Genomic DNA, 104,998 nt, shown 5'->3' on the forward strand with positions numbered 1-104,998 from the left:
CAAACTTCTATTGTAGGATTCTCTGATATACTTGATTTCATGGTGTGATTTTTATTGAAATCTCTTAATCTTTTAGTGGTGTTTCCTACCTTTTTCAAAACTTGAACAAATATTCTCAGGCTCATAACTTTTGATGGGCAACATTAAACTTTATTAATTTTATATATTTTGAATAAATATCAAAATTCGATTCTTTTGATGCATCTATTATTATCAAGATTCTGTTTCTTGCAGTTTTGGTTACTATTGAGCCGCATCGCTCCTTACTTGCAGTTTGTTACCACGAACTGTTTCATTAGAAACAAGCAGCAATGAAATAAAAGAGAAGTTTTTAAAAGTACAGACGATTGTCATTAAAGTTTGAAAAGAACTCAACAGAATTGAAAAAATTATATCTCTCGGACTAGTTTTCTGGTTCCTCTCTTTCTTGTCCCTCTATGCAGGTATATTCGTACTTCATTAATGTGGTAGTATTTTCTACCGGCTTTAGACCAACAAATTGTGTCACTGTTTAACAACTATTTTCAGCGCTTCTCGCAACGACTTTTTAGTTTTGAACGTTCTACTCAACGTAACAGAAGTTTCAAAACTGAATTGGGAAACATCTTCTGAGATGTACTTTATATCTAGACCCAGAAAATCCACATAGACAAAGAACACGACCCTTCCAGAAAAGAATATCTTTTAGATGACATAGTTAGGGGATTGATTATACGATCTTTTGAGCAGGCTTGCAGAACCCTTTCAACCAATAAGGCGACAATGTTTCTTTTAAAACTGGCAGATGTGGAGGGTCGTTTGACAACCGAAGTTAAAAATTCCTTCGACTTATCCCTTATCCAACTTATCGGCTTAACACTAACTTCCTTAGATGTATTCAGAAAAAGGGTAATAACAAGTACTTATCAGTCAGCTTTTTAACTAAAATATTATGGGTAACTAGACTAAAAAAAATATTAATCACGTGTAATCTACTGAAAGCATGGATTATTTATATATTCCTTTATATGTGACAAGTTTCACAATTACTGTCCCTTTTAGCTCTCTGCATGTAATATCATACTTTTTTGGCTTTTGAAAAAATCCAATTTTATTTACATATTGACAAATTTATTGGCGTCATTTATCCTCACTTATCCGGCGGTTAACAGGCGCAACTTATCTGAAAACAAATTTAGTTTTTATAAAATTTATAGCTAAATTATTGGAAATAAACCATTGACTAACTGAAATATTTTAAAGCACTCAACAGCAATTTTACTAGAATTTATAGAAATCAATTTATTTCACTCAGCTCATTGTGAAGACAAGGAACTTTGCGGCATGGATCTCGACTGATAGTGGCGAGTCAACCCTTTAATAAATCAGATTATTCATCCCAAGCAATTGACTTATTTTTACCTATGTTTATTCCATATTTGCTCTAATTTACTTATATTGCAGAGGGATGCGGTAAAACATGGCGACTTGAATGTTGTCAGGTCCAGTGTTGTTTGAAACAGAAAATTTAAGAATTTCAACTTAGAATATTTGAACATTTAATTCGTTGTTAAATGTCTCAAGGAAAGACCCCAAACATATATCTAGGTAAAGTTATGTTTTTTTCAGAAACTATGTTCTAAAATAATATTCTAAAGCCCTAAAGGTACTTTTTGTAAAATCGTTTATTATTTCACTTTTGGGAATACTTTATCCAGCTTTAACTGGGTGGTTCACTGTCTCAGGTCTTCCACAAATTATCAAAAATAAAATTCACTATTTTTCTTCTAAAATAAACAATTCTTAAATACCAGTGTAACAATAGAGAGACATGGTGAAAGCTTACGAAACCCGACAAAAACTTAAAGAAGCTTATGAAGCGCTTTGAATAGCTTCCAAAATGAATGCTGTCACCTTTACCAAAGGTTATGAAGGGGTTGAAGGCTATAAACTTGGCAAAATGTTTTAAACATCTTGCTTATTCTGGAGATCTTTAATTAAGAAGAAACGACAAATAATGAAATAAATATGTAGAAAAATCGATGCAGAATAGTATGTGTAATAAATACGGAGAAATATATAGAAAATTTTTAGGAGAGACAGAAGTGTATTAAAGTTCGTGCCAAAGGTATTTGTCTATTCGTAATGACAACACCCCAGAACACATTACCTTATCAGTGTTCTACTAACAGACCTCTTAAAATTCAGGTACTGTTTGTCTTCTATCTTTATTTGCCAGGACTAGAGACCCATCAGACTTATTCTTTTTATCAATTCATGAGAAGTAAACAGAAATCTAAAAGAAATTCTTTTTTATTTATTTGGGCTGTACAAAAAGCTTTGGGGTACGCGTTGGTTGATATCAACGTTAAAGAGTTCCAGAGCCACTTCAAATAATAGGATGAAATACTGGAGAAGTCGATAAACTTTATTTTGAAGTAGTCACGGAACGTCCTACAAACAGTCCATTTACCAATTTGATTGCACAACCCAAAAAAAATTAATTTCAATGAAGAAAACTGAGCCCTTGACCCCTGTTGCCCCTAGAAACGGAAGATTATAGTTTCAGGGATGATAAGATGATCTTTTCTTCATAGGCTCAGGATTTGATGCATAAATCAAACCAAAACCTGCACATATTTTCTTTATTTTTTTTTACAAAATCCATATGAGGAACTCTTATGAGAGTTGTGAATGAGGGGGATGGTGTGCCCCTTTTCTCCCATATGCAGGCACATTACACACATATTATAAAAAGGACTCTAACCTCTTGAATTTTATCAGTAAACTCCCTCCCAGTAAGGTCTAGAGTTAAAAGAACAGTATTCATTCCTGTTAAACTTGCGTTTACTTCATCGCGGATTTGCAACACAGGAGCAATTTTTTCTTGACACTTAAATCGAGCCAATCAGACGGTAGGTCAGCTATCAAGGATTTCTGAAAATCATGGAGACCTAAAATGAATTACTACACAAAATTAAATTGCAATTACTGGGGGAGGGTTTGACAATGAAAAGAGTAACTATATTTGTCTACACCAAAACTTAAATAAAAATGAATAGTATTACAGTAATTCAGTAGTAAAGAGAGAGGCTAGTGTGATGTTCTAACTTGAAATTTTTCATTTACGTGACCTTAGTTTCGGTAATTATTAAATATACACTGGCTGATATTATGACCAGATTACTATATAATTTTTAGGGTCTTATTAAAGATAGAAGTGACCATAACATATCATTTCGCGGTGTGGCCAACTTAAAAAAGCGAAGAAGTAGGGTAAAGATTCAAATCAAACTATACTTTTGTTTTCAAGCCCCCTTACCTACTAAAAAATACATATAAAAAACAGAAAAAAATGCTTACATGGGTAATGAGAAAGAAAGAAAAGACAAGTCAAAGAAAGAAAAGACAAGTCCTTTTAATGAAAAAGGAAGCAGAAATCGAACAAATGATTAGCGTGGTAAGGTATAGATATGGCTTTTTTCTTCTCTGTGCCAAAATCAGCTGAACCATTTATTCAAATGAGTTTTCCTTATTAAGGGGAAGTGATAACTACAAATAATTTTGTGAGCCTCAATGTCGGCTGATCGTTTCAAAGACAAGGATTCATGAACGAATTTTTTTTAAGGGGACTAGCTATCACGGAAAGCCGTCCAAAATTTGTGATTTGACAATGAGGTTTCACAGAAAAGACGGTTAAATTTTGCTTTCCTTTTTTCTGTCACTATGTTAGTCAAAGCAGATGACACCACACAGAACTCCCAAATCAATTAGATCATATAATAATTCCTTTTAATTGATTTTTAGTGTTTTTCCAGCAGGTATGCTAGAATATCCTAAGGGACCACCCTTTCCTGGACTTAAAAAAAAAGAAAATTATGCTCCATTTAATGGAAAGAAACAACAAAATTCACACTTTCTAATGATGTAAGTTTCACTAAAACCTAATATTTCCGACAAAAAACGGGACAAGTTAAATTGTTTTTCAAAAAATTGCAGGAATGTAGGTGACAGATTTCAGAATTGTGTCGTTAAGATGTATCTTCTATCCAAGCTCTACAAGTTATGTTAAGACTGTTCTATCAAGTCTAAATAGTTTCACCACAAAAACTAAAAATGTTTATATTGGACTACATAAGGTGATTCTTTAAGATATTACATCACCTTAACAAGAAATTTAACAGCGAATTCGTTCTATGAATAATTCAGTTCAAATAAAATTTTATTTAATTTCTACACGACGACACTTACCACCAGACTGCGCGGCGATTCGCCGATTGTTATTGCCCAAAGAGTTACTCAAACTATCTAAAATAAGCAACATAAGCTTACAACTACTACAATGGTCCAAAGACGTCCCCTAGAACTCATTTCGCAGCACAATTAATAGCAATGACTTCAACTAATCTTTAATGAAAAAAAAAAAAAAAAATAAGGAGCTGTCGTATCCTCTTCAACAGGGTCAAAATCTTAGATATAGTATTTTTGAAAGTTCTAGACACATTTGTTTCAAGATAAAGGATCGTTCAGTTTCTCTTTTACTTTCTAGAAAAGAACAGAGAGAATAAATAATTGACTTCTAATAAAAAAATCAAAGAAAAAAAAATCAAAATATTATCATGGATAGACATTTTTGGTATTGTTACGTAGCACTGGCTAGATCAGATGTTTGGTGCTATCTCTAAAATTATTGTTGTTCACAAACATCACAAAAAATTTTGTTGAATCTCGAACTTGTTTTTTTACAGTTTAGGACGAGTTTGTAGCAGTGGTATCATATGCATTTTCATCTTCATTCTTTATACAGTGCTTGTCCAAGTGATAATTGAACCCATTTTTGGGAGTTGAAGAAAAATTCCAAGATAAAATGAAGGTGGATAAGGAATTTTAACTGAAAATAGGATATATTCTCTGATCGTGTGATATAAGTCGTCTGTTGAATAAATACACGAAGAATGGGAAGCCAAATGAACCGAAAAAATATTGGAACGGAGTTATTAAATGAAAAACAATAATTGAGTCTTCAATTTTAAATGTTCTTATCACTTCTAATTGTAATTTCTTTTGAAAAACACCATAGACACCGTAAAGACACCAAGCAATCAGCGGCAATGCCAACCGAAAGCGTTGGAAAACAGGAAGATCAGGCTCATGTGCTCTGTAACTTCTTTGTTCAATTGCAACTAAATAACAGCTTATGACTACAAAGACAAAAGACAATAGAAAGAGAAGGAAGAATAGTTTCTGATATTCTGACTGCTCACAACTTTGGATACGTTTGGAACACATACAATACACAGGATTTGTTTTTATCCTACTTATATATAGTTTAAACGGGATAGCACAAGTAATTGAGCAGCACAGAAATATAAAAACGCAAATTTTCCATTTAATTTCTTTGGAATGATACGCAGAAACTAAAAGAACAATAATGCATGTGCTATACGTAATTGCAATTATTGCACTCACAAACTGTCCATAAACTGCTAATGTCAAACAATCATGTCCAAAAATACCAACATAATAATAAATCAAATAAGCTATAGATAAAGGTAAAGAGCATGATAATGAAATTTTCATGTGGACTCGAAGTCTGTTATTGTCAAGTCCAAATTTTATTAGATACAAATCCTTAATCAAGCAAAAACAGCCTATTAATGTCAATGAAATTGAGCAAATTATGTCATATACAAACAAAACTACATCAATGCTGCTCATTGTATCAATATGCATGTATACTGGTTCAAGCTTAGAGTTCCTGATATGTTTAAGAGTACTGTATTATTCCAAGCGCATTCCTTTTCAATATATGTATTGACCAGAGTAAAATTTATTTCAAAAAAGCGGTATGTGTGACTAAGTTCGATCTGTATGCCCTTGAACAATACGTGATTTAAAGTTTATTGCTAATACGCTTTCTATTTTCAAATATGAGAAGTTCCTTTACCAAAAATGACATCCCAGATCAAAGGTGATGACACAGTAGCCGGTGGTCTTTTTCTTTTCTTTTTTATCAAGATAGGCGATATGTTTGTGGCACTTTCAAAGCAAATGTGTCGTATATATAGCGTGCATTTCCATGTCCATTTAACGGACTCAGATTTAGTTTTAACTGTGCTTATCTAATAGATATTTTGTTGATGCATCTACGATTAAATCGTTTCTTGAATACATTTTCTCAGTATCATTTGCAAGTTCGATAGAGGCCATAACTCATGCTTGATATTTTCACATTGTTCAAAGCAGACTATTGAATGTATGTGGTCCTAGGATCCAATTACTGCTTTGTTAACATTGCTTTAGAATTTATTAGCATTTCTTAACAAATTGCGTTAAGAAAGGAAAACCGATCATTAGGGATTGAGGCAGATAAAAAACAGAATCTATTTCAGTAATAAGCAATCGCTAAGGCGTTTCCAATACAAAGACTATCATACATTCTGTATATTATTTCAACACTCTATAATAAATAATCAGAGGAGAAAAATACCCAAAATCCCCCCTCCTTGAAAATGTCGGTATACACCCTATTAACGGACACTATACGTAAACAGTGGGGGCAAATTTTATAATTTAGGGACCTATCCCCAGGGGCTGTGGGGGTCATATTACCTCCAAAGGCTTAGTTTCGGACCTTTCAACTATCCTGAACAAAATGGCTATCTCAAAATTTTATTTAAGTGATTTTGGGGGAAAAGGGACGTGGGAGGGGGGCTAGCTGCCATTTGATCTTTTTGGTCATTTAAAAAGAACTCTAGAACTTTTAATTTCCGTTCAAATGAGTCCTCTCCTGATATTCTAGTTCACTCCTGGGGAAAAGAAAAACAAACAAAAAACAAATAAATCCGTATCCGTGGTCTTGATTCTGGCTTAAAATTCAAAATTCCACATTTTTCCAGATAAGAGGTTGAAACTTCTACAGTAGGGTTCAACCTCTACAGTTTCTGATACGCTGAATCTGAGGGTGTGATTTTCATGAAAATGTTTGACTTTCGGGGCTATTTTTCCCCTTTTATGAAAATCAGGAAAATTTTATCAGGCTCGAAGTTTTTTATAGGTTAACGAAGCGTACAAGATTCAATACTGTTGAATCTTATACACCAAGCTTAATGAATCTTATATATTCCGAATCAGCATATTAAGACGATTCTTTTGATATATCTACTGATATCAAAATTCCGATTTTAGAGCTTCGGTTACTATTGAGACGTGTCGCTCCTTACTTACAGTTCGTTACCATGAACTGTTTGACTGAAGAATTTGAGGGATCTTTTTTTTGGGGACTGGGGTAAAAAAGTAGAGGATGGTTAAAATATCAAGGAAGAATTGTAAACAAGAAATCAAACACTTCGTGGTAAGGAACTGTGAGTAAGGAACAACTCGGCTCAATAGTAACCGAAACTCTAAAAAACAGAATTTCTCTTTAGTTTGTTTTGGTATCTAATATCAGTAGATGCATCAAAAGAATCACCTTAATATACTAATTCCAAATATATAAGGTTCATCAAGTTTAGTATTACCCATCGAAAGTTAAGAGCCTGAGAAAATTTTCTTGTTTTCGATAAGGAGGGAAGAGACCCTAAGACTCAAGGAATATGAATAAGAACCATCACAACATCACATTCAAAGGACCAAAGGGCCCTACTGCAGAAATTTCATGCTCCTATATAGAAAAATTAGGAATTTTGCATTTTTTTTTGCCAGAAAAAAGATGCATTTTTTCCGCATGGGTTTTCGTACCGAAATAGTGGTCCTAGAAGATCGGGAGAGGATGTATTAAAACGGAAATCAAAAATTCTAAGGCCCTTTTTGAGTGACCAAAAATATTGGTGGACAATTAATCACTCTCATACACCCCTTTTCCCCAAAGTTGTCCGATAGAGATTTTAAGATAGTAATTTTTTCAGCATAGTTTAAAAAATCCAATTAACTATGTCCTTAGGGGTAACATAACCCCCAACAGCTCCTAGAGAGAGACCTGTAAGTTTTATAATTTGTCCATTGTTAACAGACAATATTTGTTATTGGGAAAACACACCGATCTTTTCTACGGGGGGGGGAGGGATTTGTGCTTTGTATGGGTTTTTATAGGGAGAATTTTCCGTAGGGAGGGAGAATGGCTAAGTCAATTTTTCATGTGGAGATGTTCTGGAGGAATTATCCGGAGATTTTTTTTCAGTTGTTTTGGATTTCCGGGAACATTTCCATGAAAGTAGGATTTCCAGAATGATCAGGAAAACGATTAGAAATTAAAGTCTTTTTCAAATGAAAGTATGCTAAGGAGAATTCTTCAGGCTAAATCGTTTAAAATAAATTTTATGTCGGGGGAGGGGGATATTTTCAGCGAGAATGGAGTTATCCGCAGGGATTTTGATTGGGGAGGGGGGTGTCTTTTAAATATGAGAAAATTTCTGCGGAGGAGTTTTCTGTAAAGGGAGGGAAATTTTAATGAAGGGTGAACCAGATTTACTGGCATTATTTTAAAAACGATCAGAAATTAAATAAAAAAAAATTCAACATAAATTAAGGAGCAATATTAAAACCCAAAAACGAACAGAAATTATTCCGTATATGAGGGAGGTTATGAGGGAGGTTAGGCTCTGTATGCTAAAGTTATACTTTTTGTCCCAATTCCTTAAGAACGGCTCCTGAAATACCAGGGCCGTTTAATTAGAATAACAAGCTTTTTTAAAAGTTCCAAAGACAATTTTATCAGAAAGAGCGAGGAAGTCTTTCCTTTTTTTTCTGGTTTTTTAACTAATGCCAAGAAGTCCAGCTTTTTCTCCATGGAAAAATCCCTTCCACAAAAACTCCTCCATGGAAAGATCCTCCCACGTTATTACCACGCCAGAAATCACCGCCCATTTTTTTTTATATTTCCCAATAGCTAATACTATGTATAAGCAAAGGGCAAAGGTCATTACTTGCAACCCTTTTCCGGGGGGCTATGGTGGGTCAAGTCATCCTCAAAGATATAGTTGTTAGATTTTTAGACCATGCTGAAGAAAATGGCTGTCTCAAAATTTTGATTGGACAATTTTGGGTAAAAAAGGTGGAAGGAGGGATAGTTGCCCTCCAATATTTTTGGTCACGTAACAAGGCACTGAAACTTTTGATTTCCGATCAAATGAGCTTTCTCCTGATCTTACGATCAACCCTGGGGAAAAAAATAAACAAACATTTATCCGTGATCTTGCTTCTGGAAAAAAATTCGAAATTCCACATTTTCTATATAGGAGCTTGAAACTTCTACAGTAGGGTTCTCTGATATGCTTGATTTCATGGTGTGTGTTTTTTTCTAGATCACCTGATTTTTTAGGGGTGTTTCCCCCCTTTTTCAAAACTTAGGTAAATATTCTCAGGCTCGTAAGTTTTGATCGGTAACATTAAACTTTATGAATTTTATATATTTTGAATTAGCATCAAAATTCGATTCTTTTGATGCATCTATTATTATCAAGATTCTGTTTTTTACAGTTTTGGTTGCTATTGAGTCGCATCGCTCCTTACTTACAGTTCGTTACCACAAACTGTTTGATTAGAAATAATCAGAAATGAAATAAAAGAGAAGTTTTTTAAAAGTTTGGACGGTTGTCATTAGAGCTTGGAAAGAACTCAACAGAATTGAAAAAAGCATATCTCTCGGACTAGTTTTCTGGTTCTGCGCTTTTCTTGTCCCTGTATGCAGGTATAGTCGTACTTGATTAATATGGTACTATTTTTCACCAGCTTTAGATCAACAAATTGTGTCCCGTGTTAACAACTATTTTAAGCGCTTCTCGCAGCGACTTTTTAGTTTTGAACGTTATACTCAACGTCACAGAAGTTTTAAAACTGAGTTGGGAAACATCGTCTGAGATGTACCTTGTATCCAGGAAATCCACGTAGACAAAGAACACGACCCTTCCAGAAAAGAACATCTTTTGAATGAAATAGTTAGGGGATTATACGATCTTTTGAGCATGCTCGTAGAACCCTTTCAACCAATAAGGCGACAATGTTTCTTTTAAAACTGGCAGATGTGGAGGATCGTTTGACAACCGAAGTTAAAAAATCTTTCGACTTATCCCTTATCCGACTTATCGGCTTAACACTAACTTCCTTGGATATATTCAGAAAAAGGTAATAGCAAGTACTTATCCGTCAGCTTTTTAACTAAAATGCTATAGGTAATTAGACTAAAAAAATATTAATCACGTGTAATCTACTGTAAACATAGCTTATTTATAAATTCCTTTATATGTGACAAGTTTCACAATTACTGTCTCTTCTAGCTCTCTGCATGTAATTTCATACTTTTTTTTGGTTTTTGAAAAAATCCAATTTTATTTACATATTGACAAATTTATTGGCGTCATTTATCCTCACTTATCCGGCGGTTAACAGGCGCAACTAATCCGAAAACTAATCTAGATCGCTTCAAGTCGCAACCCTCCTTACCTCTGATGTCACTTAAGCCTCGTGAAATGCTATAATCGGGCTTGCAAAGTAAGTAATCTCGGTACACTTGACGCACTGTAGGTTGTGTGGCCCTGAAATCAATTTGCTTCTTTCAAAATAAAATCATATGCTCATAAGCATATACTTTTTTCCTGAATAGATCTAAGCTCGTAAAGAAAAGACATTGCAATACCGAGCAACCACGCCATTTATCAAGAATACTGGTAATCAATGGTACTAAAAGTGGAAGATCCAAATGACCAGTTTTGCCTGCTTCAAACGCCTTATAAGACTTGTAGGTGGTATGTAGGAAACGGTGTAAGGAGCAAATAAGGACATGCTATCAAAAAACTAGGAAAACAGCACGTCAGACGAAAGGTAATAAAAATAAAAATTAATATCGTATACTCTTTTTCATGGACCAAGAAAAAATGTTTAATTTTCTCAAACAACAAAATTTTGATTTTCTCATCCCCATTTCCCTCTCGAAACAAAATTACAGAAAGCTTCAACTCGAACTCTCAGCTTTGAGACAAAACATGGTGCACTTTTTCTATGATTACTGGAAACCAAATGGTTATAATTGAAAAGTACTCTAGAGAAATACTGGCTTCAACTACCTGTTGGATAATTTCCAGTGATTATCAAGGTATTGCTGACGCTTACTAATGATATAAAATAAGGTACTTGTATAATCATGCGTCATCTTTATCCTCTTAATTTTTAGTAGGCTATGCTGACTGAAGATTACAAACAAAATTCAAATCTTTGATTTACAGCATATTTAAAGCTGCCAAATAAAATAGATTCTAGATTCATTTATCAAAAACAAATATTATATTTACAGCTAATACCGCAATTAATTTACGCTATCTATTACAAAATAGTCAATGCTAAATACGACTTATCGCACTAGTAAAAAAAGCAACAAATGAATTCCTCAAACAATTTTTCCTGCAACGCACTGGCTTAAGTTTGTTAAGCGCGTTGTAGAGCGCCACATGTTGTCTCCCCTAACACAAAACCAAGATTTCCAGTAAAAAGGCCATATACTCCCTGATATTGTTGTCTCAGGAGGTCCATTATCAATATTAGAAAGAGCTTAGTAGCCGTCATCTGTTTCAGACTCTGACTCTATGAGGTTATGATTTGACGGATTAGATTGAACGCATTCCGATAATTGGCCTAAAACAGAAAAACAATGTTACTCCTTTTTGTTGAGTCATTCTGTACTTTGGTGTTAAAACAAGATAAGTAGTAAGTCGCAGTGCTACATTTAAAGTACCCGTGCCCGCAAGGGTTGACACAAGGGTCAAAAACGACTCACGGTATAAAAAAGGCTCGGTCACTTTGTCTAGATGAGGTGTCATTAATATTGAAAGGAGCTCATCACAGGATTTGGGGTATTGAACCTTAGAAATAACGTGTACATAAGCTTTATTTCAGGCTCGTACAGTATTTTGGTCCCTGAAGCACTTGTTGATAATAGGAGCTACAGGCTTAACTAGAAATATGAGGATCCAAAGAGTAGTTTGACGGGCAACACACCTTGATAAAAAGTACAGTTCCTTCTCATCGTCTGAAGCTGTTTGCAAATCATGTATTCGGGTATTTCTACAATTTATTTGTTGAAAAAGACAGACAAGATTTTCGATATCTTCTTCAGTAAATGATGGTTAAGCAGAAAATATTGCTGGTAAAAACAAATTTATTTCAGAAGACGACTCTAAAGACTCATCATCTTTCTGTAAATTCGCTATGAATAACAGATTCAATTTCAATTCAATTCAATCATATATATTAAAACAAAAACAAATAATTACATGTACATAATCAGCCAGGAAAGCACAAAAGTGCTTGACTAGGGCAGAAACTTAACTAAAGAATAATTAAACAATCAACTAACAGAAACAACGAATCAATTGGATTTATCAAAAAAAAAAGAGAAAAAAGGGGGGTGACGAAGAGAAAGAAAAGAAAAAAAAATAAAAAGAAAAGAAAAGAAAAAGACCGAAAAGAGGAGGACCGCACGATATTCAAATCTAAACAGTATTTCTGAAACGACTATTCACTGCTCGCTTGAAGGTAATAAGGTTATTTGAGTTCCGGATTTCCAAGGGGATTGAATTCCAGATAGCTGGTGCAAAAAATCTAATTAAAAAAGAAGACGGTGTCTTGTGGACAATGTCACATGAATTTCGCGTTTCATAAGTATGCAAACCTTGATTTAAAGTGAATAAATTTTCAAATGACGATGGAAGGAGGTTGTTAAAATATTTAAAACAAAAAGGTGCGATCTGAAAATCCTTAGTCTTTGACACATCAAATATTTTAGTAAGTTTGAAATGGAGGTTAATGTTATCTGAATGCTGAAGAGGTGATATAATTTCAATGGCCTTAATTTGGATGATTTGGATTATTTTATAACATGAGAAGAAGTTACTTACCCATATAGAGCATCCATGAGACTAATGGGGATGAAAAATAGAATGATAAATCATTTTCAGGATTGTTTTAGGGAAACGGAATTTAAGACGGCGGATAACTCCAAGGGACCTTGAAAGTTTGTCACCAATCAATTTAGCATGTTCATTCCACGAAATATTCTCATCAATAATAAATCTAAGATATATACAGGTTTTTACTCTATTTATAATATTATTTTTTACAATTAAATTGAGGTCTGTTTGGACTGATCCGATTCTAGAAAATAAAATATAATTTGTTTTACCATAATTTAGTGTCAAATACTGTGAATCAGCCCATGATATAAATTTAGTCAGAGGAATTTCCATTTTTTTTAAATAAAGAAGGTAGATTTTCACATGCAACAAAAAGAAGTGTGTCATCTGCAAATATTATGATATTAGCTTGTATAAATTAAATAAATTATTAAATTAAATAAATTAAGAAATATTATGATATTAGAATGCTACTTACGGGGGTTACTATTGGCCTGTGGGGTTTCTTTAACCCGGACATGCAATCCCTGAGTGGCTTTTCTTACTTTCCACAAAGTGACAGCGCAAATTTTTGCGGACGTATGTTCACAATCCAAGTAGAGTTGGCGTCGGATCATGTTTAGCACTTTGATTTCTTGGTTTGTCGCTCATTAGATTGGGTTTGGTCGGTCCATGTGTGTAACATTTCAATGGAAGAACAGTGTTCGGAACCTCAACTTTGAGATCAATTTATGGTATTGAAGAGATAATCGAAATCGAAGGTTCCAATCCAGCATCTAAAGGAATATATACTTTTGCTAGTCAAAGGTTGGGTCGTTACTTTAGTTTTCTTCGTTTTAGGGGACGGTTGAAAAGCTCCGTAAGAATTAGGTCGAGTATGATCGAGCCTTGGTGGTTCAGAATTGCCGCTATGTTGTCAGGTAAAGCTTATTCGCCGTCCGCTGTTGATTTAGTTGATTACAATCTCTGATAATAATAAACTTTATTTGATTGACTAAAATCTCGCGCATGCTTGACAGCATGAACAGCTGTTAACAGATTCTGTCTATATATGTTTGTGGATATTAAATCATTTCCTTTCTTTGCATTCCTGGGATTATACACCACCAGTAAAATAAGGAAGGAGACCTTTTTGACAAGTAGTTTTTGGTTTGCCTTCGGCCCAAATCCCTTCCTGACAGGAGTCAGTGGGCTCACCTAATAGCTTGCATAGAATGTTTTTGGAGGTACAAACCGATCGCTTTCCCACGGCAATCTAGGGAACGATCTCAGCTTTTGTTGAGAAGTTTGTAAAGCCTTTAATACAACAAAATTCTTCTATTATGTTTCAACATTCAGTCACTTATACATGAGTCAGCAAATTAGATTATTAGACTTATTTTATTTATGATGGAAAAACTATTGCGCCAAAATACTGTCTTTAATGTTAACCTGTAGATTAAGATGAGACAAACAGGAAAAAGCGATAGTAAAATGTTAATTTGTAAAATAAAATCACCATTTTCTTCAGAATGAAATTAATTTGCCCTATTTAAATTCTATTTTTAGCACCACTTATGTAACAAAACACCTCTACTATTTTTCGGTAAAAAAGGTAGCCTTACGAAATTACTTGTTTTTAAAGGTTATAAAACTACACCAGCATTGTATATGAGTATGATCGAATTATAATTCCACTAATTGAAAAAGGATAAATCTATTCTCCTGAACTTGCACCAGACACTGCTTTTCATATAAACGCTTAAGAAAATTCAACAAAGGCTTCTCTTTTAAATACTGAAAAGCAGAGAATCCTGCAATGTACCAGAATAAACCGTTCCAATTTTTTGAACGGGGGAGGGGGGTCATGCAATCTGAAAGAAAATGGGACTGTCAAGGAAAGGCCCTTAAAATTAAGACTGTAACAGATTTTTTGGGGTGTTTATTTGGTGTATTTATTAGTCTCTTCTCTCCAGTTGACTGTCCTCAAATAATTTCCCAACACTTCCAGGGTAATAGCACCAGAATAAGAGACATGGATTCAAATAATAAGGCAATAATGCTTGAGAAAGGGATACTTTAAGACAAGACAAAACTGACAGTTGAGTTACCTCGGACATGTAGAGTATATAAGTGAATTCACAACCCCAACTCAAAATGCTTTGGTAACTCGTAGGCACTTGCCAGAGAGGAAGACGAAAAAAAAATTTGCAGCGTACGTGCAATAGCGACGTATGACACTTTCATGCCACTTTTTAACTGGACCAGGAAGGAATCGTCGCATCTAAGAGCTTCAGACGGCTGGAGACTAATCATGAACGGTTCCTGTGTCTCTAAACACAGAGGAGGAGGATCAAATGTGGTGCACATATGTAAATTCACGACCCCAAACTCAACATTCCTTTGGTAGTCCGTAGACACCCACCAAAGAGGAAGACGCAAAAAAAGTGCACCGTACGTGCAACAGCAACATACGATACTTTCATTCCACTTTTTTACCGGATCGGGAAGACATCGTCACAGCTAACAAGCTTCAGACGACTGGAGACTATTTATGGACGATTTCTATGCCTCTAAAGGAACAGGAAGATTGAAGGTCTAAGTTTATTGGCATAAATATGAACATTTTCAGCATATAATTCGTTAGCCATACTGCCTAAAACCCTTGAATTGCTTACATAAGCTCCTACAGAATAAATTATAAAATAAAGGTTTATTTTACTGCTTTGACCGATTTTACTGTAGTTGTAATAGAGGTACCTGCATATCATTAATAACTTTCCACTCACATAACTGGGTGAACAAAATGTTAATTTATTTATTTAAGTCTTTGATTACATTACTACATCTCGAGCATAGGGAATTTGATGACAAGGAAACGTATAGCCGACAGCGGGGGCATCTGGAATTAGCAGACTTGGCAGCAGTGACTGATACTTCGTTTTGTTCCAAATTAAGATCTTTGTTGAAGACAGGGTCAGTTCTGGAATTTTCAAAAGTGACTTCAGAAACTTTGAATAGTTCTGCAAGCTGGTCTTCCCCGGAACGAGCATCATGATAGAAATCCTGGAAAAAATCGACCATAAAGTTCAATGATATACAGGTTATTTCTTCTGGACGGATTTCTCTTTTATAGTACACTTGGAGGTAAATAGTTTTATTTAATTTCCAAACATTTTCATTTTACTCTTTTTCCTCTTTGGTATTTATTAAAATAATTTTTCACCCTTCGAGTTTCATACTAGTAATTCTTCTTTGTGAAAGTTCATGCCAAAACAGTACATATCACCCATTCAAAAAACCAATCGGCAACCACTCTATTTCAACTATTTATTTAAATCAACTGAAGCTAAAAAAAACTTAACTTCAGCTGAGATGGTTGGGATGAATTAATTAAAATTGTATCTTTCAACTTGATATAACTTTGCCTATAACTAAAGGTATTTGGTATCTAATTGGAAATCAAGACCTTTAAGAACTAATAAAAGGAATTCGATACGCTCTAGAATGCCAGAGAGCCGAACGAGGATGAAATATCAACTTAGATTTTTCATAAAATAATTACTAGGATTCTGTATTTTAAAATGCCATATCGTTCTTATTAACTCTTCTAATATGTTTTAGATCTAGAAACTTGATTTTCAAGAAAAATAATGTTTCTGTTTCTGATGCGTTTTCAGGTTTCGATAGTTATTGTGAAACATTTCCGAGCATCCTCGCTGCTTAATTCTGAATACATGTATCGGTTTATATGCATCCAAAAGTATTAAAATAAAAAATTGCTCAAACATTAAAAGTAAAAGCCAAATGGTAACTTATTTTTAAAATTGAAAATGAAAAGTCATTTTTCAAAAGATACATAGATCTGAAATTTTGAGAAAGTTTTACCCTTAAATGATCAGTGTGATCTTGAAATGATAAAAGCGGATTAAGAAAAACGAGACAATTGGACTCAACGCACTTTATGCTCAACAACTTCAAGTTCCTGACCTGTAACGTACGCAGGGGGGCCTTCGGGCCCGGCCCCCCCCGAAATTTTGTGAAATGTTTAATTTTCCCATGGTTTCTTGGGATTTCTGGCAAAAGTAGGACATTTATTAAGAATCTAGATACAGGTGTGAAGCCCTGTTCTTGGATTTTACAGCATGCAATTATCCGGTCAAGTTATTGCCCAATTATTAACTCATTTTCTGTCTAACTTTTTACCCTCTTTGAAGTAATTAGCGATTGTACTGTTATTTTTTTCGTAAAGAGAGTTTGCTTTCCACAGAAAAATAGAATTATCCTTGATATTAGGGGTTTTACCCCCCCCTTTCAGGATAAAGTACAGCTTTCAATGGATCAATTTTGGAAACTATCATTTTTCATTAAAATCGACGTTTTCGCAATAGAAGAACTACCCCCCACAGCATCCATATTGCACTGTTGACTCTAAAATTTCCATTTCAGTGGGATATAATAGATTAATCACTGGTTCTGAATCGCTATGAACATAACCTGAGCCCAAAACGTACTTTTGAGGCTTCAGTCTTTCCCCCCCCCCCCATCCGCTACAATACTACAGATTAAAGTTAATCTGTATTTTCTGATGTACGTGCTTTTTGCATTTATTTAGCTACTAAATAAAAAAAGCGCTTCTTTATATCTGCTGTTTCGAAGGTTTCGCCCCCCCCCCCGAAAAAAATCCTGCGTACGTGCCTGTTCCTGACAAAAAAATTTTGAGCAGCACGTTTTGAGCAACCGAAAACCATAAATTTAGTTTTCGTAAAATTTATAGCTAAATGATTGGAAATAAACCACTGATTAACTGGAATATTTTAAATCACTCAACAGCAATTTTACTAGAATTTATAGAAATCAATTTATTTCACTCAGTTCATTGTGAAGACAAGGAACTTTGCGGCATGGATCCTGACTCATAGTGGTGAGTCAACCCATTAATAAATCAGATTATTCATCCCAATCGATATACTTATTTTTACCTGCGTTTATTCCATCTGCTGTATAGTATGTATACATACGTACATTTGCTCTAATTTACTTATATTGCAGAGGGATGCGATAAAACATGGCGACTTGCATGTTGTCAGGTCCAAGGTTGTTTGAAACAGAAAATTTAAGAATTTCAACTTAGAAGATTAACATTTAATTCGTTGTTAAATGTCTCAAGGGAAGACCCCAAACATATATCTAGGTAAAATTATATTTTTTTTCAAAAACTACATTCTAAAATGATATTCTAAAGCCCTAAAGGTACTTTTTGTAAAATTGTTTATTATTTCACTTTTGGGGATACTTTATCCAGCTTTAACTGGGTGTTTCACTGTCCCAGGTCTTCCACAAGTTATCAAAAATAAAAATCACTATTTTTCTTCTAAAATAAACAATTCTTAAATACCAGTGTAACAATGGAGAGACATGATGAAAGCTTACGAAACCCGACAAAAACTTAAAGAAGCTTACGAAGCGCTTTCACAAGCTTCCAAAATGAATGCTATCACCTTTACAAAAGGTTATGAAGGGATTGGAGGCTATAAACTTGGTAAAATGTTTTAAGCGTCTTGCTCATTCTGAAGATCCATCATTAAGAAGTGACAAAAAATGAAATAAATATGTAGAAAAATCGATGTAAAATAATATGTGTAATACATACGTAGAAATATATGGACAAATTTTAGGAGAGACAGAAGTGTATTATAGTTCGTGCCAAAGGTATTTGTCTATTCATAATGACAACACCCCAGAACACATTACCTTATTTGTGTACTAGTAATAGCCTCTTAAGATTCAACTACTGTTTATCTACTATCTGGGAATAGAGCCATCTGACTTTTCTTTTTATCAACTCATGAGAATAAAATAAAATCTAAAAGAAACTCTTTTTTGTTTTTTGTGAGCTGTACAGTTCCAGAGCCACTTAAAACAAATAATAGGATAGAACACTGGATGAGTCGATAACTCTTGTTGAAGTAGACAAGAAACGTTCCACAAACAGTCCATTTATCAATTTGACTCCACTACACAAAAAAAATTAATTTCAATTGAAAAACCTTGCAAGCCACAGGTAAAACGACCCATAACCATAAAATCCCTGATGCCCCTAGAAACAGAAAAAAAAAATGATCTTTTCAGGATAGGCTCAGGATATGATGCATAAATTAAACCAAAATTTCCCACGTATTTTGTTTTGCTTTTTGAAAATTCAGACGAGGAACTCTTGTGAGAGTTGTGAAGGAGGGAAGAGGTGTCTCCTTTCTCTCCCATATGCAGGTACATTATACACATATTATGAAAAGAACTCTAACCTCTTGAATTTTATCAGTAAACTCCCTTCCAGTAAGATCTAGGGCTAATTGAACAGTATTCATTCCTGTTAAACTTGCGTTTACTTCATCACGGATTTGCAACACAGGAGCAACTTTTGCCTTGACACTTAAATCGAGCCAATCAGACGGTAGGTCAGCTATCAAGGATTTCTGAAAATCATTTACACCTAAAATAAATTACAACACAAAATAAAATCAAATCAGAATTAGTAGAAGGGGGGGGGGGTTGACAGTGAAAAAAGTAACTATATTTGTCCACACCGAAATTTAAATAAAAATCAAGTGTTATAGTAAGTCAGTAGTAAAGAGAGAAGCTAGTGTGATATTCTAACTTGCACTTTTCATTCACGTGACCATAGTTTCGGTAATTATTAAATATACAATGGTTAAAATTAAGACCAGATTATTATATAAGTTTAGGGTCTTATTAAAAGATAAAAGTCACCATAACATATGACTTCAGGGTGTGGCTAATTGACAAACCGAAAGAAGCATGGCAAAGATCCAAAATAAACTCAGCTCTTGTTTTCAAGCCCCCTAACCTAATAATAAAAAAAAAAAATAAAAAAAAAAAAAAACAGGGCGACTTCTTGCTTACATGGGTAACGAGATGAAAGAAAGAATCTATTGGATAATCTTAAGACCTTCAAGGAAGAGGAAGATTAATTTTAAACAGATATCCATAATTAGCTAAACACTTTGACCCACCACCGAAAGTTGGCTTATTTTCTCAATATACCTATTTCATAAAAGAGATTAACGTTGGCCTGAAGTTATTGGCCAACTGAATTCAAATATCTAGCTCGTGAACGTGAGCAATCAACAGCATGATTGAGAAAGTAGATGATAAGAAATGGAATCTCAAATCTAGTCCAATCACAAGCAATTACGTTTGCAAGAACACACGCAGAAACCCGGGTGGAATTTAGAGCTCTGTTCCTAACATGGTTCAAGCTGTTTCCATACTGGCCTTGGTACGCACACAACTATGAAGTTTACTTCAACCACGAAAATATAGGACAATGAAAAAAAAAATGAGAGATTGATTGAAAGACATTGATTGTATTGTCAAGATTAGCCTGTGTGTTCTCGAAACTTGATGTTAAAAATATACAAAATAGCAAAGAAAGTTTCATATATGCATTTATTTTGTTTTATTCATTTGTAACAAGCATATTGAAAATTTAGAAAAGAAAGAAAGAAAAAATAAATCAATGTTCGTTTTAATGAAAAGGGAAGTGACATCAAAATCGAACAAATGATTAGTGGTAAGGTATGTGTAATATTATGCATGTTAAATAATGATATGCCTGCTTGCTTTGCTTTGCTTACTTGATATTAATTGCTTGCTGTTGCTATATAATGACTTTTGTTCTAGATGCCTGGGTTTAAATAAATCATATAATTGGTAAAACGCTACATGGTGTCAGAAGATGGAAGCAAAGCCACCAAGTATTGATTGGGATTCAGCTTCCCTCGGCGATGAATGGAAACGCTTTGAAGAGCATGCCAAACTGATGTTTCTGGGACCCCTGTCTGGAAAGACGGCAGAAAGCAAATGTGCTTACCTTCTCATCTGGGCAGGAGAAAAAGGGCGCCAGATATTCAACACCTTCCCACTCACTGCTGCAGAAACAAACAATGTAGAAACTTACCTACAGAAATTCCGTGAATATGCTGCACCAGTCACCAACAGTGTATTTGCTCGATATATATTCCAGAAATGTGACCAGTGTGAAGGAGAAAGTGTAGAGAAATACATCACAGAACTGAAAATCCTGGTGAAGGCTTGCAACTATGATAGCGCTGATGAAATGGTTCGGGACAAAATAGTTAGTGGCATCAGAGACCCTAAAATTAGAGAAAGACTTCTTCTGGAAGGTGATACCCTAACTTTGGCTCTAGCTGTTGACAAATGCCGGTCTTACCAAACAACCCAGGCACAGCTAAGAACATTTGAAGTACAAGAACCACAACAAATCAAGAAAGAAATTGATGCTGTCCAGAAGTACAAATATCCAGTCAGAAAATACGAAGATGCATCTGTGTCATCTAGAAAAACAAAGGAATGCTATTTCTGTGGAGGAGTATACTCACCTAGCCACACTTGTCCTGCAAAGGGAAAAATCTGTGCAAAGTGCAAAAAGCCAAATCATTTTGCACGTGTGTGCAAAAGCAACAAATCAGTGAATGCAGTGATAGAATACAAGGAGAGCCCAGCCAACAATAGTGACGAAGATGAGGATGTCTTCTTATATGCCATAGAGAACAACACCAATAAGAGCAGAGATGAAGCCCTTATTACACTGGAGGTGAACCACTCCTTACCTGTCAAATTCAAGGTCGATACAGGGGCACAAGCTAACATTCTACCTGCCAAGTATTTTGACGCCTTACCACATCCGCCATCACTGGAAAAAAGTTCTCAGAAACTCACAAGCTACTGTGGATCCAAAATTCCTGTGAGAGGTGTATGCAAGCTGAGCTGCAAGCACAAATCAAGCAAGGCTGAAACCCTACCATTCTTTATTGTTGAAACGGATTCAGTGCCAATTCTCGGATTCCGGTCAAGCATTGACCTGAATATTGTCAAACTTGTACTGAATGTCAGTAAAGTTGAGAAAAGCACATGCAAGGACATGCATGCAATCGACAAGACAAAAACGGATGACATAATCAGTAGCTACAATGATGTCTTCCAAGGAATAGGAAAATTGGATGGAGGGTGCCATCTGTATCTGAAGGACGATGCAGTCCCTACAGCATACCCAGCAAGAAGAATTCCCTCATCACTTCGAGGAAAGTTAGAAGCAGAACTTAAACGGATGGAAGAACAAGGAATAATTGAAAAAGTCTCTAAACCAACTGACTGGGTGAATTCAATGGTCATCGTAGAAAAAAAGGATGGCAGTTTAAGAATTTGCATTGACCCTGTAGATTTGAACAAGTCAATCAGAAGACCATTCTACCCTATTCCCTCCCTGGAAGACGTAACATCCAGACTCCATGGGGTAAAATACTTGAGCAAACTGGATGCAAGGTCGGGGTATTGGTCGCTAGTCTTGGATGATGAATCTGCAGACTTAACAACATTCAACACCATCTTTGGCAGATACCGTTTTAAACAGATGCCGTTTGGCATCATCTCTGCCCAGGATGAATTCCAAAGAAGAATGGAAGAGGCTCTCGAGGGATTAGACGGGTTTGCTGTCATCATTGATGATCTTCTGGTTTTTGGTTCAACCCTTGAGGAACACAATTAGCGATTAGTAGCTGTACTTGAGAGAGCCAGAGCAAAAGGTATCAAGTTCAACAAAGCGAAATGCAGCTTTTGTGTGACAAGTGTGACATATTTTGGACATATGATTAGTGAACAAGGAATGCAGCCAGATCCTGACAAACTCGAAGCTATCAACAACATGCCTACACCATCAAACTCAGAAGAACTTGCAACTCTGTTGGGTATGTTAAACTATCTTGCAAAATATATCCCAAACTTATCAACACAGAATAAAACCCTGCGTGACCTCAGTAAAGCCACCGAGTTCAAGTGGGCCAAAGAGCATGACGAAGCCCTCCAAAACATCAAACACTCAACAGTCTCAAACTTAGCATACTTTGACCATTCATGCAAGTCCATCGACCTTACTGTGGACGCATCGTCACACGGTCTAGGAGCATACATCTCGTCAAACGGCAACGTTGTCGCATATGCATCACGCTCCCTTAGCAAAGCTGAACAGAAATACTCACAGCTTGAAAAGGAATTATACGCAATAGTCTTCGGTTGCAAGTACTTCCATCATTTCATATATGGCAGGCATGTAAAAGTAACCACAGACCACCGCCCACTTGAAACCATCCTACGAAATCCACTTCAAAAAGCACCTGCCAGAGCTCAACGAATGATGCTTCAGATTCAACCCTATGACCTAGAGTTCAGTTACAGACCAGGGACAGAAATCGCAGTCGCAGACACTTTATCAAGGCTGCACCTACCTGACATTGACGAGAAGCTCCATAGAGAAATCGAGGTGTATGTCCACCAGATTGCACGCGTACTTCCTGTTAGCGATGCAAGGCTCGAGGAAATACGACTTCATACCAAGGAAGATGAGCACCTGATTCATCTCAGAGAAGCCATACAAGGTGGTTGGCCCAACACCAGAAAGCAATGTGCCACGGATCTCCTTGCATACTGGAACCTTCAACACGAGCTGTCATACATGAATGGCATCATATTTAAAGGCGAAAGGATCGTTATCCCAAGGAAGATGCGACCCCAAATCCTCAAGCAACTTCACGTCTCCCACCTTGGTATGGAAAAGACAAAGCAACGCGCCAGGATGCTCGTCTACTGGCCAAAGATGAATGGTGATATCGAAACGCTAATCATAAACTGTCCCACTTGCCAGAAACATAGCCGTAACAACCAGAAAGAGCCTCTCATGAACTCCCAGATCCCATTAGTACCATGGCAGCAGGTAGCCTCAGACATATTTGATTGGAATGAAGCAAAATATCTTATAACAGTCGATTACCACAGCCGCTTCTTTGAAGTCGACCTGTTGAAAAACGTGACATCCAAAGAAGTCATTAGTAAACTAAAAGCACATTTTGCTCGACATGGGATCCCCCACACCATCATCTCAGACAACGGAACACAATACTCATCTGCAGAGTTTGAACAGTTCATCAAAGAATGGGGCATAAGGCACAAGACCTCCAGCCCTATCTACCCGCAGTCCAATGGACTGGTAGAAAAGGCTGTCCACACTTGCAAGGACATCTTCACCAAGGCAAGTGAAGGCGGAGATGACCCGTATCTTGGTCTACTGGAATACAGAAATACACCCGTAGACAACTACGCCGCCCCTGCACAACTGCTAATGAGCCGCCAATTACGCTCCACCTTACCTTGCACAGAAAAGCACCTGCGGAAGCAGGTGGTTCCAACTAAAAAGTACCTGCTGAAGCGGGAAGAGGCCCAGTCAAGACAGAAACGATACTTCGACAAACAAGCCAAGTTTAGGCCTACACTCCACTCGGGGGACACAGTGACCTTCCAGAAACAAACTGATGGCCAGTGGAGCACCGCCAGCATCATAGCACCAGCAGCACGCCCTAGATCGTACCATATCGAAACTGAAGCTGGAACAATTCTACAGAGGAATCGGAAACACATATCAAATGCACAGCCATCAACACCAGTACAGAACAGACGTAGTCCAGTAGAATGCACTGGAAGCGATGCAGTTACTCCTACTGCGATCCCCCCAGCGTCGAACCTAACTCGTGCAGACGAAACACCGTTTACCGCATCATCAGACATTCCCTCACTTGACAGAACAGCCCTGCTCCATACTACCAGTAGCCCAAGCCCACCCAAGGAGGGAGTACCAGTGGTTATACCAGTAACTAAATCAAGGTACGGGAGGCAGAGTAAGCCACCAATCAAACTGAACTTGTGAACTTACCAACAAAAATCTCAAAAGAAGAGAAGTTGAAGTCTGTACATAGTGTATATAATACCTGGTGAGAAGTGAGCCAAGCGCCTTCTCTCGAGTGTGTGTTAAGTCAGTGCTATATGAGGAGTTCTCTAGTTTGTTTTGTGTCCGTACAAAGTGAAGAGAAGCGAGCCTAGCGCCTTCTCTTGGAGACGTTAGTAATAGTACTAACAGTTGGGTCTCCACTGCCAGTAAGTGATTAGAATCTTCTTCTAGGGAAGAAGGAGGATGTAATATTATGCATGTTAAATAATGATATGCCTGCTTGCTTTGCTTTGCTTACTTGATATTAATTGCTTGCTGTTGCTATATAATGACTTTTGTTCTAGATGCCTGGGTTTAAATAAATCATATAATTGGTAAAACGCTACAGTATGTATATGCCTCTTTTTCTCTCTCCCTGTGCCAAAATCAACTGAACCATTTATTCAGATATGTTTCTGTTATTAAGAGGTGATACTTCACAAATAACTTCAGGAGCCTCAATGTTGGCTGATAGTCTCAAAAACAAAGGATTCATTAAAGAATTCTTCAAGGGGACTAGCTATCACTAAAAGCTGTCAAAACTTTGTGATTTGACTGTGAAATTTGACTGAAAAGACGGTCAGATTCTGCTTCCCTTTTGTCTCTCATTATGTCAGTCAAAGCGGGTGGCACCACACAACTCTTTTCGGAGTGGCAAATCCCAAATAGATTAGATTCTTCATATAATAATTTCCTTTAACCGATTTTTAGCGTTTTTCGAGCAGGTATGTTCGAAAAACAGACTTTAAAAAAGAAAATTTTGGTCCATTTTATATAAAGCAACAACAAAATTCACACTTTGTTATGATGTAAGTTTCACTAAAACTTCACATTTCCGGCAAAAAACTGGGGCAAGTTAAATTGTTTTTCTAAGATTTATGGGAATATAGGTGACGGATTTCAGTTTTCTGTCTTTAATTCGGATCTCCTGTCCAAGCTCTACAAGTTATGGCAAGACTGTCCTATCAACTCTAAATAGTTTCACCACAAAAACTAAAAACGTTTATAATAGACTAAAAAGGGTTATTTTTTAAGATATAGCATCCACCTTGATAAAAAATTTAGCAGCGGAGTCGTTCTATTCAAGTCAAATCTTATTTATTCCCTACACGACAACCCTTACCGCCAGACTGCGCGGCGGTTTGCCGATTGCTCTTGACCAGAGTTACTCGAATTATCTGAAACAAGTAATATAAGCTTATAACTACTACAATGGATCAAAGACGTCCCCTGGAACTCATTTCGCAGTGGAATTGATACCAATTATTTCATTTAATCTTTCATGAAAAAAAAAGAAAGAAAATGACAAAGGAGCTGTCGTATCTTCTTCAACACTGTCAAAATCCTAGACATAGTATTTTGAAAGTTCTAGACGCATTTGTTGCAAGATAAAGGATCATTCAGTTTCTCTTTTACTTTCCAGGAAAGAATAGAGAAAACAAACAACTGACTTCTAATAAAAAAAGGAAAAAAATCAAAATATTATTTTGATTTTTGATTTTATTTTGATTTATATTTCGCAGCACTGGCTAGACCAGATGTTTGGTGCTATCCCTGAAACGCCTATTTAGAGTAAAAACAGGCCTATTTAAATGTAACAGAAGACAATTTAACTATGATCTAAACACTAAAACATGGAGAGTAAATTTACACACATCTAAACAGCTAGTAGCAGTAATAGTTCTACTCTATAGTAGGTAACAAAGCCAGAGTAAAAATACAGCAGGAGCTGTTGTATCTTCCCCACAACTTTCAAAGGGTGCAATATTACAAACGACCTTTTGAATTAACATTATAACGACGCACGGTATCCTTACGATTTGAGCTAACCTATGAGCCACCATCTTTGTAATGTGGAAAATTTACTTCAAAAATTTACTTTTTTATCAATAAGGGTTTTTAGATTGCTCAGAGTTATTCTTTTGCCATTTTTGGTTTAATTTAAAAGGTAAATTGTTTGTACATATTTGTACATGTTTTCTCCCCCAAAATGTAATCTATTTAATTTTCATCTTTAAATTCACTAACCATATAAATTATAAAGTATCGTGTTAAAATAAACGAAATCCAGTGAATTGACCCAAAGTTACCTTGAATAGGGAATTGTTTGAACTGACTTTTTATAGAGAAACTACCAATCTTTTCTTTTGCTTATCTATTGAATTCCCTTTTTAAACTGAATGATCTGATTTAGAATAGAGACGGGGATGTAAAGGGTTTCGTAGGGAAAGCAATTCTCTACAACTCTATACTACATTACATATTTTTACTACTATTAATACTTCTCCTACAGCCTCGTTGCAGCATTGAGCCACCTAAGGCTAACATATTACCAAATATTGCTCAATATCCTATAATATTCATTGCTTCCACGCATTACTTTAAATTTAGTTTAAATCCTACCAGATTTTGAGCCATGCTTGACCTACGCATTTTTGAAATCCTGATTTCCCTCTCGTGACATTTGAATTTTGTTGTTCAAAATTTTACGTATATTCAGCTGAAGAAAACTTAAAAGGATATTAACTTGGTACCTTTTTTGGGTCGTCCTGTAGGCATATTTTATGCTAATGAAAAATATTGTCTCAATACGCCACCTTTTATAATGTATAATGTAATTGGAATGCAATCATGTATCTTTTTTGCTATTTAAATGCATTTGGATGTGACGTCACACACATAAAAAATATTTTTTCAAAATCAAGGTTCTAAAGCAGTCATTTCAGCTCAAAGCATAGTCAAATTGAATCTCTAAATCAGTGGGGCCTGCGCATCACTTTGGGAATCATGGTCTTAAATAACTTAACTTTAAACTTTATCAAATGCTGACGAATGGTCGGCGTTAAGCAGGTACCGATCTCCTGATCCAGTGCCTTTGGCCGGTGCAGTGAAATGCGTGGTTTGGGGCAAATCATCTGACACTTCCCATGAAACAAGGAATAGTGATAATCGAGAGATGGATACAAGGATGCGAGCTATTTCACGGTGAATATTATCATGTTGAACGTTATTAAGATGCAATTTTTTATTATTTGTGTTTTGTTCCGTTTTTTTCCTTTCTTTAAATGTTTTGTTTAATTTAGTTTTAGTTTCTGCCCGTAAAGGCTTCCAGGCGTGAAGCTGAAATATTCGGGCTTTTATGAAAGACTGAAATAAAACACTTTCCACTATAAGAAAATCTTTGAAACTTTTTCAAATGCTGACCAATGGTCTGCGTTGCACAGGTACTGATCTCCTGATTCCCGGCCTTCAGCCGGGAGTGCAATGCGTGGTTGCGGCAAATTATCCAACGCTTCTAGTGATTTTTTCCCCAGATTTCTCCAGATACCCATTTAGAGCTGGGTAACTCTGCCTGAGCTTACAGAGTCACACCAGTGACCACCGTTCGAAAACAAATAACCAGTGACCAAAGACTTGAACCCCTGTTCTCGGGACAGTCTTAAATTTGTCAGACAGCTGGTAAAATATGCTTGTCCCATTTGGCAATATGGCCTGACTTTGGACCAGAAGGACCGCCTAGAGAGTATCCAATACCGAGTTCTTCTAGTAGAGTCTAAATATTCAACAGTCCCTTATTGCTCCCTTTTAAAAGTTTTCCCTTACAACTCTTTCGACACGCCATGATGGACTGTGTGTTAAATTTGGTGTCGTTATTTTGGCAAATCCGCAGCTTCATGAAATCCTCCCCTCTGAGCATCTTCCTTCGCACCAAAGACTCCCGCGACATGTAGCTCAACCAGTACCAAAAATTCAGCCGGTACCAGCAGGGCATATGCGTTACAAAAGTAATTTTGTTTCCTCGGTCGCCATGATTTTTAATACAGGACTTAATATCAATAACTGTACATGTTTATTTGCTTTATTTCATTATTCTTTTATTCGTTTGGTTTTTTAAAGTTTCTTTCTTTAACAGTTGAATTTTTCAATGTCTTAGGTTGTAGTTTGACTCTGTGATAACTCGAATCAACGCATAAGTTTGTACGATGATGGCTATGGCTGTGATTTTTATATGTTTAGCCCTTTATGACCGTGTAAGGCGTTTGATAATAAAATCGTTTACTGTTATCCTTATCAGGAGCTAAATAAAGTACTAGATTATTTGAGAGCAATCAGCAAAACATTTACCTTTCTTTAGTGCAATAAAAGAGTCAGTATTATTTGCTAAAAAAAAAAACAATATTTTTGTGTAATATAAACAAAACGTTTAAGTAGCTATAGTTATACATTATTGTTAAGGTCTAAAACGGAACTTTGGTAAACAATATAATTATTTATCAGGCGCATAAAGTATTTGCAAAGATTAAAGCTTGTGCTTCCCTAACCTTATGAACTTTGTTGTCAGATTCACTGATTAGTTTCCTAAACAGATTACTAAATTGAAGAGCAGGAACTGAAATTTGCAAAGCCAATGTCTTAAGGTTTAGGTTCATGGGTAAATTTTTGGCTCTTTGTTTTTATGCACTCCTATGGTTTTGATATTTCAACGTAATAAGACAGTTCTGAGCTCTTTTAATAGCTTAAATTCAGCTTTACCTATTTACCGAATTAGATTACTAAAATTTGTTTTTTTGTTTTTTCGAGATTGGATACGTTAAAAGGCATGAAATTTTCGTGAAAATAGGGCATTTTCTTCTTTTTAAAGCAAGTTTTGGTCACTATCTAATGCTTAAGCAGTATAATATTTTTGCAACTGTTAGAGGATAGATCTGAAACTAATCAAGGCGACAACATAAATAGTTTGTCTTTGCAGTGCTATTTATAGCTATAGGCTTGTCGCAAAAACCCGTCTTTCACAGGCAACATAAGCCTCAAATCGGGACATATGTGTAATTTCTATTTAGTGTATCGCAGCAAAAATGAATTAAGCTCGTCACATGAATTAAATGCTAAGTAAAAATTAAACTTGTCACAAACACGCATGTTTCAGAAGAACCACAGGCATTTAAGTACGAAAATATTATATTTCACAGGGAACAGAAGCCTCAAGTCGGGGAATATTTGTAATTTCGAATCAATATATGGCAACTAAAACAAGCTCGTCAGTTATAAATCAAGTATGAATGAAGCTTGTCACAAAAACACAGGGGTTTAAGAATGAATTACGCTTGTCGCAAAACACATGTCTCATGAGGAACATGCAAGCCGGTCCTATAAAGAGAGAAATTTCTTGATTTAGAGGAGGAATTACGATGAAAGACTGAAAAAAGTTTTTTTTTATCATTTTCACTTTGGATCAATAGGTCGATAATGGAATCCTTAGAAGAAGAGACCCAGTAGGGCTGGTAAAGGAAAAAGAATATAGCCATCAATGTTCGTAGGAGGACCATAGTGGCAAAGAAGACTGTACTTCAAAGAATTGGTATTATCTGAGGGATAAGAGACTGCAATTGGCTTCTTAAAGTCAAAAACCCTATATTTATTATTAAACTAATTCTTAAACATAGTTGGGGAATATTTGTAATCTTGATTTCATGTGTTAGAACAAAAACATGACTGAAGCTCAATATTCCAAAATTATGCTTTTCAAAACCTCCACAAAAAACTCTTGTTCTAGACCCACCCAAAAACACAATTTAGAAGCACAAATACAAGGGAATAAAAACTATTTCCATGTGAAAAAACTTCAACAAAATATCTGGCTAGCTTTAGTAAATTACGTTAAAAGGCTCTCCACTTGTTTATTCAAAACTTTTTCATTCCATGATAGGTCAATAACAGAAAAAAACAATACCATGCAACCATCTCTCTAAAATAGTCCAAATCAACTAGAAAACTGATGTTTTTCTATTCATAAAAATAAAAAATACATAAAATGTGTAAAAGAAAAAAAAGTTAATTAAGCCATGGATTATGTTGAAAGTTCTGATGTTTCTATTTCTGTGCATCCTATTAATACCCCTGTTCTAGAAAAAAAAGTAAAAATTATATCAATACCTAAGGATTTTGGAGTGTGCATATGAACTTCTTTCGTCAAATGTGGTAGTATAGGCGTAGTTACTAGTCCAAGATAAATAAACAAATTGTAAAGCACAACCAAAGCTGACAATCTGTTCGGACTATCCTTTGCTTCACAGTAGAGTCTAAAACGATAATAGTTATTACATTTTAGTTCTGAACAAGCATCAGTATATAGGATTTCATTTAAATGTATAAATCCAAAGATTAGTGATAGAATTCTGTAACCACGTGAATAGCGTTTTCTAAAAACGCTATGTGAATAAGTGCCTGAAAGTAGCTTTACACTGGTTTTTGAGGATTTTTTACGCAGGCCGTCGGGGATTGGTTTGACTCTACCAGCCATAATGTGGGAAAATGCTGAATATCAGGTATAGACAAAATACTGATTAGTAGTTAACAGGAGAAAGCAGTGTAGGTATGCACATAAACACAGTATTTTATGGTACGATTGATGAAGTCCACGATAAAAGGGGGGGGGTGTCACCTCACAGAAACCACATTAAATGCTTATTTCAAAAAATATTCCTGAACAACTCACTGACATTAAAGTGAGATTTGGGCCTTAAAATAGCTCCTTGATGCTTCAGTTACCCCCCTCCCCACATCAACAGAAACCTGCAACTAAATCACTGATACAGACAATCCACAACTCTTCATTCATTTTTAGAAAACATCAAATGAATCAGCCACGTTGAATAAAGCTTAAGACTAAATGTCTTTATTAACCGTTTATTTTGTTTAGACTGCATTTATCATCAGAAGCAAATGCGTCAAATCCTGGTAAAACTGAAACTTGAAACTGGGATACCTAGTATATAGCTCTTCCTTAATTTTAAATCAATTGAATATATGACAGTTTTCGATCCATTTTATTCTGTCCGTGTTCGGGCCAAAATTGTTGTTTTAGACCAAAAAATGGCCAAAAACATCACGCACTGTGGGGTAATATATTTTTTGAATTAAAAAGGACACCAAAACTTTCAATTTCTGTTCGAAGGAGCCTCTCGAAATTTTCTAAGATCACTAATTCGTTTCGAGGAGATGTAGCCACTATCTTAAGTATATTATCTGAGAGCACGTGAGGGAGAATTCCATAAACTAAACATTATTATCTGAAAGAAAGAGAAAACGAAACTGCATAATCTTCCTGAGTTCAGGTACTGTGTATCTACTCTGAAAATTGTCAAGCACCCAAACCAGAGGTTTCCCAAGAAATTTCTCCTCCGAAAGAAAATGGGCACTTCAATTTAGAATAGCAGGCAAACCACAAATAGATTTCCAATGAACTTGTTGGATGTGAAAGTAATCCTTAAGAACAACAAGCTTTCTTTGTTTTCCATGATCTGTAGGATTTCCATCCTGAATATTTTAGCTGCGAAAATTAAATTAGAATTTGACATATGTTATTAACCTCCAAACCTTTGAAAAAAAAATCACCTGAAAAGATACTATGTATGCCGTCATTAGAATCATCAACACCCAGTACTACTACATCGCAAAAAATCTACATTCTAAACCCTAACTAAAAAAGACGATACTAGAAGTACTAGTACCAACCTTTCGCTACTTGCGAAAGCTGGTTGTTGCATTTATATGGTTCGTCTTGACCTTGTTCTTCCTTATCTTGTTTGGGCAGTTTTTGATAGCGACCAATAAGGATCCACTGCGATTTATTATCTTCAAAATGTTACAACACATTCCTGCAGTATAAATGGTAATTTTCCCGAAGGCTAATTGGTTTCAAATTCATGTCCTCCAATTTTAGATTTTTAACGTTGAATTTCCCCTTCATTTGTTTGAAAAGCTTTGATTGCGTTCGAAAACAAATAGAAGAGAAGTTAACACAAGCATAAGGTACTCGAGGAAGTACTAAGTAATTCTCAAGTACTCTTTGGTACCTGAGCCTTTTAATTACCTACTTTTACTTTAACATTAAGTATTCCGGGAGTGTTGTACATAAATCAAACTCAAGAAATACAATTTTTTACTTAGATAGTAGTTAAAGCCCAGCCCATGTATTTGAAGTTCTTTTCAACACTGATAATAACAAAATGTTCGTTTTAGATCATAGAAGTTTTGCAAATAAAACGTAAAAATCAACACATTTACAGCTTGAAATACTACCATTCAGCTAACACCAAATCACTCAGGGCTAGTCACTCTAATCACCATATGTTTTACACTAGCATCCACTGCAGATAAATATTGAACTATAACCACTATCAGACACCAAATTTTGAGGTTAAATACTCACACTTGACACCTTTATTGAAGAGAGGGGGGTAATACTGGCGAAACCGAGCTGAAGCTATACCTAGGGGAAACAACTATCCCGCCTTGTATCCAAACAGGGAACTAAACCGCGATCAAGAGATAAAAGAGCTTTTTTTGTAAGAAGTTTAACAATTTGCATTATTTAAAAACTGGTCTGACTTTGGGGTGTGGTTTATCCCATCAAGGATGTCGGTTAAAAATTTACTGAAAAACAATAAGTATCATACGGGTTTGTAAGATATACATAAGCTGCAAGAGCCTAAAATCAAGAAAATTCCTAAAATACCAACAAAAATTAAATCTAATTATTTGAATTGGTTAACTGTAAACTTGCCAAAAGATTCACATTTAATTAGAAATTGCAAAAATTATGAAAATTTGACAGTGTCATTTTTATTGAAAAAGACTTTATATGCAGCTTTTGACTGTGGGGGGTAGAAAAAAAATATCGGTATAAAATAAGAACAAAATAAGCTAAAAACAAAAGACCAAACAGCTTAAGAAGGCGTAGCTTTCTTTTGATGGTACAATTGTTTTTGAAATCAACACATTGTTAATATTGGAATATTTACGGGAAAAAAACCTCACAAAATACGCCAGGAATCTCATTTAGGAAACTATCCGGTCAGGAGTTATCACTTTACTTTATCTTGAATCGCCACATATTCTTTTGAGTGAAAGTGTACTTATTTCAGCTTCAAGGTGTCTTGCCTAAGCCCCTTAGAGCTACGCCCTCTTTTATTTCTGATTAACATAATTATCATGTTTGTGGTACAAATCACGCTCCTTTCAATTCCTTTTTCTCCATCAGCAAGGCCAGATTTCAATCCTACAGCGACGAGTCACATTGGAAGAAACAAGATGCCTGAATAAGCTTGGAGGCGCCACTCTTATCCCAAAAAAAAATTAAAACTCTTTTTAGGTTCTCAAAAAAAAATTTGTTTCTTTTTCCTCTTTTGGCTTTTCTTTGTCTTTTTTTTCTGTAGGATCGACCAGGGTTTATTTTGTTTATTTAGTTTGTTTGATATATTGAAGGTTCTGTTTTATTCTTTTTTTTTCGTGAGTGATTTTATAAATTTTGTGTTTTATTTTCACTTTTTTAATTTATGCTTAAATGAATTCGTATACCTTCTTCCGTCTTCACAACCCTTGGAGCAATTGAGGGATTAGTACCGTCTATTCATTATATTTGGTAAAACCCATAATAATATTGATTTAATCTTCAAGAAGAGCCCTTAGATACAACCAATACCTGCGCTAATTCTTTTCGTCTTTACCAGAAATCACCCCCCCCCCTCTCCTTAAGCACCCCTTTCAAATTTGATTTCAATTTGAAGGTTATGTCACCCTTAGACGGGGACACAAAAATTAACAAAATAAAAATACAGCACATGTCCGATTGAACTAATTAAAGTTTTCACTGACAGTCTTTATAAGCCTTCGTCCTTACTATTTAATGAAATTGCCTCTACTTGTAAGCTCCCAAATGGTTGGAAGTCACAATTTATTATAATCCGTGAAAAAGAAAGGCAACAAGCAAGATTTTCGATGATGTCTCCATTACACTTACTCCCGTTTTCTCCAAATTATATGAAAGTTATTTAGCGGAGTGATTGAAAGCGAACATAATCACAAATGTTGAACAAAGACATTTGGGGAAAAAGAATTTGCTTTGCTTTGTTGACGCTTTAGAATAACTAAGCATGTTTCCTCTCTAAGACAACAGAAGTTGCTAAATACCTAAATATATATTCAGATCCACTCCAAATTTACAATGGTGTGCTCAGCGCGCCCTGTTAGGCTCAATTTTACTTCTTGCAATGATAAACATTCTTCGTGTGGATTTTTCAAACAGATATAAATTTGTTAGTGATTTAAATCCATTAGAGACAGCTATGCTTTCATAGTGTGTTATTTTTTAGATTTGTATGGGTGTATTATGTTGTCAGCATTGTCATATTTTTTTTATATAATGTTTAGTGCGATAAGCTTGATAAAGCTTACCGGATTTTTGTATTAATAAATAAATGTTTCACATTTTTTAAATAGCTCAATGAATATCTTAGAACAGATACCAGATCGCACAATTCCATACCTTAAACTCCGAAAAACAATTGATGTCCTAAACAGAATTTTTTAAAGATTTTGCTTTCATTTGTACGCCAAGTCCCCGAATGACTCGAAGATATGAATTTGGTGTACCTCGGCACGTGATAAAACATTTTCAGAAATAAATTTTATCTTGCGTTTAATCAGTTATGAATAAATTTAATCTCTCTGTCTTACCTGTCTTTTAGAATCCAGAAATAAAATGAAGAAACGTCTCGAGCTACAAATTGAAGTAAATTTGAATAGACTCGTCTTGAATCATAGTTTTCATAGGCATCAAGAGCCTAAAATTAAAATCACTTTATGAAAAACAGTCTATTTCTCCAATTGCCCTATCCAATTTGTTTAATGGTAGGGTGACTTTTTAATTGATGCATAATAATGAATAATAGTAATTTAGCTATTCTCCAAATATTATTCTTATCATTTGAAGGGATTACAACACCAATTATTTTTTTTTAACTTACAACTTAAGACTTTTCTTTTTTTAATTGTTAAAGCTTACAAAAATTTTCGTAAAAGACATCAAACTGTTTTTTTCGGCATCCGCTTGCAAATACAAATATTAAATGCAAAATAATTCAAGAATGAAGATAATTCTTAGATCACATTGGCCTGCCATAATATAAAACAAAAGGAAATGATCAAAAATGGGGTTCTTAGGGCCAAACGAGAATACTGAATAAACAAACAAAGGAAATATTTCGAGAGGACAACCACCTCTCTTCTTCAGTGGGAGACGAAATAATATATTCAAGGATAGTGCCGAAGTAAAAACCAACAATACAAATGCGGAAAGTCAATATGAAAAAAAAAAACAATGAAAAAACCAAAGAAATTAAAAGATGAATAAAATTCAATAACAAGAGCTAAGAGTTCATATGGCACTTGTGACGAGGCAAGAAGAGCTATGAGCCAAGAGATCATATGGTATGAGCTGTAACAAAATTCTATGAATCAATAGATTGATTTAAAAGGAAAATAAAAGGCTTAATGCCAGTCAGGATTTATAATAAGAGCTCTGAGTCACGATGTCCTTCTAAATATCAAAATTCATTAAGATCCGATTATCCACTCGTATGTTATAAATACCTAATTTTTTTCTAATTTTTCCTTTCCCTTTAGCCCTCCAGATGGTCGAATCTCGGGAAACGACTTTATCAAGTCAATTTGTGCAGCTCCCTGACACGCCTACCAATTTTCATCGTCTTAGAACGTCCAGAAACACCAAACTCGCCAAGTCACTGAACCCCTCCCCCCAACTCCCCCAAAGAGAGCGAATCCAGTACGGTTCCGTCAATCACGTATCAAGGACATTTGCTTATCCTATCCAACAAGCTTCATCCCGATTCCTCCACTCCAAGTGTTTTCCAAGATTTCCCCTTCCAACTCCCCCCAATGTCAAAAGATCTGGTCGGGATTTGAAATAAGAGCTCTGAGACATGAACTCCTTCTAAATATCAAAGTTCATTAAGATCCGATCACCTATTCGTAAAATAAAAATAACCCAATTTCACGTTTTCCAAGAATTCCGGTTTCCCCCTCCAACTCCCCCCAATGTCACAGGATCTGGTCGGAATTTTTAAATTAGAGCTTTAAAGCGCAAGACCCTTCTAAATATCAAATTTCATTACGATCTGGTCACCCTTTCGTAAGTTACAAATACCTCAATTTTCAAAATTACCCCCCCCCCACCCCAACTCCACCAAAGAGAGCAGATCCGGTCCGATTATGTCAGTCACGTGTCGTAGACAGGTTTTTATTCTTCCAATCCAGTTTCATCCTGATCTCACCGTTTTAAGTATTTTTCTAAGATTTCCGGTTCCCCTCAACTGCCCCCCCCCCAATTAAGCTGGATCCGGTTGAGATTTAAAATAAGAGGTCTGAGTCAAGAGGTCCTTCTAAATATGAAAATTCATGAAGATCCGATCACTCCTTCGTCAGTTAAAAATACGTCATTTTTTCTAATTTTCAGAATTAACCCCCCCCCCCCCAATAGAGCGGATCCGTTCCAATTATGTAAATCACGCATCTAAGACTTCTGCTTATTTTTCCCACCAAGTTTCATCCCGATCCCTCCGCTCTAAGTGTTTTCCAAGTTTTAGGTTTCCCCCTCCCAAATCCCCCCAATGTCACTAGATCCGGTCGGGATTTAAAATAAGAGCTCTGAGACACGATATCCTTCTAAATATCAATTTCATTGAGATCCGATCACCCGTTCGTAAGTTAAAAATACCTTATTTTTTCTAATTATTTAGAATTAACCCCCCCAACTACCCCAAAGAGAGCAGATCCGTTTCGGTTATGTCAATCATGTATCTAGGACTTGTGCTTATTTTTCCCACCAAGTTTCATCTCGATCCCTCCACTCCAAGTGTTTTCCAAGTTTTAGGTTTCCCCCTCCCAACTCCCCCTCCAATGTCACCAGATCTGGTCGGGATTTAAAACAACAGCTCTGAGACACGATATCCTTCCAAACATCAAATTTCATTGAGATCTGATCAACCGTTCGTAAATTAAAAATACTTCAATTTTTTCGAATTAACGGGCCCCCACTCCCCCCAGATGGTCAAATCGGGAAAACGGCTGTTTCTAATTTAATCTGGTCCGGTCCCTGATACGCCTGCCAAATTTCAACGTCCTAACTTACCTGGAAGTGCCTAAAGTAGCAAAACCGGGACCGACAGAATTTGCGATTGCTATATGTCACTTGGTTAAGTGCCATAGAAACCACAATTATAGGAACTAAAACCAAATACCTAAAGACCATACAGCGATTCATTCACCAATATTCGTGATTTGCACAAAATCCAAAAAATTACGAACTGCAATCGACGGATACTAGCGACCAACTGAGAAATATTAAAAAAAACATTCATTCACTCAAAACAAAACGAGCCAACAATTAAATAAGTTGGAGAAGCAAGTCATCTGATTTTAATAATTGCATTACTTGCAGACCCCCTATGAGACCTAAGGGCTTGTTGACGTGTTTGATTATAGGATCGAGAAAGTGATTCAATGTTTATTTCAGGGATTACTGAAATATCGACTGCTCTTTTGAGAAAATCGAAATATGACTAATTTATTCTTAAATCGCCGGAATCTCTGTTCGAAGCTAGGCCTAAATGCTAATGGATACCAGAGTTTTTACCTTTCGGGATAAGATCTGTACCTTGATAAAATAGGAATCTGATAGTTTTAGTGGATCTATAATAAGTGTAAGTGTTATTTTTCTTTATATCTTTGGAAAAATGTTCTGAAGCTCCTTTTTCGTATGTGAGACCAAAGTAAACGATCTGATAACTGTTTTATATTTTCTTTCAATTACAAAATTTATTAAACTAATTGGATAACCATTCCCAAATAAAACATCCCTAAGGTGGTCCAGATCTGAGTCCAGGAGACGTGGTAAACAAACTTGCAATACCCTATCGACTAGAAAAGTGACCACTTCTCTTTTAACCGCAGAAAAATGATTGGAGGAAGTAACGGTTACTATGCATGGGTTTTTGTATAAACTCCAAACTCGAAACAAATAGCACTTCAATGCACCCGAACATCCAAGAAAGGGAGACGCCTATCAACCTCTGATTCCTGAGAAAATGTGAGTTTTGAAGCCAAGGAGTTAAGCAAGTGAAGGAAAGACCCCAAAGATTCTTCAACATACTCCTATGTATATAAAATACCATCTTTAAAACGAACCAAAAATTCAGGTTTACACAGGCTTTGTGAAATAGTCCTTTCTTCAAGGTCTTTCATGAAGATATCAGCCTCTATGGGTGAAAGGGGGGGGCCACCCATTGAAAGCCCATATTTCTGTTTATAATAATGCCTCTATAATGAAAACAAAAAGGATTTCTGTTGCAAAGGGCTGTAAGTGAGAGAAGTGTCTGATTCGAAAGTGTAGATTTTTCTGATATAGATGGGTTAGAACTGAGTTTATGCTCCAAAATGAGTTTGGCCTTCTGGGGATCACAGTTGGTATACATTGAATCTGTATCAAAACTGCAAATTATTGTATTTGGTTTAACCAGAACTTGCTTTACCTTGGAAAAGAAAAATCAGCGGAACTTCTTTATAATTTTTGAGCCTGCATTAGTAGGCGAAATACAACTGATAAGAATTTTCCTATTTTTGCTGTAGAAGAATTAAATGAGGAGACAATAGGTGGAAGTAGATTACCGGGCTTACGAATCTTAAGAAGACCATAAAAACGAAGAGATTTGCAGCCACGTGGGTAAAATCTTTTTTACAATTGATCTGTGATCTCATCTTTTTGTTTTAGATAAGAAAGTTCTTTTCAGACTTCCTAGACAAATTGTTTTGTGGGATCAGTGGCTAATTGTTCATATATGTTAGAATCATTTAAAATTTTCTGGCATTTTTGTCCTAATCATCTGAATACAATACAAAAAACAGTATTGCCTCTATCTGTTTTAGTAATAATCCTGGAATGATCTTTATATAGTGAGCGTAAGATTAAGTGTTCATTTTTACTATTTTTTTTTACATTTTGGATCGTGGACAGAAGGCGAATCCAACAAGGGTTCAACAAAATGTGGTCTGACCTCAGCAACCTATCCAACCTCCGCACGAGAGTCATGAAATGCCCCCTCTGTATTCACTATGATTTCACTATAAGGTATTTTTGAGGAGGCTACTGAAAATTTCAATCCTTTCGACAAAACCTGAATTTGCTCTGTTGTAAGGGGTTTGGAGCTGAGATTTATCCAAACAGGATCAAGAGATAATTTTGGGACAAAAGGTGGATTATAAGTGAATTTTTTCAATCTAAAACGGTGGAATTTCTCAGAAAGTATTTGTCTAGAAATGTAAAATCCTGCTGAAAAGAATTTTCAGCAATAGCCTTAATTTGATGAAAATCAAACGAACTGTAGTAAGGTGCCCTCCAATTTTTTTGGTCACTTAAAAAGCACACTAGAACTTTTAATTTCCGTTAAAATGAGCCCTCTCGCGACATTCTAGGACCACTCAGTCGATACAATCACCCCTGGAAAAAAAAACAACAAAAAACAAAAAAAAAACAAACAAAAAAACAAAAAAACACGCATCCGTGATCTGTCTTCTGGCAAAAAATGCGAAATTCCACATTTTGTAGATAGGAGCTTGAAACTTCTACAATAAGGTTCTCTGATACACTGAATCTGATGGTGTGATTTTCGTTAAGATTGTATGACTTTTAGGGGGTGTTTCCCCCTATTTTCTAAAATAAGGTAAATTTTCTCAGGCTCGTAACTTTTGATCTTGATGAAACTTTTATATTTAAAATCAGCATTAAAATGCGATTCTTTTGATGTAACTATTGGTATCAAAATTCCATTTTTTAGAGTTTCGGTTACTATTGAGCCGGGTCGCTCCTTACTACAGTTCGTTAACATTTTCATCAAATTAAGGCTATTGCTGAAAATTCTTTTCAGCTGGATTTTACATTTCTAGACAAATACTTTCTGAGAAATTCCACCGTTTTAGATTGAAAAAAATCACTAATAATCCACCTTTTGTCCCAAAATTATCTCTTGATCCTGTTTGGATAAATCTCAGCTCCAAACCCCTTACCACGAACTGTTTGATATCCTGATTTAACCTGCGCTTGCTTCTGTAATCGCTAATAACATATTTAAAATACCAAACCCTATACGCTCTGTAAATCGCCGTTCGTTACGTGTGTTTCAGTGAAGTGAAAGTCACATTGACTAAATAAAGGTTCTTATTGGGTAAAATACGGTCCTTTTTACAATTATGAAAAAAAAAATACTGTTGATTAACCAAATTAGTTTTTTTTTTCTTGTAAGAGTTATGAATACAGTAACTACATCGGTAGAGTACTCCCATAAGCATGACGAAGACAATTTCTGAAACCGCATTGGTTAACACATATGAGCAATTAGCAACCCATCCCACAGAGAAACGTGTCCAGGAAGTTCGAAAAGAGCTTTCTTATCTAAAAGGAAAAGGTGAGACCACGGATCAATTGTAAAAAAAAATAACCCACGTGGCTGCAAATCTCCTCAATTTATGGTCTTCATAAGATTCATGAGCCCGGTAATCTACTTCGACTTATTGTCTCTTCATTTAATTCTCCTACAGCAAAAATAGGAAAATTCTTATCAGTTGTATTTCGCCTACTAATGCAGGCTCAAAAATCCTATATTAAAAAGTTCCGCTGATTTTTTTTTTTCCAAGGTAAAGCAAGTTCTGGTTAAACCAAATACAATAATTGGCAGTTTTGATGCAGATTCAATGTGTACCAATTGTGACCCCCCAGAAGGCCAAACTCAGCTTGGAGCATAAACTCAGTTCTAACCCATCTATATCAGAAAAATCTTACACTTTCGAATCAGACACTTCTCTCACTTACAGCCCTTTGCAACAGAAATCCTTTTTATTTCCGTTACAGAGGCATTTTTATAAACAGATATATGGGCTTGCAAGGGGCGACCCCCTTTCACCCATAAAGGCTGATATCTTCATGAAAGACCTTGAAGAAAGGGCTATTTCACAAAGCCTGTGTAAACCTGAATTTTGGGTTCGTTTTAAAGATGATATGTTTTATTCATAGGAGCATGGTGAAGAATCTTTGGGGCCTTTCCTTCACTTGCTTAACTCCTTGGATCCAAAACTCAAATTTTCTCAGGAATAAGAGGTAGATAGGCGTCTTCCTTTCTTGGATGTTCGGGTACCCCGAAATGATACATGTTTCGAGCTTGGGATTTATAGAAAATCTACAGATAGTGACCGTTACTTAAATTATTCCTCTAATCATTCTCCTGCTGTGGAAAGAGGAGTGATCACTTCTCTAGTCGATAGAGCATTGCAAGTTTGTTCTCCACGTTTCCTGGATTCAGAGCTTGACCACCTTACAGATATTTTATTTGGGAATGGTTATCCAATTAGTTTAATGAATTCTGTAATTACAAAAAGTATTAAAAAGGTATCAGATTGTGATACAGTTAACACAAATCAGAGGAAAAATTCCGTTGACCTTGGCATCCCATACGTAAAAGGGGTTTCAGAACACATTTCCAAAGATATAAAGAAAAATAGTATTTACACTTATTATAGACCTAGTAAAACTATCAGTTCCCAAATTTATAAGGTAAACACTCTATCCCGAATGGTGAAAATTCTGGTGTTTACAGAGTTCCATGCTCATGTTGTCTTTGGTACATTAAAAGAACTGAACAACGGCTTACGGATAGATTAACTCAGTATTCCACCCAAATTAATAACACCCTTAAAAATAAAAAAAAAAACAGAAAATTTTGACTCTGCCTTTGCAAAACACATCTTTGATCACCCAATACTATTTTATTTAACCAAGCTAGCTTACTTCACATTATAAAGGTATTGTCCAGCACTACAGGGAAGCTGTTGAAATTCTTAAATTCCAGCATTTAGGTCTAGCTTTGAACAGAAATTCCGATGAATTAAGAATAAATGAATCATATTTCAGTTTTTGTCATTGAGCAGCTGATACTTTAGTAATCCCTGTAATAAACCCTGAACCACTTTCCCAATCATATAATCAAACACGTCAACAACCACTTAGGTCTTAAAGGGTGTCTGCAAGGAATGTAATTATTAAAATCATAAATCAGATGACATAGTTCTCTAACTTATTTAATTTCTGGCTCGTTTTTTTTGAGTGAATGAATGTTTTCTTTTATTTCTCAGTTGTTCGCCAGCATCCGTCGATGGCAGTTCATAATTTTTTGGGTTTAGTGCAAATCGTGAATATTGACGAATGAATAGCTTTACGGTTGTTAGGTTTTTCGTTTTAATTATTATAATTTTTAGCTTATACAGAATTTTATTCATCTTTTAATTTGTTAGTTTTTTCATTGTTTTTTTTTTCACACTGACTTTCTGCGTTTGTTTTGTTAGTTTTTTCTTCGGCACTTTCCTTGAATATATTATTTCGTTTCGCGCTGAAGAAGAGAGGCGCTTGTTCTGTTTATTCAGTATTCTCGTTTGACCTTAACAACCCCATTTTCGATCGTTTCTTTTTTTTAGAATTAAATAATATCAATGCAAATTATTTACTAAAATACGAATCAAAATGAACTGCCTAGAAAAATTCTGAAAACAAAATTAATTGTAAAGTGAAATCGAAATGAATCCAAACAAAAACAGAAATATAATGCCTACCAAAATGAGAATGTAAATTAATTTATCGATACAAATTCAAATTAAGGTACGATACGAAATTTGCAAATGAAACTAACAATTGGCTTACAAACTTGCGATAATATCTGCAAATATCAGATCCCTTTTAACTAACAACATTAGTGCCAAATTAAGATGTTGAACGAACTCATATAATACTTCTCATATAGAGCTGAAACAATTCATAATTTGAAGGCAAAACAATTTTAATATTAGAAGCGGTAGAAAACACGATAAACGAGTATGAAGGGATTAAAGTACAAAGATCAAAATAAAAACATTTTCGCTCTCTAGACCCATCTTAGGTCTGTACATGCCTGACAACCCCGAAAAGTTAAATCCCATCTGACTGGATCTCCTGTGTGAAATTTTAAGCCACGAAGAAGAACAAAAACAAAGTTAGTTATGCTTACATTGCTCGTAAATTCAGCAAGGATAAAGAGCATATATCTATCAATCAAATGAAGATCTGACACTGGTATTGATAATAGATGTGACTTGTCAGTATCATTCAATGAACCAAGCAAGAACCTGAAAGATATAATTATTAGGTCGATTAGAATTATTATTAATTAGTACATATATATTATACATATATTATTCTTATTGAGCATATAATCATTAAATACATAGGTGTAATAGTTATTAATTTCTTGCGGCTGAACACCTTTCCGTCTCGACTCTGAGATCCGTCTCTTCAAAGATCCAAAGCCCTCTAAATATCTAAAGATCTTGAAATCTATAAAAGTATCTTGAAAATAAAGCGTGAGACTTTCCAGTAAAAGTTGCGTAACTTTGAACTGCACAAAAGATTTTGAACTGCACAAAAGATTTTGAACTGCACATATCGTTTCCCATAACTTCTCCTGCAGCAATTTTTTTGGGTTGCAATTATAACAAAATTTCTCAAAATGTTTTAATAGTACATTTTCCATTTAAAATTAAATACAAGTTTCAAATTTAAAATAAATTTCATAGTTATAATACAATCATATTTTTTATATAGACTCAACTAATTCAATTTAATGTAAACTTTATTAAATCTAACAAAAATTTAAAAACAAATTAAACTTGCAAGCTAAATTTCAATATTAAAAAACCATACAAGGCCTGGGCAAATCCTGAAGTTTCGACCCAGGGAATAATACAAACATAATTTATATGTACATTCAATTAAATACAGCCTAAATTTAATACAAACTTCATTAAGTTTAATATAATTTTCAACAAAAGTAAACTTGGGACCCAAATCTCTATATTTCAAAAACCTTACAAGGCCTTTCGAGCCTTGGACCCTGGAACCCCCCCCCCCCCTATCTAGATCAGTCTTTCAATGAAGCTGGAATGGACTTACCTGAATGTTTTGCGAATAATTTGCACTTCTTCTGAGGAATTGGCAAAGATGGACTCACTGGCTCTTATGGGGTCAGCGAGATTCCTATGCCCCAAACACCACCACCTAAAATATTAAATTAAAAAATAAAATAAAAGTTTAATATCCAATAAGTTAGTTAGGTTTATTAATAAAAATTAGGACTTAACAAAATTCATATATATATATATATATATATATATATATATATATATATATATATATATATATATATATATATATATATATATATATATATTATATATATATTATATATATATATATATTTTATATATATATATATATATATATATATATATATATATATATATATATATATATATATATATATATATATATATATATATATATATATATATATATATATATATATATATATATATATATATTAGTATTATTAGCATTTTTGGTATATTTAACTTGTGGTTATAACTAGTACTAAAATTTTCTCTTTTTTCTTCTATTCCTGACACGCCCCTAGGACAAGTTGCCTTTGCCAGTTCATGGGCAGGCTAGAAAATTTAGTTTAATGACTGTTTTTCATTCAGTGAACATATCAACTGTACAACTTCACAGTTTGCTAGGAATAAAACTATTTTAAGAAAAGTTATTTTTTTTTTTCGCTCATTCTTGTCCACACTCTATTTTTTTGTCATCAAGACGTGTTTTTATTTAACCTTTGGCAAATTTTGCAGAATTTTTCTCTGTGCATGCTAAAAAATCTTTTAGGCCGTTTCAATCTTTTCCTTCGGGGATTTTTTTTCCCGAGAATGAATATTCTAGGGATATAAATTCCTGAATGAATAGGGATTGTGCTTGGTATTCATTCTTGTACATAAGACAGGTAGGTACAGAATCTGATGTTGGAGAAACAATAAAGAGTGAAAATCAATATTTTAGCTTGAAAACCACAAAATATGGCAAGCTAGGGCAGGAGAGGGATGAAGGGAAAATGATGCTACCACAGTGCGACAAATTCACAAAATTATAGCAAAAAATTATTAGTATAAGTATAAGATGACTTCATTATCAATGATAAATTATATTTTGTATTATTTTTCTTTAAAAGGGAGCGGTAATTTAATTTTGTGAATTGTTCTTTAGTTTAAACTTATTCGCTATAAAAGGGATTTGAAATCGCACTGCGAATCTAGCTCTTCCATAACCCTGCCAGTTTGGACTTGCGGTCTAGTGTGGTATCCTTTATTTTTTCTACTTTTTTCTTCTTCATACCTGACTCAGGGAAGTCTATACGTTCCAAAACAAGACAAAGAAGAAGCAAGTGGGCAAGAAAGGGCAATAAGAATATGTAAAGAATAAAAATTATTCACTGGAGACTTTCATTGACTGAAAATTACACAGTCAAAGAGATAACTTCAAGTCTTTAAGCTGACCAAAGGTTTAATATATTAGGAAACAGGAAAAGAGCCTTTGTTATCAAGGGACTTTGAAGTCGTCTAGGACAACAAAGGAAAGTACCAGGAAATCAGATGGCTTATATTTAGTATTGTCTTGAGAAATTTAAAATGAATAAGGAATTTATTTAGGTATGTAATAGAGCAATATCTTAGGTGTGATTCTATTAGTAAATGGTAAGAAATTTACAGAAAAAAGGAAGAATATATTGTGTTTGATTTATATAACCTTTAGGCTAATTTTATGCACAAATGATATACTACGACTATGGAAAGATAGAAAATCATCATAATAATTTCCAAATACCTGCATTTCTGAAGCCTTTTGATACAAACTCCAGAAATATCCAACTCTACCATTCTAATTTTAACAGCTGCTTGGTTAGATCTCCCAAAATCATAAGTCTTATCTTAGACAAATTAGGGACAAAAAATAGAAAAAAACTGCAGGGTAGTTTCAACGAATACCTCTTTATGATCTGGAAAAATTACTGCTAGGTTTTTATTATGCGATAAATAATTACGAAGATCATTAATAAAAATCAAGAATAGTAACAGTCCTAATACAGACAGAGCTGAAACTTGGCCTGCAACTGTAGCTGTCCAGCGTCGTCTCGAAGCTCTTCAATCGAACTGGCTCTCGACAATTTAGAGAATCAGATTTATATTCTTTGTCAACAATGACCGCCCATGAAGTATAACTTCCAAGTCGCCCTTGTCACACCGGGTTGCCCAGCAGACACTTCGCTGGTTTTTGCAACTGCATGCCAACGCTCCGGCTGGAATTCTTTACGATTTTGAACCAATCAGTAGTCACTGGAAAAATCCAAGAGGAAGACCCGAGTTCCAGTGCAATGAGAGTCTTAAAAAATTCTTGGACCAAGATGGAATTTTGCTGTCTGATACAGAGGCCCTTGCTGCTGACCGCCCATCGCTCACAAGGCTGACGACGCTGTCCGGGATGAGGATTAAGTAAGTATGTAATACATATCCCTGCGGCACACCTACATCACAAGAGACTCAGGCTAAGACAGATGATCGTGGACTTCTATCTGGATTCCTCGATTTTTCTAGATATGACTTATTAAATCATACACTTTTCCACGAATTCCAGAACTAAAGAATATTTTAGAACATCGAACGTTTTTTTATGTATAAAATATATACATAATTCAAAATTACCATTATTCAAAGAAGAACTAATTATGAAGGGCCGAAAAGCTCATTCAGAAGAACGACTTGATCTGAAACCAAATTGTTTGTTGGTTGAAAATTTTTTAATTTAATTAGGATAAGCGGAAATTCCATATTGCCACTTGATGGTGCACTAGTACTTAGTATTTATGTAGTGTTATTATAGACAGTATCTCCCTTCCCCCACTAAACCCGTTAGGGATACAAATTTTCCGTGGGTTACCTATAATTTTTAATTAAAGGTCAATTAAATTTATCTCTAAGATATCTTCATCAGTTTTATAATTTAAGGGAAAATATAAAGACAGAAACAATTAATTGACAAAAAGTAAGACAGCTGAAGGTAAAAAAAAAGTGGTGTAGAGTAGCACCCTACACATTTTTGAATAACACTAAATATGAAACAGAAATTATACTATATATGTTGAAAGCTGTCTACCCCGAAGCACCTCACTCTTGAAGCGAAATTTTGAACTGTTTGTTTACCATTAACTACCTTTCTTCTTTACTAACTACACTGCTGCTAACTACTACCAATCAAACGCACGCAGGTGGCCTGATCCCCCTTACATGTTTTGGAAAATACTTTTTCTTTGGCATTTTCACCGAGAAAAAATTAAATAAATAAAGAATAAAATAATACCAAAATAAAAAAATAAATTTTGAAGAATACCATTTTTTGTATCTTTATTTAATAAGTTAAAAACCCTACTCCCCCACCCCTACATTTTTGTGAACTGGCACCCTTGATACTACTTCTATCGAGCTATCAATGGCTTTATCCATCCTCCAAGAGATTCCAGAAAGTTTTGGACATTTCAGCCTAATCAAGGATATCTAGCTTTCATTTTACCATCTAATTGGCTATTTAGTAGAATCATTTTAGAAACAAGTTCAATCTATAGTCTATAGCATGGGCGCCATTAAGAGGTTGGGACAGAGAGCACAATAACCCCCAATGATTTCCCTCCTCACCCAAGATTTTGAAAAATAATCTTTTTTTTGTTTTTTACTGAGAAAAAAACCCTTGTTCCCTAAAATTTGGTAAACACCTTTTTTATTTCTTCATTTAAAAAATAAGAAAAACGTTGCAACCCCCTTCCTGAATTTTCCTGAATTGACATCCTTGTTGTACTGCTATGAAATTGAAAGTGACAGGAAACTATGAAAACTTGACACAAAGGTCTACCTTAGAACGTCGATGCCATGAGCAGACTTAGGATCCTTCTTTTTTCCTTGCAAGATTTCTTCTGGATCAATAACGTTCCCTAGAGATTTGGACATTTTTCGTCCATCTTCATCTAGTACAAAACCATGTGCCAGAACTGAACGATACGGAGCCACGCCTCTGAGAGCAATCGAAGTCAAAAGAGATGACTGAAACCATCCTCTGCATTGATCTAAACCCTCTACATACAAATCAGCTTGCTTGTCTCTTCCAAGAACATTCAACCACGACAGGCCACTGTCTAACCAGATATCCAAGATTTCCTAAAATTATAGCTCACAATTTTTAATAGTTGACGATAATATCACAGAACCAATAATGCCCAATCTACCTATATATATATCTGCTTATATAATCCATCTTTGCCAGCCAATTACTAATCTTGAGCTCTGAAAACACTCTCAAGACGTTACACAACCGGGTCACCGAGGTCTGAAGGAAAGCAAGAATTTGTAGCCTAGTGAGTAGGCGGAACTAAAAGTTGAAAAATTTTACACACGATTTTGGTAGCACTCTTTTGTCTCAAAGGCAAGGGATCAAACTGAAATTTCAAGAATTCTGTTTTTTTATGAGGAGGGAGGAATGGAGCTTGCATGATTAATTGTAAATTATTATTTATTAAACATTTAATTTACTTTCATTAGTTCTTTCCAGCAATCTTGATTATTATATAGGACTTATTTTTTATTTCAGTTGACTATTTGAAAAAATTAAAGCACAGTGTTTAAGATATATTTAGAGTATTCAATACAATGCAAATGACGTAATAGGCTTAAAAACTGTTACGGTTAGGGGAGGGAAAGGGGGCAGTAGCCAAACTCCTGTTTGCAGTAATTTTTATTCGTAATAAGTTTTATCTGAACATTCACCTTGTTTTTACTCGTTTTACTACTACTACTACTACTACTACTAATAACTCACTGCAGCACCAAGCCGCCTGAGGCCAACACAGCTACGCACGCTCCTCCTCCAACCTAATCTATTTAAAGCCTCCCTCTTTACACCCTCCCAGGAAGTTCCCATTTCCTTTAAATCTTTATTTATGACATCCTCCCAACCCAGACAAGGACGACCTGCTTTCCGTGTAGCCCCAGACAGTTGGCCAAAAAGGACAATCTTCGGTAATCTGTCATCCTTCATCCGTAGAACGTGGCCTAGCCATCTCAACCTTTCTTTCATTATATCCCTAGAAAGCGGGATTGAACCACACTTTTCGTACAACCTACTGTTTGAACTACGGTCAGTCAGCCGGGTACCCAGAACAATCCGTAGGCAATTTCTCTGGAAAACATCTAGGAAATTTTCATCTGCTTTTCGGAGTGCCCATGCTTCAGAGCCATATTTGACCACTGTCATCACTGTAGCTTCCAATATTCTAATCTTGGTTTGTAGGCTTATCTTTCTATTCTTCCAAACTTTTTTTAACTGTGAAAAAAAAAAACACCCTGAGCTTTAGCTATTCTACTTTTAATATCTTCACTGCTCCCACCATCTTTACTAATAATACTACCAAGGTAATTGAAGCTCCCAACCTGATCAATCGTTTCGTTACTTAATGTCACCTGTTCATCTTCACTTATTCCTAGCCTTAGAGACTTAGTCTTCTTAACATTAATTTTCAAGCCTATTTTAGCACCCTGAACTCGTAAAACTTCTAAAAATTCATTCATTTTGCTCACACTTTCATCTAATATGCTTAAATCATCAGCATAATCTAAGTCCAGGAGCGTTCTTCCTCCCCATTTGATTCCATGGTCTCCAATTGCCTTTCCTGTGCTCCTTAAGACGAAGTCCATCAAAATGATCCATATAAAGGGGGATAGAACACAACCCTGCTTAACTCCTGATTTAATACAAAACCAGTTGCTAACCTCATTTCCTACCTTAGCCGCAGCAGTATTATTCTCGTACATAGCGCAAATCACTTTAATGTATTTTTCTGGTATACCATATAACGATAAGACCTTTGTTAACGCTGTTCTATCAACAGAATCAAAAGCTTGCTCATAATCGATAAAACTAAGGACCAAAGGTGTTTGACAACGAAGGGACTTCTCAATTATTAACCTAAGAGTGAAAACATGGTCGACACATCCTCTACCTTTTCTAAAACCGCATTGTTCTTCCCTTAAACTTTGTCTGCAGCATGTCTCAGTCTAAAAAGTATCATATTACTCAGTAATTTGCTACCTACAGAGACCAGACTAATGCCTCGATAATTACGACACTCACTCTTGTCACCTTTCTTATACAGTGGTTTAATTAAGGTTTTCCTAAAATCATTGGGTACTTCCCCTTTTTCAAAAATCATGTTCATAATCTTCAGTAGCTTATTCCTAACCTCAGAGCCACCATATTTAAGGAAATCATTAATCATACTATCAGCACCTGGGGCCTTATTATTTTTTAATCCTTCTAGTACTGTCGCTAATTCTTCCTCACTAAACAAATCTTCCTTCACATCCAAGGTATCACAAACATTTTCATTTTCATCTATATCTTTTCCTGCAACTGTATCTCGGTTTAGCACATTCTCAAAATGTTCCACCCATCTTTCTTTAACTTTTTCCTTATCACTAATTGTGGCCCCATTTCTATCTTTAACTGGGACTAGTCCGGATTGGCTACTCCCTTTCAATTTATTAACATGCCAGTATAATATTTTACTATTATGCCGTCTAGCCGCATCTTCCAGATCCTCAGAAATTTTATCCATCGCCTCCATTTCACATCTCCATAGTTCATATTTTAATGCTTTCTCCACTTTCTTTACATTCCTTTTGTTTTCATACGACCTATCACTCAGATAATTCTTATACAAACCCCTTCAGCTCTCTATTAAACCTAAAGCTTTTTCACTAATATTCCTAGTTGCTGTCTTAGCACTCTTCCCTAGGACACCATCAGCAACTTCACAAATTGTTTTTCTGAAATTATTTCATCCATCTTCCACATTGTCAAATTTTAAACCCTCAAGTTTAGTACTCAATTGTTCCTGGAATTTTTGTCTCAAATTTCCAGGTAGGATCGCTTTATTCATTTATATCAATATCTTTTGTCTTTATATTTAATATGATTATTCATTTTTTTTTATTCTCTGGTAATAATTTCAGGTCATTCTGAGTTCGAATTATTATAGGACTTTATTTCTTCTCCTCTTAAATTTCATATAGCTCTTTACTTTTCTTAGAAAGAGTTCTTTTTCGGATTTTTTCGGATGTAGTTAAGCTTTTAAGGTTTTGTTGACATTGTTTCGTCATTTGCAGAGAAATACTTCCCTAAATCAAGAAACGTTGAAGACAGAATGTTTACAGTAAGTTTTTTTTAGGGTAGATTAACTTAACAAAACTTTCCGAAAAAAAAAAGTTTTCAAAGAAAAGCAAAGGCAATATTAAACTTAATATTAATGAGCAGAAATGAAACCTACAATAATGCTAACTCAAAACGACCAGAAATTACAATTAAAAAATAAATGAAACCCAACGAACAGAAATTAAATAAACGATCATGGAAAACAAACATACAACAGGCACTAATATAAATGAATAAACAAATCTCAAAATGAGTAAAACTTAAAATGAATAGACAAATGATGCTTCATACGAAGAAAAATCTTTTACTTGTAAAGAATAAAAGTAACCCAAAACGATCAGAAATTAAATAAACAACCTTAGCAAACAAACATACAACCAGTGCTAATATAAATGAAAAGATGAATCTTAAAACGCTGAAAACTTAATTCGAAAATGCAAACTAAGCTGAAAACGAAGAAAATCACAACAAACAAGAGTTTGGCCACTGCCCCCTTCCCTAACTTTAAAAATCTAAGCTTGTTAGTTATTGTGTTGAAATTTGCAAAGAAATATATTCCTGAATCAGCCCATGTTAAAGAGAGAATGTTTACAGTAAGTTCTTTTTGGGCAGAAACGAAGTCTTAAACACACCCTTGGCTTGGAAAATATTACTTTCAAAGTAAGAATTATTGTCTTTGCCAAAGATGAATACAAATTCTTAGTAACAGACCCGGTTAAAACCCGCTTTGTGAGCATTCAGGTTTTCTATTTCGTCATTAAGCTGACTTTCAATTAATCTATATAAATATTACTTTTGAAAATGTAGTTGAAAATTTGCTAAGAGAACCTACAGAAACTAAGCTAAGGAAAACTATTAGAATTCGGCAAAGTGGATTCTCTGCTTCTTGGGAGAGGGAATGTACCACAAAGTGGCTCGGAAACTTTACCAGAACTTGTTCTGAGGCTCCAATTAGAGAGGAGGGGTGTAGGGTATTTTGAAAAATGCCCTTTTTACCAACTTCACTACAAAATAAAAAGAGTAAAAACACGAATGCCCCTTCCCCCTAAATTCTGAAAAAAACACTTTTTGTTTCTTCATTAAAAAAGCGAAGGATAATATTTACCATCACTCCTCTATATTTTCGTGAATTGGTACCTCGTTAATTTGGGTCAGTGAACCTATCCAAATTTTGTTCAAGGAATTTATCAAAACTTTTCTCAAGGAATAAGTAGAAATGTGGCTGAGGATCTGCTGGAATCTAACTAAGGGATGTAACAGAATTCCAGCCATGGTATTTTTTTAAATATTGCTTGTTTTAGAACAAATCAATTCTTTAATAGATTATAACTTAGTTGACAATCATGACAGCATATGGGTTATGTCTTTAATTTTTAATAATGAATATTCACTGCGAAGTGGGCTTTTTACTAGTTAGCTAAAAGTTTTAACTTAGCAAACTTTTAACTGGGCTCAGAAGAAATCTGCTTCGAGTGGTAGATTTCCTTAACATTTCAATACTCCTTGCGGCCACCCTTACCAATCAGTTAAAAATTAAATTAAATGGAATTCCTAGATTCAACTAGGCACATAGATTCAAAATAGGCGTCCAAATGAAAATTTGAAACACGGCACATTTCTTATAAACTAAACCAAGATTATCTATCTTAGTTATATCATTTTGGTATCGAAGCCAATTAAAAAGCAATAAAATACACAAAATATAAAATTTTACACCTACTGTTTTCTTTTCATACAATTCAGGATCTTTATCAACTAAGTCACTGACACTACAATTCCACCAGCTGTCAGGTCCTTTTTCGTCAATTAACTGACAAGCTCTCTCCACTATCTCCCTGAAAGACAATCTTACTTAGTAAAAGGTAAATCTTAAACACAAATCAACAAGTGGTAATTATGAGCTTACTGTGTTCTGGTAATTAATAGTTTACCAGTGGATAATCATGGCAGGACGTCAAGTGCAGATGTATGAAGGCACAAAGCTTTTGTTGATTGTACTTAAAAAGTTTAATTCTTATGGCGTGAATAATTTCTTAGTTATTTCGTATTTTTGCAAATAATTAGTTCAAAGTTTAATATAATCCAGTAAACAATTATGCTGGAAGTCACAGACAGACACACAAAGGATCATAGTTCTCGTTGATTCAACTCTTAACTCGTAATTCCTATGCCTTTACAAATTTCTAGATTAGCTCAGAACTTTATAAACTATTACTTCGCCAAGATTATGAATATTCTATCTTATTATAAAAATCATGTAATTTATCTAGCAGCATTTAATAAATTATATACGGGAACGATAAAGGGACCCAGTCATTCAGCCAGCTTAGCTACTTTTTTAAAAACATCAAAGAAAGTTTGTCACAAGCTCCTTGAAACCTTAAGTATATTGAAAAAAAAGTAATGGTTGTATCAAGTAGCAGGGTAGTCATTATCACTTCAAATTTTAATGTTTTGTCACACTCTTATTGTGGGCAAGGGCCAGTACAGCTAATTTTGAGATCCCCGCTCAATCCCAGTGAGCTGGAATTCAATATAGTGTTTCTTTCTTTGTACGGCGAAACAATACATTATGATATTAATTATATATTTCATTCTAATTCTAAATATTACGTAATTATATTTTTCTTTATCAACAAATAATCATCCAACTACCTAGATACCACCCGGTTGCGTTGTTACAGAGGTACTGCGGAATTAAAGTGTTTATTTATATTGAATCGTTAAAAGTTTTCAAAAAATAAGATGTGCAAGAAAGAACGTATCCAAGATGGGGGGTTAAATATTTTCAACTCCCCCCGAAACGTTTGTACGAATCAGAGAAAGGTAGCGAAAATACATGCAATTAAATTTTTGATGCGGTTTAGAAAGTTTTTTTGTTCCCTCTCCAAACAAAATCCTGGATACAGCGCTATGTGCAAGTGTTAAACCAATTAAGGCAACAACTTTTCATCCAACCCTTTTTTTTGTCTTCTTTTTTCAACAAAAAAAAATTAATATATTTCCGTTAACTAATAAAAGTACAAAATTTAGGCTTTACATTCGGAAGCCTTTATCAACCGCAGAAACAAGAAAAAAGAAAAAGTAAAAATAGATTAAAATGTTAACTCGTACCAGAAAGACACTCACATCTGGTAACATAGAAAATGTTGTTTTTGTTTAATAACAACGACTATAATTTATCTAATATGGATTCTTTTTGATTTTTTCCTTTTTTCATACAATATTTGTGTGAATTGTTCTCAACTTTTTGTGTTTTTTTTTTCTCAATGTTCATTACCTTAAGTACAAGTATTTACCCGTCATCATAAGTTCATTTAATTTTAATTAGAATTAGAACGACAGTTTGGTCGAAGAAGTTACTAAAATAATACCTCCTGACCGCGTTTCAAGAGGTTTCTCCAGAAGCAGGGTTTGAGAATCTCTAAAAATTGAAGATTTTACCTGTGTTTTTAAATGAGAAGGAAAGAGTTGAATCTAAACATATTTCGCAGAGGAAAAATTTTACAAATGTTGAAAATCAGTTTGGTCAGTTTGGTTTTGACAAGAACAGATAAGGATACAGCTTAGTATGTTTGCAATTTTACTAATTTTTTCTGGTTGACTATTTTAGGAATTAGCATATTATTATTTTTTATCCCACCTCCTCTCCTTTTAGCAGTAAAAACATCTTTGAATTCCAAAACTAATAAATATATTTACCTACCACTTACACACAAAAACGAACAAATTAAAAATCGTATAGCAAATTTCACAACCAATTTACAGCAATTACCATTACCACTGTTCCAATTACCATTAATTAACAATTTTTACCAAAAAATTACCAATTACCCATTACATCTGCCCAGCTGTTTTCGGGGTGCAGTTCCATCACACGTCACCTCTTCCATGAATTCAACAAAATACTTTTTATTTACTCCAAAATCTCCCTGTTTACCTTAAATTCCCTTCCTCCAATTTACTCCCAAATACCCTAATTCACCGAAACAAAACTCTTGTCGTGTCTTCATTTTGTACAGAAAAACACTTAACAAGAAAATGCTGATACCCCAAAAAATGTTGGTTGCGGCCACTGAGACTTTATATCCCATTATATTTTATTTCTACTACTACTAACAACTCACCAGAGCACCAAACCACCTGAGGCCGACACAGCTACGCACGATCCTTCACCATCTCAATCTATTCAAAGCCTCCCTCTTTACACCCTCCCAGGAAAGTCCCATTTCCTTTAAATCTTCCTTTATGACATCCTCCGACCCTAGAAGAGGACGACCTTTTTTCCATTTAGCCCTAGACGGTTGGCCGGAAAGGACAATCTTCGGCAATCTGTGCTTCATCCATAGAACGTACCAGAGCCAGCTCAACCTTTCTTTGATCTTTGATCCATTTTTTTATCTTTTCTCAATCCCTTACTTAAAACTACAAATAACCCACTTATACCACCGCTACCTCCATCCTTTACGAGACTAGCTTAACCGTAAACCAACTGATCATCATTCCGGGTGTGCATGGAGTAAGATAAAAAAACTATCCTTAGCTATTCCATTTAGGTCACAGCCTACATAAATTGCTAATCTTGCACAAGAAGATCACCATCCAGATCAAACTTCAAGATACAAAATCATTAATCTTGTACGATAGTCTGAAACTAAAAAAAAACTGATTATTAACCTAAAAAAAACAATTACTTATTGACCAATGGCTTCCCGTCTTTATACAGCACAGGTATAGGGACGCCCCAAGACCTTTGTCTTGATATGCACCAGGGAGGTCGTTTGGAAACTTCCCAGCGTAGGTCATGACCTAGTGATTTTGGCTTTAAATCTACTTCGTCCAGTGTTTTCTGAAAAACGTGTAAAAATTCGTAATTAGAAAAACTCTTAGAAAAAAGACTACTAGGAAAAAGGAGTTAGAAAAAAAGTCATTTTAAAACCAAAGGGTTTTTGAAAGTGTTCCCTCAAAAAAGCTGTTAAAAAGTTTTGAAAGAAGTTGTTAGAAAGTTAAAAGTTGCTAGAAAAAGAAAAATGTTGTTAGAACAATTTGAATTGAGGAGCATAGCGTTCCCTCAAAAAAATAAGTAAAGATAAGCACAAAAATTTGGTTATATCAAAAGTATGAGCTGAGAAAGAGGTCTTATTTGCAATGGAAAAGTTTTATTGTTTTTATGACACATTTTGAGAAGAAAATTTCCTTCATTGGTGTCTTTTATGTCGTAACTCTTTGCCATGGAAAAAATCGCTTCTTCTTTTTTTTTTTTTTTTTACTCAGTCACAAGATATAAGCCAACAGGACAAAAAATAAATCAAGTCAAGAAAAAAAAAACAACAGAAAAAAAAATAAAGATTGATACTTGACAGAGTTTTACTTTAATAAATTAGAACTATAAATTAAATAATAAAGTATTAAATAATACTATAAAATGATTAAGCAATTAAAACATTAAGTTAATACCTAATAGCTTATTTTTCTATTGCCTTAGCCATGCCCACTTAAAATTTTTTTTTTAGTATCTGACTGCCAATTGGCTTTCATGTTTTATCACTTTTATGAATCCAAAAAATAATAATGCTTTGAATTTAACTTGTAAAGAAACAAAATTAATTGATTTGGCTTATAAGTGGCTCTTCTTCGGATAAAAAACTGAATATATTATATATTATTGATCACATATTTTATGCATTCTAATTAGGGTTCATTCCCTTAAAATAGATGGACGTGAAAAGATCTTGCTTCGATCCAGAAAGGCAAAAAAAAAGATTCAAAAGAAATATCCCTGAATTCGAAGTCATATCTGACGCAAGAACAAGACCAGAGAATTTTGCCAGGGGGTGGGAGGGCATTTTTTGATGAATAGGGGTAATGTTGATGACTTGAAACATTATAAATGTATTAATCAATATTAAAGTCTTCATTAAAATGCCTTGATTGTAAATAATCTAATGGAAAAGGTGTCATATCGTAATCTAAGTCTAGAAAGGTTTTATTCTCCTAGACGATATTATGCTCTCTCAAACCCCTTTTTGAATGTTTTTGGGACATATTCCATCGAAACAATCAATGTAAACGGGATACGAACAGCCATGCTTATTTAAAGATTCTATACCGAACCACACCGATGATTCCACTACTAGCCATACTTCCTACCTGCAATACAGCAACATTATTCTTGCACATTGCACTAATCAATCTAACGTATTTATCTGGTATACCATTTAAGAACAGGGCTTTATTAATCTTTTCAATCAACTAAATCAAATACCTCTTCATAATCTATATAACTGAGGACTAAAGGGGTGTGATGATTCAGATGCTGATCAATTATAAACCTAGATTGAAAATTTGGTTGAAGCATCTTCTCTCCTTCCTATCACCTCAAGATTCTCTGTCAGTTCAGTCACATGCCTGTTCACAATCAATAAAAGTCAGATTTATCGAGGTCTAATGACTCTAAAACTCGGCAACTATTAACCAAAATATGAAGATTTGGTCAGTACATCCTGTCCGCTTCCTAAAATTGTTCTTCCCTTCTTCGCTGGATTTTTATTTCTAAAAACTTTATCTACAGCACCTCTTAATAAACCTGTTGTGTTGATCTTTGAATGAATGTATTAATTTATTTACTCAACTCAATGCAATAGAACTTTGAAACAAAATATTACGCTTCCAACGAGAAAGCGGAGCTCGTAATTGTTGTATGTAACGAACAGAAGAATTTACATGAAGGAAAAAAATAAATACATAAATACAAACACTAAACCTAAAACGTATAAAAGGAAAGACTGGAAAAGAAAAGTAATAATGGGTAAGCACGGCAAAGAAGGTAACCCTGACACGGGAAAACAAAGACATATCGATATACAAGAACACAAAATATGCTAATGCTTTATCATCTAAACTCAAAAAATAATGCTTAATATATTCTGACTACTTTGAAAAATGAGGAGATTTCAATTTTTTTCATTGTTGTTTTTAATAAGAACCTCAAAAACTGATGTAAAAGCTTGTTTCACTATTCTACTATTAATTTTTGCTCTCGAGAAAAAAAAATACCGATACTCATTTTATAAATAGCGTAGCACAGCATTACAGCTGAAATCGTACAATTCACTCGATTTAACCATTTTCCACAAAATACTGCTAAAGAACATCCTTTTTGGCCAATCATTAAGGGCCAAACAGATAGAAGGTCGTCCCCGGTGTGGCTGCGACTAGGTCGTTAGGAGGGAATGAGGAAAATTTGAAATTTTGAGAGGGTGTACAAAAAAGGCGTTAAACAGATTGGAAGGGAGGAGGAGCGTGCGTAGCTCTGTTGGCCTTGGGCGAATTGGTGTTTCAGTGAGTTGTTCTTAGTAGTAGTGGCAGTACAAAATGACTTATATCACGGTTTTCACGCGTACGTAACCTATTTTTATTTAATTTTTTAAATTTAATTCAAAAACATCCCATTTGCAGCTTTCAAGTCACTTCAATTACTGAGTCATAAAAAAAGCACTCAGTAATTTTGATAAAATCATCATCAGAGGCAAACCTCTGCTATTTTCCATTCTAAGAGAAATTTATTTAATATTCTGGAATTTTTTTTTTCAAATCCTCTATTTTTACGTTGATGTTTAACATACATAAGCATGAATTTTTTATTTTTTATTTAAGCTACATTTCCAATACCCATCATAATAAAGAAAAGAGCTCAAATTTTTCTATTCTTCTAAAAAGTCCAAAGAAACAATCCCAAGAAGAAAAAGAGAAAAACAGAGAATTTTTTTTTAATATTACTTGATGATTTTTGGCAGATTTATTTAAAGTTTGTTATGCTGAAAACTAAATCTATTGAAAAGTTTCAGTTATACTGAAACCAAGTTCTTGTATTCGCGAAAAACCTCTCGAGATCAATTTGTGGCTTATAATTTGACATCTATTTTTAAAATCCGAATAATTACTGCAAATTCTCGCAAGAAGTTCCAATTTCCCTTAAATCTTTCCTATAAGACCTCCTCCCACACTATTTCGGGAGGGCCTGCTATCTCAGCAGCCTAAACACATAAAATAGAGATACGCCATCCATACCAGAGCACTAGAGCGTATCTTCTCTACATCAATGAACCATTGCAATGATGCGCGATAGATAACTGGTAACTTTGTTCGCCAGTCGTATGGATAGCTGTGAACAAATTTTTCTATTTTCATAATGCTCTCCCCTAGAATGAGAAAAAAGTATATATAATAAGAAATAAAGAAAAATCCAGATTGAAAAAAAATATACATGCAGGGAAGATTTGTCACTACCTTGCCCAAATGACAACATCTTCAAAAAGTTTGCCCACAATGTAATAATTATGTACAGAATTTTTGTCAGACCGTCTAGTGTCCCCACCTTTTATATCATATATTGATTCCCAGACTGCAAGAGAGAAAAAGAACATGAGATGAGATCCAAATTTTCCCTTTCATTTTTCTCGTTTTTTCAGCCATATTAACCCTATCATTAATGTCAATTCCTTTCTTATTATATTATTCATATTTCTACCATTCATTGTGCAAGTATATTATGAAATTTATATGGTTTGTGTTACTTCGGTAATACAAAAGTAAGCAAAAGCTTACATAAAGGAGGCTGAAGTTGAACTGGCAGAGCTTGGCATCCACTAATAGTTTTTGTTTCGTTTAAAAAAACAGCAGTTAACATTTAGTGTGGATAAGGGTAACCTTCTAGAGCGCATGGCATGTTGCACTTGTTCATTGTATCTTCTTGTAAATTTATTGGATAGAATCAGACAAATGACTAAAAATATGTAGAGAATCAACAACTGCCAATTATTTTGACAAAAAAAAAAGGTAGATAGCAATCTGAAACAACAATTATCTTCGGATATTGCTCTGAACAAGTTCAGTTTATAACAAACGTTCAAAAATTGTGTGTTCTTAAAAAGTCTTATAGAAGCTACCTGAATGCTTCCCTAAATGCTTCCATTTCAACATTCAAATGCTTAAAAATTTAAGCGGGCACTTTTTACACAAAAATAATTTGTGCATTCCAAATATACAGCATTTTTTGGGGTTACCAAATAAAATTTCTACTACCCCAGAACATATAGGGATGAAAAATTTATTCCTTTTGATAACTACTTGACTGAACCCGCATTTTTAAAGTCTTCAGCTTGAAAAAGATTGCCTTCGTCCAACAGTTACTGATGCAAAACCTGGTCTGTGAAAACACCTTTACAAAAACACAATATAAATCTTCGAGCATGGTAGTTACTATATTTTACCAAGAATATTCTTTGAATAATTCTGAGTTTTAAAGAATAGCTTTGAGATCGCATGTCCGACACTGAAATCCACTGTGCCAGAATTATGAAAAGGAAAGCTGCAACCAATGTCAAGGACCGCCACCTAAAACGGTTCGGCCACCTCCTACGTAAAACGCCGTAATGCCTAATTCATCAAATCCTTGGAGCCCCACAATGCAGCTCCTGTAAAAGTCTTCCAGGATGGCACAAGAAGAAGTGGAAGGAGTTTGCCAAAGAAGACAGTACACCCACGTGGTCAACCCCGTGGGTCGTCTTTGCGAAGTACCAAGTAGGAGATCGTAAACACCCAATTCAAGAGTTCTTGGAGATCCTTGATGATTGACAATGTGGAATCATCCTTCATTCCTGCCACAAGTAAGTACAGTAGATCGACATGAAAAAATATTTTGGTTAATTGATAGAAAACTAGATAACTGGGACAAAACAAACTTACGGCAACCAATGAATAAATGGAGTTGATTTAGAGAGAGTGGGTAATTTATCTTTTTTTTCCTTTTTTATGCAAATGAGTATTTGCAAAGGTATTGAATTTTATTCTTCTAAACTTCAAATTAAAAGGACAAGTCTTTTAAATGAAGTAAAGAAAAACATTTGAACCGAAAATTTTACTGTTTAAAGTAAACACACATAAAAAATCCTTCCAATTACGAGAAAACCAGAAAAATACTTTTAGTCTCGCTCCAATGATTCTGGTACTAAAGCATTCATTCTTGAAATATTGGGACAATAAGTCAAACTAGCACTAAGGGCGGAGGTTAAGGAGAGAGGAGGCAACTTAAATACAGGAGGTTTGTTTTGAGTTTTAATGTCACTCTTTACTTATGTTTGACGAAAAACATTGTTTTCCTTTATTGAATTTCTGTTTGTTTCTAACAGAATTATCCCAAACATTAGGAAAGTTACTATCCCCAAATTTTAAATTTTTACGTTTAAGTTTCATTTTTATAACGATCCTTCAAGGAAGAAAATTTATTTGGTATATTTTCAGTCTAAAATAAAATTACATTCTCATAGATAAAACTATTTTTTCCGGCAACAATAAAAGGACATAATATATTGTGGGTCATTCCTAAACATAGGAAAGTCCATATTATGGACTTCCCTATGTTTAGGGATGAGTATCATAACGCACACTGGTATAACCACAGAGACTGGGAGGTTATATAAATTCTCATGCAATAGTTAGCAAAATTTTTGCTCGATAACAGACAGAATACACAAAATTGGCACTTTGCTGTGATATGATCTCTTTTGTTAGATAAGAAGAATTCTCGTTAGATTGATAGATTTTAGAATTCTCGTCTAGATCACACTCCTCTCTGAGGTTGTTTAGCCACCTTTTTTAAAACCAAGCAAATTTTCATATACTAATAATTCAGGTGAGAAAATTTTAAACTAATGAATCTTGTGTAATTGCAATTAGTATAAACAGTAGGTTCGGTTGACGTATATGCTGTAATTAATACCCGGTATTTTAGGGTTGTTTTCTCTTGGTAAGGGCTAATCTTTCATTATAGTTTGTTTCTGCAAACTATTGGATCCAGGGCTTTACTAAATCTAAAGGTGGCTTTGAACACCCCCATCTCATCCATCAGTCCTTAGTTTTAAGTTCAAGTTAATAATAATAATAAAGGTTCGATCGTCCCTAAATGAGGGCAATCCTTGAAGACGCATAAACAGTAAAATATTCCTTTGGGGGGAAGAGGATCAAAATATCAAAAAAAGGTGTTGAGATCATCTTTTTCGCAGTTTTCAAGGGGAGTTCTTTCGAGTAAGTACTTATTAAAGGAGATGGACTCTCAATATAACCACACTCCCTTCGGCGCAGGTGTATTTGTGAATGTAATTTTATTTTACACTTAATTATTCTGCAATGAGCTAGCTGTACCAGCCTAGTGGTTAGTATGCTTGACTTGCAATCGTTTGTCCGTAAGGGCAGGAGTTCCAGTCCTGGTTTCTTTAATTGTTTGGTTTAGACAGGGGGTCAGCTCTGAGACTCTGTAAGATCAGCCAGAAACGACCCAGCTTCAAATGGGTATCTGGAAAAATTTGGGGGGAAACAAAGGAAGTATCAGGTGATTTGTCCCCACACACATTGCACTCCTGACCAAAGGTAGAACATCAGGACATTGGTCCCAACCAAAAGCAGTGAGTTAAGAAAATGGTACAAGCACCACGGGGACCCTTGTCTGCATACGAAATGGCTTTTTTTTACCCTGCATCGCAATCTAAGTCCAGAAAAATTCCTTAGAATAAAGGGAGATTAAAAAGAATTTTTTTTTTCTTAAAATCCACAGAAACTTAGAAGGTTCGGGCCAAAATTACAACGTTTTGTAAGTAAGGAGCGACTCCGCCAACTAGTAGCTGAAACTCTAAAAAAACCGAATTTTCATAACAATAGATATTTCAAAAGGATTTAATTTTTATACTGATTTTCAATTATACAAAATTCATTAAGTTTAATATTACTCATCAAAAGCTAAGAGTCTTATATTCATATACAGAATAAATTTTGTTCGTGTTGGGTTTTAGTGTTATTCTTTACTTTGAGTTGAAAAAAGTGCTTTTATTAAATTAATAATATACAAAGCTCATAATAGCAATATTCAAACAAATAAAGATAAACGAATATTTGATACCTAGTAACTCAAGAACTGCATCCTGTCCATCGGTAAATATATCTTTATTATCAAGTTGATTGCCAGCGTCGACTCGAAACTTTCCGCATTCATCCACGAGATCGAGCTACGGAAAAAAGACCATATAAATAAGCCAATATTTTACGGATAATTCGTTAATAGAATACAATTTTTCATTCCCTAGAATATTTAGAAGCGATTAAAATCAAACAATAAGAAGATTAAAATTATTTCCTTCGGCATTTTTGCTCATAGTCTTTTCCCTTTTCACAATTTCTGTGTTTTTTATTCAGTTTTAATAATAATTAATGAAAATAGTAATATTCGCGTTAGCTTTTATTTCTACCCAGACCGGCAACCTCTAACAAAAATATTTCTCATACTCTCGGAGATGCTCAACTATAAATGAGTCGAATAATGCTTATCAAGAAATCTAGTGCTGGTTCTTGAACAGGATCATTTTATATAGCAAATACATTCATTGAATCAAGATAGATACCTTCGTAGATAGAAAAAGCTGCTACATAGCTGCTAAGAAAGCTGCTACATAGAAAAAGAAAATTATTTATCACTAGATATATACTTCGATTTCTCGTTTTAAGTTTTTTTATGGAAAAATGCATTTTTAGGGTAATAGTTTGTCCGTATCAGCCGTCTCATCGAAATGATTCGTCATGATTCCTTCGTTAACGCTGCTGTTGCCGCAATCTTGTCTAAACTCCAAACCCTCTAAAGCCATACAAAAGTACACTTTTCCTCAATTCACCCTATTCAAATCATCTGCTTGGGCACAAATCAGTGAAATCCCCACAGATATTTTAGAAGCACCTACCATGCAATACTAATATATTAGTAGGCAGCAAAAAACGGTAAATGTTGAAAAAAAAATACCTTTTGGAGAATTGAACTTTTATGTACGGGACTGTCTGAAACACAAAAAGTTGAAGTTATTTTTTTACAGTAGTCCCCATTTTCTACGTTATTAATCTTTCTTATTCATCATCTTATTCTTTGTTGCGTAAACTGCTGCTAAAAACTTGTTACAGCTTAAAGCCACCTTTGACCGCACAATCGGAACATTTTCTCCATCCCAGGTACGTAAGCAAGATTTTTGTTGGGGAGGAGGGCAAATAATAGAAAAAAAATTTGTTAATCCAAATAAGAAATTTAAAATTCGAGTGAAGTTAGGATTTTGGGGAGATCTGGCCCCGAGCCCCCCTCTGTGTAAGATAAACTGCTCCGACCCACTCAGGTCAAAATAGCTGTTTAGCGACCAATCTCCAAAGATTTTATGTTATTTCTTTGCATGATAATCAAAACCTACAATAAAGAGTCCAGCCGCTCTCTTAGCCCCTTGTGGTCTCTGTGGTTGAACTATTTTAGGTATAGAATCTTTTTAGATCGAGAAGGTACTCCCAAGTAGCCTAATCCAGTCTATCTGAATAAATATAGTAAAGGGTTCAAACCCATTTTCTTATAAAATATTGCATAAGGGTTCACTACCAATGCTCATTCCCAAAATTGTTCTCAAACCGTTTTTCCTGAGAAATCTATAGCATATACTATACTTTTTTCTTTAATGACCATTTTTTGCGGCTATCTGTGGAGATAATAATAGCTAATTTTGTAGGTAATTATATATTGCACTTTGCTACAGGGAAAAAATTTTGGGCTCAAAGTTAATATATCTTATAATATCCCTACCCCAACCTACAGAAATTAAATCACTATAACAATAAATTATTAGCTTCTCGCTTGGAGAAAGAAAAAAAAATAGATTTTTCGTGCGATTTAATCGCACGAAAGTAAAATCTTTCGTTCTTCATATATATCAAATTACGGATAGATAGTATGCTTTGGAAATTATTCAATAGCCACATACAAGAAAAGTACTGATAGAACATGCCATGAAACCAAAAAATGAAATGAAACATAAAATATGAGCTTTAGCGCAAATCATGCCTCACTGCATTAAAAAAATAAACGGTAAAGAAACAGTATTTAATTCTAGAAGAAGAAATTTGGACTTGTCTTTATTGGATTTAGTTCCAGACGAATAAATTCAGAATTTTTCGATCATATTGAAACATATAAAATTTTTGTTTCTTTCAAAAACGAAAGATAAATAAGAAATAAATTACAAACCGCCACTAGGAGGTTATGTTTGCGTGTCATTTCAAGACCTTCCGGTCAGTCCATGAGCAGGTGCTGTGTGGACTACAAAGCAAGGAAATATAGACAAGACAGAGAAAAGGTATACAAACGTAAACCTATGGTGGAAAAATCCAACAACGTCACTGTTTGTATATAATTTATGCTACATGACTTATTCTAGATGTAATTCCCGATCAATAGACCTCATTTTTTCTTTTATAGATTCAATACTTAATCTTATGTTGGACTTAATTCCAGATCAATGAATCCAGGTTTTTTTCAAGACCATATCTAAAGACATTAAGCTGTTTTTCCTTTTCCAAAAACGAAAAATAAATAAACAACAAAATACAACCAGGAAGTTCCATTTACATGCCATTTCAAAATTTTGTGGTCCATGGTGTGCTGTGTGGACTACACGGCAGAGAAATATGGAAAAGGTAGAGAGAAAGAAATACAAACGTAAACACACGACAGAAAAAAAAATCCCAAAATACCACTAAGTGTTTATAATATATTCTGAACTTCTACGTGACTTATTCTAAATTCATTTCCGCATCAATAAATCTAGATATTTTTCTACATTTAACGCTTAATTTGATGTTGAATATAATTCCAGATGAATGAACCTAGAATGTTTTTAGACCATAGTGAAACAAATTAAACTATTGTTTGTTTTTCATAAGCAAAAGATAAATGAGCAGCATAATACCACTGGGAGATTATATTTGCGTGCAACTTCAAAATCTTCTGGTCCATGGGCAGGTGCAGTGTGGACTAGTCCTGTTCCTTTCTCAGTTGTTACATGATCAGATCCAACCAATGGAAGCTTCTTATTGTAGATAGGATGAATGTATTCTATTTCTTTCAGCCTAGAACCTACAACATAAATTAGTGTACAAAGAATAACAAAATAAAGACATTTTCAGCCCTCTATGCCCATCTTTAGGTCTATTTATACTAGAAAATTACGGTTTTCTAAAGTTTGTCTTTTTAGTTGTTGGGAAATTATGAAGCTATAAAGAAAATATTACAATTTTATCAGTGTTGTCACGTTGAACCGATATCAATAAAATAAAAAAAATAGATAAGTAGAAAATAAATTAGTAGAATAACCAAGGCCAAGGTGTTTTTTTCACAGCTGAAAAGAGTTTGGAAGAATACGAAGATAACTTTGCGAACGATATTCGAAGCAGCGGTGACGACAGTGGTCAAATATGGTTCTGAAGCGTGGGTGCCCAAGAAAACGGAGTAGGGCTTGCTATATGTTTTCCAAAGAAATTGCCAACGGATGGTTTTGGGTACACGACTAACTGACCATATCTCGAACAGTAAACTGCACGTAAAATGCGATTATATCCCGCTTTCTACGGCTATAATTAGAGAAACATTGAGATGCCTAAGACATGTTCTCCGGATGAAAGATAGCAGATTGCCGAAAATTGGCCTTGTCGGCCAACCGTCTAGGTCCAAATGAAAAGCAGGTCGTCCCCGAATGAGATGAGAGGACGTCGTAAGGAAATATTTAAGGGAAATAGGAACTTCTTGCGAAGGTGTAAAGAGAGAGGCTTTTATAGATTGGAATGGAGGAGGAGTGTGCGTACTTGTGTACGCACACTCCTCCTTGTGGCCTCAGGCGGTCTGATGCTGCAGTAAATTATTAGTAGTAGTAATGGTAAAACAAATTAGTCGAATTTGAAATTTAAAATCGGAGCTTTTGATGCCCTTTTTAAGAGTCAAAAGTGATCGAAGGATATAGTTCTAACAGTATTTACAGCAGTAGAATTGATATTACTAATAGTAGATTGAATAGCGGCAGTACTACAAACAGCAGTGCTACAAACATATTGCCGTTTGGTCAGTAGAACATCCTTCTCATCAAGTCCTGGAAGTTTCAACTTAGTACAATCAGCCATTGCTATGACATTGCTGATATGTCCTTTTGATAACCTGTATGTTCATAAACTTCTTGAAATTTTAATTTCAATGCTCTTAGCCTTAAAAATAATTGCAATAGAAGTACTAGTAGCAGTAGCAGTAGTAAATATAACAGTAACAGTAGCATTAGCAGTAGCGTGCACATATTGCCTTTTGGTGAGAAGATCTTCCCCTTTAAGCATTCTCTGAAAGTTCAAACTTAATACCCAAATTAACTCTTGAGATATGCTATTTTGAGAATGTGCGTGCACACAACGTCTTTTGATTTAGTTCAAATTTTCCCTCAATACTAAAAATGGAATAGTGTTGTAGTAGTAGGGGTGGTAGTTGTAGTAGTATTGGTAGCATGCAAATATTGCCTTTTTGATCATTTCCCTTATCATTTCCTGAATTTTCCAAATTAATATACTTAATTATTCCTATGTTACGGTCCTTCGACAATCTTTATACACATAACGTGTTTTGATTTAGTTCAAAACATGCATACCTTTCTCAATAAAATATACAATGTGTAAGCAATGAACGAATTGCATAACTTACAGCCCTGGTCCTGAGGACTGTGGGGAGGTTGACATCCCCAAAGAAAAAATTACTCGACTTTTCAACAATGGTGGACAAAACAGCTCGCATACAATTTCGATCGAACATGTTTTGGGGAAAAATAGGCTTGAGGGGGGTGGCTGATTGCACTCCATTCACTTTTGACTCTTAAAAAGGGCACTTAGACTTCCGACCTCCAATCAGATGAGATCCATCCAATCCAAAGTTTATACGACTACCCACTCCATAAAAACCTTACATGCCATGGGGCATAACTTACAACCCTTGCCTATGGGCTCTTGTCATTGTTTCCATCCTAAAGACATTGTATATGACTTTTGGACTGTTGGTAATAAAATGGCTATCTCACAATTTCAATTGAATGCGTTTTGGGGAAAGAAAATGTCAAGGAGGCGGGCAAGCTGCTCTCAATCATGTTAAACTCTTAAAAGAGAACTAGAACTGTACATTTCAAATCAAATGAGCCTCTTCTAAAGTTCATAAAACCACCCCTTCCATAAAAACATTATATACCCCTGGGGCATAAATTACAACCCTAACCCCCGGATTATGGGGGATTCTGTCAACCCCAAAGACCTTATTATATGATCTTTGGACTATTTTTGAACAAATGGCTATCTTAAAATTTCTATTGGATGCATTAGTGGAAAATACGACGTGGGAGGGGGTGGCTGCCCCCGATCACTTTGACTCTTAAAAAGGGTACTAAAACATCTGATTTCCAATCCAATGAGCCTTCTCCAGTGTTTATATTACCATCCTTTCCATAAAAACGTTATATAACCTCGGGAAATAACTTATAACCCTTGCGCTGAGGGCTGTCGGTGTTATCACCTTAAAGACATAATATTAAGATCTTTCAACAACGCTGAACAAAACGGCTATCTTGCAATTTGATTAGATGTGTTTTGGGAATTAATAGGCGTGGAGGAGGGGCTTGTTGCCCTTCAACCACTTTTGACTGTTAAAAAGGGAACTAGCTCTTTCAATTTCCAATCGAATGAGCCTTTATCGAAGTTTCTACGACAACAAATGGCCATCTCAAAATTTCTATCCGATGCGTTTCGAGAAAATACGAGGTAAGGGGGGTATCCCCCCTCCAATCACTTTGGATATTAAAAAGAGCACTAGAGCTTCTGATTACCAATCCAACAAGCCCCCTCCAAAGTTAATGCAACCACCCTTTCTATAAAAACCTTACATGTCCCCAGGGTATTACCTACAGCTCTCACCCTGAGGACTGTGGGGGGGGGGTCATCCTCAAAGACATAGTTTCCGGACCTTTCAACGACACCGAACAAAATGGCTATCTCAAAATTTTGATTAGATGTGTTTTGCGAGTGGATGGAAGTGGTGGGGCTTCTTGCCCTCCAATCACTTTTGAATATCAAAGAGGGCACTAGTCCTTCGAATTTTCAATCGAATGAGCCTTTTTCAAAGTTTCTACGACAACAAATGGGCATCTCAAAACTTCTATCAGATGCATCTCAGTACTGCTATTGCGCTGCCTATGATTTGGTGCCATATGTTTTTGCTTTAATTGTTGCCAATTTTTCACCTAGACTCCTGTTTTAAATAGTCCCCCACTACTACTAAAACTAAATAACCCCATATAGAGATATTTTCCCTAATTGAATTCCCGACTATTCCGATTTTTTTAAGATGTTTTTGGCTATGTAAGTTTGCAGGAAACCAAATCAAAAAATTAGATTTCCTGTTCACTATACTTGGTACAAAAAAAAGACGACGAATCTTAAAACTAATCCCAGTAACTCAACTAATTTATTATAATCTTAACATTAAAGTACTAATGAAACTAATATACTTATTGTCATATGCAAAAATAAAGACGACGAATCTTAATATTAATCCCAGTAGCTCAACTAATTTATTAAAGTCTTGACATTAAAATAATAATAAAATAGTATGCTTATTTTAAACATAGAACATTCATTTAATAAATAAATAAATAATATGGTCATGAGTTTTACCCTAAATACTGACCTTATATGATCAAACATTGTTTTCTCACAAATAAAGACAAATCAAGTAGATAAATTTTAAAAACATTATTTTCAAACGAGATAAGAACAGTTTGCGGTAATGAACTGTAAGTAAGGAGTGACTCTGCCCAATAGCAACTAGAACTCTAAAACACGTAGTTTTGATATCGATAGATACGTCAAACGAATTGACTTTTTACGCTGATTCCAAACATATAAGAATCATTCAGTTTAGTGTTACCCATCAGAAGCTGAGAGCCTTAAATATTTGCTCATTTTCGAAAAGGGGAGAAACATCCCCAAAAATTTACGGAATCTTAATGAAAACCGCAACATCAGATTCCAGTTTCAAGTATTCTTCACCAAAAGAAAGATCACGGATGCGGGTTTACTTGTTTCTTTTTTTTGTCCAGAGGTGATCGTTTCAAACCCGGGGTCCTAGGATATCGGGAGATGGCTCACTCAAGCGTATGTCAAAAGTTCTAGGTTCTTTTTAATGGTGAACAAAAAATAGTAGGGCAACTAGCCTTCCTCCCACGCCCCTTTTTTCCTCAAAGCCGTCTAATCGAAAATTTTGAGATAGCTATTTTGTTCAGCATAGTTGAAAGGTCCAACAACTATATCTTTGGGGATAACATGACCCCACAGCCCCTGGATAAAGGGCTGTGTTATAAAATTTGCCTATTGTTTACGTGTAGTATCTGGTATTGGGAAGTATTCAGACATTCTGTTGGGGGGGGGGAAGTGTAAGTTTTCTGACGGAGTGTATTTCAAACGGGAAAAATTTTCCATGGGGGGAGGGGGGTACAAGGGGTGAAATCTCCAGGGGAAATTAGTCCTGGGGGAATTTGCAAGAATTCCTATACGAAATTCTTTTTATGTGTCTTACTTTGTCTTTGCCGACTCAATTTTATAAATGAAGATGTTTTGGGGAATTGTCCAGGGGAAATCCTCAGCAAGGATACAATTGTCTGGAGATTTTTTTTTCGTGGGGAAGGACTTTCTGCGGGAGAGACCCTCCCTGGGGGTATTTTCAGCGGGCGCAACTTTCCATTGTGGTTGTGCGAGTGTGTGTGGGGGGTGGGGGTCCGAGAAAAACTTTCTACGGAGGGGGATTTCCGGCATGACTTAAAACGTCAGAAATTAAAGTCTTTTCCAAATGAAATTATACTAAGAAAAAGTTTTCAGGCAGAATCGTCCGCAAGAAATTTTCTGAGGGGTATTTAAGGATGAAATTACCCAGAGATTTTACGTGAGATGAACTTTCCACGGAGGATTTTTCGGTGGGGGAGGGAATTTTCCATAGAGGAGGAATTGTGAGAGCCGGCATTATTTGAGAAATGATCAGAAATTAAATAAATGAAAAACAAGTCGTTGTTCAACTTAAAGTAAGGAGCAACTTTAAAAATTAAAACAAATAGAAATTGATGGGGTTGGCCCCTCCTCAATACCTCGCTCTTTGCGCTAAGGTTTGACTTTGTGTCCCAGTTCTTTAGGAATGACTCCTGAAACACAAGGGCTGTTTAATTAGAATAAGAAGCTTGTTTAAAAGTACTAAAGAGCTTTAGAGTGAAGAGCAAGGTATTGAGGAGGGATCTACCCCACTAATATGCGGATTAATTTTTGTTTGTTTTTAGTTTTACAATTGCTTCTTACTTACAGTTGAAAAATCTTTTTTGTCGGCATTCACTAGGGACGCCATAGTACTTCTTCTAACAATACCTCATCGCAACATAAAGCTAACTGAGGCCATAGACCATGGTTATGGTAATTTAAAAAATCATGCAAAACATATTTTAAAGGAGACTGGAAAAACTGAAAAATGTATTTCTAGAATTTTTGACTGTAATTAAAGAGCAGCTATTTATGCTATGAATATTTTTCTAGACAATTAAGGTACAGCAGAAACGATTTTGATACCAGAGACGAATACACCATCTATTTCAATGAGTCAGAAATAAGGATATTAAACGTTTTAGAAAAAGCTCAAATATTTTAAGAACCAAAAAAGACACGAAAAAAATGGATTGAACTAATAGATAGAGTCTACTTAGTTTGAGGGAGTCGACAGTAAATTTGCTAATTAAAAGTTTCACGTACTACTACTACAACTAACAACTCACCGTATCACCAAGCCGCCTGAGGTCAACACAACAAAGCTCCATTCTATCTATTCCAAGCTTCCTTCTTTACACCCCTGTCAGGAAGTTCGATTTCCCTTAAATTTTTCTTTACGACATCCTCCCACCCTAACCACGGCCGGCCTGCTTTCCATTTAGCACTAGACGTTTGGCCGATAAGTACAATATTTGACAATCTGTCATCCTTCATCCGTAGAACGTGCCCTAGCCATCTCAACCTTTCTCTCACTATAGCCCTAGAAAGTAGAATTGAACCACACTTTTCGTAGAGCCTACTGGTTTGAGATATAGTCAGACAGTCCTTAAATTACCTTTTAAATTACATAACACCTTTAAATTAACGCAGCCGAAGCCCCTGCGTTCCTCCTCATCCCACCTAAAGTGAGGTATATATCTTTGTTTTTCCCGTTAATTCCCTACTCCTACTTAATTTTCTTCGGGGACGTTCTAGTTTATGTTTAGCTCTTGCTGCGTAGCCAATAAGCTCAATTTTTAACAATGCATAATTCTTCCTAAAAAAAAAAAAAAAAAAAAAAAAAAAAAAAAAAAAAAAAAAAAAAAAAAAAAAAAAAAAAAAAACCTAATCATCCTGACCTTTCTTTCGTTACGCACTTGGACAGTCAGGTCGCAGCAACATGCTTTTAAAAGCTATAAAGGCATCCAACAAAATATCTAGGATAATCCTTAGACGAACTTTCTTTAATAAATACGATGACAACATTCTAGTTGCTTCATACAATTAAATTTTTGTTACGTCTTTGCCAAACCATAGGATCTACACAAAAACTCGATTTTGAATTAAGGATGGACTCCCCTGCTTTTGACACGACGGGTCCAAAAGAACTATTAAAAATTTTCTATCTGTTACAGTTTCTGAGTTGTGACCTAATATTTACAGGGGATAAAACAGATTTCACCTATTTTCCGTAACCAAAACCTGCATATGTAGAAATACTGTTTCAATTTTTCCATGCAACTTTTTTTACGAAAATCACCCGGCGAAATCACATCAGTTTCTCCCGAAAGGCGGCATGTCGAAAGATAGACCATTATTTCCCAAAGTAATTCAATCAATCCAACGTTAGTAATTCGGCAAAAAACAACCCCTATATTCCCACCGTACCTAGTGGTATGAAGCATTTTGTTAAGCTGAAGGTATTATTTACTTTTTTAGCAATCGCATACCCCATTTTTTTAAGATCAGGTTTTATTTAGAGGGAGAGCAAAAATAAAATACAAAAAATAAATGCTAATACACTGGTCCATTATTTTTAGTCAGACCTTTGATGGTACAAAAAAGCTGTAAAAATTAAATTTGAGTAGAGCCACTCATTACGCGATAGTGCAATGAAACAACTCAAGTTGAATTCCCTTGATAGTCGTTAGCGTGAGTCGAAATTTTGGAAAAAAAGTTTGAAATCTTTAACTCATCATAGCTTAATACTCGACCTTCAGAACCCCATACTGAAGGACCTGACACTTGACTCCGACAAATCAACATAGTTATTCACATTTAGTTATTCGCTCAGATTCCAGTACCAAGAGATATCGTAAATCACAAGTCCCTTAGCTTACTCGGACATTTTAGTGATAAGGGTTTAGGAAGTGTTTCATATTTCATGTAGTGCATTTTATGGATAGGCTGTAAGTGCCATAGAACTGATTTGTAGGCATTTAGTATCACTAATTTTACTGCATACATAACGTCCCTGCGATAGATTTTACTATTTTGGTTAATAAAACATCTTATCTTTGTAATGTTGTAGGAAAGAAGTATACCTTCTTTTCAACAATAAATCTAACATATGCATTTTCAGAGGAAGAGAACAATTTTTTTTTATTTTTGGTCTTCGAATCCACAGCGAACAACCGGTTTAAGAGGATTCAAACCTTAAAAATCATTTTACGAGCCTCAACGCCGGCTGACCGTCTCAAAGACATATGGTCTATTTGAAAATCCTCCCAGGGAACTAGTTTTCTTTAAAAGTTACTGAGAATTTGTGCTCTGACTAAAAAATTTGATTAATAAAGAAAAAAAGTAAACTTTCTCAGCCCGTCAGTCAATCAAAGCCGGCAATGCCACGAGAACTCGCAAAGCGGCCAATCCAATCAAACGACATTTTATTTTGGTTCCTGATTTTGGGCATCCATTTTGCGCATCCATTTTGCGGATGCCCAAAATAAAAATAAAACAAATAAAAAAAACAATAAAAACCAAATTTACCCTTATTTGGGAGTAAAATAATATTAGTAGTTTTTTTCCACATTTAAACCTAAGAAATACTACTTTAGCAGCCATGCATATTTAAATAATCATATTTAGCCACATTCCTCAGATCATATACATGCTATTTTTAATCTATATATAAAAGTACCGAATATAAGTAAAAAAGAGGTTTGTAACATTTTGATGACTTTGATTAACTGAGCACTGAATCGTAATAGCGGAACAACCAATCACTTTCCAGTCATTAAGACTGTCTTCAACAGGATGCGCTTGCAAATCTAGCTCCTCTAAATATTAGGGGGGGGGGGTAAAGTATTTGAACACTGTGACGATAGAAGACAATTCTTATTAGATAATATGCAGAACAATTGTACCTCACACATTGGACAGCAGATCAGCTATTCCTAACCCTTCTCCCCCCCCCCTAATGTGCAAATATACAGCTCAAATTTGTTTCTAAAATGCTATATTTTATCTTACTTTGGTAAATTTCATTTGGATTGAGCGTCAGAGAAACATATTAGAAGAACAATAGGTAGGGGGTATACCATTCAAGTATCGATTCTTCTCCAGTTGAAATTAAGATCATCTGACCACACATTTAATGTAGATTAGGTCAGTAGACAAGATAAGTCACAGAGCAGAGAATTCTTGCCCAATCTAATTGGTAAATAATCCTTCATTTATTCTGGCTTGGTTTTTTGGTTTGTCTGATACAGTCTTTCATCTTCTCAGTTAGAGCAAATTCAAAAGGTTAGTTTTCTTTCTTCTTTTTGAGCACTGAATCCCTAAATATTGGGCGGATATCCCTGACGAAATATCTGCCTCTATCATTTTCGCTTCGTTTCTGTTCGCTGGCTGACATTTTTCTCGGCTATTACAATTATATTTTTTTTTGTCATATACCAATCCTGCTTGTAGCCCTTTCTGTCTTTAGCAGATCACAGAACTAATGTAATATTATTTCAGCTAATAAGCCACCATTTAAAAATTGTGATTACCTGTTCTACAATGCGCTTTATCGTTCTGATAAGAAGACATATAAGTCAGACAAACCGTTTTTTAAACTAGGGAACTCAGCAATACTCAGAAAATCGTATGCAATCTTTTTCTACCAGCCTCTTCGCGCTTTTGTGCTCTGAAAATTGCAAAGAATCATAAAATATGACAGTAAATTATGTAAAATACTGGCAAAATACGTAAAATACCGCTAAAATAGGTAAAATACCAATTTTACAGGGGCCCGTAAAATTACAGTAAAATTCATAAAATACCTGATACAAACACTAATCTCTTAACTAAGCTCTGCAAGTTCTAGCGAGACCACATGATCAATTTTAACCATTTGACCACACAAACTGAAAAAGTTTATAATGGACAAGATAGGTTAATTATTTAAATGGGATTACGAAGTGAGACACGACTTAAACCACAGAGACATATATCTCATTTCGTGTTTAAGAAAATAACACACAAAGGACTGCTTCCTATTCCACACCCAATAATGGTTCTGGCTGCTGACTCGTCCAGAACAAACGAGATTTCTGAGAATGTAACTTTACTGAGAAACATAGAAAAAAGAAGATACCTGGAATAGTCAAAATAATACTTGTGGAGATTGATCCAACAGACTGAGTGAATTGATTCAACAGCTCTTTGGCCACAATATAAACGGCTGTATCTCTAAAACAAAAAATAAATTGATTCATAAAAAAATTCAGTGTTGGTCTGGACATATTTCCTAGAACAAGAGCAGAAAGGATTATTTTAGTACACAAGCTTTTCTTACTGCATAAGTCAGTTTCAGTACTCTTAAAGTAATAAATTAGGAACGAGAAAAAAAAAGATAGGTCTATTTTAATTCACACTAAAAAATAACGTTTATCACACCGAACCAATATTCTTAATTTACAATTCGGGTTGCAACTACTGTTTGGTATATTTTGTATATTCACAACCTTATTCTATAATTTCTAATAGAAACATAATGGCTTTAATGAGACGGTCAATTCAGGATATTAAGCTCCCACTTCTTAATTCCACTCGAGAAATTGAATAGATAAAAGGGACTCAAGCATTTTTACAGAAGATATGGTGAATAATGTGATGTATATCTCAGGGTACTCCAGTCAATTCAAAGAGCTTTCTCTGGTTATAGAATTTAGAGGAATTAGCCTGCTATCTGTATGTAGCAATTTATTTAGTAATACTTCTTAGACTGAGAAATGCTGTGGACCAAGTTTTAAGAGAAGAACAGTGCGGTTTGAGGACGAAAAGAGGATATGTCAACCAAATTTTCATTCTTGAGCTAATAATTGAGAAATACTTGAGTTATCAGACACCTTTGGTCCTCTGCTTTAAAGACTATGAGCAAGCGTTCAATTCTGTTGACAGAAGAGCTTTAGCACAGGTCCCATCCTTGTGTGGTATACAAGACAAATTAATTAGAGTGATTACTGCTATGTACGAGAATAATACTGCTGTGGTTAAAGTAGGAAATGGGGTTAGCAGCTGGTTTAGTATTAAAGCAGGAATTAAGCCACGGTTGTGTTTTATTCCCCTTTATATGGATCAATTTGAAGGACATGTCTTAAAGAGCACAGGAAAGGCAGTGGGAAAAGCAACGGAATCAAATGGGGAGGAAAATCTTCCGGGAGAGACTATGCTGATACTTTGACCATTCTAGATAAAAGTGTTAGCAAAATGAATGAACAATAGGGGTTTTGCGAGTTCAGGGTGCTAGAATAGGTTTGAAAATTAATGTTAAGAAGAAAAATTCGCTAAAGCTAGGAATAAGTGAAGATGAAAAGGTGACGTTGGGTAACGAAAAGATTAATAAAGTGATCTTCACTTACCTTAGTAGCATTATTAAAAAAGACTGTGGGAGCAGTGAAGATGTTAAAAGTAGAATGGCGAAGGCTCGGGGTGTTCTTTAAAAGTTGAAAAAAGTTTGAAAGAATAGAAAGATAAGTCTGCGAACCAAGAATAGAATATTGGAAGCTGCAGCGATGACTAGTCGAATACGGTTATAAAGCATGGACACTCCAGAAATGGACGAGCATTTGTTAGATATTTTCCAGAGAGATTGCCTACGGATTGTTTTGATAACCGGACCGACTGAACGTATTTCGAACAGTAGACTGTGCGAAAAGTGGGGTTCAATCCCTTTTTCTAAAGTTTTAATGGGAGAAAGGTGAGATGGCTAGGGCACGTTTTACAGATGAAGGATGACAGAATTCCGAAGATTGTCCTTTTCGGCCAACTGTCTAGGACTAAACAAAAAGCAGGTTGTCTGCGGTTGGAGGGGTGATATCGTAAAAAGGGAAGCTTTGAATAGATTAGGATGGAGGAAGAGCATGCGTAGCTGTTTTGGCCTCAGGCGGCTTGGTGCTGCTGTGAGTTGTTAGTAGTAGCAGTATCTTATCGTATTTTTATCAAAAGTTAAGAGACAATTCTATGTTATCATGACAAGCTTTTTTTCACACTTATTTTATTTTATTTTTGCTGCTATTTGACGATACTCTCTCGGCAAGTTACTTAGATTATCATTCTACACTAGCTTCTACATTTTAACTTAGCCTCTTTTACATTAGCTTCTAGCTACAGTAGTTTCTAAAAATATTCTACGCTAGCTTCTTTTCAACAGCAGGAGGGCTATCTTCCCATTTCTACATATAAAACTGAAACAATTGTTAACCAAGGAACACTCACGAAACAATTTAAGATGCTTTGAGATACTTTCAAAAGTATCTTCTTTCGGCATTTCCTATACTATCATTTGAAAATATAAAGACCGGTGTGCTTGGTTACTTAAAAAAGTCGGCCCGGAAAACTTTCACCCAGAAGGTCTATCCGAGAAACCTTATCTCAAGGAAGAATCGACCCTGGAAAACTGGTCCTGAAAGATGATCCTCTTTAAAACCTCCCCCCTCCCCCTCCACCCCAGAGACTCTCCCTTGTTAAGGTTTATCCTGGAAAAATAGCATGAAAGCACCAGTATGCAGATACATCAACCAACTGAAGAGGCCCTCATTATCTTAAATAAAGATGTTTTCCGTAAAAAATGCATATTCACAACGAAAACTGTTGTCCTAAGGGACAAGTTTTCAGGGGACAGGTTTCCCGCTATGGTAATAAAAATTAAAAGGAGAGGAGGGAATCGTCTGTCCCAATTGTCTTATTCATTAAAAATGACGAAGCGAACCTACTCTCTCCATCTGTCCATAGGCTTTGCAAGCCGTAGAAATCATTTTGACCCTTTTTATATCAATTAAGATGGCGCTTAATAGAACTACCCTATGAGCGAAAGCAAATTTTGTATGAGCAAGTCAACATCTAACAAAAGACAAACTTTACCGCTTCTTTTAGTTTTGACTGGATGTATCTCCTAGTTGTTACCATATGATAGAATATATCGAATTATAAGTCAATGCTATTCAGTTTTTCATATGATTGAACCTAAACTAAACATCCATTACTGTACCTTTCAGTTTGAGCTTTTATAATAGCATATTCAAATGCTGGGTTGAACGCAATCCCTACATTTGATGGCAAAGTCCAAGGTGTTGTTGTCCAAACTGGAAAATACACTCTCTCTTCCTGGAATAATAACGGAGTGAAAACAAAAACAAAATTTGAAAGCAAGTACTAAATACAAATACTAAATACTTTTTGTCCATATTTAAAAGAATTGCATTTGCGCTTATTTTATCAACCATGATCTGAAAGAAGATAAGATAAATTAACTAAAGCAAGTGGAAATGGGTGAGAAAACGAGTAAACGTTTGAAGGTAAGTAAAAGTTCCCTTTTCCTCAAGCAAATCTCGAACTAGGCTCCATAAGCCTATGGGTTCCAGAAGCCTAAAGTTTAAAAAAATGTGTTTCTATTTCCTAATGAAATAAAAAGGAAACAAGTTTTTCAAACGAAAGTAAGGAACAAGATTAAAGCTTAAAACTAACAGAAATCACCCAATATATGAGGCAAGATACCCCTTCATCAACCTCTTACTCTTTACATTAAAGTCTTAAAGTTCTTTAAAAATACTTATCATTCAAATAAAATAATCCTTGTGTTTAACCAGGCTTTCTTAAAGAATTGCGACAAAAAATCAAATTTTAGCATAAAGAGCTAAGGCATAAGGAGCAGCACCCCTCATTCGCGAAATAATTTTTATTCGTTTTAAGTTTGATAGTTACTCCTTACTTTCAGTTGAAAAACTAGTTTTTTGTGTTTAATTTCTGAACATATTTAAAAAAAGTTAAGGATATAAACTTCTCTCCAATTCCCATCTAAAATTTTCCCAGGAAAGTTCCCTCCTTATGGTAAATTTTCCCTGGGGATCCCTCGCTCGAACAAATTCCCCCTAAAATGTTCTGTATATTTCCAAATAACAAATACTATTGGTGAACAATGGATAAATTGTGTAACTTACGGCCCTTTCCTCGGGGACTATGAGAATAATGTCAACCCCAAAGACATAGCTACAGAACCTAGTTCCTATAACCTAGTTCCCCTCCAATATTTTCGGTCACTTAAAAAGGGAAATAGAACTTTTCATCTCCGTTCATATGACCCCTCTCCCAATTTCTAGGACTATTAGTTCGATACGACCAGTCCTCAGAGACAAAGAACGACAAGGAAAATCAATAAATAAACACGCATCCGTGATCTTTCTTCTGGCAAGAAAAACAAAATTACACTTTTTTGTATATAGGGGCTTGAAACCTTTACAGTAGGATTCCCTAATATGCTAAATGTGATGTTGTAATTTTCATTAAAATCACTGTAAGTTTTAGAGTTCTTTTCTATCTTTTTCAAAAATCACAAAAAATTTCTCAGGCTCGTAGCTTTTGATTAAAAACATTAAATTTAATGAATTTTTCATCGGTTGAATTATTATAAAAAGCACATTCTTTTAATCTATTGATTGTTAGCAAAGCTTTGTATTTTAGAGTTTCCTTTACTATTGGGCTGAGTTGCTCCTTACTTACAGTTCGTTAACACGAGCTTTTTAATGATATCTATCCTTGTCTTAGATTTTCCTTTTTCAAACAGTTCGTGGTAACGAACTGTAGTAAGGAGCGACCCGGCTCAATAGTAACCAAAACTCTAAAAAATGCAATTTTGATACCAATAGCTACATCAAAAGAATCGCATTTTAATGCTGGTTTTAAATATATAAGTTTCATCAAGTTTAGTCTTACCCATCAAAAGTTAAGAGCCTGAGAAAATTTGCCTTATTTTAGAAAATAGGGGGAAACGCCCCCTAAAAGTCATAGAATCTTAACGAAAATCACACCATCAGATTCAGCGTATCAGAGAACCCTACTGTAGAAGTTTCGAGCTCCTATCTACAAAAATGTGGAATTTTGCGTTTTTTGCCAGAAGGCAGATCACGGATGCGTGTTTATTTGTTTTTTTTTGTTTTTTTTTCCCAGGGGTGATCGTATCGACCCAGTTGTCCTAGAATGTTGCAAGAGGGCTCATTCTAACGGAAATGAAAAGTTCTAGTGCCCTTTTTAAGCGACCAAAAAAATTGGAGGGCACCTAGGCCCCCTCCCACGCTAATTATTTTCCCAAAGTCAATGGATCAAAATTCTGAGATAGCCATTTTATTCAGCGTAGTCGAAAAACCTTATAACTATGTCTTTGGGGACGACTTACTCCCCCACAGTCCCCGTGGGAGGGGCAACAAGTTACAAACTTTGACCTGTGCTTACATATAGTAATGGTTATTGGGAAGTATACAGGCGTTTTCTGGAGGATTTTTTGGGTTTGGGGGAGGGGTTGAGAAGAGGGGGATATGCTGGGGGAACTTTCCTTCGAGAATTTGTAATGGGAGAAGAAAATTTCCATGAAGGGAGAGCAGGATTTACTAGCATTATTTAAAAAAAAACAATTAAAAAATAAAAGTGAAAAAGCTTTTTCAGCTGGAAGTAAGGAACAGCAATAAAACTTAAAACAAACAGAAATTATTACCCATATGAGGGGCTCACCTCCTTCTAATACCTCGCTCTTTACGCTAAAGTATTTTCGGTAATTTCAACTACTTATTCTACGGCTTTTGTGATTCAGGGGGTCATTCTTAATGAATTGGGATAAAATTTAAGCTTTAGTGTAAAGAGCGAGGTACTGACGATGGGGCGAATCCCCTCATATATGTAATAAAAACATGAGAATACAAAAGTTCTTTACGTAAGCTAATTTATAAGTTACGTAAATCTTTTACCAATAAAAAGATTCGTAAAAAATTAAAAGTTCTAGTTGCCTTTTTAATTAACCAAAAAATCGCGGGGCAACTAGGCTTCGTCCCCCGCTCTTTTTTTCTCAAAATCATTCGATCAGAATTATGAGAAAGCCATTGAGCCAAAAAAAATATGCAAATTTCGTTTTGATTATTACTCTGCGGAGAGCCAAAATCAAAACATGCATTGATTCAAAAACGTTCAGAAATTAAATAAAAAAAACAAGTTTTTTCAACTGAAAGTAAGGAGTGACATCAAAACTTAAAACGCACAGAAATTACTTCGTATATGAAAGAGGCTGCTTCCTCATCAACGCCCCGCTCTTTACGCTAAAGTTTTTTACTGTTTTAGAAAGAAGAATTGAGAGAAAGAGTCAAACTTTAGCGTAAAGAGCGGGGCGTTGATGAGGAAGCAGCCTCTTTCATATACGAAGTAATTTCTGTGCGTTTTAAGTTTTGATGTCACTCCTTACTTTCAGTTGAAAAAACTTGTATTTTTATTTAATATAAAATTAGATATATAATGAGATATTGTCCTACTGGATATATCATATATTCGTCTAGCCTATATGCATATAATCAAATGCAGGCGTGTGTTTCTGTTCTTTATGCATTGCTACACTGATCCAATCGTCAAGAAACTTCGAGAAGTTGTTGAATATACTCTTGCAAAGAAGGTTTTGGGTATAAATTCCCCCCCCCCAAGGCCCTCTTAATGCTTTTAGGGCTGACAAAATCGGAGACCCTCCAACAATTGACGATTATTTCAGTAAAATTATTCACAGTTTTGGATATTTAATTTAAAAAAAAAAGAAAGCACAGGATAGGACTTTACAGTCCTTACCGACTGTGCTGATCTCAGTTTAATGGCCCTTCAGCCAGGAAGTTCAATAGGGAGGGGGGAGGGGAACAGCCACCTTGTGCTTTGGCATAGCCTTTCTTTTTACCTTCCCTGGGCTTCTCCAGGTGCCCATTTAGAGCTGGGTTGACTCTATCTGTGGTTTCAAACGGAAAAATATTATCGGTATCTGACAAGCGGGGAAAACTCTCCGTGGGCGGAGGGGGAATAATTTTCCACACTTTTGAATATGGTTTTCTATCTTTTCTCGACTCTTTGCATATATAATCAAAATAAATTAATTAGTTGATTTATGTAAATGTGTCCACGAGGAAGGGAAGCGATCTTCCACGAAGGGGAATTTTTCTACGGGGAAATTTCCTGCCGGGAAATTTCCCTGGGCGGGGGATTTTCCTTGAATTTCCTTTCTTTGGAGATTGCGGTGACGCACAACGAGTAAGCTAGTGATCCTAACGATCAGGTAAGGTCTAAAATTAAAAACAAAAGCCAAACAAAAACACAAAAAAAAACTATAGCTACGTACCAACTGAGCTTTGTAAGAACTAAACGGTTTCAAATTGTTGCTATTTTCTGCATCAAATTGAGTAGCCCTTAAACACTAAGCAGTTTTATAAATTCAAAAAATTTCTCAAGGAGAAATATATAAAACCCCTTAGCTTTCTTCCTTCAAAATATTTAGTTTGAAATTGCTTAAATTGGTACAGGCAAACCCTCCCCTAACCCTAGAATATTCATGTTTCAACCTTTTTTTTTAGCCAAAACAATAAATAAATAATCGGTGAGCATATTTATCGTAGACGCCCTTCTCTACATAGGTTCACACAAGTTCAACTCTTCGAGGGAGAAGGCATCACAGGATTTACCTGGGGTACGGCTTTAGCACGAATAACTTCATCTTTTAGTGAATATACCTTTTTCTGGGGGGAGGGGAGTAGATCTGGGACAAATTGTCGGGATATCTCAGGAAACCCCATGAACCAAACCCTTGCTTACTTTCTTTTATTCCAGTCTGAGTCGGAGCTCAAAAGACAGGCCGATATCCCCAAGGCGACTTGGTATAAAGAAGAACTAGAGAAAGAGGAAAGAGAACAAAGAAGAGGAGAAAGAAGAGGGAAAGAAAGAAGAAAGAGGGAACTATTAGAGAAAATTAACAGTTACAGTTAAAGTTTAGTTTAACTCCCAAACGATTTTTGTATACCTTATTATATTATATTGCATACTGCTATATATATCTTATAGGAAAACCCTCCCCTAAACTTAGACCATTCTCATTCCATTTTTTTCGATCCCTAGCCCCCCTCCTCTTGGAGGACAATTAAAAGTTGATTTCTTTAGGGGAAGAGTCTAAAATAGAAAATTCATTAGAGACATTTTTCCTCTTTTTTCTAGTGGAGCGATCTCGTTGCACCCATCTTATTGGGCAATGTTAGGAACCCCTTTGGACCATTCCCAGGTTTACTTTTTTTTACGCCCGATTAAGCTACCGCCCTTTTACTATGCTGCTGCAACCTCGAATCTTAAAAATACTCCAAAGATCTTGGATCAAGAGGAACTATTATACGTCGGAAGAGATCCCAAATAATACAACATTTTATTTTTTGTGTCTAAGACTAAAATCAACAGCCACTCTCTATAGGACTCTCCAAACAGTACCATATAGACCATCGAACAGCACCATTAAAATATTATCAATGTTAGTAAGGGGACTGAGGTTAATCTTAGCCCGCAAAATTAGAAGCTACTACTAAGTAGAAATATGACTGCTAGGAGAAGACTCTAATGACACTAAAAATTAGATTCTATGTTTGAATATACCTTAGATTATACATTGAAATTGGATTGCGAAAAAAGACGATACCAAAAAGATTATTGACAATTATAATGGCTATTATAAACCCCATCAATTCATGACTCAACTTTAATCCCACCACGCTCGAATAAGAGCGGTAATTATTTCCATAATTAAAAGAAAAGAAAAAAAACAGTTTATGAATATTCTATAATAAAATAGTGACCATTCTTTTTCAAACTTGATTGGCGTTTTTTCTCGGATTACAGTTACTTGATTTTTACAAAGTAACACAGAAAATAGTCTAAAAAAACGCATAAAAAATGTGTCTATAATCTTTTTTTATTATGTTTTTACAAGTCAGGAAAAATTTCGGGGGAGAGGGGGGTCAAATTATTTCCCAGGTTGGAATACCGTGGGAAGAGGGGGGTCTAGCGTCCTGTGTCTATGCTGTTTTTGACGAAAAATTTAGGAGCGAAATAAAATTGGCATCGTGCATTCTTACTTTCTGAACCTTCAATTCACAAAGAAATCGTTGTTCTAGTAAAAAAATACACCTTTAAAATAAAGCATAATAGATGTGAACTTCAATCATAACGCTAATTGTTCAAATAGAAATGAACTAACTTGAACCAAGGCCTCTAAATCATTGGGCAAGTCTGAAGCTAGAAATCGAACATATACAGACGTGCTTGAATGATTCGAATTGTACTCCAGTTCTGCTTCCGCAAGGCTTGTTCTGAAAAATACATATAAAATACATAAATAAAAAATATGGCCGCTTATTTCCCATCTAATGATGTAAGTATACAATATAGTCATACATCTCCGATAAATTAAAAGAATAGAAGTGTTAGCCAAGTCTAAAAAAAAACAAAAAAACCATACGTCGAAGATCAAACAAAATAAATTTGGGCTTATAATTTTGTCACAAAACTTCTTCTCCGAGTCAACTGAAATTTTTAGCGACTCTGTTTGACCATTTCCGTTATAGTTTTTGCATATATATTTGTCAGACTACAAAACCTACTTTCTAATATAGCATACGCTTATAATTAGAAATTGATATTAGCACTATCTAGAACTGTATTAATTTATTCCATTTTATATGGTATAAGACATTATTGACACACGTAAGAAATATTGAAAGGCCTTGAATCCCTATGAACCCCTTAGAGATAAGGATGCACGCAGGGTTCATCGGCTTTAGGTCCTAGCCATGCTCCAAATAAAAAAAAAAATTAGTGATTTTATTGTAATTTACTACATTTAGGACATAGTCTAAAAGTTTTTATAGCAAGGCGTCCCCACCCCCGAACCTGTTGTCACCATTATATCCGATGAACCATTACATTAGATGAATTTTTTAACAGTTGTGAGTTATATTCTTCACTTGTTTTCACAATGCCAAGGATATAAGGAGATAATGAAATATCTTTACCTGAATAGGGGCCAGATGTTGCAAAAAGTGTATTTTTATTTATTTTTTTTTTTAGATTACTGAAATTACAGAATTAATTAATACAATTATAAATTAATAAAAATATATAAGATTAATAAAACTATAAATTTTATTGCAAAATTATAAAATTTAATAAATCGTATTTAAAATTTTAAAATGTGTTTGTTTAAAATTTTAAATACTAGAAGAATACTAGAAGCTGCTCATTTGGCTGTTGAAAATCAAAAGACACTAGCTCCCAAATCTTCATTTTACAGATATCGTAATTAAAGCTTAAAGCTCTTAGTCTGAAAAAACAATTTCAGAAAAAAAATTAAACCAGCAGAAAAAATGAAATCTCGGGAGTACGGTTACGATAATTTACGCAAATTAAATCTTTCAAGGAAAATTTGCGGGGGTGAGAGAGGTGGATGGGGAGATCCTAGAGCATTCTATACTGCTTTAGTACAACAGTGTGCATACTGTTATTTATTATTTATCGGGTCATAATTATCATTTATCCCTTTACGATTACATTTTTTTCATATTCACATCCTTTGGTGTAATTTTTTTTCCTTTACTGCTGTATATTATTATATATCGTACTTTGTGTAAAATACTCTGCTTACATTGGTGTAAAAGTGGGTTAAAGTAAATAAATTAATTCACGGATTATCATCATAGGCCCTCATCTCAAAGGCACTCAATTGGATGTTTTGTTTTTCACGCATTAACTAACTAATGAATTATTTGATAGATTAATTAATGCTAATTATTACAAAGAATAAAAAAGGAAAGAGAAGAAAAACGAGAAATGGGTTTATAAGGCCAACGAAAATACTGGATGAAACAAAAAGGATATTTCGAGAGGACAATTGCTTCCCTTTTTCGGCAATATTAGAGAAAGTCTCGAAGAATTAATTTCACATTTTCCGAGCAAAAATCCGAATGATTCCCGACGGGAATACGACCCCTCAGATTCGCAGATCTAAAAGACCCTTTGCTAAAAAAAATCTTTACTCAGAATTAGACAAATGTGACGTAGTTCTCTGTTTATTTATTTTGTTTCATTTGAAAGAATCTTAGTCGCTTGCCTAGCTTCTTAATGGGAGCATTATTTATTGTTAGTCGTTGCGTTCAGTGTAGATTGATTTTTTTAGCTTTTTTGGTTTTATTGTTTTTAATTCGTTTATTTGGATTTTGTCTATTATTGTTTTTTTCTGCGTTGTTGGACTTTTTTATTCTTCCAATTTAGGTTTTTGTTCCATTTTGATCTGTACGTCATTTATTTTTGTTTTTTTATTTTTATCTGGTCTATATCATTCACAATTTCACCCAAAAAAGTGAACTTGATTTCTTGAGGTCTTTTATAATATTCCCAAAGAAGGGATGCAGTTGCCTTCTGAAATGTCCGTTTTATTTCATCCAGTATTTTTCCTTGGGCTTATAAAAATCCATCCTCCCTATTCTTCTCTTTTGTTTTTTACTCTTTGTGATGGCAGGCTATTGTAGCTTACTAAATTAGCTAATCAATTAAGTAAATTAACAAATTGTTATCATAGTCCTGTATCTCACAGGCACGCGATTGCATGTTTTGTCTTTCGCATATTAGTTGCAGGAAAAAATTAGACAAGATTACCTAGAAGAAGGAGACCAATATACTGGCTTATAATCTTGATAAATAAGCCCCTTTTCAAATAATTCATAGAAAGTCCTCATTTCCAACTTCATATATTCTGGATCAAATGTTCGGTAGGTGCCATTGGTACTCCAGTCAGCGAGCAGACCCCAACTTTTGAAACCCTTCATTTGTTCACCCACGGCCTCTTTGGCAAATTTTCGTGCTATCAAAGAAAAACTGAATGATAAAATTTCTTAACACTTTTACGAAAAATCATTTTCAGAAAGTACATACTTAACTCTATTTTTCGACATAGTGACCAAGTTTTTGAAACACTTATCATGTCTCTAAACTACTTTTAAAGTAAGGTCTTTATAAGAACTTACCGCCAAAGTAAGGTCTTTATAAGAACTTACCGCCAGCTCCAATAATCAAAACTATCTCAAAATTTTCGCCAAACAGCATTTTTGATTCAGGCCAGTATTGACGTTTTGTGACATAAAAATGGCAAGAGAACGACACTTTGTTACGGCATGGTCTCTTGTATTACCTGAAGAACGTATTTAGGTGTCCTTTAGGTACACGTGTTCGTAAATCGTGTCCAAATGGAACAAGCTTTTCCATTTGAATTTCCCTTTCCAAATAACCTATAATCATTACTTCGATACGATACTCGCCGGAAAAAGTAATAACAATAGCAAATAAACAGGCAACGATAACAAAGAAAGATAAAAAATACAGAGATTCGTAATTATTTTATACTGATCTAAAGGCTTCTCAGATTACCGAATATAATGGAGTAATTTTTACTTACATTAAGTGGCTTGACATTTATTCTCTTATTTTTTTAATTTAGAAAACAGTTAGCTTATGATGGCTTATGATAGCTTACGATGGGTAACTAGTTAATGAAGAGATGGATAGCCCTAACAACGTATGATAGATAACTCCATATTCAATCGTTTTATATATTTGAAGCCAGTTTAAAATATAGGCATTTGTATTATTCCTAAAAATCCTTCCCCTAGAGTTCCAATTGCTACTGACAAAAGTTATTCTTTAGTAAGCATTTATTACCATGGACGGTTTCATAATCTATTTTGATTTAATGACATTCCATTATTCAAAAGCAATGATGCTGAAAAGTATAGATTGAGATATCAAGGACTAAGGATTACAGACTACAAATACCAAGCACTCCGTAAAAATTGTTGATACTGCGCACTTAGCTTTGAATCAAACAGTTCGTGGTAACGAACTGTAGCAAGGAGTGACCCGGCTCAATAGTAACCGAAACTCTAAAAACGGAATTTTGATACCAATAGTTACATCAAAAGAATCAAATTTTAATACTGATTTTATGTATATAAGTTTCATCAAGTTTAGTCTTACCTGTCAAAAGTTACGAGCCTGAGAAAATTTGCCTTATCTTAGAAAATAGGGGGAAACACACCCTAAAAGTCATAGAATCTTAACAAAAATCACATAATCAGATTCAGTGTATCAGATAACCCTACTGTAGAAGTTTCAAGCTCCTATTTACAAAAATGTTGAATTTCGTATTTTTTGCCAGAAGACACATCACGGATCTGTGTTTATTTTTTATTTTTTTTTTTTTCCAGGGGTTATCATATCAACCCAGTGGTCCTAGAATGTCGCGAGAAAGCACATTCTAACGGATATTAAAAGTTCTAGTGTCCTTTTTAAGTGACCGAAAAAATCGAAGGGCACCTAGGCCCCCACCCACGATCATTTTCTTCCCAAAGTTGCCGGATCAAATTTTTGAGATAGCAATTCTGTTCTGCATAGTCGAAAAACCTAATAACTATATCTTTGGGGACGACTTAATCCCCCACAGTCCCCGGGGGAGGGACTGGAAGTTGCAAATTTTGACCACTGTTTATATGTAGTAATAGTTATTGCGAAGTGTACAGCCGTTTTCACAGGGACTTTTCGCATTGGGGTGGGGGTGGGTCGGAGGAAGGGTTTACCTGGGAGGCATCTTTCCATGGAGGAATTTATCATGAAGGAAGAAAATTTCCATGAAAGGAGCGCAGGATTTTCTAGCATTATTAAAAAAAAAACAATGAGAAAAAAACATTTTTTTTTCAACAGGAAGTAAGGAGTTGCATTAAAACTTAAACGAACAGAAAATATGATGCATATAAGGAGGTTCTTCTCCTCCACAGTACCTTGCTCTTTACGCCTTTACGCTAAAGTATTTTTAGTAATTTCAACTATTTCTTCTACGGCCTTTGTGATTCAGGGGTCATTCTTAAAGAATTGGGATGAAATTCAAGCTTTAGTGTAAAGAGCGAGGTATTGACGAGGGGGAAAACCCTCTCATAAAAGTAATGAAAATATACAATTATAGAAGTTCGTTACTTTATTTAATTCTTAAGTTACATATGTTTATTACGAATAAGAGCCATTTAGCCAAAAAAAATATTAATATGCAAATTTCGTTTTAAATATTCATGGGCGGTGGGCCAAAATCAAAACATGTATTAATTCAAAAACGTTCAGAAATTAAATAAAAAACAAGTTTTTTATTAGCAAGTAAGGAAAAAAAGTTTTTTTTATTGTTTTAAAATGTAGAGTTGTGAGAAAGAGTCAAACTTTAGCGTAAAGAGCGAGGCATTGAGGACAACCCCTTTCATATACGAACTAATTTCTGTTCGTTTTAAGTTTAATGTTGCTCCTTACTTGCAGTTAAAAAAAACTTGTTTTTTTATTTAATTTAAATAAGGAACTAGCATGAAATTGTTCTGATACAAGGGGTTGCGGACTAGTGATTCAATGGACTAAGTGAAATTATGATACTGTACAGTTAACTCGAAGAATTTATAAAGAAAACAGAATAATAAGGATGAAGTTGTTCTAATACTAAGGACTAAGCATAAAAAGGACACAGCAAAACTATTTGTTACTTTACACTTTCCTCGAACAAAGAATCAACATGAAGTTGTTCTGATACAAAGGACTATGGCCTGAAGCCAATCGGTAAAGTTAGTTGGTGATTTACAAATTGCTCAAGAAATGATAGATAATAAAACAAATCGGCCTGAAATTGTGGTAAGACGTAATAGTGCTACTGTACCGTGCAAATAAATCACAATTGCTGTCTGCATAAATGAGCTCAAAAGATACTAAACAGTGACTTCAGAAGCGTATATTTTTCGTCAAAAATACTTTTCTTAGCTAATTATAAATTAGAGCTTTGGGAATATAAAAATCAAAAATGTTTGTTTGAAAATCAGAAAAGGCCGAAGTGTCGTTCTCATAGCTAAACCTCGTCTTATTTGCAAGAAACTACCCAGTGTAAGAGTAAGTAGAGAGGGCATTTGTAGAGAGCCCAAATTAGGATCCATAAATAAAGTTGAGCCGCGGTAGGTTCAAGATATAAAGCTCCAAAATCCAAAAAAGGGATATTGAGCTAAAAATGAAGTTTCTGTAGGACAGAGAGCATAAATGGGTCTTATCTACCCATTAATTCTGAAGCTTGGCACACAACAGTGAACGGCAGATATCTCTTGAAATGAATTTTCAATAAATTGTCATCCGAAAAAGTAAACAACCAAACAACTGTGGTAAGCTGATGATTCTAGCCAGAATTTGGTTTTATTAAATCAAATAAATAGACACAATTTGAATAATATAAGAAGTTTTCGAAATAACAACAGTAACCAAAGCTATAGGATGTATAGGCTAAAACAGGAAACTGAAAAATGCCCACATCCTTGCTTGGAAACAGGATGCGGGTTAGGGATATAGAATATAAGCTGCTGACAAGTGAGCGCCTAGGCTTTTTACCTTTGCCTTTTTGCTATGAGATATCTTTGACATCGGATCATTGCTTGAATTTGGGTTATTTTGAGCTGATACAAGGGTATGTATTTATTATTTTTGTAAGTTGAGTACTGCTACTACTACTAATAATTCACCGCAGCACCAAGCCACCTTAGTCCAACACAGCCAAGCACGCTCCTCCTCCAACCCATTCTATTCAAGGCTTCCCTCTTTGCACCCTCCCAGGCAGTTCCCATTTCCTTTAAATCTTTATTTATGATATCCTCCCACTCAAGACGAGGACGACCTGCTTTCCGTTTATCACCAGACGGATGGCCAAAAAGGACAATCTTCGGCAATCTGTCATCCTTCATCCGAGTAACGTGGCCTAGCCATGTCAACCTTTCTTTCATCATAGTACTAGAGAGCGGGATTGAACCACATTTCTTGTACAACCTACTGTTTGAAATATGATCTGTTGGGACACGTATACTCTTTATCGTTGTTGTTTAGAGTCAATTAAAGTTGATCAATAATTCATATCTGTCTTCACGCACAGCTCAGTAGGCAAACGTCTCCTTACATTTAGATTAGGCTACCCTATGATTAAGATGCTACCAATAGTTATTTAGTTACCCTAACCAGGGCAACAACACTCCCCTACTTCACTACATCTAGTAGCCATAACCTGTTTACTTCACCACACAATTATTTTCATTTTTTACACTCCTAAAAGATTATTAACCATACATTCATAGAAAAGGTTTCATCTTGTCTTCGAGCATTAAATCACTGAGCTTATCATATTTTTTATCGTTGCTCAACAAAAAAAAACGACTGAGGACGGTTGCAGGGTAATACAGCTTTTTGACGCTCAAAAGCTTGAACAAAATAGAAATCGACGCTTAACAACAAATCTGCTTTTATTTTAAGTAAAAGACTAGCTGAGGCAGAGGTTCAAACTCAAGTTTCACTAGATTCAAAATGTTTCCACAAGAGGAAAGTTCAATTCAAAATTGGGCTCCTCCATTCCTTCTTACATTAACTGCTTAAAGTAAACAAAAAATAGTTTTCAGTTCTATGTTTGGTTCCAGTTAGCTAAAGGGGTGCGAGTAGTTACCTCGCCAGCACAGCTTGACTGTGGAATATTGGAAATTTTACTGTCTCAAAACCCTTTTAGGGGTTATCATTACTTTGACCGACGGTGAATACAAGATGGTTGATTTTTTCGATATTATGAAGCGTAATTCTGTTAAATGGGCCACTAAGCCTTTAACACTGGTAATTTTCTAACCGCTGAGACTAATTGCACATCATTAAGAAAAAATGGCTTCAAGAAAGTCTAAATAAAAACGAAACACGACGACAGACATGAAAATATGCTTATATCTAACTTACATTTTTCACGAATTTCCACAGGTTCTAAACCTGATAATTTTGAAGTGATGGCTTTCAGCTCAATAGGCAAACCGTGGCAGTCCCAGCCAGGTCGATATTCAACCCGATGACCTCTCATGCATTTGTACCTTACTATGCAGTCTTTTGTGATCTTATTAACGGCATGTCCCAAGTGCAATCGGCCATTAGCATAAGGCGGTCCATCATGAAGAATAAATACTTTGTCAATAGACCTTTCAGCTAGCTGCCATTTGTAGATGCCTTCGAAATCCGCCTCCTAAGAAAGAGAACGCTATATGGAGTCAACTAAATTTAATTCCATAGCCCTAAGGCAAGAGAATTAACTAACAACGTTGGTTAGCAATATTCCATTAGCTCGTGGTAGGCCTAACAGAAGTTATAGCTAATAATAAATGTTAGCTAACAATTATCAGAAACATATTAACTGAAGAATTAAAAAAAATACAGGCTTGAAAAGAAAATCCAGAATTGTAGCGACTGAAAATTTTCTGGTTTTATCCAAATAGTTGCAAAATCTCTATACCAACTTTTCCGACCGGTTTTCTGGTTAAAATATATTTTGAGTATAATTTTAGTTGGTTCATCATTGGATTGCCCTTAGGATGAACATAGGTGTACCTCTCTGAGGCAACCTCCCGGACAAGATTAAGTGCTCTGAATCGGTTTCATCATTTAAATCCCGGAGCAAAGAGTTAAGAGTTTCTCCTCAGCAGAGATGAAGGATGAGAGCATTTTCCTTGTGGGTATTATGTATGTCTCTGTTTTTTTGCTGTTTTTTTTTGTCTTTTGATTAAGTGATTTAATTACTTAACTGGGCTACTGTGTGTACGTAACTTGGCCTTCTAATAGTGGCTATGTTTATTTCATTGTTTTATTATTTTTATGGATTTTCAAAAATAAAATTATCAATTAATCAAACAAATTAAAATTCAGCATAGCGTACTAGGATACCCTATCTTAGAAGATCAAAAAATTAAAATGCTAACTGTAATATATATTAGCAGCCATCAATGCTCTGTCAATGTTTATATCGTAGAAACTCCACAAACTGCTTTGCTCATTACGCATCACATTTTATCTAAAACCACTAATCGAATTTCTTTTAATTGCGAACAGCTCAGTCCGCATCCACCTGCGTCCTCCTATATAATTCAAACGCATCGAAGCTCAACGTCATCACTAAAAAAAAACGTAGTAGTGGCATTTTTTTTTTTTTTTTTTTTTTTTTTTTTAGTTTTGAGCAACGAACATCACAAGCGAAGTTCTTGAGGAAAATAATTATTAATAAAACTAACATGTCAAAAACAAAGACAACAGTACCTGCAACTAGCGCTGACAGGGAACAAATAAGAGAAGCCAAAGAAAACAAAAACGAGAGTGTTTAAACAAATGAACAACATCTAGCACATAAATGAGGGTTTAAAAAAAAGTTTTCTAATTATTAAGATCTTGCTATATTAAGCATTGACATCTTGAATACAACCAAAAGTGACATCTTTTCTATATCTTAAAATCAAAGAGCAATTACTAGACGGTGGTACGAGTAAAAAAAAATACATCTTTACATTTATAAAACTGGAAAGAATTTGAACCAAGGACGTATCCAGGGGGATTACAGCGTTTGAACCAACCCCCTCCCCTTCCAAAAAAAAATTGTACGACTCAAGAAAAAATAACAAAAATATATATAAACGAATTTTCAACACATTTTTAGAAGATTTTTCGTACCCCCTATCCCTCCCTCCGAAAATGCCCCTTCCCAAACAAAAATCCTGAATATTCCCTTGATTTAGATTTTTTTTCCCGCATTTGACAGTAGATCCCAAAACCAAAATGCAGATAATGGGGATATGTCTTCTAGAATATTTGAATGTGACCAGAATCTTAGGAAGAATCATTTTTTTTTCTTTAAGTTTTTTTTTTAGGAACAATAGCTTCGTGAACATTGTTATATGTAGACTGGTTAATTTATTGATTACATTTGGAATAAGGGAGGGGCTAATCTAATCTGTGTCATAAGTGATTTTCCTATAAGCTTGCTATGGCATAGTACTTATGGCCGTTATTCGATCAATTTATTACAAAGCTTAGGTAATACTCTCATTTAAGTTTATTTGCAGAATGCAAGACCGTACCCAGAATTTTGTTCGGCGGGGGAGGGGCTTTTAGTTCAGAGGGGTTTTACAAAAAAAAACTTTAGAGAACGTATCAAAAATGTGTTTATATGCATTTGTGTTACTTTTTTATGAGTCATACAATAAAGATCTTTTTTTTTGGGGGGGGGGGGCTCATACCCGGTAATCCCCCTGGATACGGCCTTGGCAGAAGGTTAAAGATTTGTGTTCTCTAAAACTTATTTCCCTGAAAATCATAGCAAAATGAAGAAACTATGACAGTTACCATAGGAAGAATCATACAAACAGGAGAAGGGGGAGGGGGGTAAGGCTCATGCCTACTTGTCTCACAGATTTCATGATTATTACACCGCTATCATAATATCCTACCAATGTCACACATGAAGAACCTGAAGCATAAAATCTACAGCCATGACGAAATTTCCAAGGACAATAATAAAAAAAAATCAAAAAAGCCAGTCTAAGGCTAGCGGAGTTCGGAGGTCACAGATAAGGCTTGATAAAAAAAAAAATAGACATAACGGAACCATTTTTATTGATTCTGTTTATGATGGTTTATTTTAGTAATAAACGTTTCATCAAAACAAGTAATATAGTCACATAAACCCCCCCCCCCCGTTAGAGTTAACTAAAAATAACAAGCAAACGGTTGGCTGCTACAAATGTCAATAAGCGGGCTATTTCCCGACAAAATTAGTAAATATTTTGTGAATAAATAGGTCTTTGGGCAAACGAAGGTGTCAATGCTCAAGGCTAAGACTAATACATAATCTTTTTTTTTGTTTGGTTGTCAGATGCGTTCTAATTTTAACAGAGTAGAATAGAAAATGATTTATTGGCTAAAATAGCACAAAAGCTAGCATAAGCACGTCAGAACAGCTACAATGATGAAACAGATGTTGGGGATAAACATAAAACAATTATTCGAATGCAAAACAAAATAGGGAACAAATGAGTTTTTGTACCTCATGGTCAACATTTGGGGACACAAGTCAAGTTGGGTATTTGGAGCTCTACGAACATTAAGCCTTGTATTAGGAAGGATTGGGAGATTTTCTTTGAAGGGGGGGGACGTTCATGATAGTCAGAACTAAGGCACTTGTGACCAAATTTCATAGTAAGGATGTGACGTTGTGATTCCAATGTAGTAAGTTCAAGTCTAGCCAAACCTTCATCGTATGTGCTATGGGACGTCTCCAGTATAGTTTTTATTGATTGTTTTTTAATGCTTTCAACTTTAGAACATTGGTCTTTGGTCAACCCAGGGTGCCAGAAAGGGCAAACATATTCAAGATAGGTTCTTATATAAGAACAATAAATTATTTCAAGGTTTTGGATTGATATGGAGAACCGTTTGAGAAGGGAGAAAGATTTAAGGAGAAAACAACAAGATTTAAATAAGGGAGAAGTGTGGGACTTCCATTTAAGGTCATTGTCCAACTTCACACCGAGTAGATTAACCGTATTTAAATTTGGTATGCAAAGGTAATTATCGATAGGGGGGTAAATTTCTTAAAAGGAGAATAGCATTAAACTGCTTTTGGGTATGCTTAGGTTAGGTTTAATATTTTCAATATCATTCTTTGAGTTGTTACTGAGTGAATCAAGTTTAACGTCCGAAGTATTATAGGTTCGAAAAAGTTTAAGCAATGTCAAATCGTCCACAAATTTAAAAGCATTTTCAAAACTTGGTAAAACATTATTTAAAACAATTAAAAATGCTAAAGGTCCTAATTTAGTCCCTTGAGGTGCTCCAAAGGAAATTGAAGTAAACCCAGATGAATCTCCGTTAGGAAGGACAACAAATTGCTCGCAACCAGAAAAAAAAACTAGCTACCATACATAAAACAAAATCTCTGGCACCTAAAGCCCTTGCATTATCAGTGACTGTCTGATGATCCAAGTTGTAAAAGGCTTTGCTAATATCAGCAAAAACATCCTCCAGGAACTATTTAACTCAAGATGTTTGAAAACAGAGTCAAGCATATAAATTAAGCAATGCGTGGTACTATGATTCGGCCTTAAGCCAAACTGATTTGGGTTGATTTTATCTTGAATATCGTCAAAGATGAAAAAGTAAATAAAACTTTCAAAAATTTTAGAGAAAATAGAGGTTTTCGACATTGGTCTTAATTCAGAAAGAACTTTTGGGGTCTTATTTTTCGGTATAGGTGATATAATAGCACGTTTAAAACACACTGGAAAAATACCGTCTACAAAACATTGATTAAAAATTGCAGTTAGAGGTAAACTTAAATACTGGGCACATTTCACAATCTTTTTGGTAGGAATACCCCCTGGGTATACTGACTTATTTGTGTCATGATTTTCGAGTTTAAGCTGGGTCTGACGTATTTCAACCAAAGGAATGTGACTAACTGCACTGTTGGCCGGCATATTTTGGAGTGGCGGGTAAATTTAACAAATTGAAGCAAAATAATCATTTATGATATCCATACTCACTGGGTCACCACTACTATCCAGCAAGAAAAACTTTGAAGAGACCTTTCCCATGGGATCTTGGATACTTTTGTGGAATTTCTTAGGGTTACAATAAAGTAAATTATTGAGAACGTGAGCACCATGCTCCTTCTTACTTTACGGATTTCACTAGCAAAAATGTTTCGAAGTTTCCGAGATTCTTGGAAAAATCCTTCCTTAAAAAATTTATTACGTTCATTCATTAGGCACAATTTTTTTTTATTTAACCAGGGTTTACAATTGGATTTGCGATTAACTTTTTTCACTGGAAAGGTATCACAGTATAACTGGAAAAGTTCTGCTGAAAACTTAGAAGCCATTTCATCACCATTGGCAAGACATAGGATATTGGCCCAAGATCTGGAGCTAAGTTTTACTTTGAAATGGGCGATCTTCTCGTCAGTAACGGGTCTATATGAATAACTGATCAATGGTTTTGGGGGAAAGGATGATAAAAGGGTCCAAAAGATGCATAGATGGTCACTTGCCCCTAAGGAAGGGGCTATTTTTGGGGCACAGAAGTAATCTTCAATGTTGGTAAAAATCAAGTCTATGGTTTTATCACTGCGTGTAGGTGACTTGACTACCTGATCAAGGCTAAGAGCAGAGCTAAACCACTTTTGGTCTAGCTCATTAATATCATCAAATAATGTAATTGCAGCACAAGGGTATTTTCAGCGAATTCTGTCAGTTTAAAGTTGCAGAAATGCCGTCAGCTCCTTCTTAAATCCACAACGAGGAGGGTAATAAATAATACAAAAAATCATGCAAGATACTTTTTTGGGAGGTTTTAGGGTCTGTTCCAGAGCCATAGAACTTCGGGTTTGGAGTTGTTTTCTATTTCAGATGAAAATTCAAATGAAAGAATCTGATTTGGGTGGGTAGACAGACAAAACAAAGCCACTCCTCCACCATGAGATAGAGGGATACCATCTGTGTCTAATCTGGGCTTAAAATAGGAGTCATAATTGGGAATCGAGCAAAAATCTTCAGTGGCTGACCATTTTTCGGTAAGGCAAGCAATATCAATCTGGTTTATGTCAAGAATAATTTGTACTTCACCCATTTTATTTACCAGTGACCTTACATTTGCAAGAAGGATTCTAAGAAATGAGTAGGAGTGGGAGTGATATACCATACCAGGGTTTATTGATTTGCTATTGGATACATGTTGTAGATTCTTGTGTTCATTTGGTGCAAATAACGAGATTGAGAAGATGGACTGATTCAGCAATTGAAATGGGAGGGAGCTGGAACGTAACATGGAGGTCTTCTGAATGGGTTTGTTTGGCGCCATTGAAAATTCAGATTCAAGCTGCTTATTAGAGCTGGTGAAAACAGTGGACTGGTTTGGCGAACTTCGTTTTTTTTTCATGCCAAATTTTAACAATATTTTCTTTTATTAGCAGAATTTCCAATTTATTAAAATCTGACTTGTCTTACTTTATCCTCTGAAAAGTAATTAACTATCTATGGAATGATGAATCTGGAATTCAGTTATCTGGGAAAAATTAAAATTTTGGATTCAATTTGCTTATACTCGCTGCCAACTCTCTGACTCGTAAAAAAGTAAAAAAAATGCACTTAAACAATTTGTAGGTTTTTTTGTGAGCCCCACCCCCTTCCCGAACAAGAATCCGGGATGCGCTCTTCATCTCAACTATTATTTCACTACTGTTTTATTTAAGTTGCATTCTAGACTGGATAGAAGATATTCTGTTTTATATAGAGCAATAGATTTTAATTTCTTTCGTTTGTGAAAAATTATCTTTAAAATCTTGGTTTAATACCTCATTTCTATATACTCACTGAATACATAAGTTTTTCGTTCGATTTATGTAATTGTCCACGTTGTATTCGTTGAATACAACGGTTTTACCGTTTTAACGGCATCAATAACACTATTGATAGATTTGACAAATTTAATCTGTAAGAAACAGGGATTATTGAGGGCGCAAATTTTAGGGCCGCAAAATTTCAAATAAATAATATAACGGCAATAATCCTTTTGTAACTTCTGAAAAGTAGAAGGAACAGTTGGCAGTAAATATAAGCAAATTGAATCCAATTTTTTTTTCCCAGATAACTAAATTCCAGATTCATCATTCCAGAAATAGTTAATAATTTTGCAGAAGGGAAAGTAAGAAAGATCATACTTAAATCAATGGAAAATTCCACTAATAAACGAAAGTATTGTTATAATTTGGCCGGAAAATTTTTGGGAGATGGGGGGGGGGAGACACTAGTCAATATTTTGCCACGAGAGCAGGAGAGTTCAGTGCCACCACAGGACTTTGATAAATATTTCCTAGGGAGTCAAGGTCACAAAAATCAGAATTATTTCCTCATTTATCCTGTATATTTTATCAAAAACACTTTAAAGAACTTTCAAGACTAAAGATAATCTACCAAAAATGGCGAACAGTCTTATTATTACTTATTTCGAGTCAGGGCCGAATCCACGATTTGGTTCAGGGGGTGGGGGTATTTTTCTGAAGGGAGAAGTTGCAAAAAAACCTTAAAAAACACATCAAAGTTTTTTTATGCATTTTTATGAGTTGGACAAACATTTCGTGAGGTGGGGGTCAAACAACCTAACCCCTCCCCTGAATACGGCCTCCAATTGTATTCCCCACACCCCCTAGCCATCACATAAAATTTATATGACCATAAGTAAAATTAATCAACATAAAAGACAAGATAAAATAGTTTATTTACAAATTGTAGCGGTTGAGTTTTCCAAAGGATCACTTTACTCTCAGAAACTAATTAGATGGCGTCGATGTATTTGAAATAGCAAAGGGCGTTTTATTTTTTCAAGACTAATCAATCCTAACTAGCAAAAAAGACTTTAAAGAAAAAAAATTAAATATTAAAATAATAATAAGTAAAATAATAAGATATTAAAATAATAAAAACAAGGAAAAAATAATGCAATACTCACCTTAGCTATCATATGGTCGTTTTTCATTCGATCTTCAGGGGAGATATAAAGAGGAAAAGTTGTTTTTGGTAGAATTACAGTATTAGTGTACTCTCCAGCCTCTTTTTTGTTTTTATTCTTTTTGCAGCAGCATGAACTTGTGGCAAAAGATCTCTGAAAAAGAATTTTTATGATTCACTTAAACAGAACCACAATAGCTTGATAACATATTTTTCTTAGGAAAGAAAGGATTCTTATAGCCAAATCCTTTCATAACTACCCTGAAATTAGCAATTCTGTCGAATTTGCTCTTCAATTCACTCCTGCAATATTAGAGATCAACCAAGTAAGAAAATAGATCTCTCAAAAGAGGTAATGAAAATTTACTTTTAAGAAAACAAACTTAAGGACAGAAGGAGTTGAGAGCTTTTCAATATGCAAGTTAGAAGATTGATAGGGTTCAGTTTTTTCCAAGAGTGTGGAACCTGGAGACCAGTTTCTTGTGTATTTCTTAATCACTAAAACAAGCAATTGTTCAAATCTTAAAACTAAAAAGGAGAAAAATTACTGAAGATCAACCAATCAGAAGATAAGTAAAGTCGTTGGCAATTAAACTTTATCAAATCAGATGACACAGTCTGCAGGAGGTCTAAAACCCAAAAAATAATTCTATATCATTGGAAGATTCTCGACCAAGAGAGAGGTCCAACACTAGCAACGCTGTCTAAGTAGTCATATGCTTCAACAGATTATTTATTTTTACCAGGCCTCTTCGTATGGAAGTGTTGGTCGTAAATGGAAATTTTATTGGCTCTTTTAAAATTTGACAGTCGCTGGGAAAGTAACAACACCAGTCTCAATCCTTTTTTCCTATCTGACCACCACAAAATCCAATAAATATGCTTCCGAGGCTGATATGATACCAAGAATTCCTGAGGCAACGACCGTAAATTATACAAATATCCTTTTTTTTACACGTAGGGTTTATAATCGATAAGAGCCTGCCTGATCCTTGGCATGCGATTGGCTCCAAGCTTTCAGGAATTGTTTTCTGGGTCAAGAGGATTACACATTTTGTTTGGGAGGGGGGTCAAAACGGAACAGAAAACCTATTGTCCCTAATGGGTTTGAAACTTAGAGCCGGAAATACTTGTGCCAAGCCAAGAGAAACCTAATGCATAAAAAATGCACTGGGGCAAGTTCCCCCTCCCCCCGCAGTAAATTAGGATACAAAAGAGGCCACATTAATCCCCCCCTTTGACTAAAAATTATTTTCTTCAGTGCTTGGGCTAAGTGAATCCATACCCAGAGAACGGAACAAAAACCCGTTGTCTCTAATGGGTTTGAACCTTACAGCGAGAATACTAATGCCAAGAGGAATCTAATACATAAAAAAGAAGTGCCGAAACTTTTTCACCCGTTTGGCTAAGAGAATCTTCATCCAGAAGAAAAAGTAGAGAGAAATATAAGCCCCCCCCTCCCTAAAAAAAGGACCCAAACGGCCAATGAAATGCGGAAAAAAATTTCTAGCCACTTCATACAGAAGGGATGGCCATACGCTCTTAATAAGGGACTCATTCGATTGAAAGTTAAAGTGCCTTTTTTCAGAGCCAAAGTGATTTGAGGGCAACCAACCTCCCTCCTATGCCCTTTTCTTCTACCCATCCGTTACCTCCACAAAATCGGATAAAAATTTTTGAGATGCCCATTTTATTTAGAATAATGCAAGATTTAGTACGTATACCTCCTAGGTTGACATCGCCACTCGGCCCCAGGGCTTAATCCCCCTAAGTTACAGAACTTGCCCATTGTTAACAGATAGGTTTAAGTAATAAAGATGGCCTTGCTTGGTCTTGGTTGTCCGATCAGCTAGGAGCTTTTAAGCGCCGTTCGCTCAGCTAAGATTCCCAAACTTTCCCAAGGGTATACTTTGGAAACGAAACCCGCACCTGAATAAATAGAAAGGCACTACGTGCACCCGAAATTTCAAATTATCCTTAGTTTCCTGGGAACAGTATGGGGAATCTTGTTGGCTTTCAGAGAGTGCTAGGAGGGGAGGGTAAGTGACGAAACTATAAGACACTATGTGCGTCCAGGTCATTAAAACAGTCTCTGCATTATCTTGAGAACAGTTCGAAGAATAGAGTTGAAACTTTCTGGCAACATTAAAGAAAGGAATAGGGAGAGTGGGGCAAGGGACTTCAAATTCGCGTGGGAGTGGGAAGGAATTAAATAATTTCGCATCTGATCCACCAAAGCGTGTTTGCACTACAAGCTACTATGGGACTTATAATCTATGCACGATTAAGTAGCAAGGAAAATAGAAAAGCACTGTGTGTTGCCAGGTAATCGAAATGGTCCATCTGCAAAACCTTTGGAACGGCTTGAATTATCAATTTGAAAATTTCAAAGAAATGTTTAGGGGAGACAGGGCAAATAGGCGTTGAATTACAAATTGAGGAAGAGAGTAAATATATCAAAATACACTATGTGCATCCCAGTAATATAAAATAGCATATTCGTAACACCTCCTGATTGGCTAAGGTGAACGAGCTGAAACTTCCGGGTAATCAAGAGGGGACAAGGGGACTTCAGTTTTGCATTAAGGAGGGAATTAAAAATATGATGTATCCGACTCAGCAAAAGCTTTTCTTACTCTAAGCCCTTTCGGAATTAGAGCTATTCACGTTTAAGCAGCGAGGTAAACCATAAGACATTTTGTGGTACTAGGCTATCGAAACAGCGTATCAGCGTATCACCATCATCTCTGGAATGGCTTGGTGTACAACGTTGAAAATTCAACTTTCAAAGGGGGCAAAGTAGACCTAAAATTTCGGCACTTGGGGAAAGGGCAGAGGAGTGGTTAAAATAGTTTTTTCATCGGTCGACCCAAATTTTTTTGCACTACAAGACAAAAAATAAATATAAAAATATTTAAGAAACCAAAACAAGGGTGATTTTCAGACAGTGGCAAAGGAACAAACGAAAAACCAAAGTAGATATTTCAGCAAATGACTTTTAGAGCCTTTTCTATGCGCCTCCATTAATGGTAGTACAATTTTCGAAATTAGCTCTTCTATGAGCGTCCCTTCTACCACATCATTGAAAATAGCTCCGTCATAGGAGGAAGTTAAACCATTTCCCATAACTGCCGACAATAAATAACCCAAAAATGTGTTAAGATATATCAGACTGAAAGAAGTTTCGTCAAAATAGTGAAAAATAAACCAAAGATTGCCATAAAATAAAATAAAAAAAAGTCCAAGTAACTGACAAGGTGATGGTCGGATTAGATATCTTTCAACGAGTAACAATCGGTTTGTTTTAGTAGCAGTTTTTTTTCATGATTTTTTTTTCCTCAATATTCCGAATAAATGGAATCCTTGGTGCTTCAAAGATTCGATAAGCATCAGGCAATATTGTGACTGGTGGAAAAACATTTAATTACTTCTTTTTTAATTCAGCATAAAAAGTTGTATGTGGAGAGTTTCACGGAGCAACTTCTTTTCCTTGAAAAAAAAAAAAAATCCAAAAACAGGTGAAAAAACATCCAAAAGTAATACTCAAATAAAAGAAAATCCTTCCAAAAAAAAAATCTAAAAGTAATACTCAAATAAAGAAAAATAAAGATTGAAAACTCTGATAACGTATTCCTGCAGGAAAGGGGAATAAAGATTGGGAATTGAAACTGTGGTATAAACCGCAAAGAGCTTTTCGATTATACCATTATAGGGTGAACTTTTTCACCCGGTATCTTTCTAAGCAGCTCTATTCATCAGGATTAAATAGATAGAAGAAAATCAGCAACCGACAACGACTTTCAACCAATTCACTGAGACACAGCAAGGAACTACTTTGCTAAAATAGATTGAGCTAGATACGTATGGAACAGCAGTGGTAAATTAGTAATTAGAGCACAATAATCGGAAGAAATGATTATTGTCAGGACTACCGTCACATAACCGTCAGGATTACCCTCTTCATCACCAACTAAATATCAACCCATATCACTGGTAAAGCTTCAGCTGGCCTCAGTATATGGCTTGATAAGCCTAAGCATTACATGAAATATTGCTTGGAGTACGCTTTAAACTGTTCATTACAGTCCCCCAAGAAGTTCTATCACTTGGTATAGCCCATGCATTCAAACAAGCATGGCGTGACTACTTTAACAATCTCCCTCAGATTTCTGTTTAATCTTAAGAACGCCACCACAGGGAGGAATGCGTTAACCTCAACCTCACCTGCTTTTACGTTTAATTAGTAAATATACGCTATCTTCTATCAAGGCCGTATCCATTAGATATAAAATACGAGGAACTTCAGCTTAATCATTTTTTTAGAGTTTGCAAAAAAACTGTCTTTTGGGAACCCCAAATTATTCGGGCTAATATATGGATGAAGTGTGACAAGTTATTAAAAAAAACATACTTTTATGCAAACCCTCCCAGACAAAAAAAAGCAGGACGCCCTCAAATGAGTGGAAAGGTCAAATGAAACAATTTATTGGAAGTTTGAAATTCATGGAAG

The 104,998-nt window shown here is 35.0% G+C and overlaps 1 protein-coding gene across 2 annotated transcripts; it reads right to left on the minus strand.

Annotated features, from left to right (window-relative positions):
• Positions 1-2,811: 2,811 nt before the first annotated feature.
• LOC136034890 (isoleucine--tRNA ligase, mitochondrial-like) lies at positions 2,812-100,731 on the minus strand. Of its 2 annotated transcripts, XM_065716377.1 has the most exons (18): positions 100,490-100,717; positions 92,909-93,185; positions 87,740-87,944; positions 85,287-85,398; positions 79,251-79,366; positions 76,356-76,450; positions 66,610-66,776; positions 63,744-63,849; positions 59,861-59,991; positions 56,485-56,639; positions 53,511-53,625; positions 48,440-48,741; positions 44,603-44,707; positions 43,662-43,779; positions 35,236-35,342; positions 30,652-30,797; positions 19,166-19,353; positions 15,657-15,926 (listed from the first exon to the last, which is right to left on the minus strand). In XM_065716377.1, exons 1-18 carry the CDS (start codon positions 100,514-100,516, stop codon positions 15,675-15,677), a joined length of 2,724 nt encoding a protein of 907 aa, XP_065572449.1. In that variant the 5' UTR covers positions 100,517-100,717; the 3' UTR covers positions 15,657-15,674. The 2 variants fall into 2 exon arrangements, with proteins under 2 accessions (XP_065572450.1, XP_065572449.1); XM_065716378.1 differs by lacking the exons at positions 15,657-15,926; positions 19,166-19,353 and adding an exon at positions 2,812-2,933 and having other exon boundaries at positions 100,490-100,731.
• Between the last annotated feature and the right edge of the window lie 4,267 nt (positions 100,732-104,998).

Source organism: Artemia franciscana, chromosome 13 (assembly GCF_032884065.1).
Source record: "Artemia franciscana chromosome 13, ASM3288406v1, whole genome shotgun sequence".
Taxonomy (NCBI): domain Eukaryota; kingdom Metazoa; phylum Arthropoda; class Branchiopoda; order Anostraca; family Artemiidae; genus Artemia; species Artemia franciscana.

Bases quoted from the DNA above. Each gene is read 5' to 3' on its own strand.
- LOC136034890 (XM_065716377.1), bottom strand. From the start codon at position 100,516: ATGAAAAACGACCATATGATAGCTAAG. The intron at 93,186-100,489 runs GTGAGTATTGCA...TCTCTTTCTTAG, and splicing joins ACGACCATATGATAGCTAAG to GAGGCGGATTTCGAAGGCAT. The intron at 63,850-66,609 runs GTATTATGCTGC...TTTTTTCCGTAG, and splicing joins GCAAATATAATCTCCCAGTG to CTCGATCTCGTGGATGAATG.